At 51.8% G+C, this 142946-nt stretch overlaps 1 protein-coding gene across 7 annotated transcripts; it reads left to right on the top strand.

Moving 5' to 3' along the window:
• The first annotated feature begins 33454 nt into the window (after positions 1-33454).
• Positions 33455-88688, top strand: FGFR3 (fibroblast growth factor receptor 3). Of its 7 annotated transcripts, none has more exons than XM_029063083.1 (18): positions 33455-33589; positions 34653-34901; positions 59564-59824; positions 61159-61212; positions 66507-66676; positions 68089-68212; positions 68844-69034; positions 72096-72246; positions 76693-76886; positions 78806-78951; positions 79143-79264; positions 79825-79935; positions 80319-80509; positions 81972-82094; positions 84820-84890; positions 85544-85681; positions 87762-87867; positions 87951-88688. In XM_029063083.1, exons 2-18 carry the CDS (start codon positions 34730-34732, stop codon positions 88098-88100), a joined length of 2475 nt encoding a protein of 824 aa, XP_028918916.1. In that variant the 5' UTR covers positions 33455-33589; positions 34653-34729; the 3' UTR covers positions 88101-88688. The 7 variants fall into 7 exon arrangements, with proteins under 7 accessions (XP_028918916.1, XP_028918919.1, XP_028918921.1 ...); XM_029063086.1 differs by having other exon boundaries at positions 76693-76880; positions 78803-78951; XM_029063088.1 differs by having other exon boundaries at positions 76693-76880.
• The last annotated feature ends 54258 nt before the right edge of the window (positions 88689-142946 follow it).

The following is a 142946-nucleotide window of genomic DNA, read 5'->3' on the forward strand; positions in this document are numbered from 1 at the left end:
GTCTGATCTGATTTGCTTGTATCCAGCCCAGCGCCTAGTACAGTGCCTGGTACAGAGTAAGCACTTAACAAATACCATCATCATCATCATTTATTGGGTGCTTACTAAGTGCTTGGGAGAGAATGATACAATAGAATTGGTAGGCACGATCCCTGCCCTCCAGGAGCTGCCAGTTTAGTGCAACTGTGGTGCCCTCTGTCCCCCTAAAGAGTGATGGTCTGTGCTAGGGAGGGGGTAGCTTGGTGGATGGTCAGTGCCCAGCTGGACAGAATAGAGAGTGGGCCCATGGAGTGTGGAAGTTCAGCAGCAGCTGGGGGAGAGGAACTCATTGGGTCAATAAATCATTGCCCATCTGGGCAGTGCAGAAAGTGACCACTTTCCACCTCATTTCAGCTGGAATGATGTTCTCTGACATCAAGCACTTAATAGAATGCTCTGCACACAGTAAGCACTCGATAAATAATAATAATAATGGTATTTATTAAGTACTTACTGTGTGCCAAGCACTGTTCTAAGCACTGGGGTAGATACAAGATAATCAGGTTGCCCCGTGTGGGGCTCACAGTATTAATCCCCAGTTTACATATGGGGTAGCTGAGGCACAGAGAAGTTAAGGGGTTTGCCCAAAGTCACACAGCTGAAAAGTGGTGGAGTAAGGATTAGAACCCATGACCTCTGATTCTCAAGCCCAGGCTTTTTCCACTAAGTCACGCTGCTTCTCTAAATACCATTTACCAAATACAGATAAATACCATTGACTGATTGATTGATTGATTGCCATCCTTTTAATACCATCATTAAATAGCAATAATTGAAAATTTACTATGTGCCAAGTACTAAAATCTGCGGTAGATATAAAATAATCAGTTTGCCATGGTCCTTGCCCCACAGGGGATTCCCAGTCTAACTGGGAGAACAGGTATTTAACCCCCACTTTGCAGATGAGGGAACTGAGGGAGTGGGACATGGGCTATATATAATCCAATTAGCTTGTATCTGCCCCAGTGGTTAGTACAGCGCTTGGCATGTAGAAAGCACTCATCATGACTAGTCTGTAAACTTGTTGGGGGCAGTTGTTATTTGTACTCTCCTAAACACTTAATAAAGATGATTGACTGATTGAAACAAATACCAGTAAAAAAAAGGGAAGCTAGGTGGGCAGCAACTAGTGCCGAGAAGATTTTGTCCAAAGGCTGTTTGTATTAGTTCCTGCAGCAGCCCACCCTGCTGAGGGGTGGGATTTGGTTCTGCTCAGGAAGATGACCACTCACTCCAGGTCACCGACCACAGCAAACAAGGACAAGCTTTCACACAGTGCCTGTCACCCGAGGGTGCCCAGTAGATGCCGTTGTTTGCAAATCCGAGGCCAAAAAGATAGTGAGTATGTGGTTTGAGTTGAGAGCTCTCAGTGTCTGACAGGGCTGCCAAGGCCACCCAAGTCCAGCAGAATCTCCCCCAATCCCCAGAACAAACTGGCCAAAGCATTTCGAGGAATGGTGTGGACTGTTTGTGTTCACAGAGTGAAACCAAAATTATTTGGGAAAGGAAATAGCCTGAGGCATTCCAAGAATGTTTCTCTCCAAACCTGTCAAAAATCTGATCCTGGATAACAGAAATGTCCATCCCCCTGGGTCAGCCTTTCTTAGCACCATTGATTAAGGAGAAAGCCAGACCCTAGGAGCACTCCCTGGCAGAACTCAGTCTCTGGTAGACTCAAAAGTTGCTTATCATTCTATTGCAACACTCTCTGCCAAGCCCTCAGTAGGGTGCCCTCCTCACAATGGGCATTCAGTAAGTACTATTAACTGATGGATTGATCATTCGCTGTTTATTGAGTGCTTACTGCATGTAGAGTCCGGCACCAAACAAATGATTGATTGATTAACTGAAGATCAGCAGCTGGACAGGAAGAGCAACCCAATCTCAGCTGTCTTCTGAAACTGCCCAGAGTTCCAGTCCCCCATTTTTTTTATGGTATTTGTTAAGAGCTTAATGTTGTATCAATCACTGTTCTCAGTACTAAGCTCTAGATATAGGTTAATCAAGTTGGGCAGAGTCCCTGTTCCTCATGGGGCTCACAGTCTGAGTAGGAGGGAAAACGGGTATTCAGTCCCTATTTTGCAGTTGAGGAAACTGAAACACAGACATGTGAAGTGACCTCCTCAGGGTCACACAGCAGGCAAGTGGTGGAAGTGGGATTAAAGCCCAGGTCCTCTGGCTCCCAGGTTTGGGCTTCATCCTCTAGGAGATTGCTGCTTCCCACCCCTCTCCCACTGCCTCTCCCTCCACCGTCCCCATTGCTCACTCTTCTGCCCCCTATGACCCCCATCTCTCTCCTCCCCCGAGACATAGCAGAGATTCAGACTCTGCCACCAGCGAGCACCACCCCGTCTTGGCAGTCCACCAGTGCCCAGGGCCGCGGGCCCACCTGACAACCTGAAGTGATTTGGTCTGAGCCTTTGGCCACTGGAGGAGCTTGGAGGGCTCCCAGAAAAACACCTGCTCCGATCATGCACTGAGCACCCATTTTGTTTTGTTTTTTATGGTATTTGTTAAGCACTTACTGTCTGCTAGGATCTGTATAAATTCTGGCGTAGATAAAAGTTAGTGGTTGGATACAGTCCCTGTCCCACATAAGGCTCAGAGTCTTAATCCACATTTTGCAGATAAGGTAACCGAGGTAGAGAGAAAAAAAGTGACTCACTCAAGGTCACACAGCAGACACATAGTGGAGCTGGCTTTAGAATTCAGGTCCTTCTGACTCCTACACCCATGCTCTATCCACTATGCCCTGCTGCTTCTGTTCTGAGGGCATCGTTCTGAAGGAAGGTACAAAGGAATCAATCTTTCGGTTAATAGCATTTATTGAGTATAGAGCACTGCACTGCATGTTGTGGAGTGTGCAATAGACATGACCCCCCGCCCTCAACAGACTTACAATCTATTGGAGGAGGCAAACATTCAAATAAATTACAAGTAGGAGAAACAACTGAGTATAAGGATGGACATACAGGGAAGCAGCATGGCGTAGTGGATAGAGCATGGGCCTGGGAGTCAGAAGGTCATGGATTCTCATCCCAGTTCTGCTACTTGTCTTCTGTGTGACCTTAGTCAAGTCACTTCTTTTCTCTGGGCCTCAGTTACCTCATTTGTGAAATAGGTATTGAGATGCTGAGTCCCATGTGGGACAAGGACTGTGTCCAACCCAATTTGCTTGTATATCCACCCCAGAGCTTAGTACTGTGCCTGGTACAGCGTAAGTACTTAATAAATACCATCCTTATTATTAAGTGTAGGCTGGACCTGAAACACATCTTCATGGGGGTGGGTGTGTGTGTGGGGGTACTATTCACAATTGCTCCTCTGAGTGTAAAAAGTCCTAAACTCATCTCTGGGCACACCAGTTTGCAATCACCTTTCTGAGTGTTCCCATTCACAATCATACCTCGGAGGGTACACATTCACAACTAGGCCTCTGAGTATGTACATTCTGAGTGTGCAATCAATCAATCAATCATATTCACATTCACAATTGCTTCTCCAGGTGTGTGCATTTACAGCAATCATACCTCTTAGAACCTATTTTCAGAGTATGCAATCATTTTCAGAGTATGCAATCATTCCATCGATCAGGTTAGCATTTGCTTCTCCAGGTGTGCACCCTCAGTGACGCCTCTGAGCCAGGCATCTCTGAGTGTGCTCACACACAGTCCTACTGTGAACATACTAACTGAGCGACAGACTGTCTTCCTCAACTGAGAGGCTTCCCTGACCGATCCTCACCGTGGTCAGTACCAGTCGCAGCCTCTCTCCCCTCCAGCCTCTCATCCCCCCCGAGTCTCAACCCTCAGAGGTCCAGACATTAACTGTTAGCTAGAAGGAGGGGAAGAGCATAAATCAAGACAGTAGTGCCATTAAAGTCAAATGATTTAAGTCTCATCAAGACCCCAGCCGGGCCCCTTTAACATCCCTTCTCAAGTTGGCGCAAGTGTTCCAGTGAAAGTCGGGTTCAATTGGCAACAAATCAAGTAGACAAGGTATCAGGTTCTCCCAGCAGAACAACCTGTGACCTCCATACCTCACCCTCCTCTCTCTCTCTCTCTCTCTCCCTCCCTCTCCCTCTCCCTCTCCGTCCCTCCCTCCCTCCCTCCCTCCCTCTCTCCCTCCCTCCCTCCCTCTCTCCCTCTCTCCCTCTCTCCCTCTCTCCCTCTCCCTCTTTCTCCCTCTTTCTCCCTCCTCCCCCTCTTCTTTTCCCCATCCCTCTCCATCTCTCCCTCTCCTTCTCTCCCCCTTCTCTCTCTCAATCAATTGTATTTGTTGATTGCTTACTGTGTGCAGGGCACTGTACTATGTACTTGGGAAAGTACAACATAATATAACAGACACATTCGCTGCCCACAACGATCTTACAGTCTAGAGAACAAGCTTACAATCCATCTCTCTCTCTTTTTCTCCTCTCCTTCTCTCTCTTCCCTTCCTCTCTTAATCAAACAGTCATATTTATTGAGTGCTTACTGTGTACAGGGCATTGTATTAAGGACTTGAGAGAATACAACACAACAATATAATAAACACATTTCCTTGATTCTATTTATTGCGATTAAGTTGTCTTGTGTTTGTCCATCTGTCTCCCCCGATTAGACTGTAGACCCGTCACTGGGCAGAGATTGTCTCTCTCTGTTGCCAAATTGTACATTCCAAGCATTTAGAACAGTGCTCTGCACATAGTAAGCCCTCAATAAATAGTTGGTATTTGTTAAGCACTTACTAGGTGCCGAGCACTGTTCTAAGCGCTGGGGTAGACACAGGGGAATCAGGTTGTCCCACATGGGGCTCACAGTCTTAATCCCCATTTTACAGATGAGGTAACAAGGCACCGAGAAGTTAAGTGACTTGCCCAAAGTCACACAGCTGACAAATGGCCGAGCCGGGATTTGAACCCATGACCTCTGACTCCAAAGCCCATGCTCTTTCCACTGAGACACGCTGCTTCTCAATAAATACTATTGAATGAATTAATTTCCTGACCAAAGTAAGCTTACAGTCTAGAGGATGTTACAGTCTCAATCTCTCTCTCCATCCTCTCTCTCCCTCTCTCCCTCCCTCTTTACCTCTTTCTTTCTCTCTCTTGTTCCCTCCCTACTCCTTGCCTCCCTCTTTGTGTCTCCCTTTCTCCCTCTGTCACTCGTCTTTCCTTTCCCGTATCCATTTACAACCATTAAAGAGGGAGCTGGCTATCTGAGGGTCTTGGGCCAAGGCTCAGGGGCCGAGGGCGGGAGAAGCCTCCAAAGCCCTGATCTTGACCCTGAGATCACCAATGATCTCCATCTTGCCAAATCCAACGGACTCTACTCCATCCTAATCCTCCTTGACCTCTCAGCCACTTTTGACACTGCTGACAACAATAATAATAATGGTGGTATTTGTTAAGCTCTTACTATGTGCCAGACACCGAGGTAAGCGTTGGGATCGATACAAGTAAATTAACTTGGACACAGGCCCTATCCCACATAGACCTCACAGTCTTAATCCTCATTTGAAAGGTGAGGTCACTGAGGCATAGAGAAGTGAAATGACTTGCCCAAGGTCACAGAGGACACAAGGGGCGGAGCCAGGATTAGAAACCAGGTCCTTCTGACTCCCAGGCCTATCCACCTCATCATGCTGCTTTATTATCAACTGAACCCCTCTCCTGGAAATGTTATTCAACCCCAGCTTCACTGGTACTGTCCTCTTCAGGCTCTCCTCCTAGGTCTCCAACCTCTCATTCTCACTCTCTTTTGTGGGCTCCTCCTCTGCCTTCGACTCCCTAACTGTGGGTGTTCCTCAAGGTTCAGTTCTGGGTCGATTCTCCATCTACACCCACTCACTTGGAGAACTCAATTGCTCACATGGCTTCAACTACTACCTCTATGGGGGTGATTCCCAAATCTACATCTCCAGTTCCGACTTCTCTGCAGTCCTGCAGTCTCACATTTCCTCCTGCCTTCAAGACATCTCTACTCGGATGTCCTGCCATCACCTCAAACTAAACATGTCTAAAATAGAACTCCTTATCTTCCCACACAAACCCCATCCTTCCCCTGACTTTCCCAGCACTGTAGATGGTACCACCATCCTTCCTGTCTCAACCTTGGCATTATCTTTCACTCCTCTCTCTCATTCAACCTACATATTTAGTCCCTCACTAAATCCTGTCAGTTTGACCTTCACAACATTGGCTAAAATCCACCCTTGCTTCCCAATCCAAACTGTTTCCACAGTAATCCAAGTACTTATCCTATCCCACCTTGATTACTAATTCATTCATTCATTCAATAGTATTTATTGAGCGCTTACTATGTGCAGAGCACTGTACTAAGTGCTTGGAACGTACAATTCGGCAACAGATAGAGACAATCCCTGCCCATTGATGGGCTTACAGTCTAATCGGGGGAGACAGATAGACAAAAACAATAGCAATAAATAGAATCAAGGCGAGGTATGTCTCATTAACAAAATAAATAGGGTAATAAAAATATATACAAATGGGCAGATGAGCACAGTGCTGAGGAGAGGGGAAGGGAGAGGGGAAGGAGCAGAGGGAAAGAGGGGGAAAGGGGGCTTAGCTGAGGGGGGTGAATTGGGGGGCAGAGAGGCAGCAGAGGGAGCAGAGGGAAAAGGGGAAGCTCAGTCTGGGAAGGCCTCTTGGAGGAGGTGAGCTCTCAGCAGGGCTCAATGATTACTCATTGAGCTTTGATTGAAAGCTCACCTCCTCCAGGAGGCCTTCCCAGACTGAGCCCCCCTTTTCCTCTGCTCCCTCTTCCCTCCTCATCACCCCTACTCCCTCTGCTCTACCTTTCTCCATCCCTACCACACAGCACTTGTGTATATATGTACATATTTATTATTCTCTTTATTTTAATGATGCGTGTATATATCTATTAATCTACTTATTTATTTTGATGCTATTGATGCCTGTCTACCTGTTTTGTTTTGTTGTCTCTCTCCCCCCTTCTAGACCGTGAAACCATTGTTGGGTAGGGATTGTGTCTATCCATTCCCGAACTGTACTTTCCAAGCGCTTGGTACAGTGCTCTGCCCACAATAAGCGTTCAATAAATACAATTGAATGAATTAATTAATTACTGTATCAGCCTCCTTGCCAACCACCCTGCCTTCTATATCTCTCCACTCCAGTCCATACTTCACTCTGCTGCCTGGATCATTTTCCTACAGAAACGTCCAGGACATATTTCCCCTCTCCTAAAGAACCTCCAGTGGTTGCCCATCCACCGCTGCATCAAAGAGAAACTCCTTACCATCAGCTTTAAAGCACTTAATCATCTTGCCCCATCCTACCTCACCTCACTGCTCTCCTACAATCCAGCCTGCACACTTCGCTCCACTAATGTCAACCTTCTGACTGTGTCTCAGTCTCACTTATCTGGCCATCGACCTCTAGTGCATGTCCTGCCTCTGGCCTGAAACAAATTACTCTCCCCACCTTCAAAGCCTTACTGAAGGTACATCACCTCCAAGAGTCCTTCACTGACTAAGCTCTCCTTTCCTCTTCTCCCACTCCCTTTTGCATTGCCCTGATTTCCTTCCTGCCTTTATTCATTCCCTCTCCCACCCCCACAGCTGTACATATCTGTAATTTTATTTTTGTTAATGTTTCTCTTCCCCTCTAGACATCCTTCTGCACTGACTCTGCACTTGGGTCTGTAACCTTTAAACACCTTGATTTTCAGCCCACCTCTCCGTATGTACACTTATGTACATATCCATTCATCATTTATTTTAATGTCTGACTCCCCCTCTAGTCTGTAAACTCCTTGCAGGCAGGGAATGTGCCTAGGAACTCTGTGGTAACTAACCCAAGCATTTAATACAGTGCTCTGCACATAGTACGAACTGAGTAAATTCTGATGATTGATTGGTTGGAAGGGAACAGGCTGGGCCTCTCACAATTCATGGCAACTTTCAAAGTCAGCAATCATCTCTCCTGGTTGGCGAAGAAATGAGCACCTCCCTTCCACTGCCCCGCCCCCAACACCAGTAGAGTAAGGGGTTCCTCCTGTCCTATCTGAGCCCAGGAGGGCAGTGGGTAAGCCCTCAGAGGACTTTCAGTCTCATTTCTCTGCACCCTGGCTGAAGGGTGACCCTCACTCCACACTGCTTCCCAGAAGTCAGGGTGGTCTTGCTCTGAGCGGGGAAGGTCTTCAGACTTTCATTCATTCATTCAATTTTATTTAATGAGTGCTTATTGTGTGCAGAGCACTGTACTAAGCGCTTGGAAAGTACAATTCAGCAATAGAGACAATCCCTGCGCACAATGGGCTTACAGTCTAGAGGTGGGGAGACAGATATCCAAACAAGTAAACAGGCATTAATATAAATAAATAGAATTATAGACATATATACATCAAAACAAGTAAACAGGAATTGATATAAATAGAATTATAGATATGTACATATATACACAATATATATATATACACTAGATATATACAGCTTTACACCAGACTTGACCAGCAAACTCCCCTCCACCTCACTGCCCCAGCTCCCCCAGAGGCCAGGACCTTGGACTGTTGGAACAAAGCAAATTGCCTTGAAGGCCTGATTTGTGCATGTGAAGCTGCTGAAATGGGGACAGTGCCCACATCTATTTAAAAAGGCGGACTGACAGTTGGTAGTGGTGGGTGAGCAAGATGAATGTCTTGGCATTTATTGTTTTAGGGTTTTTTTCTGTTTTCCCTGCGAAGGTCACACATTTCCTCTCAAGGAGATATTGAATGAGGTTTTTACTCTAACGGTTGCCTGGGTCCTGGGCCCTGCAGCAAACAGAGGAGGAGGTGAATGAACTGGGTGAAGGAGCGTCTGGGTTCTGCCCAGTTGAAAGACTCTCAGAGTGACTAATTACTTTCGGGCTGTTTCCCTGAGATTCAGGGGTGGGGATGGGGAGCTGCATCTACCCACATCCACCCAGGGCCATGGCTTCCTATGGGCTCCAAGGGAGATCCCTCCCCCCCACCCTTCCCCTCTGAGGCTGAGCCATTTTCCAGGCTTGCTGCTTCCTATCACTGTGAGGTCAATATGAATCTGACTACAGAGTCCAATAATAATAATAATAATGGTGGTATTTGTTAAGTGCTTACTATGTGCCAAACAGTATTCTAAGTTCTGGGGTAGATAAAAGGTAATCAGGTTGCCCCAGATGGGCTCACGGTCTTAATCCCCATTTTACAGATGAGGGAATTGAGGGACTGAGAAGTGAAGTGACTTGCTCAAGGTCACACAGCAGACAAGTGGCGTAGCCAGAATTAGAGCCCACAACCTCTGACTCCCAAGCCCGTGCTCTTTCCACTGAGCCATGCTGTTTCTCTCCCCAGAGCTCAGCATGGGTCTGGGCTCAGAGTGGTCATGGAGTCAGTACTGGAGCTGAATGACTCCTGGAGCTCTTCAGGTCCTGAACTCGAACTGATGCTCGAACTGATGCAAATACAGTTCAGGACCCTGAGGCCAGGCTTCCATGAGAATATGGCTCTCCAACCAGTGGTAAATGCCATTACTAATCAATCAATGGTATTTCAATCATCAATTGAGAGGTGGCCCTGGAGGTGATAACCCCAGAGATGATGGCTCTGGAGGTGATGATCTTAGAGACAGTGACCTCAGAGATGGTGGCTCTGGAGACAGTGATTTCAGAGATGTTGATTTTGGAGTTGGTGACCTCGGAGACAATGACTTTGGAGGTCGTGGTCTGGAGACAGTAGCCCCTGAGATAATGTGACCTTGGAGATGTTGATCTTGGAGTTGGTGACTTCAGAGACAGTGATCCTGAAGACGGGGGCTTAGGCTGGGAAGGTCTCTTGGAGGAGATGTGCCTTCAATAAGGCTTTGAATGGCAGGGAAGTAACTGTCTGTCAAATTTGAGAAGGGAGGGCCCTCCAGGCCACAGCCAGTATGTGGGCGAGAGATCGAGGTACAGTGAGAAAGTTGACATTAGAGAAGTGAAGTGTGTGGGCTTTGTAGTAGTAGGAGAGTAGCGAGGTGAGGTAGGAGGGGGCAAGGTGATTGAGTGCTTTAAAGCCACTGAGGAATTTGTTTGATGTGGAGGTGGATGGGAAACCACTGGAGTTTCTTGAGGAGTGGGAAACCGTGGCCTGAATGTTTTCATAGGAAAATGATCCATACATCAGAGTGAAGTATGAGCTGGAGTGGGGAGAGACAGGAGGTTGATACAGCAATCAAGGCGGGATAGGATAAGTAATTGGATTAACACTGGCAACACTTTGGATGGACCTCAGAGATGGTGGCCCTGGAGGCTGTGGCTCTGGAAATGGTGACTTTGGAGACAGTGACCTCAGAGACGGTGACCTTGGAGGTGAACTAGGAGACAATGGCCCCAGATATATTGACCTTAGAGATGGTAGCCCTGAAGCCGGTAGCCCTACGGACGATGACCTCAGAAATGGTGGCCCCAGAGATGGTGACCTCAGAAACAGTAGCCCTAAAGATGGTGTCCAGAAATGGTCCAGTGTAAGTTCATTATCTGGTCCAGTGCCCAACAAGTGTCTATCCAGTGCCAGTGTCAGTCCAGGGTTGAAGCTGATGTTGGAGCCAAGTAGGGTTGGCTCAACCTTCTTGAAGCCAGACAGTATTTCTTCAAGGGCAAAAGTCCACTGTATCCCTCTAGCCTACCTATGAGAGCACTAAGGAAGTCCTTCCTCAAATCTAGCCTAACTCTCTCCTGCTGTAGGTTAAAGGCCATTTCCTCCTTCTCTTCCTGAGAAGCAGTGTTTCCTAGTGGAAAGACCCTGGGCTTGGAAATTGGAATGTCAGGGATTCTAGTCCCGGCTCTGCCACGTGTCTGCTATGTGACCTTGGGCAAGTCACTTTACTTCTCTTTGCCTCAGTGACCTCATCTGTAAAATGGTGATTGAGACTGTGAACCCTAAGTGGGATAGGGACTGTGTCCAACCTAATTTTCATGTATCTACCCCAGTGTTTAGTAGTGTCTGGCACATAGTAAGAGCTTAATAAATACCACAATTATTGTATTGTCATTATCTGAAAAATGGGAATTCAAGACCTATGTTTCCTCCTACTTAGATTGTGAACCCCATGTGGGACCTGATTAACTTGTATCTATCCCAGCACAGTGCTTGATCTATAATTAGAGCTTACTAAATACCACAATTATTATAATTTCTATTACTATTATTATTACTATTTAATTTCCCTGTCCCCCACAGTCATAGGGCCTATTGTTCTGGGAGCTGCCATATCCCTGTTTAGGTTCTCCTGCTGGATCACCAGGGCCTGTCCCTCTCCCTGCTCCAGTCCCACCCAAGGCACCTCACCCTTTGCTCCCTCTCCAGAGTCCCCTGCCCAGAGAGCCCCGGAGGTGCAGCCGGGAGCCAGCTGCCGAGGCAGCTACGTGTGCGTTGGAATGTTTCGAGAGACTTGCCCCAACTTGATTCTCGTGTCCCCGTCAGCGAGCGGGGTGGGCGCTGACGTTTCCCTGCTCCAGCCCCCGTGCCGGCTGTAGTTGAGCCCTGCCTGCCTTCCCCTCCCGCTTCTCCCCAGCTCCTGCTTTCCCTTCCCCAGGAAGAGCTCTCTGTCGATGTCACAGGAAGCGATTTAGGCCACGGGAACTTTGGGAGAAGGTTTCGCGGCCGCACCAGTTCGGAGCCGCCAGGTCTGCAGCATGCTGCTTTCAGAATATTTTTTTCTGGACTCTTCCTTCTTGTTGCCAGCCTGGGACCACACAGGAATCTTTCTTCAGTTGCACCTCTCATCTGTCTGGGACTACTAAATCAGAGACAGACCCAGAGCTCTGAGGCTGGGGGGCTGGAGGCATGAGAGAGAGCAATTATCAAGAGCATTTCAGCCCCACCCATCCAATCAATCAATCAATGACTGTCAGTAAGTCAGTCATATTTATTGAGCGTTTATTGTGTTCAGAGCACCGTACTCAGTGCTTAGGAGAGTACAATATAATAATATAGTAGACAAATTCCATGCCCACAATGAGTTCACAATCTAGAGGGGTTTTATTGTATGCTTACTCTTTGCAGAGTACTCTACTGAGCATTCGAGAACACAATAGGATTGGTTGCCCTCCAAGAGATTAATGTTGGTATTTTGTTAAGTGCTTACTATGTGCCGAGCACTGTTCTAAGCCTTGGGGTAGACACAGGGTAATCAAGTTGTCCCACGTGGGGCTCACAGTCTTAATCCCCATTTTATAGATGAGGTAACTGAGGCACCGAGAAGTCAAGTGACTTGCCCAAAGTCACACAGCCGAGATGGGATTCGAACCCATGACCTCTGACTCCCAAGCCCGTGCTCTTTCCACTGAGCCACGCTGCTTCTCTCAGTAGATTCGAGTCTACTGTGTGCAGAGCACTGTACAGATTGCTTGGGAGAACCCAATAATGTTGGTAGACGTAACCCCCATCCACAATGAGCTGGAGGTTCAGCAGGAGAAGCAGACTAGACACAAAATTGCAGATAGGGAACACAACCGAGTACAAGGATCTGTACTTGAGTGCTGTGCTGCACAACCAAGCCCTGTGTGGGCAGAGATTGTCTCTCTTTATTGCTGAATTGAATTTTCCAAGAGCTTAGTACAGGGTTCTGCACAAAGTAAGCGTTCAATAAATGTGACTGAATTAATCTGCTCACTCCCTACCCTGGACCAGCTCCACCGTGAGCAAACGCTCCTTCATTTTCCTTCTGTTCCTGACCCAGTCACTCCTCCTCCTCCTCTTCTTCCCCCAAACCTGGCTCTCCCCAGATGACTGCTGTCTCCCCCACCCTCTCTTCGGAGGAGTCTCCCTGAGGCTCACTGGGGGAGGGGGAGGAGAAGAGGGGAGGGAGGAGGGGGGAAGGAGGAGAGAGGAGAGGGGAGGAGAAAAAGAAGGATGAGGACGAGGACTAGGAGGACTGTGATAACTGCCAAATCCACTAGAGTTTGGCTAGGAGATGGGCCTGCTTGCTTGCTAAATGGGAGGAGAAAGGGTTGTCTGTCAAATCCTCCCCCGGACCCCCATCCCGGCAGCCTCCCAGGATCCCCCCCATCAACCCTGCAGACTGGAGCCAGGCTGTGGTTGGGTGGGCCTGGGAGACAGAAGTCCCGTGTCTGCGGTCCAGCTCTCTTTGCCAAGGTTGGAGGTTGCATCTTTTGGATTTTCAGCCTCCCTGGGACTCTGGAAAGGTTAAAGACCAGTGGGAGAAAGCAAGTCAGCAGTGAGAATGTCGGTGATCCCGGGTCAAGGGGATAGGGGTCCCTGAATGGAGCCTCCAGGCATTTTTTCCCTGCTGCCACCCCCCAACCCCCAACTCCCAAAGGACTCCTGCTTTCTAATTGCAGCCTTACTTGGTTTCCTCTGGGATAGTTGTCCCCGAGGACCCACTGTTCTTCAGGCAGGAGGGAGCGGGGATGGGGGTGGCAGTAGGGGTGGCCGTGGGGGAGGGGCGAGGTTCTGGGTTTCTCCAGAGGGAATGGAAGTTAGTCATGGCTATTTCTGGAGGGAAGTCAGTTATGAGCATTTCCAGAGAATAATAATAATGATAATAGCAGTACTTGTTTAGCACTATGTGCTGGAGTAGATACAAGATAATCATGTTGGACACAGTTCCTGTCCTACACAGGGCCACAGTCTAAGTAGGAGGGAGAATAGGTAATGAATCTACATTTTAAGGAGGAGGAAATTGAGGCACAGAGGAGTTAAATCACTTGCCCTAGGATATGGAGCAGAGAAGTGGAGGAGCTGGAATTAAAACCCATGTCCTCTGACTCCCAGATCTGGTCTCTTTCCACTGGCCATGTTACATGAACATTTCCAGGAGGAGGGGAAGTCAGTCATGAGCATTTCCGGAAGGAAGAGAAGGCGGTCTTGAGCTCTATGGCATCCCAGCCCTGCCCAGGCTGCAATGTCTGTGGAAAAGGGGTCAAAGAGGAGAATAACTGACTTATGCCAGCTGCAGCAGGTAGAGAAGACTCCTGTCACTGACAGGCACTTGCTAAGCTCAGGTGTGCAGGTGGCAGGGGATGGAGGGGCAGGGGAGCTTCCTGGGATCGATGTTGGGACAGGACCAGATCCCACGGGGAGATTTATTTTCAAGTTTCTCCAGAAATTGCCAGTATTCTCTTTGCACGTTCAACCAGAAGGAATTTGTGACTTGCAGCCCTGTGTTTTGTCTGGGCAAACCTGGAATTGCCCTGGAGCTGGTGGAGGGGTCCCTCCCTCCTTTCCTTTTTCCCTCCCTCCCTTCCTCCCTCTCTCCTTCTCTCCCTCTCTCCAGGAAGAGTTCCCAGGGAGAATCCAGATCCCAGCTCCCATTCTGGTAGAGACATTCTCCCCTGTAGTAATTCTTCCCTCACTGGTCACATGCAGATTTACCCTCCCCAGGCATCCCTGGGCTCCCTCCTTAGTGGTGGCATTCATTCAGTACAGTCTAGGTTCCCACACTGTATTGGACTCTTGGGAGTGGAGGAGGTGGGGAGGATATGGGAAAACCAGGTCAGATGCAGTTCCTTTGGCCCACAGGTCTCACAGTCTAAGAGGAAGGGAGAGCACTGAGGCTCTGAGTGGGTTGGTGAATTGACTAAGATCACAGAGCAGACTGAGGGCAGAAGAGGAACTAGAACCCAGGTCCCTGACTTCCAACCCCACACCCATTCCCTTAGACTGTGTTGCCTCATAACCATTAACCAATTTTATAGGGTGGGGAAGTTAAGGCAGAGAAGCGAAGAAGTGAGCAGCAGCTCCAGAGTCAACTGCCTCAGCTTCAGGTAATAGCTGAATCTACACCTGCAGCGTCCCAGCCTGAGGTCTAGCAGCTCGGGACCCAGACCCACCAGGCAAGGGCCTACTGGTCAGACAGGGACCTGATTAGACTGTGAGTCCGTCACTGGTCAGGGATTGTCTCTATCTGTTGTCGAATTGTAAATTCCAAGCGCTTAGTACAGTGCTCTGCACATAGTAAGCACTCAATAAATATTATTGAATGAATGAATGAATGCTGGCCAGAGTCCAACAGGTCAGTTGGGAGCCCACCAACCAGGCATAGACCCACTGGCCGGGAACCCACCTGTCAGTTGGGGACACAGTGGTCAGTCAGGCCTACTAGCCATGGACTAGTCAGTCAAGGTCTCACTGGCCAGAGACCAACTGGACAGACAGGGACCGGCTGTCCAGGGGCTCACTGGTCAGTCAGGGCCCACTGGCAGGAAACCCACCAGTCCTACAGGGACCTGCTCACCAGAGACCCACTGACTGGGACCCACAGGTCAGTCAGTGGACTGCCAGCCAGGGACCCAAGGTAAATCAGGGCCAGCTGGCTGGAGACCCACCAGTCAGATAGGGACCTGCTGTCCAGGAACCCACCAGTCGGTTATGGGCTGGCCGGCCGGGGACCCACCGGTCAGTTAGGGGTCTGCCAATCAGAGAGGCAGCCTGACTCCACGCCCTCAGCCCTCAAGCACAAATTGGATGCCCCCAAAGTTCATGCAGGTCAGGGGGATTTGTCATCGATGACTGGGCAAAGTCAAACAAACATTCTTCTAAACACTCCAACAGTGTCTGCTTTCCCTTGTCACTAAACCTTCACCCCACCCACCCCACACCTCAGCGGTCGAAAATATTTCAGAGGTAAATCAGAAATGGGAACAAGTCAAAAGTTGCAATCGAGCCCACAGATCCAAGTCAAAGATCTAATCTGTGAGAAAGTCCCGGAGATGAAGAAACTTGCTGGCCCAGACTCCTCAAGGAGCTGAGTGTCAAATTACTCAGAGCAAAATGCAGTAAATTCACTGGAAAAGGAAGGGAGGGTTTAGCATTGAAATCTCACCTCTTCTAGGAGGCCTTCCTGGATTAGTCTCTCATCTCCCCCTCATTCCCCCCCCCACTTCCCGCCAACTGCCACTTCAACACTTCCCGGTTTTGGTACTCCCCACCCCCACCACACCCCCACACTTGTGTACACATCTATGAACTCTATAACTTCCCTTTACCTGTCTTTTATTTTAGTGTCTGCCTGCCCTGCTTGAGCTCTTTGAGAACAGGGATCTTGTCCATTAATTCCACTGTACTCTCCAAAATGCTTAGTCCAGTGCTCTGCATGCAGTAGTTGCTCATAGAAGCAGCGTGGCTTATTGGAAAGAACATGAGCTTGGGAGTCAGAGGGTGTGGGTTCTAATCACCCACTAAACTAGCTCTCTTTCCGCTTCAAAGCCCTACTGAGAGCTCACCTCCTCCAGAAGGCCTTCCAGACAGAGCCCCCCTTTTCCTTTGCTTCTCCTCCCCTCCCCATCACCCCTACTCCGTCCCTCTGCTCTACCCCCTTCCCCGCCCCACAGCAGTTGTGTATATTTGTATATATTTATAATTCTATTTTATTAGTGATGTGTATATATCTATAATTCTATTTATCTATTTTGATGCTATTGATGCTTGTCTACTTGTTTTGTTTTGTGGTCTGCCTCCCCCCTTCTAGACTGTGAGCCCATTGTTGGGTAGGGATTGTCTCTATCTGTTGCCGATTGTATTTTCCAAGCGCTCAGTACAGTGCTCTGCAGACAGTAAGCGCTCAATATATGTGATTGAATGAATGAATGAATGAATGAATGAAAAATCCTGGCTCCACCACTTGCCTGCTATCTGATCTTGGGAAAGCCACTTAACTTCTCTGTGCCTTAGTTACCTCATTTGTAAAATGGGGAGTCATTCATTCATTCAGTCGTATATATTGAGCGCTTACAGAGCACTCTACTAAGCGCTTGGAAAGCACAATACAGCAATAGAGACAATCCCCGCCCACAGCGGGCTAACAGTGTAGCGGGGAGGCAGACATCAATACGAGTAAACAAGCATCAATATAAATACAATTTTAGATACATATGTATATACATAAGAGCTGTGGGGCAGGGAGTAGGGAAGAGCAAAGGGAGTGAGTTGTGGTGACGCATAAGTGGGGGGAGCCGAGGAAAAGTGGGGCTTAGTTTGGGAAGACCTCTTGGAGGAGGTGTGCTTTCAGTAGGGCTTTGAAGCGGGGAAGAGTGATTGTTTGACGGATTTGAGGAGGGAGAGTGTTCCAGCCCAGAGGTAGGATGTGGGTCAGGAGTCGATGGTGGGACAGGCGAGAATGAGGCACAGTGAGAAGATTAGCAGCACCAGAGGAGCAAAGTGTGCGGGTTGGGCTGTAGAAGGAGAGAAAGGAGATGAGGTAAGAAGGGGCAAGGGATGGAGAGCTTTAAAGCCAATAGTGAAGAGTTTTTGTATGATACAGAGGTGGATAAGCAACCACTCGAGATTTTTGAGGAGGTGGGTGGCATGCCCTGAACATTTCTGTAGAAAAATAATCTGGGCAAAGGAGTGAAGTATGGACTGAAGTGGGGAGAAGTAGAAGGCTGGGAGGTCAGAAATGAGGCTAAGGCAGTAATCCAGTCGGGATAGGATGAGTGATTGTACTGATGTAGTAGTGGTTTGGTTGGAGAGGAAAGGGTGGATCTTGGCGATGTTGTGCAGGTGAGACCAACATGATTTGGTGGCGAATTGGATATGTGGGTTGAATGAGAGAGCGGAATCAAGGATGACACCAAGGTTATGGGCTTGTGAGATAGGAAGGATGGTTGTGCCGTCCACAGTGATGGGAAAATTTGGGAGAGGATAGGGTTTGGGAGGGAAGGTAAGGAGCTTGTCCTTTCATATAGGGATGTGTGGTGTCTGGTGTGGGGGTGTCTGGTGTGGGTGTATGGTGGGTTCCGGTGTGGGTATTCAGGTAGGTGTCTGACGTGAGTGTCTGAGTGTCTGGTGTGGGTGTTCGGTGTGAATGTCTGGGTGGGTTCATTCATTCACTCATATTCAGTTGTATTTACTGAGCCCTTACTGTGTGCAAAGCATTGTACTAAGTGCTCGAGAGAGTACAATATAACAATAAATAGACACATTCCCAGCCCACAGGGAGCTTACAGTCTAGAGGGGGAAACAGACATTAATATAAATGAACAAATACATTACAGATAAATGACAGATATGTACATAAATGCTGTGGGGCTGGGAAGGGGGATGAATAAAGGGAGTGAGTCAGGGTGGCTAGGACGGCCTCCCGGCCAGGGATTGCCATCCCGGTGCCAGAGGGAGGGAGCTCTTGGCCAGAGGGCAGGGGACTGGCATGCAGGGGGAGGGTGGTGTGGGGAGGACAGTCGGTGTGGGGATGATTGTGAATGTGGGGAGGACGGTGGGCTGGAGGAAGTCCACAGGCGGGGGGAGGATAGTGTGGTGAGGACGGAGGGTAGGGAGATGACATTGGGTGGGAGGAGGCTGGTGGGCAATGGGCCGGGGAAAGAATGAGGTGAGGGGTCAGTGGTGACAGTGCCCAGAGGTCAGCAATTAGGGGACAGCGGTGAGAGGTCAGCACTAAGGGGGGAGCAATTAGAGGTCAATCGTTAAAGGCCAACGGTGCAGATGTAGTGAAGGGGTTGAGAGAGCACTAAATGGTAGACTGAGGCGCGAGAGTGCCGGTTCCTTCAGGTTCCTTAGAGGCTAGCTCCCCCCCCGCTCCCCTCCCTTCTCCTCTCACACTGGGATTAATGCGGTAATTAGTGCCACACTCTCCGCCCACCCCGCAAAGGCTGTTCGGGGAATTCGCTAATTAGGGTTAGTAAATCCCTCTGCAATTGGAGGTTTCACGCTGGGCTCCCTTGAGCCCTGTTGGTCTGGGCCTGCAGCTCTGCCTCAACCCTTTAAAGTCACCCCAATTCTCCCAACCTTTTCCCTCTGCTTCCCTCACCTCCTCTCCACTCCCCTTGTCTCCCCTCTGTAGTACTTGTGTCAAGCACTGTTCTAAGCACTGAGGCAGATACAAGATAATCAGGTCTCACTTGGGACTCATAGTCCAAGGAGGAGAGAGAACAGGTATTGAACCCCCATTTTGCAGATGAAGGAACGTTGCCACGTTAATACAATCGCTTATCCTATCCCGCCTAGATTACTGCATCAGCCTCGTCTCTGACCTCCCAACCTCCTGCCTCTTCCCACTACAGTCCATACTTCACTCCGCTGACTGGATTATCTTTCTACAGAAGCGTTCAGGGCATGTCACCCCCCTCCTCAAGAATCTCCAGTGGTTGCCCATCCACTTCCATATCAAACAAAAACCCCTCACCACTGTCTTTAAAGCACTCTATCATCTTGCTCCCTCTTACCTCACCTCACTTGTCTCCTTCTACAACCCAGCCCACGCACTTTTGGTGCTAACCTTCTCACTGTGCCTTGATCTCGGCTGTCTCGCCGCCGACCCCTGGCCCACGTCCTACCTCTCTGGCTGGCCAGGAATGCCATCCCTCCTCAAATCCACCAATCACTCTCCCCAGCTTCAAGCCTTACTGAGGGCACATCTCCTCCAAGAGGCCTTCCTAAACTAAGCCCCACTTTTCCTCATCTCCCACTCCTTTCTGCTTTGCTCCGACTTGCTCCCTTAACTCTTCCCCCCTCCTCGCCCCACAGTCCTTATGTAAATATCTGTAATTGTATTTATTTATATTGATGTCTGTCTCTTCCCCCTAGACAGTGAACTCCTTGTGGGCAGGGATTGTCTGTCTTTTTTGTTTTATTGTACTTTTCCAAGTGCTTAATACAGTGTTCTGCACACACTAAGTGTTCAACAAATATGATAGAATGAATGAATGAATGAACATCAGGTCCTCGACACACAGAGAAGTTACAGGACTTGTCCAAGGTCACACTGCAGGCAGGTGGTGGAGCTAGGATTAGAACCCAGGTCCTCTGACTCCCATGCCCAGGTTCTCTCCAGTAGGCCACACTGCTCCCGTCTAGCTGCGGTGGGGTTGTGGATTGGGTCTGGGAGGCAAAGTCCAGGGCCAGGACAACTAGCGCCCTGCACACAGTCAAATTAGTAGCAGAAAAGGGGGTTTGGAACAAAGCCCTTTAAACTCTAGCCAGATAAACCAGAGAGGCCCTCCTTCTGTTACCGGTCTCTCTCCCTCCCGACGGGTCCCTTAATCAAGCAATCAATCAATGGTGCATACTTACCCTTTGCAAAGCACTGGACTGAATACTTGGGAGAAGACAAAAGAGTGAGTAAACACCATTCCCTCCCCTCTTCCCCCCCGCCCGCCCCTGCAAGGAGCTGTTAGTCTACTGTGTGCAGAACACTCTATTCAGTAGTATTTATTGAGCGCTTACTATGTGCAGAGCACTATACTAAGCTCTTGGAATGTACAATTCGGCAACAATCCCTGGGGAAAGAATAGAGACAATCCCTGCCCAGTGATGGGCTCACAGTCTAAACTGGGGAGACAGACAGCAAAACAAAACAGAACAAAACAAAAACAAGACAACATCATCAAGATAAATAGAATCAAGGGGAAGTACACCTCATTAACAAAATAAATAGGGTAATTAATATATACAAATGATCACAGTGCTGAGGGGAGGGGAAGGGGGAGGAATAGAGGGTTGGGGGTAGCAGAGGGAAAGGGGGGCTCAGTCTGAGAAGGCCTCTTGGAGAAGGTGAGCTCTCAGAAGGGCTTTTAAGAAGGGAAGAGAGTTTGTTTGGCGGGCACGAGGAGGGAGGCCATTCCAGGACAGCGGTAGGACGTGGGCCAGGGATCCATGGCGGAATAGGTATGAACAGAGAACAGTGAGGAGGTGAGCGGCAGAGGAGCAGAGTAAGTGCTTTAACTTGTATTTACCCCAGTGCTTAGAACAGTGCTTAACACATAGTAAGTGTTAAAAATTTTCATAAAAAAGAGGGAGCAGAGTGAATAGACACAATCTCTGCACACAACTGACAATCTACAAGCTGATGAGATGACCTCCCGTTACTTCAAGCTTAACATGTCCAAAACAGAACTCCTTATCTTCCCACCCAAACCCTGCCCTCCCCGTGACTTTCCCATCACTGTAGATGGCATCACCACCCTTCCTGTCTCACAAGCCCGTGACCTTGGTATTATCCTTGACTCCTCTCTCTCATTCAATACACATATTCAAACCATCACTAAACCCGGTCAGTTCCACCTTCACAATATTGCTAAAACCCACCCTTTCCTCTTCTTCCAAACTGTTGCCACCTCAGTACAACCACTCATCCTATCCAGCATGGATTACCGCATCAGCCTCTTTGCTGACCTCCCAGCCTCCTGTTTCTCCCCACTCCAGTCCATACTTCACTCTACTGCCTGAATCATTTTTCTACAAAAACATTTAGGACATGTCACCCCGCTCCTCAAAAAACTCCAGTGGTGGCCCATCCACTTCCGCATCATACAAAACTCCTCACCATTGGCTTTAAAGCACTCCACCACCTTGCCCCATCCTACCTCACCTTGTTACTCACCTTCTAGCACTTAGTACACTGCTTAGCACTTAATAAGCACTTTTCAGATACTATTATCATTATTACTGTTCTACAACCCAGTCTTCACACTTGGCTTCTCTAATGCTAACCTTCTCTCTGTGCCTTGATCTAACCTATCTCGGCCACTGACCCTTCACCCATGTCCTGCTCTGGCCTGGAACACTCTCCTTTCCCCAATTCCTCTCCCCCTCTTCAAAGGCTTATTGAAGGCACGTCTGATTAAACTCTCCTTTCCTCTGCTCCCACTCCTTCTGCATCACCCTGACTTACTCCATTTATTCTTCTCCCTTCCCAGCCCCACAGCGCTTGTGTACATATCTGTAATTTACTTATTTGTATTGATGTCTGTCTCCCACTTCGAGACTGTAAGCTCATTGTGGATAGGGAATGTGTCTGCTTACTGTTGCATTATACTCTCCCTAGCACACAGTATAGTGCTCTGTATACAGTAACGGTCCCTCGTTCGCGTTTGTCCTGCCGTTGACCCCTGGCCCACATCCTACCGCTGTCCTGGAATGCCCTCCTTCCTCACATCTGCCAAACTAACTTTCTTTCCCTCTTCAAAGCCCTCCTGAGAGCTCACCTCCCCCAGGAGGGCTTCCCAGACTGAGCCCCCCCTTTCCCTCTGCTCCTCCTCCCCTCCCCATGCCCTCTTCTCCTGCCCTCTGCTCTTCCTCTTCCCCCACCCCACAGCACTGTGCATATCTGTGCATATTTGTACATATTATTTATTACTCTATTTGGTTAATGATGTGTATATATCTATGATTCTATTTATCTTGATGATATCTACGCCAGACTACTTGTTTTGTTCTGTTTTGCTCTGCTGTCTGTCTCCCCAGTTTAGACTGTGAGCCCGTTATTGGGCAGGGATTGTCTCTATCTGTTGCTGAACTGTAAATTCCAAGCTCTTAGAACAGTGCTCTGCACAAAGTAAGCGCTCAATAAATACAATTGAATGAATGAATGCTCGGGTGTTGAGCACTGTAGTAAGAGCTTGAGGTAACACAATAGATTTCATAACCGGGATCCCTGCCTTCCAGGAATTTACCTGGCCTCTCCCGCCTCTGATGCCCCTAAGCAAACCCCCTTCTTGACAAGCCAGGACTCTGGGAGAGGGAGTCCTGAGTTCCAATGCCAAATTTTTCCTCTGGCGAATTCAGACATCACCACCATTTGCAGGACCTGGGAAGAGAAAGCCAGCACGCATGGCCACTGGCAAGGGCAGAGGTCAGGGATGCAAGGGGAGGAGGGAAGAGGCCAGAGATACCATGAGTGGTGGGGGGAGGAAAATGGATGGGGGTGTGGGGCAAGGGAGATGATGATATGGGGAAGGGAAGAGAACAAGGGTGGGGGGAAGAGGAGGAAGCAGAGGAGAGGCCAGGGGTGTTGGGGAAAGGAATGGGGGGAGAGGATATGAGTGTGGAGGAGGGAGAGCAGAGAGATAATGATAATAATAATTATGGCACTTGTTAAGCACTTACTTTGTGCTAGGCACTGTACTAATCGCTGGGGTGGATACAAGCAAATGGGGTTGGACACAGTCCCTGTCCCACGTGGGCTCACAGTCTCAATCCCCATTTGACAGATGAGAGAACTGGGGCACAGAGAAGTGAAGTGACTTGACCAAGCTCACACAGCAAGCAAGTGGTAGAGCAGAGATTAGAACCCATGACCTTCTGACTCCCAGGCCTGTGCTCTATCCTCTATGTCACGTGCTGGGGAGCAGAGGAGAGAGAATGGGGGTGAGGGGAGCGGTCAGGGATGTGGGGGAGAGATGAGATCAGGGGTAAAGGGGGTCGTGGGGGATGGGGTGAAGTTGGGGTTTGCGGGGCAGGGAGTGATGTTGGGGTGGAAGGGGTAATGTCGGAGGTGGAGGGGATTGGGATGGAGGGGGTGATGTCAAAGGTGGAGGGAATTATTGGGGAGGGGATGAAGCTGGGGGTTGGGAGGCAGGGTTGAGGTTGGGGTAGGGGGGTGGAGTGTTACAGGGGAGGGTATTTATTCACCCAGCCACTGCTCTGCTTTTTCACTGGTCTTCAGAGGGGGCCACTGGCAAGGACCAGACCCCAAAACTGAGGAGTCTCCAGTGACCAAACATGACTCATGAAAACTAAAAATATTCCCGCTTTCCGTGTGGTTTAGGGAATGGCGAAAGTCAGTTTTTTTAAAAAAACCAAAAACAAGGGAGAAGCCGCACAGCTCTGCCTTTCAAAGTCCCAATCATTAATAAGCACTCCCAGCAGGTTTTGTGAAGTCCTACCCCTCTTTCCACTGGTCAACAGTGTTTCCATTTTACCAAAGAGGAAACTGAGAGAGAGATGGGGAGATGGCCTCGAGGGGCTCCCAGAAACAGAGTCCTCCCCACCCCGCAAAGCCTCAATCAATCAACCAGTGGTATTTATTGAGCGCTTTCCGCGTGCAAAGAACTGTACTAAGTGCTTGGAAGAGTACAGTACAATAGAGTAGGTAGACATTATTATTATTACTATTACTATTATGATATTAAGCATTTACTCTGTGCCAAGCACTGTTCTAAGCACTAGAGTAGATACAAAGTAATCAGGTTGGACACAGTCCCTGTCCCACATGGGGCGCACAGTCTTAATTCCCATTTTACAGATGAAGAAACTGAAGCACAGAGAAGTTAACTGACTTACCCAAGGTCACACAGCAGGCAAATGGCAGTGGGATTAGAAACCAGCTCTCCCAACTCCCAAACCTGTACTCTCTCCACTAGGCCATCCTGCTGCAATGGTGGCTGCTGCTGCTGCTGCAATAAGTCCTGGGCAGGCAAACACTGGATCTTGCACTCTGCTCAGGCTATGAGGGTTCTTCTGAAAGCTTCCCACCCTGAGCTGCTCCAGAGCTGAGTGCGGACCGGGGCTGGGAGCGGGCACTGGGTACAGAGCTCATCTCTCGGTGGAGTTGAGGCAGGCAGGTGCCAGGGGGTGGGGGCTGCCAGTCAGACGCTCCTTCTGACCAATGGTGAGGGGAGGCAGAGGGGCCTCAGGCCCCGCCCTGTCCTGAGCCACCACCTGGAAGGCCACCCCAATTACTTCTCTGGGCCTCAGTTCCCTCATTTGTAAAATGGGGATTAAGATTGTGACCCCATGTGGGACAAGGACTGTATCCAACCTGATTAGCTTGTATCTACCTCAACGCTTAGTACAGTGCCTGGCACAGAGTAAGTGCTTAAAAAATACCTTTTTTTTTAAAAAAAGCAACGTAAAAAACAATAAATACCTTTAAAAACCCCCCAAAACTCTGACAACCAGAAGAGATCTGAGTAACTACCACCCACTTGGCCAAGTGTGGGTCCTGACCATGGATGCCCAGACATCAGGATACAAGAGGACTGGACACCCAGGCCAGAGACATCGGAGGGGCACTTGAAGCCCCACATATCCCTTTGCCTGACCCTTGCTCCACCCTCACCCTATTTGGGCAGGAAAAACAAGCAACAGCAGCAGGCTCCTGGGCTCTGAAACTGCCAGACCACCCACTCCAATACCCCAACAGCCCCCAACCCCTCCGCCATTTCCCACCACCTACCACCTACCATCACCTCCCATAATGTTATCCAGAGGGGTCACCTTTCCATGCTCTGAAACCACCAGACCACCTCCATCCCCATAGTCCCCAGCCACATTATTCAGGATCCCCCTTCGCAGCTTCCGAAACCACAGGAACGCTTCCACCTCAAGGGCCCCTGCTACCCACCTTCCACCACCCTTAGCCATGTTGTCTGGTGGCCTCCTTCCCAGCCCTCTTTGCCCCATTTCCATGGGGCAACAACAGCGTTCTGTTGTTGAAAAGGCCACAACTGTCAATCGGTGGTATTTAATTAATGTTGGTATTTGTTAAGCACTTACTATGTGCCGAGCACTGTTCTAAGCGCTGGGGTAGACACAAGGGAATCAGGTTGTCCCATGTGGGGCTCACAGTCTTAATCCCCATTTTACAGATGAGGTAACTGAGGCACCGAGAAGTTAAGTGACTTGCCCAAAGTCACACAGCTGACAAATGGCCGAGCCGGGAGTTGAACCCATGACCTCTGACTCCAAAGCCCGTGCTCTTTCCACTGAGCCACGCTGCTTATTGAGACTCCCTCTGTATAGAACAAAAATAATAATACTAATTACGGTATTTGTTAAGCACTAAGTGCAAAGCACCGTTCTAAGTGCTGGGGTAGATAGAAATTAATCAGGTTAGACACAGTCCCTATCCCATATTGGGCTCAGACTCTTAATCCCCAGATGAGGTAACTCAGGCAAAAAGAAGTGAAGTTACTTGCCTAAGGTCACATAGCAGACAAGTGGTGGAGCCGTGACTAAAACCCATGACCTTCTGACTACCAGGCCCGGGCTCTAGCCACTACATTATACTAAGCTCTTGTACCGTCATGGTCCACAGAGGCTGTTGGGCTCTGAACCGTGAGAACCCTGACACTGCTTCCCACTGGCCTGTCTCTGGTTTTTGTCCTACAGCTTTTGTTTCATCTGATCATCAGCATCAGTGGTATGCATTGAGTGCTTATTGTGTGCAGAGCACTGTACTAAGTGGTTGGGAGAGTACAATATAACAGAGTTGGTAGACATGTTCCAAGTCCACAAGGAGCTTACAGTTTAGCCTGGAAGACAGATATTCAAATAAATTACAGGTTGGTGAAGTGGCAGAGTATAGCATAGACTGTGAGCCCATTGTTGGGTAGGGATTGTCTCTATTTGTTGCCAAATTGTACTTTCCTAGCACTTAGTACAGTGCTCTGCTCACAGTAAGCGCTCAATAAATATGATTGAATGAATGAATGGAGATATGGATATAAGTGCTGTGGGACTGAGAATGGAATAAGTATCCAAGTGCTTAAGGTTACAAATGCAGGCGCATAGGTGAAGCTAGAGGGGAAGGTAAATAGGATGGGGAAATAAGGAAACGTATCCAGGCCTTCATCTTTTTTGTTTATTTTGTGCTTTTATTGTTTTATTTCCTCCTCTGTGCCAGTCACCAATCCCCTTTCCCCCCTTGTTCGTAGACTGTGATTTCCTTGAGTGCCCAGGGACCTCGTCTGATTCTCCCCTGTGTATTTTTTCCCAAGCTTAGTACAGTGCTCTGCACAATCAGCACTTAATCAATACCTTAGTGAATAGAGCACAGCTCTGGGAGTCAGAAGGAGCTGGGTTCTAATCCTATCTCCACCACTTATCTGCTGTGTGACCTTAGGCAAGTCACTTAACTTCTCTGTCCCTCAGTTTCCTCATCTATAAAACGGGGATTAAGACTGTGAGCCCCATCTGGGACAGGGACTATGTCCAAAGCCGATTTGTTTCTATTCATCCCAGCCCTTAGTACAGAGCCTGGCACATAATAAGTGCTTAACAAATACTACAATTATTATTATTATTGTTATTATTATTATCCCCACCTTACCCTTGCTCTCCTCTGCCAAGGGAGAGCGGGCATCGTCCAGCCCTTTCCTCTCCTGACACCTTGTCCTGGGGTTTCTGCCATCTTTCGGTCTTATTCATTCATTCATTCATTCATTCATTCATTCACTCACTCACTCACTCACTCACTCACTCACTCACTCACTCACTCAATCGTATTTATTGAGCACCTTGTGCCGAGCACAATACTGTTTGGAAAGTACAATTCAGAAACAAATAGAGACCATCCCTGCCCACAGCGGGCTCACAGTCTAGAAGTGGAGAAAAAGGCATCAAAACAAGTAAACAAGCATCAGTTGCCCCACCTATAAAAGTAAAGAGGTCCATTACAGTGGACCTCTTCAAAGCCCTCTTCAAAGCCCTACTGAGAGCTCACCTCCTCCAAGAGGCCTTCCCAGACTGAGCTTCCCCTTTTCCCTCTGCTCCCTCTGCTGCCTCTCTGCTCCCCCTTCACCTTCCCTCAGCTAAGCCCCCTTTTCCCCCTTTCCCTCTGCTCCTCCCCCTCTCCCTTCCCCTCCCCTCAGCACTATGCTCATTTGTATATATTTTTATTACCCTATTTGTTAATGAGGTGTCCATCCCCTTGATTCTATTTATGGTGATTAAGTTGTCTTGTTTTTGTCTGTCTCCCCCGATTAGACTGTAAGCCCATCAGTGGGCAGGGATTGTCTCTATCTGTTGCCGAATTGTACATTCCAAGCGCTTAGTCCAGTGCTCTGAACATAGTAAGCGCTCATTAAATACTATGGAATGAATTACAGTGGATGGATCGCCTGCCCTTCTCCTAAATCTCCTTCCTTTTCCAGAACAAGGACGTGGACCAAAGGAGGGAGTGGAAGAGGAGACAAAAAGAGTCCGAGACTGGAGGCTTTGGGAGCCATTGGATTCTATTTCCTGCGCTAAGCGAGAAACAACCCCCGAGTGTGGGGGGCGGTGGGAGCGGAGGAGGGGGACAGGCCACCTGCTACATTGTTCACATCGTGCTGCCTTAGAGCTCCAGGACACTGCCCCCCTCCCCCCTGCCGTTACTCCCCCAAATCCTTGGAGCTTTGAGGGAGGGAGCCTCCTCCCTAAACTGTCTGCTTGCATGATCTTGCGTCTACCCCAGCATTGAGCATAGTGCTTAGTGGACCTGCGACTAAGAAGGTCATGAGTTCTAATGCGACTCCACCCCTTGTCTGCTCTGTGGCCTTCAGCAAGTTCCTTCACTTCTCTGGGCCTCAGCTTCCCCATCTGCAAAATGGGGATTAAGACTGTGAGCCTCAAGAGGGATAGGGACTGTGTCCAACCTGATTAGTTAATATCCACTCCAGCACTTAGTACAGTGCGTGGCATTCATTCATTCATTCAATCGTATTTATTGAGCACTTACTGTGTGCAAAGCACCGTACTAAGTGCTTGGAATGTACAATTCAGCAACAGATAGAGACAATCCCTGCCCAACAACAGGCTCGCAGTCTCAAAGGGGGAGACAGACAGCAAAACAAAACAAGTAGTCAGGCATCAATGCCATCAAGATAAATAGAAATATACACATCATTAATAAAATAGAATAATAAATAATACATACAAATATGCACAAGTGCTGTGGGGAGGAGAAAGGGGTAGAGCAGAGGGAGGGAGTGGAGGAATGTGGGGGGAGGGAGGGAAAGGGAGGGCTCAGTCTGGGAAGGCCTCATGGAGGAGGTGAGCTCTTAGTAGGGCTTTGAAGAGGGAAAGAGAGTTAGTTTGGCGGATGTGGCACATAGTAAGCACTTAACAAATAACACAATTATTATTACTACTATTATTATTATGAGATCGGAGTAACAGCGTAATGAACCCCACAGTTTTTTATGATTTGGAGAGGAGACGTCCCGACTTTCTTGAGTTTGCTGTCTTGTTTTTGTCTTGTTTTGTTTTGTTCTGTTTTACTTTGCTGTCCGTCTCTTCCATGGAGACTGCCAGCCCATCATTGGGCAGGGATGGTCTCTATTTGTTGCCGAATTGTCCATTCCAGGCGCTTAGTCCAGTGTTCTGCACATAATAAGTGCTCAATAAGTACGAATGAATGAATGAATGAATGACTCTCCCCTCGTCTGGTTTCGCCTGGAAAACGAGGTTCGAAGGAGTGGGCGGGGCCAGGGGTTTGGGGGCGGGGCCTGGGGTCTGGGGTCGCGGATTCACAAGACTCTCATTCATTCGTTCATTTAATCGTATTTAATAATGTTGGTATTTGTTAAGCGCTTACTATGTGCCGAGCACTGTTCTAAGCGCTGGGGTAGACATAGGGGAATCAGGTTGTCCCACATGGGGCTCACAGTCTTAATCCCCATTTTACAGATGAGGGAACTGAGGCACAGAGAAGTTAAGTGACTTGCCCACAGTCACACAGCCGACAAGTGGCAGAGCTGGGATTCGAACTCACGAGCTCTGACTCCAAAGCCCGTGCTCTTTCCACTGAGCCACGCTGCTTCATTGAGCACTTACTGTGTGCAGAGCACTGTACTAAGCACCTGGAAAGCACAATTCAGCATTAACGAGAGCCAATCCCTGCCCCCACCGGGTTTATAGTCTAGATGCGGGGAGACAAATATCAAAAGAGAAGCAACTTGGCTTAGTGGAAAAAGCCCGGGCTTGGGAGTCAGAGGATGTGGGTTCGAATCCCAGATCCACCACTGGTCTTCCGTGTGACCTTGGGGAAGCCTCTTTACTTCACTGGGCCTCAGTTACCTCATCTGTAAAATGGGGATGAACACTGTGAGCTGCACATGGGACAACCTGATTACCTTGTATCTACCCTAGTGCTTAGAACAGTGCTTCTCACATAGTAAGCGCTTAATATTAATTCCTGTTTATGTGTTTCGATGTGTATATCAGGCTGTGAACTCGTTGTTGGGTAGGGATTGTCTCTATCTGTTGCCGAATTGTACTTCCCAAGCACTTAGTACAGTGCTCTGCACACAATAAGTGCTCAATAAATACGATTGATTGAATGAATCTATAATTTTATTTATTTACATTGATGCTATTGATGCCTGTTTACTTTTTCTGATGTCTGTCTCCCCCCTTCTAGACTGTAAGCATGTTGTGGGCAGGGATTGTCTCTCTCTGTTGCTGAATTGTACTTTCCAATGATAATAATAATAATAATGATGGCATCTGTAAAGTGCTTACTATGTGCCAAGCACTGTTCTAAGCGCTGGGAGGGATACAAGGTAATCAAGTTGTCCCACGTGCGGCTCACAGTCTTCATCCCCATTTTGCAGATGAGGTCACTGAGGCACAGAGAAGTTAAGTGATGACTTGCCCAAAGACACAGCTGACAAGTGGCGGAATCTGGATTAGAACCCATGACCTTCTGACTCCCAAGCCCCTGCTCTTTCCACTGAGCCACGCTGCTTCTCAGCCATAAGCGCTCAAGGGCTTAGTACAGTGCTCTGCACACAGTAAGTACTCAATAAATACAAACCAATGAATGAACAAATACCATAATAATTATTATTATTATTATAAAAACAAGTACACAGGCATCGTGGCGCTGGGGCCAGGGTGGAAGAAGCCTGGCTTTAGTGGAAAGAGCCTGGATTTGGGAGTCAGAGGTTGTGGGTTCTAATCCCAGGTCCGCCACTTGTCAGCTGTATGACCTTGGGCAAGTCACTTCACTTCTCTGGAAGTGAAGCTGCTTCTCTGGAGAAGCAGCGTGGCTCAGTGGAAAGAGCACGGGCTTTGGAGTCAGAGCTCGTGAGTTCGAATCCCAGCTCTGCCACTTGTCGGCTGTGTGACTGTGGGCAAGTCACTTAACTTCTCTGTGCCTCAGTTCCCTCATCTGTAAAATGGGGATTAAGACTGTGAAATGGGGATTAAGACTGTGAGCCTCATGTGGAACAACCTGATTCCCCTATGTCTACCCCAGCGCTTAGAACAGTGTTGGGCACATAGTAAGCGCTTAACAAATACCAACATTATTATTATTATTCTCTGTACCTCAGTTACCTCATCTGTAAAATGGGGAAGAAGATTGTGACAACTTGATTACCTTGTATCTACCCCAGTGCTTAGAACAGGGCTTGGCACATAGTAAACACTTAACAAATACCAACATTATTATTAGAGAAGCAGTGTGGCTTAGTGGAAAGTGCCCGGACTTAGGAGTCAGAGTTCGTGGGTTCTAATCCCAGCTCCGCCACCTGTCTGCTGTGTGACCTTGGGCCAATCACTTAATTTCTCTGGGCCTCAGTTACCTCATCTGTATAAATGGGGATTAAAAAATGTGAGCCCCACGTAGGACAATCTGATCACCCTGTTTCTGCCCCAGCACTTAGAACAGTGCTCTGTACATAGTAAGTGCTTGGCAAATACTATTATTATTATTATTATTATTAAGAAAGGGGATCCAGGGGGGTGGCATGGGCTGTGGGGGCGGGGCCTGCGGGCCGGGGGCGTGTCTGAGGGCGTGGCCTACACTAATAATAATAATAATGTTGGTATTTGTTAAATGCTTACTATGTGCAGAGCACTGTTCTAAGAGGTGTGGTAGACACAGGGTAATCAGGTGTCCCACGTGAGGCTCACAGTTAATCCCCATTTTCCAGATGAGGTCACTGAGGCCCAGAGAAGTGAAGTGACTTGCCCACAGTCACACGGCTGGCAAGTGGCAGAGGCAGGATTCAAACCCATGATCTCTGACTCCCAAGCCCGGGCTCTTTCCACCGACCCATACTGCCAGTGTCTGGGTCGGGGTTCACAAAGGTCTCGTGGTGCCGGGGGCGGGGCCTGCGATCAGGGGCGTGTCTGGGGGGCGGAGCTTGAGCTCCGGGGGCGTGGCCAGGAACCTGGGGGTGGGGCCTAATAATTAATAATAATAATGATGTCGGTATTTGTTAAGTGCTTACTATGTGCAGAGCACTGTTCTAAGCCCTGGGGGAGAGACAGGGTCATCAGATTGTCCCACATGAGGCTCACAGTCTTCATCCCCATTTCGCAGATGAGGGAACTGAGGCCCAGAGAAGTGAAGAGACTTGCCCACAGTCTCACAGCTGACAAGTGGCAGATGTGGGATTCGAACCCAAGACCTCTGACTCCCAAGCCCGGGCTCTTTCCACTGAGCCACACGGGGCGGGGCCTGAGCTCTGGGGGCGGGGCCAGGAGCCTGGGGGCGGGGCCTGAGATCCGGGGGCGGGGCCTAGGGCGTGTCGGAGCCGGGGCCTGCACTAATAATAATAATAATAGTAATAATAATGTTGGTATTTGTTAAGCACTTACTATGTGCAGAGCACTGTTCTAAGCGCTGGGGTAGACACAGGGGAATCAGGTTGTCCCACGTGGGGTTCCCAGTCTTCATCCCCATTTTACGGATGAGGTAACTGAGGCACAGAGAAGTGAAGTGACTTGCCCACAGTCACCCAGCTGACAAGTGGCAGAGTGGGATTCGAACCCATGACCTCTGACTCCAAAGCCCGGGCTCTTTCCACTAGGCCTCCAGTGTCTGGGCAGCGGGTTCCCATAGCTTTCAGAGTCAGAGGTCATGGGTTCGATTCCTCGCTCTGCCACTTGTCAGCTGGGTGACTGTGGGCGAGTCACTTCACTTCTCTGTGCCTCAGTTCCCTCACCTGCAAAATGGGGATTAACTGTGAGCCTCACATGGGACCACCCCATGACCCTGTATCTCCCCCAGGGTTTAGAACAGTGCTCTACACATAGTAAGCGCTTAACAAATACCAATATTATTAATCGGAGAAGCAGCGTGGCTCAGTGGAAAGAGCACGGGCTTTGGAGTCAGGGCTCATGAGTTCGAATCCCAGCTCTGCCACTTGTCAGCTGTGTGACTGTGGGCAAGTCACTTAACTTCTCTGTGCCTCAGTTCCCTCATCCTGGAACGCCCTCCCTCCTCACCTCCGCCAAACTGATTCTCTTTCCCTCTTCAAAACCTTACTTAAAAATCACCTCCTCCAAGAGGCCTTCCCAGACTGAGCTCCTCTTCCCCCTCTACTCCCTCTGCCATCCCCCCTTTACCTCTCCGCAGCTAAAGCCTCATTTTCCCCTTTTCCCTCTGCTCCTCCACCTCTCCCTTCCCATCCCCACAGCACTGTACCCGTCCGCTCAACTGTATATATTTTCGTTACCCTATTTATTTTGTTAATGAATTGTACATCGCCTTGATTCTATTTAGTTGCCATTGTTTTTATATGTTCTTCCCCTTGACGCTGTTTAGTGCCATTGTTCTTGTCTGTCCGTCTCCCCCGATTAGACTGTAAGCCCGTCAAACGGCAGGGACTGTCTCTATCTGTTGCCGACTTGTTCATCCCAAGCGCTTAGTCCAGTGCTCTGCACATAGTAAGCGCTCAATAAATACTATTGAATGAATGAATGAATAAAATGGGGATTAAGACTGTGAGCCCCACGGGGGACAACCCGATTCCCTTATGTCTACCCCAGCGCTTAGAACAGTGCTCGGCACATAGTAAGCGCTTGACAAATACCAACATATATAATCGAGGCCCTGGGGGCGGGATCAGGAGCCTGGGGGCGTGGTCAGCGCACTGGGGGCGGGGCCTGCGGCCAGGGGGCGTGGCCTCGGGGTGCCGGGGGCGCGGTCAGGGTCCCGGGGGCGTGTCCTGGGTGGTGCCCGGGGGCGTGTCCCGCTCTGGGCGTCCAGTGTGCGGGCCGCGGGCTGAGAAGGCGCCGGCGCGGTGCAGAGCGTCCAGCGCAGCGGTGTCAGCGCGTCTGGCGCCGACCGGAGTCCGAGATCGTCCGCTTCGGGAGCGGGGACCCCCCCGGGCCGGGTAAGGCCGTTTCCCCCCCCTCCGACCTCCGTCCCGCAGCCCCGGGGGTCCGAGCCCGCCCGCCCTCCTCCGCTCTGGAGCCCGGCCCCGGCCCGCCCATCGGCAGCGGGGCCGTCTGCCCAACCCGCGCCTCACCCACCTCATCTCTAAAATGGGGATGAAGCCGGTGAGCCCCGGGGGAGACCACCTGATCACCTCGTCCCTCCCCCGGGGCTTAGCGCAGTGCTTGGGACCGAGTAAGCGCCTAACAGATACCACCATTATTGGTATTACTATTCCGCGACGGTGCCGGTCAGAGTCACTTTTTCTCTTCCACCAAAATCCCGGGATCATCATCCTAATGTCGGTATTTGTTAAGCGCTTACTACGTGCAGGGCACTGTTCTAAGCGCTGGGGTAGGGTAATGATGATGATGATGGTATTCGTTAAGCCCTTCCTATGTGCAAGACACTGTACTGAGAGCTGAGGTGGACACCAAGTCGGGGCGGACCCGGTTCCTGGCCCACGTGGGGCTCCCAGTCTCAACCCCCGTTTCCCAGATGAGGTAACTGAGGCCCAGAGAAGTGAAGTGACTTGGCCGAGGTCACACAGCAGACGAGTGGCGGAGCCGGGATTAGAACTCATGACCTCCCGGGCCCGTGTTCTATCCATTACGCCGAGCTGCTCCCTCCCCCCTGCCCCAGCCCCTACCCCGTGGGAGATTCCTGTTCCCTAAAAGACACCCCCTCCCCACCCCGTGGGAGATTCCCGTTCCCTAAAAGACACCCCCTCCCCCCCCAGCCCCCACCCCGTGGGAGATTCCCGTTCCCTAAAAGACACCCCCCCCCCGCCAGCCCCCACCCCGCGGGAGATTCCCATTCCCTAAATGACACCCCCATCCTCACCCCAGTCCCCACCCCAATCCCTAAGAGATTCCCGTTCCCTAAGAGACCCCCTCCCCACCCCCCCCATCTCCCCTTCCCAGTTCTCTCTCCCGTGAAGCGTGCGGGACAGGGTGGCGGGAGAGCGACTCGTTGCGGACACTGACAGTCTCTGGGCCCGTGCGGGGCCTTCCCTCTCCCAGCAGCGCAGCGGTCATCACAGTGGTCGGCGGAGGCGTTGGCGAGCGCCCCGGGCCGGAGGACAACATGCGGCCGGAGGATGTCTAGGACGGGCCGGACCTCGAGCTCTTCCCCGTCCCGGCCCCCGGCCGGAGGGATGGTGGCCGCCGGCTCCGTCTTCTGCATCTACCTGGCGGTGACGGTGAGCGGCGGTTGGGCGGCCCGGCTCCCGCTGTCCGGCCTGGAGGAGCGCCCCTCCCAGAGACCCCCAGGTAGGGGACCCCGGGGGGGACGGGATGGGACGGGGGACCGGCGGGGCACGGGCCTGGGCCTCGGACCACCTGGGTCCCCATCCCCGCGCCACCACCGGGTGACCCCGGCCAAGTCGCTTCGCTTCTCTGGGCCTCCGTTCCCTCATCTGGAACATGGGGATGCAGACTGTGAGCCCCTACCCCAGCACTTAGAACAGTGTTTGGCACATAGTAAGTGCTTAAAGAATACCATCGTTAGTATTTCTTCACTTCTCTGGGCCTCAGTTACTTCATTTATAAAATGGGGATGAGGACCGTGAGCCCACGTGGGACAACCTGATTACCTTATATCTAGAAAAGTGGCGTGGCTCAGTGGAAAGAGCACAGGCTGGGGAGTCAGAGGATGTGGGTTCTGATTCCGTCTCTGCCACTTGTGAGCTGTGTGACTTTGGGGAGACCCCTTAACTTCTCTGGGCCTCAGTTCCCTCATCTGGAAAATGGGGATTAAGTTGGTATTTGTTAAGCGCTTACTATGTGCAGAGCACTGTTCTAAACGCTGGGGTAGATAGAGGGTAATCAGGTTGCCCCACGTGAGGCTCACAGTTAATCCCCATTTTACAGATGAGGTAACTGAGGCCCAGAGAAGTGAAGTGACTTGTCCACAGTCACACAGCTGACAAGTGGCAGACCCGGGATTCGAATCCATGACCTCTGACTCCCAAGCCCGGGCTCTTTCCACTGAGCCACGACTGTGAGCCTTACATGGGACAACCTGACCATCTTGTATCTACCCCAGCATTTAGAAAAGTGCTTGGCACATAGTAAGTGCTTAACAAATACCGTCATTATTATTATTATTATTATTGTTATTATTACCCCAGTGCTTAGAACAGTCCTTGGCACATGGTGAGTGCTTAACAAATACCATAGTAATAATAATAATGATTGCCAGCAGTCACTGGCAACAAGCCCATCTGGCCAATCCCCCAATCTCCCAACTTGTCTCCCTGCTCCGGGGCAGGAGCGGCCCCCATACTGACCCCTCCCAGGTCAGTCGAGGCCGTCACCGGGCTGGGGTCTTTCTGGCCTTAGTCCGGAGCCCCTGGGCCGAGAAGGCATGAGACCTCTCAGTCCACTCTGCCCTCCCTGAGACCCCGCTAGGGCGGGTTAATTGATAACTGGGCCTGTCGAAGGGAAGGGAAAGGAGTGCAAACATTTACAAACCCAGGCTTGAACCCGGCTGCCCCAGGAGCCTGGAATGAATGCAGGCAGGGGCGTCCATGAAATGTGGACACGCCAAACCCTGTACTGTGCACTGTACAGTACAGTGCGCAGTACAGGGTTAGATACGAGATCCTTAGAGTTAGAAGCTTTTGGAAAATGACTATGGGGGCAGAGCAGGCTGCTGGCTGTTAAGCCTAGCAGATCCAGGGCAGAAGCCTGAACGCCAAGTCGAAGTGTATCGTAGACCCCTCCCCACCTCCCTTCTCCCCAGGGACCCCCCCTCTCCCCTGTCTCTTTCATGACTGTAGGGTTTCTCAGTGATTGTCTGAATTGACTGGGTGCTCTCAGTGGCTTTAATGTAATTGATACGTCTGGGAGAAAATGAACCCCAAAGTGATTTAGTCACTTGTCTCTGGAGGGGCCGGGGTTAGATCGGAGCCCTGCCTCCACGAAGGTGGCGTTTCCCTTCTCCCTCCCTCGCTGCGAGCCACCCTCCTTAAAAAGAATCACCCCTTCCTGGGAACGCGCTTGTAATTATTGACGCGGGCACCCCTCACCATTCGTCTTCTTGAGCTGAAATAGCAATCACTGTGGGGCCTGGGCAGAAAAATTGGATCGAAGGTATTCGTGTTTGTAATAACAACGGTATTTATTCAGCACTCGCACTGTGTCAAGCACTAGGGAGAAGCCAAGATAATCAGGTCAGGTCCAGTCCCTGTCCCTCATGGGACTCGTAGTCTGAGAGTCAGAGAGATCGAATAAGGGCCTTCTCCCTGTTTAACAGAGGAGGAAACTGAGACCCAGAGAGGGTAAGTGAGTTGTCCAAAGTCACACAGTGAGCCAGGGGCAGGTGAGCTGGTAAGGAGGGCAAGCTCGCAAGAGAAGCCTTTGACCCAGATCCAGGCCCCAGCTGCCGCGAGGGGAGAGGAGTGGCACACCCGAGCTCAAAGAGTCTGTGGTCCAGGACGGGCCAACGGGTGCTCCCTGTTCAAGGCTGGAGCCTCAGGGAGCCGCCGGCCCATTTTTGAGCCCCCTCGAAGGGAGGGATTCTGTCATTCTTCTCCCTTCACTGCGTTTCCAACACCAGTGGTGCCTCCAGGGCCTCTCACCTGCACAGAAACTGTGCCTGTCGGTGGGGACCCACTTACTTAAGAGACAGAGGAAGAAGAGTGGTAGAGCCTGTGCTCAGCACTCCGAGGCTATCTGGAGGCAAGAAATGGCCCGAGACCTTATTCGTGGGCTGGAAGAGGGTTGTCCACATCCCCCAGGGGTCTCTGTCCTCTCTGCTTCTGGCCAGCCGGTTTGTCCAGGGTCTGCCTCAGTGGTGCTCAGCTGGACGCCCCCTTCCTCCACCCTCCAGCTCCTTGTTTCCCGGGCCTCGTGGCCAGTGCGCCCTCTCCCCCACCTCGCCCCCTGGGTGGGACCGTCAGAGCCCCCTGGACTTTCTTGGTGCCCTGTCATCCCGAGGCCAGTGAGAACCTGGATGCACCCAGTCCCCCGGAGAAGCTCCTGGACTGCGAAGGCTTGGGCCCACAGGGGCCACGGGCCAGGGTTGCCTGACTCGCTGGGCCGGGGCTCGTGGCCCATACTGCCAGGGAGAAGAGTTTGAGGTACCAGAAGAAGTCCGAGCCCGGGTGGAGGCAGGCAGGGTTGCTGTGAGCTAATGAGACCTACGGCCCCCTCCCTTCCTCCTGTCCTGGCTGCCCTCCTCCCCGACTGTCCCGTCTGTCACATTTGAACCCCTTGAGCTTAGGGTTGGCTGTGGGGGCTGGATGGTCACGTCTGGGTGGGGTGGCTGTGGTTGTGGCTACCGGGGCAGAGACACTGTAGCCGCATGGGGTGAGAGTGGCTGTGACTGGTCGTGATGCTGTGTCTGGGTGGGGTGCCAGGATGGGACAGGCAGCGGGGATATAGGGATCCAGGACAGTGCGGCAGGCGCCAGGCGTAGTCCCTCACCAACCGTGGGACTCAAGGGGCCCAGAACCTGGGGGGCCCAGCTGGATCCGCAGGGGGCTCGCTCCCTCAGACGCTGTGCTCTGGAAGCTCCAGGTTGGAACGGTTTGTGCGAGATTTGTTTTCGTCTCCTTGGGCCGGGAGAGCGGTCAAGGCCGCCCCCTCCCCTGTGAAAGAGAAATGGCTCACTTGGCAAAACTCTCCTCTTGCGCACAGTGGGGGTGGGGCAGGCTGGGGCGGGGGCGTCCCGTCCCGAGTTCTGTGATGTGCAGGAGGTCACTCAGACAGCCAGAGGGGACAGGCCCGCATCTCACCTCTGCTGCTAACACGCGCAAGCGGTCAAACCGTTCACGGAGTGCTCACGAATTGGGAGCCGAGCCCCTCTGCGGAGTAGAGATGCTTTTCTGCCCAAGCGGGAACTGTGAACTGACTGGGGGCAATTCAGCTAAGACTGGGGGTCCAAAGGCATGTGACGGGCATCTGTTTGCTGGGAAAGGAAAAGGACGTTCCCGGAAAAGACTCCAACCCTACAGAATCGAAATTCTCAAAACCTGCCCTTTTCCATCTTTTAGAATCGATGTTGGGTTCTTGGGTCAGTGTCATTTATTTTTTTTTTAAAGTAAATTCTTTCTCCTAATCAAGTGGGCCTTGGGGTACTGGCTTGCCGCTGAAGGTTGTGGTGTGCGGGCTCGTGCGTTGACAGAGTCAGGCCTTATTTTCCATAAAGGGGCTTGGAAGGATTTTTCCCTAGTGATCTAATTCTCCACCAGGACTCCTGGGCTCTAACAGCTACCGCTTTGTGCCTCCGCTTGCTCTGTCAAACACACATTGAAGGGAGGCCCTTCTGAGGTATGTGTGTGTTTGCGAATGTGAATGGTCGCTATTAGTGGTGGGGGGTGGAGCAGGGGGGATGGAGGGAGGAGGGGGCGGGTCTCACTTCTCTAGACTCCACAGGGAGGGGTCCCCGCTACTACGGGCAGGGAGAAGGCTGATGGCGGGCTGAAGCTGAATGGGGTCTGAGCTGAAACCGAGTCCCTTCCTCCCACCCGTCTCCTCTTGCTGGCTGGCCCGCTGGCCATGGGAAGAATAGAATGAGAGCGGAAGGGGAGGCTGGGCTGCGGGTGGCAGCACCCCTCCCCAGAAGTGAGGGGATGAGGGGAAAGATCTTGGAGCATGCCAGGGGCCCGAGGCTGTCCCTGAACGGGCAGAGAAGCCACTGCCTTCACGCCCGTGCAGACAGAGGTGGCTCTGTGATAGATGGTGGGAGGAGAGGCAGCATGCTGGTGGTGGGGAGTGGGGTGGGAAGGGAGAGTAGAGATCAAGCACCCCATGGCCGGGGTCTGACTGAGCTGTGGCCCGTATGTGCTGACCCCCCCCCCCCCCACTCCCCGCCTCTCTATGGGCCGTGGATTGTGCCTGCTTGGGGAGGTGGGCTCCGGAGGGGATGCCGAGGAGCGGTGGCCAGTGTTGGTGCCTGAGCTCATCGAGGCCCTCGTGCCAGTATGGGGCTGCTGAACCCGGGAGAGCCCAGAATAGCTGGTGCTGGCTAGGTTTCGAGTTGCCGGTGAGTTGGACGAATCGCTGGGCTTCTGGGTGCCGTCGTGAGGTGTCCCGCTGCCAGTCCGACACTGGGACCACCCTCAGAAGTCCGAAGAGCCAACGATTCCACGGCTCCCTCTCACCTCCAGATGGGCTCTGGGGAATGGGGCTGGTGGGATCGGGGGGTATTCTGCTGAGATGAAAGAAGATCTTCCTGAACTGTTTTCCAGTTGAACGGACTCTTGTTCCCCATCCTCGTCATCACCCACGGGGTTCTGAGCCAGGGTCCGGGACCTGCGGGGTCCTCTCCTCTCTGAGCCCACTGGGTTCTAAGCCTGAGACACCGGACCGACGGGGTTCTTTGTCCTCTCCCTCCCCAGGTCCATGGGCCTCTGAGCTGGGGACACTGGACTAGTGGAGTCCTCGTCTTCTCCCTCCCCAAGCCCACAGATGAGTGGAACAACACGGTTCTCGGTGGACAGGTCGGCTTTCCGGTGGAATGAATGAATAAAATGGACACAGCAACTGTGAGGGCACTCCATCACTAGAAGGAGTCGGTGACCGCTTACTTTGTGCTGAGCACTGTACTGAGCGCTTGGGGGACTACACAGAGTTGGTAGCAGCGTGGCTCAGTGGAAAGAGCCCGGGCTTGGGAGTCTGAGGTCATGGCTCTGCCACTTGTCAGCCGTGTGACTGTGGGCAAGTCACTTCACTTCTCTCTGCCTCAGTTACCTCATCTGTAAAATGGGGATTAACTGTGAGCCTCACGTGGGACAACCTGATTACCCTGTATCTACCCCAGTGCTTAGAACAGTACTATGCACATAGTAAGCGCTTAACAAATACCAACATTATTATTATTAGAATGATGATAAATCATAATAATTGAGGTATTTTGTTAAGCACTTAGGTGCCGAGCGGTATACTAAGCCCTGGGGTAAATACGAGGTAATCAAATTGGACACGGTCCTTGTCCCTCATGGGGGTTCAGTGCCTGTTCTCCCTTCTACTTAGACTGTGAGCCCCGTGTGGGAGGCAGGGATTGTGTTCAACCTGATTAACTTGTATCTACCCCAACTTTGAAAAGAGTACTTGACATTTTGTAAGTGCTTAACAAATACAATACTATATGGGGCTCACAGTCGCAAGGCGGAGGGAGAACAGGTAATAATAATAATGATGATGGTATTTGTTAAGCGTATTTGATAAGCGCTTACTATGTGCCAAACACTGTTCTAAGCTCTGGGGTAAATACAAGGTTATCAGGTTGTCCCACGTGGGGCTTACGGTCTTAATCCCCATTTTACAAATGAGGTAACTGAGACACAGAGAAATGAAGTGACTTGCCCAAAGTCACACAGCAGGTAGGTGGCAGAACTGGGACTAGAACCCAGGTCCTCTGATTCCCAGGCATGGGGTCTTTCCGCTAGGCCATGCTGCTTCTCTCTTCCCTCAAGGAACTGATAGTCTACCCTGTGCAGAGCACTGTACCGAGCACTTGGCAAAGACCAGTAGAGGAAATAGACACGATCCCTGCCCTCAAGGTGCTTACATTGTACAGATTGAGGGCTGAGTCATCTGAAGAGAAGCAAACCAATTTTAGAATCGAGCACGGCTTAAGCTCCCACTGCCCACATTGCCCGCCGCTCACCCCGGCCCCAAGCCCAGCAGGGTAGGCAGTGTAAGCAACTTCCAGGGTCTATTCGGGGGCTACAGCCCCTCTTCCAACAGATGCCTTAGACTCCAGCACTGCAGCTGGGGGCCGGCAGGTGTGTGGGGAGGGGGTTGGCTGCTATCAGGGGGAGAGCCAGCGGGCCTGGAATAGGGAGGGACAGCTGGGGTCAGGTGGGTGTGTTTTGAGGTGGCCAGCCAGTAAGTAGACGGGAGAAGGTGCCTCCCCGGCCTCACTGAGTCATCGGCGGGCAGTCAGCGTCCTGGGCCTGGGCCTGCAGTGCTCTGAGCTCCGGGAGTAAGTGGGATCCCAGCTTCCTTGGATGGACTGAGCCATGGGCCACACGGAAGTCCTGTGGGGGTGGTTTCTCCTCCCAGATCCTGAGATGGGCTCACAGCCCAGGCTCCGGCACTCTGTGTCCCACCTCCCCCTTGGGAGAAGGTGCCGTTCGCTCGCAGCCATGCCCCCTGCTTGTCCCTGGCCACGGTTCCTTGACTGTGACCACACCCCCGCAGAGGGTGACGATCAATTAAAACGCTGCGATCCCGACGGCTACATTAAATCAACACTAAGAGCAGTTATTCATAACTGCCAAAGGCAGCCTGTAGCCTTCTGTCCCCCAGGGAGGACTCACCTCAGACCCCTTCGGAGGGCTTGTCCTGGACCCCCCTGCTCCCTACCCTGATGGCTTGCCCCAATCCCCTGGGGATAACTCTTTCTTAAGTCATAAATCGCTGGTGCGCTGGTGTGTTCTGCTCCCCCAGCCCCTCCCTTCGCCGTGGCCCTCCCCTCTAGCCCCCACAGCGCCAGGTGCTGAACCCTGAGGCTCCTGAAGGATGGGGCAGGCTTCGGGTCCTGTTGTACTTAGTCAAGCTCTCAGCATAGCGTGCAGCACAGCGCCCCACACGTGCTCTGTCAGCACCCTTTGCCGGGACCTCCTCACAACTCCAACTGTTTGCTCTTCCTGGAAATTCTTCCCTTATCGCCCAAAGGTCCTATTTGGCTTTTGTGAGGGTTGACTTTGTGGGATTTTCACAAAGAACTTCTCGCTTCTTAATAGTCAGCAAGCATCTAGAAGAATACTGACTAGGGTTTTTGACTCATGGCTGTCTGCTGGTTGCCTTGCATTTGGACCCTCCCTGCCTCCTCGCCCCCTCATCATCATCACCCCCTCGTCACCGTCGACCCCCGAGGGAGCGGTCCAGGGCGCCAGGGCCCCTCGGCCCCAGGGCTTTGGCGCTTGGTTGCGGAGGCCACGGAGCCGGGAATCCTTGTGTGGTTCCGGGCTTCGAGGGGGAGCAGAAGAGCCTCTTCCCCACCTGGAGGCAAAACTGCGTGTCTGAACTGGGGCAGGGGAGGGAACGAGCGCCCGCCCCAGAGCAGGGTGTGGGCGAAAGAGGGGGCCGGGAAGGGGCTCGAAGCCCGGGCCCCAGCCCGGCCCTTGGGGAGCTCCAGGCTCCGCTCCGGAACGGACTTGGCGTGCTCTCGCTGCCTCTGGCCGCCGTTTGGCCCCGGACTCTCCCCCTTCCATCTGGTGCCCTCGTAAACCCGCGCTTGCAGCTTTGTTTAATTGAGTTATAACTGCCTTTATGGCTCCCTTTTAAGTTGTCGTCATGCACTCTCACCTTGTTTCACTTAATTGCTGTTGGCAAGCCCGGCCACCGGCCGCCGGGCGGGAGCGTGGGCACGGGGGGGTCCCGCCGGTGCTGCCCCCACGGGATCTCGGCCCGGAAGGCCATGTCCTGCCAGAGCCCGGATGCCGAGGCGGGGCAAGAGGCCCGAGTTGCCGTCGGTCGAGGCGGGTACGGGCATAGGCGGGCAGCAATTCTCTTGATGGGGCCTCTTGCTGTTTAGCCAGTTGGGGTTTAGCAAGCACTCCATATATGTAGAGTGCTGTGCTGAGCATTTGGGGAAAGTATGATGGAATCCCTCTCCTCAAGGAACTCGCAGTCTCAGCCCAAGGGGTCACAGAGACAGCAGGCGTAAGGGAAGACAGCCCCCTGTGATGAGGAGCAGTCCGATGCCCCGGAGGACCAGTACCCCCCCCCCCCCGCCCCCCACTGAGAAGCAGCATGGCTCAATGGAAAGAGCATGGGCTTTGGAGTCAGAGGTCATGGGTTCGAATCCAGGCTCTGCCACTTGTCAGCTGTGTGACTGTGGGCAAGTCACTTCACTTCTCTCTGCCTCAGTTCCCTCATCTGTAAAATGGGGATGAAGACTGTGAGCCTCACAAGGGACAACCTGATTGCCCTGTATCTACCCCAGCACTTAGAACAGTGTACTCGCTCATAGTAAGCGCTTAACAAATACCAACATTGTTATTATTACTGCCTCCCCACCCAGGGGTGGACGAGGGCCTGGGTAGGGACAGGGAATGTGGGAATGACTGGATTCTGAGACTGAGCCACCACTGCTGCTGGGAGAAGTTAGAGAGACGGCGTGGCCTAGGGAAGCGATATGACCTAGTGGCGAGATCATGGGCTTGGTAGTCAGAGGACGTGGGTTCTAATCCCGGCCCCGCCACTTGTCTTCCATATGAAGACTGTGAGCCTCACGTGGGACAACCTGATGACCCTGTATCTACCCCAGCGCTTAGAACAGTGCTCTGCACATAGTAAGTGCCTACCAGATACCAACATTATCATTATTATATGACCTTGGGCAAGTCACTTAATGTCTTTGTGCCTCAGTTACTTCATCTATAAAATGGGGATTAAGACTGTGAGCCCCAAGTAGGCCAATCTGATTACCTTGTATCTACCCCGGGGCTTAGAACAGTGCTTGGCGCATAGTAAGCGATTAACAAATACCATAGTAATAGAAGCTGGACAGCCAGACAGCCTGGCAGCCCGGCCCTGACCACGTGCCTGGTGCACTTGGCTGCGGTACCAGCCGGGCCTCTCGTGCCCCAAGTCCAGGCAGGTGCTTCTGGTCACCAACACATTGAAGGGCTGAGGGCTCGTAGCCTGTGAAAGACGGGCCGTGGGGGAGAGTCCAGCCCTGCTGCCCCCGACCCCAGGAACGCTATGGCTGTGAATTATAGACTTCCGAATGGAAGAGGAGTCTGCCTGGCCCCAATTAGTTAACAGTCCCCACTTGGGAAAGAAAATATCATTAACCCGTAGGCAGCCACCTCCCCAGAGAGGCATTGGATGTGCCTCTCTGAGCCTGGGTCTTTTTACCATCTTCTAATGGTTTGGCTGCTGCAGTGGGAGTGGCAGCAGCTACGATTCATCAATCAATTGCGTTTACTGAGCCTTTACTGTGTGCGGAGCCATGTACTAAGATCTTGGGAGAGTACAATATAGCAGAGTTGGTAGACACATTTCCTACTCACAGTGAAATTTTTTTATTGGTATTTGTTAAGCGCTTATTATGTGCCTGGCACTGTACTAAGCACTGGGGTAGATAAAGCCAGTTAGGTTGGACAGTGTCCCTGTCTCTCATGGGGCATTCAGTCTTAATCCCCATTTTACAGATGCAGTAACTGAGCACAGAGAAGTGAAGCGACTTGCCCAGGTTCACAAAATAGACAAGTGATGAAGCTGGGATTAGAACCCAGGTCCTTCTGACTCCCAGGACTGTGCTCTATCCACTAGACCATGCTGCCTCGGGTGAAAGATGCCACCATACTGAGACGCTGGCCCCGGCTGTGTCCACCACCTGGAGAGCCCACCGAGCCATGAGCCAGGTGCCCCCTGACACACCACCGCCCGCTCTGGCTCCCCGGATCCCAGGGCATTGGCTCTTCCTGCCCTATCTGAGGCCATATCACCTCAGCCCTGAGAGCAAATACTGCTCGGCCATGGCACAGTCTGGACCTGAGGGGTTGCTGGGACCACCCGGGGAGTAGCGTGGCCAGTGGGGAGGCCCGAGTTTTAGTTCCAGCTCCACCATTGGCCCACGGTGTGTCCTTGGGTGAGTCACTGGACCTCTGTTAGCCTCAGTTGTCACCTCTGTAAAATAATGTTGGTATTTGTTAAGCGCTTACTATGTGCCAAGCACTGTTCTAAACGCTGGGGGAGATAGAAGGTCATCAGGTTGTCCCACGTAGGGCTCACAATCTTCATCCCCATTTTCCAGATGAGGTCACTGAGGCCCAGAGAAGTTAAGTGACTTGCCCAAGGTCACACAGCTGACAAGTGGCAGAGTTGGGATTAGAATCCATGACCTCTGACTCCCAAGCCCAGTCTCTTTCCACTGAGCCATGCTGCAAGATCCCTGTCCTCCTATCCAATTACACGGTGAGCCCCTTGTGGGACAGAATTTGTATCCAATCTGATGATTCTTTATCTCTTCCAGTCCTCAGCACAGGAAGGATTATTATTCCCGTTTTAGTAGCTTGATCTAAAGGCCCGGAAGTGGATATTCAGAGGGACTCAGGGCTCTGAGCCACTGGGGGCCAGTGGATTTGCGTGCAGAGGCCGTGTGGGTGTGGGTATATACAACTTGGGGAGGGCTTTCATTCCTGCCCGGTGATTACCCTCTGGGGTCCCCGTGTCCAGGGCGCCTGGGGCCCCCTTGGACTGCTCCCTGTAGCTGGACACCAGACTCCCTTGCTCTTTCCAGAATCTCTTGGGGGCCAGAAATTTATGCGTTAGAAATTCCTTCCTTTCTCTCTTCCGCTCCCCTGGAGCAGCTAAAGAAGCCTGCAGAGTTCATTGTTGCCATTGTCCCCGCACCTATAGACGCCCGCACGCACCCAAGCACCCGCAGTTATCAATGGATAGAAAACCTCCCGCGGTGATGCCCTGTACAGTCCGTTGGAGACAAGGCGGGGACAGAGGCGGCCCGAGGGTCTGGGGGCTAAAGTCCGGCCTCACCGTCCATACCACCCTCCCCCCCATCAGTGGCCTTCCATCGCTGAGGTCAACCCCACAGGATTAACGGACAGCCGCTCGGAGGACTCTGGAATACTCCCGGATCTTCGGGAGTAGAATGTTCGGGGCTGAACCTGGAGCTGAGCCCCAACGCCCTGCCCCCCACCCCAGCAGATTTACTCCCAGGGGTCTTCTCCAGAGGAAATGACCTTAATGTCCACTTGCTGAGCTCTGTATGGCTTTACATTAGGCCAGAAGCCCCCTGCCCGCACCCCATTCCTGCTCTTTTTTCTTCTCCTCTTCTTCCTTCCCTTTTGGGCACCCCTGTGAATGATCACAGTGCCCAAACTACTGAGTAGGCAGGAAAGGCTGGGGGCTTAGTACCCAGGGAGAAGGGGCCAGGGGAATTTTGAAGGTGTAATCAAGGGCTACTTCCATGGTGGCGGGGTTGGGGGCTTCAAAACCTGGGGTGCCTTCTCGGAGAGGCCACGGGTTGGCTGCTCCCACGGGGTCCAGGGAGCTCACCAAGGGGACACAGACTCCCAGGAGCCCGTGGCATCACTGGGCGGACCAGGGCTCCCTCTGTTTCTCTTTGATGTTTGACATGGTCAGCTGTGAGTGTTCTAGGCCCTGGGGCCGGGGTCCACGCAGGACCAGCCTGGCTTCCCAGCTGTGGATTGTGGCCTGACGCTGGAAACACATGAAGGGAAAGGTGGAGCCCCAGAACTAGGAGGGTCAGCCTGGGTGACCACTTTGGCCAGGCCTACTGGGCAGGACAAGTTCCACTGTCCTTGCCAGTGCCCTTGAAAGTGGCCCCCCATGGGCTGCTGTTCTTCTTCAGTGATAGATTCTCTTTAACTTCATCTTTTTGGGTAATAATAATAATAATAATAATGTTGGTATTTGTTAAGTGCTTTCTATGTGCAGAGCACTGTTCTAAGTGCTGGGGTAGATACAGGTTAATCAGATTGCCCCACGTGAGGCTCACAGTCTTCATCCCCATTTTACAGATGAGGGAACTGAGGCACAAAGAAATGAAGTGACTTGCCCACAGTCACACAGCTGACAACTGGCAGAGCCGAGATTTGAACCCATAACTTCTGACTCCCAAGCCCGGGCTCTTTCCACTGAGCCATGCTGCTTTTCGGGTGTGACGGATGGGCCGTGACTGACCCGTCCTCAGGTACCTGCTCCCTACAGTGCTTCAGTGAGCACTGTACTGACCCTGAATGGGCTCGATCTGGTGCCATTTCTGTAGTCGAGTCTGCTCTTCGAGTCCACCTGCTCATGGCAATAGTGGAGATGGCTCGCATCTCCTCCTGCCTCCGGGACGTCTCCACCTGGATGTCGGCCCGCCACCTAAAACTCAACATGAGCAAGACTGAGCTCCTCATCTTCCCTCCCAAACCCGGTCCGCTCCCAGACTTCTCTATCACCGTGGATGGCACGACCATCCTTCCCGTCCCGCAGGCCCGCAATCTCGGTGTCATCCTTGACTCGTCCCTCTCGTTCACCCCACACATCCTATCCGTTACCAAGACCTGCCGGTTTCACCTCTACAATATCGCCAAGATCCGCCCTTTCCTCTCCACCCAAACGGCTACCTTACTATTACGGGCTCTCGTTATATCCCGGCTAGACTACTGTGTCAGCCTTCTCTCTGACCTCCCTTCCTCCTCTCTCGCCCCGCTCCGGTCTATTCTTCACTCCGCTGCCCGGCTCATCTTCCTGCAGAGACGATCTGGGCATGTCACTCCCCTTCTTAAACAACTCCAGTGGTTGCCTATCGACCTCCGCTCCAAACAAAAACTCCTCACTCTAGGCTTCAAGGCTCTCCATCACCTTGCCCCTTCCTACCTCTCCTCCCTTCTCTCTTTCTACCGCCCACCCCGCACGCTCCGCTCCTCTGCCGCCCACCTCCTCACTGTCCCTCGGTCTCGCCTATCCCGCCGTCGACCCCTGGGTCACGTCCTCCCGCGGTCCTGGAACGCCCTCCCTCCTCACCTCCGCCAAACTGATTCTCTTTCCCTCTTCAAAACCTTACTTAAAAATCACCTCCTCCAAGAGGCGTTCCCAGACTGAGCTCCTCTTCCCCCTCTACTCCCTCTGCCATCCCCCCTTTACCTCTCCGCAGCTAAAGCCTCATTTTCCCCTTTTCCCTCTGCTCCTCCACCTCTCCCTTCCCATCCCCACAGCACTGTACTTGTCCGCTCAACTGTATATATTTTCGTTACCCTATTTATTTTGTTAATGAATTGTACATCGCCTTGATTCTATTTAGTTGCCATTGTTTTTACGAGATGTTCTTCCCCTTGACGCTGTTTAGTGCCATTGTTCTTGTCTGTCCGTCTCCCCCGATTAGACTGTAAGCCCGTCAAACGGCAGGGACTGTCTCTATCTGTTGCTGACTTGTTCATCCCAAGCGCTTAGTACAGTGCTCTGCACATAGTAAGCGCTCAATAAATACTATTGAATGAATGAATGAATGAATAGTGGTCAGCCCTCATTGGTGAGCCCCATGTGGTCAGCCGTAAACTGTGAGCCCCATGTGGGACAATCTGATCACCCTGTGTCCCCCCCCAGCACTTAGAACAGTGCTTTGCATATAGTAAGCGCTTAAATACTACTATTATTATTATTATTATTATTAATTCCCAACTCTGTATTCTCTCCCAGGCCTCTGCACTAAGTGCTTAATAAATTAACTAGTAATCATCCCTGCCTCTAGACTCTAAGTTTGCTGTGGGCAGGGAATGTGTCTGTTTATTGTTGTATTGTACTCTCCCAAACCCTTAGTACAGTGCTCTGCACACTAGAAGTGCTCAATAAACACAATTGAATGAATGACTGAATTAATGAAAATGCCATTTGCCAAAGAAACACCATTTGCCTAGCACTGAATTAAGTACTGGGGAAGAGCTGATGCAATCAGATCGGACACAGTCTCACAGTCTAAGGTTGGGGGTGTGAGAAGTGGTATATTATCCCCATTTTACAGATGAGAAAACCGAGCGAGGGTCAGAGAAGTTCTGTGACTCGCACAGGGTCATAGAGCAGACAGATGACAGGGCTGGAATTAAAACTCAGCTCTCTTGACTCCCAGGCCCAGACTCTTTACACAGGGCCACCAGGCTTCCCTACAGACAATCCCATCCCATCACCCACATGGTCAACTGAGAGATTTGTGTTTTAGAGGTTGGGGGCTGCACACCCTGGAACCCATCTCTAAGCCTAATGCAGATCCAGGTTTCGGTGGGTAGGAAGCTTGTCTGATGCCAAGAAACTGGTGCTGGGGTTGGCACTGGCATTGAGTTTGGCGTTGGGTTTGGCGTTGGGCTTGGGGTTGGCCAGCTGCTCTGCAGAGGCGTTTCCAGTTAGAAAGTAGGACACTCGGCATTGGAATGACAATTAATGCTTCCCTCAAAAGGCTCGGCTGGAATCCAGTCTTTGACTAGAATGAAAACTTTTTTCTCCTTTTGCTCCATTTTTTTCCTCCTGTGCCCAGACACTGGCCTCCCAGGGAGCCAGTAGTGTCCATTCTCAGTGGCCCAGGCGGAGCTGGCCGGGCGCCTGGCCTGGCCACGTGCGTCCCTATGCAAGTCCCTCGCACGTCCCCTTCCCTCCCGTCCTGTCCCTCTGGGTCCTGAGGCTGACCTTGGCCTCTCTCTTCCCTCATTTTAGGGTGAGAGCTTCCATTCTGAAGCTGAGGATAAAACTCGTGTTTGGCGGGATTTGGCACTGTAACCAGCAGTAAATGAAGATTAGGTGGGGTGGATATACACTGCTGGGAAAGTTGGATATGTGTGAGGCTGAGAAGCAGTGTGGTCTAGTGGATAGAGCATGAGCCTGGGATTCAGAAGGACCTGAGGTCTAATGCTGGTTCCACCACTTGTCTGCTGTGTGACCTTGAGCAGGTCACTTCTCTTCTCTGGGCCTCAGTTACCTCATCTGTAAAATGGGGATTAGGACTGTGAGCCTCATATGGGACATGGACTGTGTCAAACTTGTTTAGCTTTTGTCTACCCCAGTGCTTAGTGCAGTGCCTGGCACATCTTAAGCGCTTAACAAGTACCACAAAAAAACTGACAGAGAAGGACAGGGTTGGCAGATTGATTCTTCCCAGGGCCATGTGATCTTGGAGAAGGCTCGGACACCCTCCTCCTCCCTCCTCCTTCCCCCTCCCCTCAGCACACACTTTCCACTCTGATTTGTATCTCGTCTTGCTGAGGGAAGGCAGCCAGGGCCCAGGCTCCTGAAGAGACACTGGGATCTGGGTCCAGAATCTCGATGGGGCCACAAGCTGGGCCTCAATGATTCCAGCTCCCAAATTCTGGAACAGTGCAGGTTGATTTAGCGTTGAAAGTCAATCTGTCTGTGATATCTATTGAGCAACTAGTGGGTGCGGAGTATTATAGTAAGGTTTGGGTGCTTAAGCTCAGAAAGATCGTCTCCTTTCCTTCTGGCTCCCCTTCTGGCTCAGCCTCCGCCCCCATCCATTGGCAGGACGGTAACTGGTCAATCGCTGACCAGGGGTCTAAGGTTAGGTGGGGTGCCCGCTGGGCGTTTGGGGCCTGTGGAGCCCTGTGTGCCTCCGGCCCCACCCGGAGGGCTGCGGACTATACGTGGCGGGCCGCGTCCAGGCGGCTGGCCCGAGAATGGCCTTGTCCTGGAGTGGCCGTTGCCGTGGTGGGCCCATTCCCAAACGGCTCCAGTCCTGAGGAGAGGCTGACACAGCACGGGAGCAGCTGGGCAGAGTGTCCCGGGGACCCCAGGCGACCCTCCCAGGAGACTCAGGCTGTTCCCCATGGCCTCAGCCCTTGCATGGGCTCAGCTGGCGGCTGCCCACATAGACCATCTCCCCCTCCTGGCCCCACATAATAATTGTGGTATTTGTTAAGCGCGTACTGTAAATACGATCGAATGACTGACTGACTGCCAGTTCTAAGCGCTGGAGTAGATACAAGATAATCGGGTTGGACACAGTCCCTGTCCCACGTAGGACTCACAGTCTTAATCCTCATATTACAGATGAGGGAACTGAGGCACAGAGAAGTGAAGTGACTTGCTCGAGGTCACACAGCAGAAAAATGGCGGAGCAGAGATTAGAACTAGGTCCTTCTCTCAGGCCCATGCTGTTTCCACTGCACCATGCTGCTTCCTCCTCCTCCTCATCCTCTTTCCCCTGCCCCTTGCCCACCCCAGTAAACTGCTGCCCAGGGGAACTGCAGAGTTGGGTGTGGGGGCTGCGTCTCGACCTGGGGGAGCCTGGCCCTGGTCGCCTGCTGACCGCCCTTCCTCAGCTCCTCAGGACATACCTTTTCAATCAATCAGTCGATCACTGAATAGTATTTATTGAACATCTGGTGTGGGCAGAGCCCTATACTAAGCACTTGGGAGAGTACAATGCAATCGAGTTGGTAGACATGATCCCCGTCCATGAGAAGTTTACAGTTTTCATGGAGAGACAAACGTTTCAATAACTTTTGGACATGTACGTAAGTGCCGTGGGCCTGAAGATGGGATGAATGTCAAGTACTGAAAGATTTGAAATCCAAGTGCATAGGTGATGCAGAAGGGAGAGGGAGTAGGGGGAAATGAGGACTTAAAATCAGGAAAGGCCTCTTGGAGGAGATGTGCTCTTAATAAGCCTTGGAAGGTGGGGAGAGTGGTGGTGTGTCATACACGAAGGGGGAAGGAATTATTGGCCAGAGTAGCGTGTGGGCGAGGGCTTGGTAGCCAGGTAGTTGAGATGGAGGTACATTAGTGTTAGAGGAGTGAAATATGCGAGCTGGGCTGTAATAGGAAGTCAACAAGGTGAGGTAGGAGGGAGATAGCTGATCGAGTGCCTGAAAGCCATCTTCTCCTGGCATCAAAATCTGAATTCAGCAACTCCATGCCTCCTAAATGGAAATCGTCTTCCTCTCCGGTCTGATTTCTCTGGAGCTGAAGAGACCGGCCTGTGGCCAAGAGTGGGCCCAGTGAAGGCGGGGGCCCGAGGGCGGAGAGGGAGGGAGGGAGGGGGCGAGCAGAGGCTGTTTCTCAGAGAAAACCGGTTAGTCCCTGCTGCAGCCTTTGATGAGGATGTAAATTAAGGGCTGCAGAACAGCGAGGACAGTGGCTCAGTGGGTGAGGCAGATGTGCAACATCTGCTTTCCCTCCCAGAAGCCCCGGGCCAGACTCTTCCTGGCCCATAGAAGGGTCTCTTGACTTGCCGGAAAAAGGGACGATGGTGACAGTGCCTTGCCTCCCTCTCCGACGCGGGGGTTATCGCTCCCGTGGGTGCATGTGGGGGTGTGGGCGTGGTATGGGTGTATCACCACTCGGGCTCGATGGGATTCTTCCCTCTGGCCCTGGAATGGCAGGGTTCCCCCCTTTCACTTGATTAACTTGCTTTGTGAAGGGCTTTTCTGTTTTGTTTCCCTGGAATAAACTTCACAGTGGGGGAGAATCTTTTTAATCAAGTGACTTGAACGCCTCATCTCCATAACAAAAGCAGAGCTTCTCTCAGGCCCTCGGACTCTGAGCCACCGATTTTTATTGAAGGCTTTTAAAAAACAAAGATGTCTCCCAGTGTCTGTTGACATCACTTAGGGTTCCTCCTCCTTATCTTTGCAAAGGCCAAGCGGCCGCCTCCCCCCTAGATGAATTCATTCATTCTGTTTGTCAGTTTCTGGGGGAACTCCCCCTCCCACTCGACCTCCTCCCCATCTCCCCCTTGCCTCCAGCCCACCCCCACCTCGTCCTGTCAGAGGTTTCCCTCAGCCTTAGAGGCAAGCAGCCTAAAGAAGCGGGAGATTCTGTCCTCCAAGGGCGCCTGGGTCCCTGCAGAGTTTGCGCCTCCCCAGGAGGGGAGCGCCAACCCGCAGTGCTTGCAGGACTGAAGCAGGAGGCCCGATCCGGTGCCCCCTTCCTCACCCCACCCTTCGGGAAAGCTGAAAAAAATCTGCCACCCAGGGAACTTCTGTTAGAGAAATAGCGTGGTCTAGTGGATAGAGCAAGGGCATGGGGTCAGGAGGGCCTGGGTTCTAATCCTAGCTCTGCCATCTTCATTCATTCATTCAGTCGTATTTATGGAGCGCTTACTTCATTCAATAGTATTTATTGAGCGCTATGTGCAGAGCACTGTACTAAGCGCTTGGAATGTACAAATCAGTAACAGAGACAATCCCTGCCCTTTGACGGGCTTACAGTCTAATCGGGGGAGACAGACAAGAACAATGGGAATAAATAGAATCGAGGGGCAGAACATCTCATTAAAACAATAGCAAATAAATAGAATCAAGGTGATGTACAACTCATTAACAAAATAAATAGGGTAATGAAGATATATACAGTTGAGCAAACGAGTACAGTGCTGAGGGGAGGGGGATGGAGAGGGGAGGAGCAGAGGGAAAGGGGGGAGAAGAGGGTTTAGCTGCAGAGAGGTGAAGGGGGGGGGTAGAGGGAGCAGAAGGAAAAGGGGACCTCAGTCTGGGAAGGCCTTTTGGAGGAGGTGAGCTTTAAGTAGAGTTTTGAAGAGGGGAAGAGAATTAGTTTGGCAGAGGTGAGGAGGGAGGGCGTTCCAGGACCCCGGGAGGACGTGGCCCCGGGGTCGACAGCGGGATAGGCGAGAACGGGGACGGTGGGCGACAGAGGATTGGAGCGTGCGGGGTGGGCAGTGGAAAGAGAGAAGGGAGGAGAGGTAGGAAGGGACAAGGTGATGGAGAGCCTCGAAGCCTAGAGTGAGAAGTTTTTGTTTTGTGCGGAGGTTGATAGGCAACCACTGGAGGTTTTTAAGAAGGGGAGTGACATGCCCAGACCGTTTCTGCAGGAAGATGAGCCGGGCAGCGGAGTGAAGAATAGACCGGAGTGGGGGGAGAGAGGAGGAAGGGAGATCAGAGAGCAGGCTGACACAGTAATCTAGCCGGGATATTACGGGAGCCTGTAGCAGTAAAATAGCTTACCGTGTGCAAAACACTGTACTAAGCACTTGGGAAAATACAACACAACAATAAACAGTGACACTCTCTGCCCACAACAACCTTACAGTCTAGAGGTGGAGAGACAGACATGAATACAAATAAATAAAATTACAGATATATACGAAAGTACTGTGGGGCAGGGAAGGGGGAAGAACAGAGGGAGCAAGTCAGGGTGACACAGAAGGGAGTGGGAGAGGAGGAAAAGTGGGGCTTAGTCTGTCTGCTCTGTGACCTTGGGCAAGTCACTTCACTTCTCTGTGCTTCAGTTCCCTCATCTGTAAAATGAGGATTAAGACTGTAGGCCCCTCTGGGACAGGAACTGTGTCCAACTTGATTTGCTTGTGTCTACCCCAGTGCTTAGTACAATGCCTGGCAGAAATAAGCACTTAAACAACATTTGAAAAAGCAACAACAAAAAAACAAACCATTTTTCACCCCTCTGTATAGATTTACAGCCTTCTGTCCTTGGGCGCTGCTCTTCCCACTCAGTTGATCCCAAACATCACCTTGGCCTCCACCCTGAAAATCAGATTCAGTTCATCTAGAATCTAGACACATTTCTGGTTCTGCCCACGATCCCTCCTGGGCTCAGACAACTTAAAGCATCTGCTCAGTTGTTACACTATGCCAGACACTGGGGTGGGCATGGAACAGTCAGATTGGGCATGGTCCCTGTCCCATGCTGAGTTGATAGTCCGAGGGACAGAGTGGGAGGGGCGAATCTTCTTGCCATTTTACAGGTGGGAAAACAGGGGCCCAGAGAGGATAAGTAACTTGCCTGAGGCCACATAGCAGGCCCAGGGCAGAGCCGGGACTGGAGCCATGACCCGGCCCCCCACTGCTGACTCCCAGTCCCGAACTTATAATAATAATAATAATAATAATGTTGGTATTTGTTAAGTGCTTACTACGTGCAGTGCACTGTTCTAAGCACTGGGGTAGTACAGGGTAATCAGGTTGTCCCACGTGAGGCTCACAGTTAATCCCCATTTTACAGATGAGGTAACTGAGGCACAGAGAAGTGAAGTGACTTGCCTATAGTCAGCTGACAAGTGGCAGAGCTGGGATTTGAACTCATGTTATCTGACTCCCAAGCCCGGGCTCTTTCCACTGAGCCACGCTGCTTCTCTATTCCCCGAGTCCCCACTATAATAATAATAATAATAATGTTGGTATTTGTTAAGCGCTTACTATTATGCCGAGCACTGTTCTAAGCGCCGGGGTAGACACAGGGGAATCAGGTTGTCCCACGTGGGGCTCACAGTCTTAATCCCCATTTTACAGATGAGGGAATTGAGGCACCGAGAAGTTAAGTGACTTGCCCAAAGTCACACAGCTGGCAAGTGGCAGAGCCGGGGTTTGAACCCATGACCTCTGACTCCAAAGCCCGTGCTCTTTCCAGTGAGCCACGCTGCTTCTCTATTCCCTGAGTCCCCACTATCTCCAGGGTGCTATGGGAATGTGGGCCTGGGACACTCAGGCATCCATCTGGGCTGGGAAGGAACTGGTTAAAGGACCAGAGCTTGGTAAACCCGCCATTCTGAATGGCCGATTTGGAGACATGGCAGAGGGAAGGCAGCGGAGGGGAGACGGTGGCCTGGCCTGAACCCTTCCTTGCCCCCATCTCTGGAGAGGCATGGGGGCCGTGGGGAGCCTCCCCATGGTTTCCTGCTTAGTGGCCAACCTTTCTGACCCTGAGGAAAAACCAGATGGGGGGGAGGGACCCTGTGGGTGCGGTGCTGGCCAAGAACACCTTGTACCCATCTCTGGCTGCTGCTCTTCAGGGGAGGCTGCCTGGCCCTAGGGGAAACTTTCCTGGGTGTAAGTGGAAACGGAGCAGTGCCTTGTGCCTGGGAAGGGCCCGGCCTGGGTGAGGCAGCTCTTTCCTCCCTCCATAAGCATTGGTTCTTCCTCCTCTTTCCCTCCAGAGTCCCAAGGCTATATGGGCTCAGGGGGAGGGTCACCCGGACAGTCCTGGCTGGAGGGTGCAGAAGGGAGGGCTGGGGAGCCCGGCTCCTTCAGCTGAGAGCAAGAGCGTTGTGCCCTCCTAATAATAATAATGTTGGTATTTGTTAAGCGCTTACTATGTGCCAAGCACTGTTCTAAGCGCTGGGGTAGACACAGGGGAATCAGGTTGTCCCACGTGGGGCTCACAGTCTTAATCCCCATTTTACAGATGAGGGAACTGAGGCACAGAGAAGTTAAGTGACTCGCCCACAGTCACACAGCCGACAAGTGGCAGAGCTGGGATTCGAACTCATGAGCCCTGACTCCAAAGCCCGTGCTCTTTCCACTGAGCCACGCTGCTCCTGAAACCAGGCTTGTCCTTGGCCCCCTTGGACAGTTTGCCTGTGCCTGCCATGGTTGGTGAGCTGCTCTCTCAGTGACTTTCTTCCTTCAGCTTGAATGAGCAGTTGTCCCCCCAGCTCCCAGGTTGCCCAACTCCATAGCCGCTGTTGGGAGCCTTCAGAGGTGCCTTCTGGCTGGATTCCTCCAATCAACAGTCCAGCGGCTGCAACTCCAGACTGGCTGAGACCAAAGCAAATGAAGCTGAGCAGTTCAGGGGTTGTTGGGGATCAGGGCTGCTTGTGCTGGTGCTGTGTGAGGCCCTGGTGATGACCCTTTTTTTGAGCCCTGCCCATCCCGTGCCTGTCCTTGGGGCCGAGACCCTCTCTGCCCAGGCTTTTGCAGAGTGGGGGCTGAGTCCTGAAGTAGGTAACTGGTGCTCAGTGGGGAGTCTTTGCTCTGGTCCTGCCGGTGGCCCTAGGTGAGCCCCATGCCCACCCCTTGAGGAGCAAAGAAAGCCTTTCCCGAGGGAATCGGGGTTCTGGGGTTTTCTGGAGGTTTGCCCGGAGACAGGCAGACAGACAGACCCATGTGGCGGAACCGGCTGTCTCGGTCTCCCAGCCTTTGCACCAACCACCAGACCAAACCCCTTTCACTGGTGAGAGCCCATAAACCGGGGGTGGCAGGCGGGGTGGCGGGCGGGCGGGTCGGGCAGCGGCTAGCCGACACAGGTACACACCGCCTCTCTTCTTTTTTGCTGACCTTGAACTTTGCCTAAAGTTATGAGAGGTGACTTTCATCTCTGACTCAGACAAATCCTGTCTGCCAGATTGGGCCTGGGATGACCCATATGCTAGAACGAGTCTGGGCAGGACATTTGCCCTGGAAGCGCCCCCCTCCCCCGCGCCCCCAGCAGCGATTGCTATCACAACACAGAGCCCCAAGCTGATAAAATACTTTGCCCTTTGCCCAGTGAAATCCCCCTCAAGGGACTTGGAAAAAGATCTGAGCAAACAAGCTTCTATGGACACGTTTTCCTTGGCCCCAGCTTGCCACCCCTCCGCTTCTCTGCTCTCCGCCTGTCTGCCCCTTTGCTCCTCTGCCCCTCCCAGGGAACCCCAGACCCCAGTACTGGTCAGGGCAGCTCAGAGTTCCAGGATGGAGCGAGTGCTTCCCCCATCCTTCCGAGTGTCGTCACCACGTGGCCCGAGGGATGGTCCAGTCTGGTCCCGGGGGGTGACAGAGGGCAGGAGCCATCGCCTCTGCCCTGTCCGCATTTTACCGAGGTCTCAAACCAGACCCCAAAATTGTTGCATACCCGAGATTCCCGCCCTCAGAGTCCCCTCTCCCCATTCGTGCCAATGGGCAGGTGTGGGAGTCTCCAGAGCTGACCCCCTCAGCCCCCCGCCCACTGTCATGGCTTCTCTGGGGCTGCCCAGCCCCATGACAGTTGTCTGGGGCTTTTGGGTCCCAATGGGGACTGCCTTCACACTGGCTGCCTGGGTTTCAGGCCCCTTCCTAGAGTTCTGGACATCTGGGCTAAAGGGCAATGGACACCACCAGTCTCACGTTGGGGTGAATTAGGTCCTCTTCATGGATGGCAGAACTCCAGTGCCCTTGGGCCCTCACCTGGTAAGCACCTGAGTCTGTGTCTGCCCCCCAAGAGAACTTAGGTCCTCACCCCCCTACCACCCTCCCCCCCCAGCACAGCACCCTGTCTATAGCTTTAAACCGAGCTGTGTCCTCTACTTGTAGTTTCAGTGTCTTTCTCCCAGACTAGACTGTAAACTCCCTGAGAACAGGGATTATGTTGACTTACTATACTGTACTCTCCCAAATGCTCTTCACAAACCAGACAGTAAGCTCTTTAAGGTCAAGGGGCTGTGTCTAATAGTTCTATGGCATTCTCCCAGGCACTCAGATTTCAAGCTCCTTGAGGGGATTCTAATCCCAGCTCTGCCACTTACCTGCTGTGTGATCTTGGGCAAGTCACTTAAACTTCTCTGGGCTGCAGTTCCCTCCTCAGTGAAATGGGGATTGAGGTGTGAGCAGGGACAGGGACTAGTCCAATCTGATTAGCTTGTATCTACCCCCTAATAAGTGCTCAACAAATACCATTAAAAAAAAGGACTGAACTGGCCAGGCAGTCTGAATGAGAGGCAGGTATGGGGATGGTGGCGGGGGCCCACAAGCACAGCTGAGAGACTGGTGCCCAGCGGTGATCCATGGGGAAGCAGCGTGGCTCAGTGGAAAAAGCCCAGGTTTCGAAGTCAGAGGTCATGGGTTCGACTCCCGGCTCTGCCATTTTTCAGTTGTGCGACTGTGGGCAAGTCACTTAACTTCTCTGTGCCTCAGTTCCGTCATCTGTAAAATGGGGATTAACTGTGAGCCTCACGTGGGACAACCTGATTACCCTGTATCTACCCCAGCGCTTAGAACAGTGCTCTGCACATAGTAAGCGCTTAACAAATACCAACATTATTATTATTATTATTATTATTATTATTATTATTATGCCACCAGCACTTCATCCCGAAGCCTGAGCCCCGGGCACATCGCGCCCAGTGGGCGTATGCACACTCATTCTGGATGCTACCGCCCTACTGCTCCACTGCTGCCAGCAGTGCTCTAAGACAGACCAGGTGGAATGGAATCATTCATTCAATCATATTTATTGAGTGCTTAGTGTGTGCAGAGCACAGTACTAAGCAGTCGGAAAGTACAATACAGCAATAAAGAGAAACAATCCTTGCCTGCAGTGGACTTACAGCCTAGAAGGTGGGGGAGACTGACATCAAAACAAGTTAACAGGCATCAATATAAATAAGTAGAATTATCTATACATACATAACTAAGTGCTATGGGATGGGGAGAGGGGGAAGAGCAAAGGGAGCGAGTCAAGTTGACACGGAAGGGAGGGGGAGCTGAGGAAAAGGGGCCTTGGTCTGGAAAGGCCTCTTGGAGGATGTGTGCCTTCATTAGGGCTCTGAAGGGGGAAGAGTGATTGTTTGGCAAGAGGTAGGACGTGGGCCAGCAGTCAGTGGCGAGGCAGACGAGATGGAGGCACTGTGAGAAGGGTAGCACCCAAGGACTGGAGTGTATGAGCTGGGATGTAGAAGGAGAGAAGGGAGGTGAGGTAAGAAGGGGCAAAGTGATGGAGGGCTTTAAAGCCAACAGCGAGGAATCCCCCTGTCCCCTTGCCCTCTGTCTTCCCCCCATCCCCTGTAGAGCGGCTGCGGAGTGAGGCTGAGCTGCTGGAGGAGCTGGTCTTCAGCAGCGGAGACACCATCCTGCTGTCCTGTGATCCTGCGGGCTCCATGCCCATTCAGTGGCTCAAAGATGGCACCGGGGTGGAGCCCAACAACACGACACATGTCGGGCAGAGGCTGCTGACCATCACCAATGTGTCCTCGGCAGATTCGGGCTTCTACAGCTGCCGGCGCAGAGACTCCCGCGACATCCTCGGCAACTTCAGCGTCAGAGTGACTGGTGAGGGCAGCTGCGGTCCCAGCCCTGCTCTGGGCTTTTAGGGGAGCACTCCACCCCCCGCTCATTGGGCTGAGCCGCAGTCGGGTCCGTTGTCGACTAGTGGCTCTCAGACCCAAGAGGGCTGAGTGCATGGGAGAGGCTTGGATGGTGGCCATCTGTCCATGCGGTGGGCTCCCCGTCTCCCCTGTGAAGGAAACCTGGCCAGAGAGGGGAAGCAAAGTGGGAGGAGGTAGTATGGGTGAGGCAGCTGCCCCTGGAACTGAATCAGAGTATAGTCATTTGCACACAGTAAGCACTCAATAAATACGATTGATTGAATGAGTGAAAGAATAGGAGGGGCAAGACTATCCTATCAGGGTTATCTCAGACCCCCTCCCTCAGGGGGCATCGTTTTCCCCTTGACTCTCTTCCTAGGGAGCTGAGGGCTCCCCATCCCCTCAGTAGAGGTGTGCTGGGGGAAAGCGGGCCCACCAGTGAGTGAGGTAGCTGGGAGAGGGATGGATTGTCCTTGGACAGAATGTCATTGCCTCCAAGGTCAGCAAGGGGCTCCCCAGTGGTTTCCTGAGGCCCAGCTGCCTGAGGCTCTGCTCCCATTGGCCAGGAGACATTGGAGGTGCATGGAAAATGGTCACTCAAAGGTGGAGGAATATGAGCCCGAGCCATGGCAGGGCAACTGAAGGAACCGGGATGCACTAGGAACCCTCTCCAGGCTCCAGATGCCGGCCGAGGGGTCGGGGGTGGCTCCGGGTTGGGGTGAAGGGTAAGCAGAGGGCACTTGAGGCACTGTTCCCAGATTGGTCAGCTGATGACCCAGTGACCTGGGCTGCTCTGCCTCTCTGAAGCACCGTGACTACCTTGTCTGGGCTTGGGACCCCTGGACACGGGACCCCCGGATATGGGACCCCCAGGCTTGGTCAGAGTGGGGCCACATGCCCTCATCGGGCTCTGTCCGGTCCACTTTCCCCATGATGCTGGACAGTGGCTGGGCTGGGCCATCGGCACAGTCAAGGCTTACCTAGGTTCCCCATCCTCGCACTGGTGGGCAGTAGGGGGTACAGGGGGACCGGGGACCCTGGGGTGGGAGGCCAGCAGCTGGGGACAGGAGGTTTTATGCCAGCAGCGAGGGTGGATAAGGGTCTGAAAGGGGCCAGCCGGTCAGGTAGGGGGCAGGAATTTTGGAGTCTCGATGAGACCTAGTTGGAGAGAAGGGTTTGGGGAGGAAGGGTCAGCAGTCAGAGGAGATGAGAGAGGAAATGAGCACAAGTGGGGAGGGCAGGGAAAACTACTGACTGGCCCCCTCTGCCCCCTCTGCCCCCACCTCCTCCACCCTGCAGATTCTCCATCGTCAGGCGACGATGAAGATGATGATGACGAAATGGAAGACGCAGGTGAGTGACCAGTGCTCAGTGCCATCCAGATTGGTTCCGGGCAGGAGGCGGGGGGATGTTTGTGTGTTAGTGTGTGTGTTCATGCACACACTGTCCCAGCTAGTCGTGTGTGTATATGTACATGTGTGCATGTGTGCACTCTGTCCTGGCTGGCCGTCTGTGTGAATGCTCTGTCTTGGCTTACAAGCTGTGTGTGTTCCCTTTGACAAGCGCCCTGTATCCGTGTTCCAAATGGGTTGTGTGTCTTGGCTGAGGGTCAGCCTTGCTGGAAAATTTCTCCAACCTCTGTCCAGGCTACCTGGACTGAGAGACGAGTCTTTCGATAGCCAGACCAGGCACCCTGGTCACAGAGGTTGGTCTTCCAGTAGCCAAGCGAGGCACCCCGGCCTCAGATACGGGTCTTGGGGTAGCCGGGCCAGGAATTCTGGTGGGCCTGGGAGATGACTGAGGTTCTGGGGCTGCAGATCCTGACTGGCAATTTTGCCTGCCACCATCCACACGGTGGTTGGAGATAAAGTCAGATCAATCAGATTTGCTATTTGATGGCAGCATTGATTAAAGATTTGCTGTGGGAGAATGTGAAAACTACTGAGCTAAAATTAAACTTTGAGATTATTTGTGGGATTCATTTATCCAGAGTTGGTCTTCTCCTTTGTTACCAGGAGTGATTAGGAAGTGACTTTACCTTATAACTGAGCCTAAGGACCCACCAGAATGGTGGTCCACAATGAGCTTGCAGTCTAAAGGGGGAGACAGATGTTAGTATAAATAAATAAATGAATAATGTAGATATGTACTTATGTGCTGTGGGGCTGGGAGTGACCCTGATCCTTGCCTCCCTCCCTCCCTCCTTCCCTCCATCTCTCCCTCCTTCCCTCCATCCCTCCCTCCCTCCCCTATCCACCCCATCCCACGGCTGGATGCTGGACTCGTCCTGGGAGTTTTCACTGGCTCCGTGAGCTTGTAGGTCGGATTGTGTGTTCCTCTCTGCACTTGGGGTTTTTAGGGTTGTGAAGAGTCCATCAGGAAGTTTGACCCCTCTCTTAACCGGAGGTTCGAGAGGCAGGGCAGGAAGGTGGGAGAAACACTGAGCAACCCTCCACAATCCCTAGACTGGTGATGGGAGAGAGGCTTAACAGCTGCTCAATCTATAACTAGTATTGGCTGGGCATCTCCTATGTGCAGGGCTCTATGCTGGCTGTCTCCAGTGTACTGGGCTATGTGTTGGGTATATCCTGGGTGGAAAGCACTGTCTTGAATACCTGGGAGAGTGTAATGGAGTTACTAGTGAGTCTTGCCCTCTAGGAGCTGACAGGGTAGCTGGGACAGACTCTGAGCAGGTGACAGGTGGGTCGGAGGCTTTCTTCCCCAGAGGTAGAAACTTTGAGTGCTTCACTGGTGTTTCCGAGTGCTTACAGTCAATCATTGTTCCCAAGTGGTGCGTCTCAGGGTGGCTTTTTCTGGGCGAGGGTTTGGCCCAGGGAGTCCCAGGGCCCTCTGGTTCCACACTCCGTGGAGTTGGGGAAGCCGGACCTATGTCATTTTGGCCGCAATAACCTGTAAAAAAACTCATTTGAAAGGGTCCTATAGGGAGAAGTTAGAGGTGGGCGGCCCGGGGAGTGCTCAGCTGCAAATAAAGGTGTGCTGAGCTCACAAGGCATGCTGGGAACCTGGCCGGGGTCAGTGATTCCTGCTCAACCTGGCCAGGGAAGTGGGCCAGGGCCAGATCCCCAGAGGACAGGGCAGACGGGCTGCTGGCAGCTTCCTGACCCGGATGCAAGTGAATGCTACCTGTCTGAGGTCCTCAAACTCCTCCCCACCACTCCCATGAGCATTCATTCGGAGCCCTCCTTCGCAGTCAGGAATATTTACTGAGCGTCTCTTGGGGTACAGGGCCTGTTATACTAAGTGCTTAGGAGAGGACAATACAACAGAGGGAGTAAACATTATCCTCACCTTCAAGGAGCTGGCTGTCTAGTAAGAGAGATGGACCATAAACTAAATGCTAGGTAGGGGAAGCAATAGAGTTTAAAGAAATGTACTTAAATTCTACCAGGATGGGGAGGGGGACTGAGTATCTAAATGCCTACTTAGTGCAAAGGTGCTCAATTGGCATCTGGTAGGGGGAGATATAGGATGGGGAGATGAGAGTTTAATCAGGGAAGGCTTCCTGGAGATGTCTTTCCCAAGCACCTAGTACAGTCCCTGCACACAGCACTCAATGAAAATGATTGATTGGTTGACTTGGGTAGGGTTTTGAAGATGGGGCAAGCAGTGGTCTTTTAGGCAGGAACTGCAAAATCCTTGTGGGTAGGGAATGTGTCTACCAGTCTTCCTGTATTGTTCTCTCCCAAGGACTTTTTGCAGTGCTTTGCACACAGTGAGTTCTCAATAAATGCCATGGTTGGCTGATGTGAAGGGAGAGGGAATTGAGAAGCAGCGTGGCTTAGTGGAAAGAGCATGGGCCTGGGAGTCAGAGGCCTGGCTTCTAATTCGGCTTTGCCACTTGCCTGCTGAATGACCTTGGGCAGGCCACTTAGCTTCTCTGTGCCTCAGTTACCTGTAAAATGGGGATTAAGATTGTGAGCCCTCTGTGGGGCAGGGACTGTGTCTAACCTGATTATCTTGCATCTAGCCCAGTGTTTAATACAGTGTCTGGCACAGTCTGGCACACAGTAAGTGCTTAACAAATACCATTAAAAAGAAAAAATTCCAGGCAGGAGGGATGGCATGAGCAAGGAGTTGGTGGCGAGAGGGACAAGGTAGAGTGAGTAGATTGGCATTAGAGGCGTGGACTATAATAATAATGTTCGTATTTGTTAAGCGCTTACTATGTGCCAAGCACTTCTCTAAGCGCTGGGGTAGATACAAGGTAATCAAGTTGTCCTACATAGGGCTCCCCATTTTACAAATGAGGGAACTGAGGCACACAGAAGTTAAGTGACTTGCCCAAGGTCACACAGCTGACAAGTCGCGGAGTCGGGATTAGAACCCATGACCTCTGACTCCCAAGCCTGTGCTCTTTCCACTGAGCCACGCTGGACTATGTTGTAGTGGGAGAGGGGTGAAGTTAAATAGGAAGGGGAGAGCTGATTGATGCCTTAAAGCCAATGAATAGGAGTTGTCGTTAGCAGAGATGGAGGAATAATCCCTATAGATTTCTAAGGCGTGGGGAGATGTGCCCAGAGCAAATTTTTAGAAAAAATGTACAAGGCAGCAGAGTGAATCATTGACCGGAGAGGAGAGAGGCTAGAGGCAGGGAGGTAAGAGAAGAGTCTGATGTGGTAGAAGAGGCAGGATGTGACAGGTGCACACTGGATGGGACCAGTGTGGTAACAGTTCGAATGGAGAGAAAGAAGTGGAGTCTGGACCCACGGGTTGCGGTGACCGATCAAATATGTGAGATGAATGGGAAAGGTGAGTTGAGGAGAATGTTAAGGTTACTGGCTTGTGAGATGGGGGATGGTGGTGCTGTTTACAGTGATAGGAAAATCTTGGGGAGGACAGGATTTGGGTGGGAAGATGAGTTCTGTTCTGGATGTGCTCATTTTAAGGGGTCAGCTGGACATTCAAGTAGAGATGTCCTGAAGGCAGGAGGAAATGCAAGACTGCAGAAATGGAGAGGTGGATTTGGGAATCATCCTTGTAGAGATGGTAGTTGAGACTGTAGGGAACGAATGAGTTCTCTGAGGGAATGGATGTAGGTGGAGACCAGAAGGACAGCCAGAACTGAGCTTTGAGAAACCCACCGCCTTCTAAAATCTCACCACCATCCGACAAGGCTGCCCTGATTAGCTTCAACACCCCAAAGCCTACACAGGACTCACATACCCAATCCAGGCCTCTCAGCACCCTTGTATCTACATTCGTCTAATTCTAGAAAATATTTTTTTATGTCTGTCTCCGGATGAGCAGGGGATCTGTCATTTTTTTGTTGTTGTTTATTTTTAATATACTTTCCAGATGCTCACTACAGTTCATGCCCCCTGCTCCCAGGAGCACTCAGTAGATATGTTACCACTAAGTCACTGCCTCAAGTCCGTAGTTGTCCTTCATACACCAGTGAGTAAGGACATAAGTGCCTTCTAAGCTCGTCATGGGCAGGGAATGTGTCTGTTTATTGTTCTGCCGTACTCTCCCAAGTGCTTAGTACAGAGTTCTCCACACGTAAGTGGTCAGTAAATATGGTTGACTGACTGAAATGGCGGAGAGATGAGAGGTTAGTTAGGGAAGGCCACCTGGAGGAGATGGATTTCAGAAGGGTTTTGAAGCTGCGGAGAGCCGTGATCTCCTAGATGGAGACAGGAAAGGAGTTCTGGACAGGAAGCAGGGTGTGAGCATGAGGTCGATGGTGAGAGAGACTGGAGTTTCCCTCTCCCCCACAGCCAAGGAGTCTAGCTCTGCTCTCCTGCCCCTGCAGGTGAGGAGTGGGGCTGGGGCTGGAGTCAGATTTCTCTGGGCTTGACCTTGGGTAGCCCCACGGTGCCCGGGGTGTTGGCATTGGCCCTGCTGCCACTGCCTTAACCCAACATCGATCCAGGCTCTGGGTCAGAAATGCTCCCTTCCCAGTGACATGGGGGTTGAACTGGGGCCACTGGGCGCCCCTCCCCCATGCCCCTGTTGGAGGTGACAGTGAGGGTCCTTGAGGCCCAAACCCCTACACACCTAAGCAGCAGGCAGTGATGCTGCCCATCTGGTCAAGCAAGACCTTCATTCATTCAATCATATTTATTGAGCACCTACTGTGTGCAAAACACTGTATTAAGCACTTGGAAGAGTATGGCAACAAAATAGACATTCCTTGCCACAACGAGCTTACAGTCTAGAAAGTTTTCAGTCTGTGACTGACTGATCTCTGCTGGTCACTGCTCCTGGGGTTTTTCCTACGCCTCCTCCATCTCTATCCTATCGCCCATCTCTGTCTTGGCCTCATTGGCCTCATAGGATTCTCTAGATTCTCTCCCCCTGGCCCCCCGGCCCCCCTGCTCCCCCTCGCCCCCCCAATCTCTGTGTCTCTGTTTCTGCCTGCCTTTCTCTGTCCTTCTGGTCTCAGTGCCAGCCTCCAGGAGTTTGTCCCATGAAGGCGGCGGGTGAGAATGGCAGAGGAGAGGGAGCGTGTGAGGATTTAGGGGTTAAGATTGTAGCCACATTCAGCTCTCTGAAAGGTCTTGTGTGGGTGCCAGCCACCCTCTCTGCCTGCTGCCCCTCCGCCCCCCGATGCCATGCTTCTTGGCTTCGCACCCCTCCCTTCACCCTGCCCCCGACCCATCCATCCCTCCGTCCGCCACTCACAGGGGCCCCATATTGGACCCGGCCAGAGAGGATGGACAAGAAGCTTCTGGCGGTGCCGGCCGCCAACACCGTCCGCTTCCGCTGCCCTGCGGCCGGGAACCCGGCCCCGACCATCCACTGGCTGAAGAACGGCAAGGAGTTCAAGGGGGAGCACCGCATCGGGGGGATCAAGGTGAGTGAATGAGTGAGGAGGGAGGGGGCCCGTGGGGGTCAGCCAGGTGGCCCGGCAGTGACCATGGCAGGGAATTGGGGGCCACTGCTGGAAGACAGGCATCATCGCTCGGTCAGCTACCATTTGCCCAGACTCTCCTCTTCGCAGTGAGCGTTGCTGTCTGAGCTTGAGTGCCATTGCTCTCCTTGTTCCTGCTCTTGCTCTTTCCCCATGGTCCCAGTCCCAAAAGACTCCTCGACTGGAGTCTTCCCCTGCCTCAGTCTGCATCCCCCAGTCTCCGTATCGACCTCCCCAACCGATACTTCCCAACCTGCTCTGCCTCCCCTTGTCCGGGCCCTTTGGTCTCAGCTCCTCTCACTGTCACCACTGTCGAGCCCACGGTTTCTTCAGGCTTTTTCCCCTTCCTTTTCCCTGACTCCAGGAGTTCCAACCCAAACTGCCACATCTCTGTCCTGTTGATCTTATGTAGCTTTGGGAGTTTTATATTCCAACAGCCCTGCTGAACCCCTGAGGAGCATCTAGCTGCTCCCTAATGAAAATCCCAAATCCTCAACTGTCCCCCAGCCTTGGTTAATGCCATCATGTCACTCCTCCCCAGCCTTGGTTAGCACCATTGTGTCACTCTCCCCCAGCCTTGGTTAGCTCCATCTGCTGAGAAGCAGCATGGTGTAGGGGATAGAACACGGGCCTGGGAGTTGGAAGGTCATGAGTTCTAATCCTGACTCTGCCACTTGTCTGCTGTTTGACCTTGGGCAAGTCACTTCACTTCTCTGTGCCTCAGTTGCCTCATCTGTAGCATGGGGACTGAGACTGTGATCCCCATGTGGGACAGGGACTGTGACCAATCCAATTTGCTTGTATCCACCCCAGCACTTATTATAGTGCCTGGCATCTGGTAAACACTTAACAAGTGCCATTATTATCTTAGAAGGTCATGGGTTCTAATCCTAGCTCAACCATGTGTCTGCTGTGTGACCTTGGGCAAGTCACTTTACTTCCCCATGCCTCAGTTACCTCATCTGTAAAATTGGGATTGAGACTGTGAACCCCATGTAGTATAGGGACTGTGTCCAATCCAATTTGATTGTATCTACCCCAACATTTAGTACAGTTCCTGGCACATAGTGTTAACCAATACCATAATTATTATTGTTATTATTATTCACTGCCCCTCAGACTCGCTCTTACCAGTGACTTCTGAAGCCCAGAGTGAATGGCTCTTCCTCCCTGGTTCTCACCAGTCCTCCTCACCCCTGCCCATCTTCCACGCCCTCTCCCCCCGGGTGACTGTGGGTACAGCAGGAGAGAGTGATGGAGGACAGAGATGCTGGCCAAGCTCCGGCCCCCGCTCCCTCCTTGCAGCCCGTGGTGCCCCCACCACTCATGGCCGCTCGTCTGTCCCACCCACCCAGCTGCGGCACCAGCAGTGGAGCCTGGTCATGGAGAGCGTGGTGCCGTCGGACCGGGGGAACTACACGTGTGTGGTAGAGAACGAACACGGCAGCATCCGGCAGACCTACACGCTCGATGTGCTGGGTGAGTGAGCTCTGGCCCAAGCCCGGCTGCCCCTTGTGGGGTCATTGCTCCAAACCTACCCATCAGTCAGGAGTCGTCACTGAGCACTCACTGTGTGCAGGGCGTTATACTGAGCATGGGGGGAGGGGAGGACGAGAAAGTTAGTAGACCCTATCCCTGCCCTTGAGGAGCTGACAGTCAACTCTGCAGAGCACCATCCTGAGTGTTGAGGGGAAGTTGAGAGAGTTGGCGAACCCAGTTCCCGCCCTCGGAGCTGACGGACGACTGTGTGCTGAGCATCGTCCTGAACATTGAAGGGAGAATGAGAGAATTAGCGGATTCGATTCCCGCCCTCGGAGCTGACGGTCGACAGTGTGCTGAGCAATCTTGTGAGGAGAGGACTAGAGAGTTAGAGAATCTGATACCCACCCTCGGAGGTGACGGTCAACTGTGTGCAGAGCACTGTCCTGAGTAGCGAGGGAAGGACGAGAGAGTAGGTGGACCTGATTCCTGCCCTTGGAGCTGATGTCCTAGCGAGTGGGCGGGGGAGGGGAGGCACATGCTGCACTGAACTCCGGGTGGGAGGAGGGAGTCGCGTCGGGGCCTGCCGACACTGGCCCTTGACGGTCCCTGGGCTTGTTCTGTCCGGTAGAGCGATCGCCGCACCGGCCCATCCTGCAGGCTGGCTTGCCCGCCAACCAGACGGTGGTGGTGGGCAGTGACGTGGAGTTCCACTGCAAGGTGTACAGTGACGCCCAGCCCCACATCCAGTGGCTGAAGCATGTGGAGGTCAACGGCAGCAAGTATGGTGCCGACGGGACGCCATACGTCACCGTGCTCAAGGTCCGTCGACCGGGGCTGGGCAGTGCTGGGAGGTGGGCTGACCGGGGGGCGGCTGGTGCCCAGGGACAGGTGGTGGGCAGAGCTGGGGATGGGTGGTGGTGGGTGGATCTGGAGGTGCATAGTTCTGGGGGGCGGGCGGCGGTGGCGGAGGGCGGACCTGGAGGTGGGCAGTGCTGGGGGGTGGGTGTTGGTAGAGGAAGGAAGTTCTGGGGGGCAGTGGGCAGAGCTGGGGCCAGCCGATGCTGGGGGGTGGGTGGCATCGGCGGTGGGCGGAGTTGAGGGTGGGTGGTGGAGGTGGGCAGTGGTGGTGGGTGACAGTAGTGGTTGGGTGGCATCAAGGGGTGGGAGTGTCAGGTGGCATTGGGAGATGGGTGGCACAGTGGGTGGGCATTGGCATTGATCAGTGCAAGGGGGTGGGTTACGTGTGTGCTGCAGTGGTGGGCTGGTGACAGGTGGGTGTTGTGCAGGTGGGTGGCTGTGGCAGGCAGCACCAGGGGCCAGGGATCGGTGCAGGGCTGCCACGTGGTGGGGGTGGTTGTCTCACTGGGTCCGCATGGGGGCCTTGGAAGAGTTTTAATAAGGGCCCTGAGGGCTCCTCCAGTGTTGGCTGGGTGATGGTTTGGGAGAAGTCAGTCGTGTGCCGCTGCCTCTCCAAGGGATGGGATTGAAATGGTGCCGCCTCATCGTGCCCCGTTTTAGGACTGCATCTGCGCTCCAAGTCTGCATCGATCAGATGGTGATGGACCTTCAAAGCATTAGACACAGGGCAGAGCAGGGCAAAGGCTCAGGGCAGTGTCACAGGAAGGCAGCCCAGGGCAGAGGCTCAGGGGAGCAGCTTAGGGCAGGGGCACAGGAGGGCAGCACAGGGCAGAGGCTCAGGGCGGCGGCACAAGAGGGCAGCCCGGGGCGGCGGGGTGGGGTTGCTACACAGGACCCAGCCCACCCACCCCAGGCCCATCAGCTCCTGGTGGCAGAGAGCTTGCTGTGCTGGCTGGACCTGAAAGTGGACATTCGCAGGCCTGTGACCAGGGCAATGCATACCTTGCTGGGTAGATGGCAGCCCAACCCCACTTTAGCTGGATCCTCTGCCTGCGGGGAGAATGGCAGAGCAAAACACACCTTTGTTCTCAATCTGCTCGCCCCCGAGGCCGCACCCCCTGCTGGTTTGGGCCAGTGTCCTCCCCCGAGGTAACTTCCTGCCCCACTGCAAACAGCGCCCCCTGCTGGTGTGTACCAAATGTTCAAACGCAGGCCCTGCCTTCTGGCCCTGCCCCCTGGCCCAGCAGTCCACAGGGGACCTGCCCTCTGCCTGTCTGGAGTGTAGGTCAGGAGCTGAGCCTCAGTCTTGTTCCACCCCACCTAAAGGACCACCCCCACCTGCCCCTGTCCACCCCACTGACAGGGGCCTCTCTCCCCGCTCCACTGTGGTCTCGGCTGCTGGTGCCCTTCTGATGATAATGATAATAATAATAATAATGATATTGGCTAAGCGCTTACGATGCGCTAAGTACTATACTAAGCACTGGGGCAAATACAAGATAATCAGGTCCCACAGTTTAAGTAGAAGGGAGAACAGGTATGGATCCCCATTTTGCAGCTGAGGGAACTGAGGCACAGAGTGAAGTGACTTATGCCACTTGTCTGCTGTGTGACTTTGGGTAAGTCACTTCACTTCTCTGTGCCTCAGTTACCTCATCTGTAAAATGGGGTTGAGATTGTGAGCCCCATGTGGGGCAGGGACTGTGTCCAACCTGATTTCCTTGTATCCACTCCAGCACTTAGCACAGTGCCTGGCACATAGTAAGTGCTTAACAAATATCATTATGATTATTGTTATAAGCGTTGGATCCAGGATTAGAATCCAGGTCCTCTGATTTTCAGGGCCCCACGTTGCTTCTCCACGATGAAGGGTGGTGCCCTTCAGCCGATGGGGCTTTGATCAGGCAATCAATCGTTGGTGTATTTGGAGCCCTTACGGTGTGCAGAGCACTGTACTAGGTGTTTGGGAGAATGCAGTACAACAGAATTGGTAGACATAATGAACTTCCACTCTAGATGGGGAGACAGACCTTAAACTAGATAAGAGATAACATCCGTAAATACTATGGGGCTGAGGGGGGTGGACTGAATATTGCCAATCCAGCAGCCCTTCCTTCTTGGATTAATACTATGGGACTGAGGGGGTGGGCTGAATATTGCTAATCCAGCAGGCCTTGCCTTCTTAGATGTGCCCATGGACGTGGGTCTGCCCCAGCCTCCCCCACCCCCCGCCTAACCCCCCTGCCTGAAAAATAAGGGAGATAGGGGAGGGAAGGGGAGGAGGCAGTGGCAGGAGGAGCAGGCCCCAGCTTCCCAGTTATGGCAATGGAGCACACATGCCGCAGACTTCTCTGGCAAGGAACAGAGTTTAGCCCAAGATAAACCACTGCGAATTAACGTTCAGGGGCTTAATCTCAAAGGCCTTCCCAGGTCTGGTTTAGAGTGGCGGCAGGCGGGCCTGAGAGCCGGGTGAGTGCGGGGTCAGGAGTAAACAGAGCCGTCAGCAGCGGGCTCCTCTCGCTCCTATTTCGGTAGCGGTGGAGAAGAGGGGGGCGGTTATGCCCGAGTCGGGCCCTGCCGCCGGGACTCCCCCAGGACGTAGGGGCCCTCGGGTCTGATCTTGGCAGCCCGACCCTCTCCAACACTGTAACCCCGGCCAGGTGCCCCCACGTGACCCCAAAGGAGGACAAGGCCAGCCCACGGCTTGGAAGACCGGGAGGGGAGAGAGGACTCTGTGCTCCCTGGGGCTCCAGGATCCCGGGGCTCCCCTGGCTCCCGTGCTCCGTGGCCTCCAACCTCTCCTCGCCTCCAGGCTCCCACCTGGGGACCTGGGATTGTTGGGAGTCTTTGCTTCCGGAGGCTCCGAGGGGCTTCACCGAGTAGAGGAGCGTGAACGTCGGGGCGGGACCGAGGGTCTGGGTGCGGGGCAGGGGGCCCGGAGCAGGGCCGGTGGCCCTCCCTGCCCCTCCGGCGGCCGGGGTGGCCGGGTCACTGAAGCGGAGGTTTCTGTCTGTCCCTGCAGTCTTGGATCAGTAAGCACGCGGAGGCAGACGCTAGCCTCAGCCTGTTCAATGTGACAGAGCAGGACGAAGGGGAGTATCTGTGTAGAGCCAACAATTTCGTAGGCATAGCCGAGAAACCATTTTGGCTCCACACTCGCAAATTCAAACCAGGTAAAGCAGAGACTCTGTCCCAAGGCCCTAGCGATGGCCAAATTGAGCTTTAAATGCTTTTTTTAATCCAATTTATTCAAATTCATTTTTCATTTGGTTCCTGACGCTGAATGGCTTTATCTTATTTCTTTGCTTTATTTTTTTTTCAAATTAAAATGTCAACTGCCGTAGAAAAATTCCCCCAATAAAATGACTGTATCTGTAAAAAACATATCCACAACCAAAAAACTCCTTTTCTTTCAACCATATCTCTGTGGCTGTGACTGGTGGTGACTGCATGAGACTGTGGCTGTAGCTCAGACGGGCTGTGGTCGTGGCTGTGGTTGTGGCTGAGGCTGTGGTTGTGGCTGTGGGCTGTAGCCAAGGCTGAGGTCGTAGCTGTGGCTGTGATTGTGGTTGCGGCTGTGGTTGTGACTGAGAGGCTGCGGTCGCGGCCTTGGTTGTGATTGAGGCTGCGGTCGTAGCTGTGGTTGTGACTGAAGCTGTGGTCGCGGCTGTGGCTGTGACAGGCTGCGGACATGGCTGTGGTCGTGATTGAGGCTGTGGTCACGGCTGTGGTTGTGACTGAAGCTGTGGTAGTGGCTGTGGTTTGTAACAGACTGTGGTCACAGCCGTGGTTGTGATTGAGGCTGTGGTTGTGACCGAGGCTGTGGTCGTGCCTGAAGCTGGGGTTGCAGCTATGGTTGTGCCTGAGGCTGTGATCACGGCTGTGGCTGTGACAGGCTGCAGTCATGGCTGTGGTTGTGATTGAGGCTGTGCTTCGCAGCTGTGGTTGTAACTGAGAGGCTGTGGTCATAGCTGTGGTTGTGACTGAGGCTGTGGTCGTAGCTGCCGTTGTGACTGAAGCTGTGGTCACGGCCGTGGTTGCGACTGAGGCTGTGGTCACGGCTGTGGCTGTGACCGGCTGTGGTCATGGCTGCGGTTGTGACTGAGGCTGTGGTCGTAACTGTGATTGTGATTGAGGCTGCGGTCACGGCTGTGGTTGTGACTGAAGCTGTGGTCTCAGCTGCGGTTGTGTCCGAGGCAGTGGTCATGGCTATGGTAGTGACTGATGCTGTGTGAAAATCTCCCCACCCTTCACCCATTCCTCCCTCTGCTGAGGTCTCGGGAATGCCTGCTCATGACTCCTCCTGATTGCCGCTTCCAAAATTCAGCTAATTTCAAGTGACATGGGAGTGTTGGCCACCATCTTGACCATGGCCCCTAAACCAAACTTTTCTTTCCAGATAACTCCCTAAGTGCCAAAGCATCAGGCCACCCATGGCCCGGGACCAAGCTATGACCTCTTCCACCTTGCGTGGCCCTGGCAGGAGTCTCTAGCGGCATTGTCGACAAGCCAGCCTCCCTTCCTCACTCCCTCACCCCCACTGCCCGATTGACCGACATCCATTTTCCCACCCATCCTGCCTCTCCCTCAAGCTCTTACCTCGTACTCATGCTAATGTGAGATCCCACAGTACCTCGTCATCACGATAACACCGGTGTCGGGCCGGAGTCCTTCACCTTTTATGTCGCTGGCACCCAGCCCTCCCCCTCTGTCCCTCTTCTGTCTCACCGTACTAATACGACAGTCAGTCATATTGTGGGGTCAATTTTTCATTCTGATGCTTGCATGCTTTGTTAGTGGGACAGAGTTAATGCCTGGTGAAGGGAACTTTGGCTTCTTACTACAGGTCGCAATGGGGAATGAGATAAAATCAAGGTGGAAGATGGGCCGTTGGAAAGCAAGAACCTTTATTTAATCTGCTTTTGAAAACTTGCCTGAAAGTCTGTGGTGTCCTTGCGTCTGCTGGGATCCTGGCTTAACCTCCTGGTTTTTCCCCCCTTTCTATCTACGCGTGTGTGTTTCTCTTTTCTAGACGGCAGGCGTTAATACCACGGATAAGGAGCTAGAAATTCTGTCCTTGCGCAATGTTACTTTGGAGGACGCGGGGGAGTATACTTGTCTTGCTGGGAACTCTATTGGGTTTTCCCATCATTCTGCATGGCTGGCGGTGTTACCAGGTACTGTCCTGTCCTGTCCTGTCCTGACTCACTGTCCTGTCCTTCGCTCTCCCTGCGGTGCAGCTGCATCGGGCCAGGGTGCAGAAATGCCACGGTGGCAGGTGGGCGGTGACCCTGACCCTCCAGAGCCTCCGGCACCCGGGCACCGCCCCTTCCCCAGAGCAGGCCTCAGTGGGCAGGAGTCTGAGGCCTGGACGGGACTCGATCTATGGCTCCTTGTCTGAAGGTCAGGCTCCCGGCCGGTCTCCCAACTCCTTACAGTCACACTCGTTCTCCTTTGGGAAAGACAGCTATCAATCAATCAGTAGTATTTATTGAGCACTTAGTGTGTGCAGAGCACTGTACTAAGCGCTTGGGAGAGTGCAGCATAACAGAGTTTGGAGACACAATTCCTGCCCACAACAAGCTGGCAGTTTAGAGGAGGGGACAGATGTTAATATCAATAAATTATGGACATGGAAAGAAGTGCCGTGATATATACATAACTTATTGTGTCCGTGCCATGCTTCTTGTGTGCTAAGCACTGTGCTGAGCACTGGGGTAGGTGCAGGTGGTCAGACACGGGGCCACCGTCTGGCTTCAAGCCTGTTGGCAATCGAGCAAGTTGGAGGAAGACCAAGACCCAGACCCCACCCCACCTCCAAGCTCACAGTATATTAATGATTATAATCATCATCATCATCATCATAATAGCTGTGGCAGTGCTATGTTCCAAACCCTGTGCTAAGCATTGAGATGGGCATCAGATAGGTTGGACATAGTCCGTGCCCCATACAGGGCTCTCAGTCTAAGGGAGATAGAGAACAGGTGTTGAATCCCCATTTTACAGATGAGGAAACGTAGGCTCAAAGAAGTGAAGTGAGTTGTCCAAGGTTACACAGCAGGCAGATGGCGGAACTGGGGTTAGAACTCAAGTCTAGTTCTGACTGCCATACGTATGCCCTTTCCCTGCTTCCTCAATTGGCAGTCAGTCCACTCTCCGAGTCAGACAGGGAGAGGAGCCCTGGGCGCCCTCTGAGACTGACCTTACCCCTTCCGCCTGTGTCCAGCCCAGGTGAGGAAGTCCGGTCAGGCGAGTTCTGCCCAGTGCCTGGCCAAAATGGATCTGTCGGCCCAGAGTCACGTGTGGAGTTTGGATCCAATCTATGGCCCTTGGCCGCTCCTCTGGGAGACTTGGAGAGCTCTGCCACCCCACTTCCACCTCTCCCTTGCTCCCTGCCTTTCTTGTCCTCCGCTCTCTTTGCTGAATCCCTCCCCCTTGCCCACCCCCCTCCCGGTCCCTTCTCCCCACCTCCAGAGTCCCTTCTTCACTGGCAACTGTGGCATTTCTGTGCCTTCTGTGGCAGGAGCTAGGAGAGACTCCCAGAAAGGGGAGCATGGCTGGGGGAGCTTCCCGTTCCTTTTCTCTGTCAATCAGTCTATCAATCATTGGTATTTACTGAGCGCTCACTCCGTGCGCAGTGCTGTACAAAGCGCTCTAAAGATTCGATCGCCTGGGTGCAGGGGCTGGGGTTCTGTGTTTTTCCGACTGCCTCTCTTCTGCCTTCTTGTCTGCGTTGAAGAGCTAACTGGCGCCTGCCTATTTCTGAGTGTGTACCCCCCACAGTCCCTCAAGGTGGCCTGGTGGGCCCTCCCTTACCCTGCTCCATAGGTGCCCTCTCACCCTCATCCGGTGCCTCACCACAAGGGTGCTGGAAATGTCGCTGGATTGTTGAGGAGCTGGAAGGGAATGGACAGAGCCTTCTCTGCCCCCTCTCTGCCCTCTTTCTGCCCCCTTTCTCAGCTTCCCAGAGCTCTCTGGCGGTAGTTCCAGACTGAGGAGAAATGAGACAGGGTCTGGGCCCCATCCTGCTCCTCCCAAGATGGCCTCCATCACCCCACTGGCCTGGGGCAGGAGGTGGATCCAGCTGGCCCCATCTGACCACCGCCACCCTCTTGAGGCCGACCTCCTTCAACCAACATCCCCACCCCCTTGAGGCCAGCCCCATCTGACCTAACGTCCCTTCAAGGCTGGCCCTGCCCGACCCCTCTACCCCCTCGAGGCTGGCCTCCTCCGACCCCCCACCCCCTCGAGGCCAGCCTCATCTGCCCCAACACCTCCTTGAGGCTGGCCCTTTCTGGTCCCCTGCCTCCTTTAACCCCTTAACCCCTGGAGCCAGGCCTCCTCCAACCATTCCCACCCCCTTGAGCTCGGCCCTCTCCAACTCTCCTCCCCATGCTGGGAAACTGAACCGTCTTCCCTAGGCCCCAGCTTTTCCAGCCAGACCACAGGCAGTATGGGGAGCCAGAACCAGTCAATTCTTTGCACTCACGGGCTGCCAACCCTGCCCCCGGGAGCCCTCCAAACCCTGGCCCTGGTGGGAGCGTGGCCCAGACTTGCCTCTGCCCCCGGCACGCCCCCTGCCGCCACCACCCAACCACCCCTCTGTGGTCACTTCGCAGCGGAAGAGCTGGTGGAAGTGGAGGAGTCAGGCAGTGTGTACGCCGGCGTCCTCAGCTACGGAGTGGGGTTCTTCCTGCTCATCCTGGTGGTGGTTGCGGTGACAGTCTGCAGGGTGAAGATGCCCTCCAAGAAGGCCATGAGCGCCCCCTCTGTGCAGAAGGTCTCCAAATTCCCACTCAAGCGACAGGTAACAGAAAGTAGATACAAGGTTCCTTTTCCCTCTGCTTGGCCAACTGTCCGCGTCTACCCCCCTGCCCTGGGCCTGTCGTACAGGGAGAGGGGGCAAGGGCTGCCTTTGGGTGGGATCGAGGGTCCTGGATTGGGGCTGGAGGCAGAGGGCCGGGGATGCTGGAGCCTAGGGCTGGCAAGGGTGAGGGCTGCCTTTGAGTGGGATTGAGGGTCCTGGATAGGGGCTGGAGGCAGAGGGCCTGGGGAGCTGGAGCCTAGGGCTGGCAGTTCCAAATGGAGTTGAGCAGACCAGTCCGTCCAAGCGAGGGAGGAGTGGTGTTGGAGCCCACGGGCTTGCTCCTGGCTCCTACTCCTGGGCGCTGTCTGAGGCCCTAGTTGTGCAGGTGAGCAGCCTCACTGGTGGGTCTCCCCGGCCTTGTGGTGTCCCTAGGTCATCCGTGGCTTTTTCTATGAGCAATGGTGACCTCCTTTTTTTAAACTTGTTAAGCATTTACTATGGAATTACCTGGAATTAGAACCCAGGTCCCCTGACTCCCAGGCCCAGCCTGAGCCTCACTGCTTCCCATATATCTTACCAATTAGAGGTAAGATGTATCTGAATCACGATGACCCACAGAGCACAGTCTTGTGGTCCAGGGGCTTTGGGAAGAGGCGACATCCATATCAGCCAATTGTGAGGAAGCCAGTGGGACGCACGGTGCATCGCTGGGCAGCAAAGGGGCATCGAGGAGCTTCCCGATGGCAGGGAGTCCCCAGGAGCATCCTGGAGAGGAGCCCTCTTGGATCAGTTTTTATCACGGCCATTTCCCCTGAGGGCTCTGAGGTTGCAGTCTCCCTCTCTGCTCCTGTTGCACTTGGATTCGCTCCCTTTATTCACCGCCCCCTCAGTCCCACAGCACTTATGTCCCTATGCGTAATTTACTAACTCATATTAATGTCTGTCTCCCCCTCTAGATTGTAAGCTTATGCAGGCAGGAAACGTGTCTATTCTGCTATACTGTAATCTCCCAAATGCTTAGTACAGGGTCTGCACACAGTAAGCTCCCAATAAATATGATGGATTGATTGATTGGGTGGGTGATGGGCCAGGTTGTGAGCCTTTTGGGTCAGTTAGGCAAGAGAAAGCAGGGTTGCCTAGTGGACATATCATGGGCCAGGGAGTCAGAAGAACATGGGTTCTAATTTCAGTTCCACCACTTGCCTACTGGGTGACCCGAGGCAAGTCACTTCACTTCTCTGCCTCAGTCCCCTCATCTGTAAAATGAGGATGAAGACTGTAAGCCCCATAGGGGACATGAACTGTGTCCCACATGATTACTTTGTATCTATGCCAGTGCTTAGAACAATGTCTGACACATAGTAAGTGCTTAACAAATACCATATAAATATATATAAAAAAAGGAATGACTGAGCAGCCCCTCAGAGCATGGTCCTGAGCATTGGGAGGGTGCACTGACATCAGCAGCTGTGATTCTGCCCTGGTTTGGTCCCAGGGCCCAGCAGGCAAAGCCGGACTGAGCTGCCCACGGCCCTCAGATGCGGCCCTTTCCCTCCTCTGAGGACCTGGGTCCAGTAGTCGGCCAAGGTCCAAGCTGCGAGTTTTGGGAGCGTTGCCATGGAAAGCCCCCAAAGTCCCCAGAATCCCACCCTGCACCCTCTCCCACTCCCCCAACCCCCTCGCAGGCCAATCCCAGCATCTCCCTTCTGCTAGCCCAGGCAGGAGCCCTGCCGCGGAGCCCCAGGCCTCTCTCCATCCACTGACTGGGGATCTGTGGGAGCTGGGCTCCCCACTCCCACACCAGCTGGGACGATGGCGGCACCAGCCTCGGGCCAACAGTCAGCAGCCAGGAGGCTCAGCGCGGGCGGCGGGCTAACCGGGGTGAGGCGTGTGGCGATACCGTCCCGTTTGCTCCATTCAAGCAGGTGTCCTTGGAATCCACCTCGTCCATGAACTCCAACACGCCCCTGGTCCGCATCGCCCACCTGTCGGCCAGTGACAGCCCGATGCTGGCCAACGTGTCCGAGCTGGAGCTTCCGGCGGACCCCAAGTGGGAGCTCTCACGATCTCGGTCAGTGGCTCCCGGCGCCCCCGCGGCTCCCATCCCACCACCGCCCTCGGGCTGGCTGCTGCCCTGGGCTGGGTCCTCACGCCACCCCTGCCACTGCCCCCACCCTTTCCCTGTCACCCTCTCTCCCTCCCTTCCCCCTCTGCCCTCCACTGCCCCACCTCACTGCTGCCACATTCCCCATCCCTTTCCAGCCTCACTCTAGGGAAGCCCCTGGGAGAAGGCTGTTTCGGCCAGGTTGTCATGGCAGAAGCCATCGGCATCGACAAAGACAAGCCCAACAAGGCCGTCACGGTGGCCGTGAAGATGCTCAAAGGTACTGGGACACCACTGCACTCAGGGAACCGACGGAGGAACCGACACCTGTCCAGGGGGATGGGGCTGGGAGACCCAGGGTGGCCGGGTGGAAGGGGCAAAGGGGTGCACCCCAGGACTGGCAGAAGAGCGAATGAGAATGGGGCACACACTGGAGCCCTGTGTCAGGAGACCCCGGTCAGTCAGTTTGACCACCTCCGTGCACACATTGGGAGCTTTGGGGTGAAGGTGGGCAGGGCAGTGTGAAGGGGAAGTTGAAGGAATCCTGGGGGAACTGGAACACTGGCCAAGGCCAGGCATGATGACCATACACAGTGGACAGCCCCTGAAACCAGTGGGAGGGAGCAGGGGTGAGTGGGCCGGGGGAGGAGGAGGAGTCAGCTGCCTCCAACCACCTCCATCCTGCTGCTCATAAGCTGGAAGCGGGATCGAGACCAGCCCTTGGGAGCCCTCCGACCTTAGCTCCCCTCCCTGCCCCTTCCTGTGACACTAGCCCTCTCCCCACCACTTCCCGTGACCACAACTCTCTCCCCCCGCCTCTTCCTGTGACCCCCCCGGCAGATGATGCCACAGATAAGGACCTCTCGGACCTGGTCTCTGAAATGGAGATGATGAAAATGATCGGGAAACACAAAAACATTATCAACTTGCTGGGAGCCTGCACCCAGGATGGTGGGTTTCTGACAGATCTCCGTGCGTTCCCACCCTCCCTCCCTCCGTCTGTCCCTCTCCCCTCCCCAGCTTGGTCCACTGGTCTCGGGTTGGCGGGCAGGCAGGACCATATCCACTGTGGACTGTTGGCAAGGCCCCTGTACATCCCGGTGGGGTAGACATCCAAGGATGACCTGCAGGAATTCCTGCGTGCCTCCCTCCCTCCTTCCATCCCGTCCTGTTCCATCCCATCCCGTTCCATCCCATCCCATTCCATCCCATCCCGTCCCGTCCCGTCCCGTCCCATCCCATTCCATCCCAACCCACCCCACCCCATCCTACCCCCTACACTTGATCCATCTCCCTGGGTCGGTGGAGCCACATTGACTGTGTGCCTCGGGCAGGACCCCTGTATGTCCTGGTGGAATATGCATCCAAGGGCAACCTGCGGGAATTCCTGCGAGCCCGCCGGCCCCCTGGCTTGGGCTACTCATTCGACACCTGCAAGCTAGCCGAGGAGCAGCTCACCTGCAAGGACTTGGTGTCGGGCGCCTACCAGGTAGCTCGGGGCATGGAGTACCTGGCGTCCCAAAAGGTGAGCCCCGAGACCCGAGCGTCTCTGTGGGGGGCGCTCCACCCCATTGTCCTTCCGTCCCCTCCTCCCAGCCCCTCCCACACCCCACCTCCCCGCCTGCCCCACACAATCAGACACAGCCCCTGTACAACCTAAGTTGGGAGGGGGAGCAGGAATATTCCCTTCATTGTACATGTGAAGATGCTGAGGCCCAGAGAGGTTGAGTGGCTTGTCCAAAGTCACATAGCAGACTGGGCCAGGGCTGAAGTTAGTGCCCAGGTCTCCTCACTCTCAGTTCTCGAGTTCTATCCACTAAAACATAGTCACCCGCTGCCTCCACGTCCTCTCTTCCATCACTCTCTCCTCGACCCCACTCCACTCTGGCTTCCGTCCCCTTCACCACCAAAACTGCCCTCTCTAACGTCACTGGTGACCTTCTTCTTGCCAAATCCAATGGTCTCTACTCCATCCTAGTCCTCCTCTATCTCTCAGCTGCCTATGACATTGTGGACAACCCCCTTCTGGAAACATTATCCAACCCTCACTTCACTGACACTGTCCTCTCCTGGTTCTCCTCCTATCTGTTTGGCCACCCCCTGGTGTCTTTTGCCGGTTCCTCATCTGCCTCCCACCCCCTAACTGTTGCCCCTCCATCTCTGCACCAAACAGAAAGTTCTCTCCATCGGTTTCCAGGCCCCCAATCAGCTTTCCCTCTTGCCTAACCTCACTCCTCTCCCACTGCTACCTTTCCACATACTCGGCTCCTCTGACACCCAACCTGCTCACTGTTCCTCCATCTCGTCTGTATCGCCTTCAACCTCCTGCCTGGGACTCCCTCCACATTCACTTCCGACGAATCACCGCTTTCCCACATTCACAGCCCTACTAAAATCACATCTTCTCCAAGAAACCTTCCCTGACTATCTTTCATTTCCCAACTCTATTCACCCTCCCTGCAGTGTCACCTATGCCCTTGTGCCTGCACCTAAACGCTCTTTAATACTTACTCCACCCCAACCCCACAGGATTTACGTGCACTCCCTTATATTCTGCTGCTTCTCCAACCTGTCATTTATTTTAATGTTTTTCCCCCTCCAGTCTGTAAGCTCCCTGTGTGCAGGAAATCACATCTATCAACTTCATCGTACTGTCTCTTTCAGATCACTTAATCACATAGTAGCCACTCAGTAAGTCCTACTGATCGGTTCAACAGTCCAACTGTTTCACCCTGACCCTACCCGATGACTCCCTGTGGCATCTGCCTTGAAACTGTTGTCCCCTCGATCAGTCAAGCATTTGGCTCTGACTGGCTGAACTCCCAAAGGGCCGGGGTCAGGTATCTTTCTTCTGCAGCACTGTCCCCAGTGCTTGGCGCTCAGTGCGTAGGCCAGGTGGGTTGACTTGCCCCAGACCCTCTCCCACCTCATGTCCCTTGGGTCCCGACGGTCGAGCTCCGGCCTTTCTCTCTCTCTTTGCCTCACAGTGCATACACCGGGACTTGGCCGCCCGGAACGTGCTGGTCACCGAGGACAGCGTCATGAAAATCGCCGACTTTGGCCTTGCCAGAGATGTTCATAACATTGACTACTACAAGAAGACCACCAATGTGAGGGCGGGGTGGGGAGGTGACCCCGGGGGAGTGGAAGGGACAATGGGGGGGTTGTGGGGGTGAGCAGGGGGTCGGGCTGTGGAGGGACAGGATAGGACGTGGCACGACCCTAGGGGCAAGAGGTGCAGGCAGGTTTCCTCCCCAGCCCCGCTTCAGCCTCTTGGGGGCTGTGCTCAGGCTTGTGAAAAGACATGTTTGTTCCTTCATCCCCAGAAGGCATCACCAGAAAGACACTGCCGTGGCTACTGTCAATCCATTGATCAGTTATGTTTACTGAGCACCCGTTGCGATACTGAGCACTTGGGAAACTATAATTGAGTTAGTAGATGTGATCCCTGTTCTCAAGGGGTTCACCATTAGGCAGGGGAGATAAAAATCTAGAGTAAAGTTTAGGCTTGGGGAAGCAACCGTTGATACAGATCGATGTGTAAGTGCTGGGAGCCAGGAGTTGGGGTGGAGGCATGATAACCCAAGTGCCTGCATAGGTGATGCAGAATCAACCAATCAGTGGTATTTACTGAGTGCTGACTGTGTGCAGAGTACTGTACTAAGTTCATTCATTCAGTCATATTTATTGAGTGCTTACTGTGTCCAGAGCAATGCACTAAGTGAAATTAGTAATGAAGTGAAATTCAGCAACAAATGGAGACGATCCCTGCCCACAACGGGCTCACGCTCTAGAAGTGGGGAGACAGACATCAAAACAAGTAAACAGGCATCAGTAGCACCATTATAAATAAAAAGAATTATAGATATATACACCATTAATAGAAATAAATGGAATTATAATTATAAATATGTACATATATGCACAAGTGCTGTGGGATGGGGGGGGGGGGTAGAGCAAAGGGAGTGAGTCAGGGCAATGGGGAGGGGAGGAGAGGAAAAGGGAGGCTCAGTCTGGGAAGGCCTCCTGGAGGAGGTGAGCTTTCAGTAGAGCTTTAAAGGGGGGAAGTGTGCTAGTTTGGCGGATTTGAGGAGGGAGGGCATTCCAGGCCAGAGGTAGGACGTGGCTCAGTGGAAAGAGCACGGGCTTTGGAGTCAGGGCTCATGAGTTCGAATCCCAGCTCTGCCACTTGTCGGCTGTGTGACTGTGGGCAAGTCACTTAACTTCTCTGTGCCTCAGTTCCCTCATCTGTAAAATGGGGATTAAGACTGTGAGCCCCATGTGGGACAACCTGATTCCCCTATGTCTACCCCAGCGCTTAGAACAGTGCTCGGCACATAGTAAGCGCCTAACAAATACCAACATTATTATTATTATTACGTGAGCCAGGGGTTGACGGTGGGACAAGTGAGAACCAGGCACAATGAAGTTAGTGCCAGAGGAGCGAGCGGAGTGTGCGGGCTGGGCTGTAGAAGGAGAGAAGGGAGGTGAGGTTGGAGGGGGCCAGGTGATGGAGAGCTTTGAAGCCAATAGTGAGGAGTTTTTGCTTGATACGAAGGTTGATAGGCAACCACTGGAGATTTTTGGGGAGGCGGGTGACATGCCCAGAACGTATCTGTAGAAAGATAATCCGGGCAGCAGAGTAAAGTATAGACTGAAGCGGGGAGAGACAGGCGGTTGGGAGATCAGAAAGGATGCTGATGCAGTAATACAGTTCGGATGTGATGAGTGATTGTACTAATCTGGTAGCGGTTTGGATGGAGAGGAAAGGGCAGATTTTGGTGATGTTGCGAAAGTGAGACCGGCTAAATGCTTGGAGAAGCAGCGTGGCTCAGTGGAAAGAGCAAGGGCTTGGGAGTCGGAGGACCTGGGTTCGAATCCCGGCTCTGCCACTTGTCAGCTGTGTGACTATGGGCAAGTCACTTCTGGGTGCCTCAGTGACCTCATCTGGAAAATGGGGATGAAGACAGAGCTTCATTTGGGACAACCTGATTACCCTGTATCTACCCCAGCGCTTAGAACAGTGCTCTGCACATAGTAAGTGCTTAACAAATACCAACATTATTCTTATTATTATTATTAAGAGTACTAAATACCAGAGTTGGTAGACATGTTCCCTGTCCACAAGGAGCTTACAGTCTAGATGGGGAGAGCTTCAACACATATTGCCTTCCTGACTGCAATTTCCACACTTACTCCTCCCCATGTCCTTGCCACGCTCTCCTCCAGCCCCTCTGACAGGTATTCTGGGTCTGGCTCCTCGGCTAGACTTTAAAGTCCCAACGGGCAGGGGGAGTCAGCCCCATGGCACTTAGGTACATATCTATAAATGGTATCTTATACATTATTTATATTCATGTCTATCTCCCCTGCTAGACTGTAAGCTCCTTGTGGGCAGGGAATGTGATTAGCAACTCTGCTGTATAGTACTCTCCCAAGCGCTTATTACAGTGCTCTGTCCACAGTAAGCACTCAGTAAATACCATTAATTGATTTTCCTTGTGCTGCCCTCTCCCAAGTGTAGTGCAGGACAGTGCTCAGCCCGCAGGAGGGACTCAGTAGACACCAACGATGGAGGGCTCTGCAGCTAGCAGGGGTCAGGAAGGACTGATCGATGATCACTGTTGATCTGGATCTCGGTCTGGTAGTGGCACCTGCTGTGTAGAGAACCCGTTATGCCAGAGTCACCCGCTGCCTCGGGGACGGCTCCATTCTCGGAAGCCACGGGCCACACCGCTGGGTTTTCTGGATCCTCGAAGCATCAAAGGGTGGTGGTGGGGCCAGGGGGACTCTCGGAGTCTGTTGACTGGATCTTTCCTTCGTCTCTGATCACAGGGCCGGCTGCCCGTCAAGTGGATGGCCCCCGAGGCATTGTTCGACCGAGTCTACACCCACCAGAGCGACGTGTAAGCCCCGCCCCCTCCAGGCCCCAGCAGTCCCACCCATCGCTACTGCCGCTGCACCCTAAGTTGCCCAGTTTGACCGGGCCACCCTGCCTCCCCAGCTGAGTCCAGGGAGGGCCACATTCACGCTGGGGAGAGGAGGAGAGGAGAGGCAAAGGGGATGCCTCACGGAGGTGGGGATGGGGGCCGGTGCAGGGTCCACACCAGTGAGGGGGATGGGGGTAGGTCCCACTAGGGCACCCGTCCTCCCTAGGTTTTGACTAGCCTTGAAGCTTAGTGCCCAAGCCTGCCCCGCCCTGCCTCCTTTCCACTACTCTCAGTTCACCTCACCTCCCACTTCCCTTCTCACATCAGAAACTGCCAATTTGGGCTTCTCTGGCAAGGCTCACCCCTTGGGGCTGCTAATCCATGGTGGTTAGATGCGCTCCCTGTTCCGGGGTCCCATTGGCCTTGTTGATCACCTCTCATAATGCTCCCGGCAGCTCCAGGCCACCCTGCCCCTTAGCTGGGCTGCAGCGGCCCCTCCGTGATCGGTCTGGTGAGCAGAGGGACTCGGGTGCCCTCAGTGTCTTGGTCAGCGATGTCTCACTCATCTGAGAGAAAGCTGGGGGGGAGGCGGGCGGGGCCGTTGAAAGGTCCATGTCTCTGATTTCCAGCTGGTCTTTTGGGGTGCTCCTCTGGGAGATCTTCACTCTGGGAGGCTCCCCCTACCCTGGGATTCCAGTCGAGGAACTCTTCAAACTCCTGAAAGAAGGTCATCGCATGGACAAGCCAGGGAACTGCACACATGACTTGTGAGTACCTGGCCGGGCGGCAGGCCGGGTGGTCTCTGATGTCCGGGAGGGCAGCCGTGGGGTCCTTGGAGGGCTGGGCTGAGCAGATTACTGTAGGGTCTCTGGGATCCAGATGGCTAGCCACGGGGTGAGGGCTGGCTGAGCAGCTGACCATAGGGTCTCTGGGAGATGGACTTCCACCTGGTTATGGGGTCACTGGAGGGCTCCCAAGTGCTTAGTACATTGCTCTGCACACAGTAAGTACTCAATAAATACAATTGAATGAATGAATGAAAGGGCCAGGCAGAGCGGCTGACTACAGGGTCTCTGGGGAAGCGGGCGGCTGGTCGTGGGGCCTCTGGGAAAGCCGGACAGTACGACTGGCTGTAGGGGCTCTAGGCCCTAGCTACTAAGTATACAAAAACAGTCTAGCATGAGAAGCAATGTGGCCTAGTGGAAAGAGCACAGGTATGGGAGTCAAAAGGACCTGGGTTCTAATCCTTGCTCTACCATTCATCTGCTGTGTGACCTTGGGCAAATCACTTCACTTCTCTGTGCCTCAGTTACCCCATCTGTAAAATGGGGATTGAGACTTTGAGCCCCACGTGGGACAGGGACTGTGTTCAACCTACATGGGACAGGGACTGTGTCCAACCTGATTTGCTTATATCTTCCCCAGTGCTTAGTACAGTGTCTAGCACATAGTAAGCGCTTGACAAATACCATAAAAAAAAGAATGAGGTTTATATCAATCTGTTAATCCACGGTATTTATTCAACACTTACTTTGTGCAGATTTCTAAAGCTCTTAGTAGACTGCAGCTTAACTGGTAGATGTGGTTCTTGCCTGTGAGGAGAGGAAGCAAGGTGTAGTGGATAGAGCATGGGCTTGGGAGCCAGAAGGCCATGAGTTCTAATCCAGGCTCTGCCACTTGTCTGCTGTGTGACCTTGAGCAAGTCACTTCACTTCTCTGGGTATCAGTTACCTCATCAGTAAAATGGGGATTGAGACCATGAGCCCCAGGTGGAACAAAGGACTGGATCCAACCCTGATTTGCTTGTATTCACCCCAGTGCTTAAGTACATTGTCTGGCACATAGTAAGTGCTCAACAAATACCATAATGACAATAATAATAATAATAAGGGGATTATAGTCTAAATGGGGGAGGTGGATAAAATAAATTATGGGTAATGGGAGCAGCAACATATGGACCTAAGTGCTGTGGGGCTGAGGCTGGGAGGTGACATTAAGTGTTTTGGGGGGTGGGATTGAGTGCAGGGAAGAGGTTCAGGTCAGAGGGTGGGTTTTCAGATTCCAGACCCAGGAAGATGCCCCAGTCATCTGCCAGCTGGCCCATGAGGCCCCTCCTAGCTATCACAGGGCCATGGGTTGCAAGATCCCACCCAGCCTGGTCAGCGCCGACCCTTTGCTAGAGAGATCCGATGATCCTTCTGATAAGTCTGCCCCTGGACTCCAGTTTCTCTGGCATCGTGGTCCACTGGTCCCCTGGTCTGACGAGCCCGGGTTCTTGGAAGGAAGGAAACAGAACAGGGGCTGGGCCACCGTGGAGAATCAAGGGTCTGCGGCTCCATAGGCTCAGCTGTTTGGGCTTGTGTGTTGAGTAGAGCCGGGGAAAATGTGTCAGTCACAAGCCGTGCACGGACCCGGGCTCCAGGAGCAGGCTATGCCCAGGCCCTGGGCTGGGGAGGCAGGCCGTGCCCGGGCCCTAGCCTGGTCCAGGGAGGCAGGCCCCAAAGTGTTCGAACTTGTGTTTCCAGGCTTGTGGAGAGTGAGGGCAGGGTGAACGCAGAAGGTGTTGTTCATCCATTCTGACCATGATAGGCAGCCATCACGTGGGTCCTCCCAGCTCCTTTGCTCCATGGTCAGGTGGACAGTGGGCTAGACAGACTGCTGGTCTGAGCCAGGAATGGGGTTTTGTATGTCCTTAGGGGCTATGTATAAGTCTGTAGTGGTGCAGGGCTTGGGTCAGAGCTTGGAGGTGTGTGTGTGTGTGTGTGTGTGTGAGAGAGAGAGAGAGAGACCCCATCCACAGCTGCCTCTTGACTCAATGACTTGCATGACCCCACCCTGTGTCCCCAGGTACATGATTATGCGTGAGTGCTGGCATGCAGTACCATCACAGAGACCGACCTTCAAGCAGCTGGTGGAAGATCTGGACCGGATTCTCACTGTAACATCTACCGACGTGAGTCATGGAACCGTGGGGTGGGAGGGGGTGCCGGGTGGTCCCCGGGCACTCCCTGATGCCAGGTGCCTGTGCCCCCACAGGAGTACCTGGACCTTTCAGCACCGCTGGAGCAGTATTCCCCGGCCTGCCAGGACACACACAGCACCTGCTCCTCTGGGGACGATTCCGTGTTTGCCCACGAGCCTTGCCTCCCCCAGCCCCAGTGCGGGCCCAGCCCCATCCGGACGTGAGGGTGGGGGCCGTGGGCAGAGACCCCCGGCGAGAGGGGTGGGCAGTGGCCTGCTGGCGGGACGGACGGACCCGAGAAACTTCGAAACGTTTTGAACAACGGAAACGTTGTGTCCTCCACGTTTTTTGCTGTAAAACCAGTCAGGGGGCACTGCTGTTGGCCTGTGGGACCCTGCCCTCCCGCCAACACACAGGTAGAGGGGCAGGAGGACAGAGACCAAGAGACAGAGATGAGGGCATAACATCTCTCTCTCTTTCTCTTTCTCTCTCTCTCTAGTTCTCTGTTTTTAGAGCAGGTGTTGGCCTCGTAGTGCACCTTTACACTTACCGATTGGTGCCGGTAGTGTTGCAGGGAGACTCTTCAGCTTGGGATTTTGGGGAAAGAATGTTGGAAATTTTCCTTTGTGCCATCTCGGGACCAAATTTCTGGGGTGGCGGGGTGTGTATGGGTGTGTGTGTGTGTGTGTGTGTATGTGTGCGTGCAGACCTCCATCTGGTGTTTAGTAACTCTGATGATGGCTTGGCCAGAGGGGTGGGGTTTTGGGGCGCTTCCCAGCCTGGTCTCCCAACGAGACCCTGCTCCTGGGTAGTGGGTGGGCGGGCGGTGGGCCAGGGGGTGGGTTGGGCTGTGGGCTGGACGGTCTGGGACCAGTGACTGATGCTGGAGAAGTTTCCCAGGGGCTGCAAGTCGGTCCCCCTTCCTCGGCCAGAGGGAGGGTTTGCCGGGCTGATGCCTGGTGGCCCACCCAGTCCATCCCAGTGTTGCCCATGAGGCAGCTCCAGACCACTGGGGCATCTTCGATTTGAGCTCCCGAGTAGAGGTCGAAGGCTGTCCCATCTCTCCACTGGCCACCTCGCCTCTTGCTGGCCCTAGGAGATGGACAGTATGGGCACCTGTAGGGAAGAAGCCTTCTTGTAATTGCACCAGAAATGGTGTTGCAGAAAATTGGGTGTGTGCATGAGTGTGTTTGCATGTGTGTACAGGTGCATATGTGTGTGTGTGACCTAGAAATACAACCTGAGATCGTTTGTGCCTCTGTGTGTGTGTGCATACATGTGCCCATGTGTATATCATAACTATCCCTGAAGAGGGTGTTTATACCAGTGCAACCTTAAAGCAGTATATACCAAGAGATAAGTCTTTTGAAATAGAAGCGTTGCAATCTGGGATATACTGATCTGGGGGAAAAAAAAGATTCTTTTTTATATATATCTTGGCAGTTTTGTTTTAAAAATTGTACGTTAACCTGTATATTTGTAAAGTTATTTATAGACTTTTAACATGATCTGTTTCATCCATTGGAATAGGATAGCATTACTGTAAACCTAATTTCACAGATTTTTAAATTTTAACTTATTAACAACTGAGGAAAACGAATATTCAGCTTTTCTTTGTTTACAGGAAATACTGAGAGAATGTATATGTGTACAGTCTTTAACAAATGATACTATATATATATATGACCTATATTTCATTTTAAATATTAGTTTATCCTGGGTTGCAGTGAGAAATTTGAAGTCAACGTTCCTCAGGCCTCCAGGATGAAGTTAAAAGCCGATCCCAAGCCCTTTGTAGGGTGACATTGGCTGGGGGCCGGGGCCGTGGCAGGGGGAGTTGGCTTGGTGTCCGGTCTGACCACTGTGCAGCAGGGCTTTTGGTTAGTGGTGGGGCTTTTGGTGTCCGGCTTGGCCACCCCCGAGGGGAGGGAGTCGCAGGCTGACGGACTTCCCTTCAGTGGGCGCTGGTGCCAGGAACCCTGCGGCCTGGGAGAAGGGGTCCGGGGCAGTCCTCGTCAGGGGACCAGTTCCTCGAGCCTCCCATCATGCCAATGCCAAAGGCACCAGTGGTGACACATTCATTCCCCTTGGACTCGCGGGTCCGCTGACGCCCCTGCCCACCTCCTCTGCCAAGGGCCGGGGCTCTGAGCAGGAGACCAAGCCGCTTATAGCCTTTTGCTGTCTCCCCTTGAGCTTTCCAGCCAATACGGGAGGTGCTGTCAGCCGTTTCTGTCCCCCAGCAGCAGCAGCAGCATCATCTGTGACCTCTGCTTGGGGAATGAGGGGGATTTGCATCCTGGATGTCACCTCACTCCTCTCCGAGTTCTCCCGCTCTCCCTATGCACCATGAGGGAGGCGCAGGCTTGGAAGGGAATCCTTGTTGGCTGGTGTGCCCCTTCTCCCCAACATCCCTGGTGCAGGTTCGGTATAAATCACTCACCATCTGGGGAGGGGGAATTTGATTTCTGCAGGTCATTCTGTTTTTGGATTTGAGAGGAATGTTAGTATTTTCTTACAGATATCTTCTAATGTGCCTGGGCCCGTATCGAAGGGAAAGGCACAAAATATGTGCGCGTGGGTGCAAATGGTATTAGATATTATAAATATATATATATATATATAATTTATTGAGTTTTTATGAGATGTATTTGTTGTAGACCTAACAATTCTTATGCAATGCTTATATAGTTTTATAGCCTGAACTGTGATCTTTAATGCTTGAGAGAGAAATTTCCATTTTGTTGCCTTTTATACTGTTGCCATTAGAGTACAGAGGGTCTGGGCCAGGTCGTCCCCGAGGGCGGGTACTTTCAGTTGATTTTAACCTGTCTCTGCCGTCGCCGCTGCTGGGAAGTTGGAAGCGAACACTAATAGTCTGATTCTGCTTTTGTTCATCGGGCAAACTTACTCTGACCAAACAATAAAGAGAGACACGAATCGATTGGACTCCTTCCTCTGTGTCTTTCTTCCCCTGGTTTCAAGACTTCTGGGACCTTGCTGACTAGCTTTTTACACTTCCCGATCAGGAGTCAGAGCAAAGATGTCCGGCAGAAACAACCCAGAATTTGGTGGGTGGGAGAAGGAAGTGCCTTGGTGGGGTAGAGAAGCACGGCAGTACCTAGGGGAAAGTTCATGGACCTGGGAGTCAGGACAGCTGAGTCTGATTCCTGGCTCAGCCTCTACCCTGCTGTTTGTCTCTGGGCAAAGGACTTAACTTTTTTGTGCCTCGGTTTTCTCATTTGTAAAATGGGCATTCAACACCCGTTTCCCCCTCCTACTTTGAGCCCCATTTGGTCAGGGCCCTGACTCTTGGGCTGGAGACTGGCTGGGCTCAGCCTGGTCCCAGGCTTACTGGCGGTAGTGACCTGCCAGGCCACAGAGCTGGTATTCCCAACAGGCTCCAGAGCAGAAAGCGGAGCACATGGGGTCAGGGCTGCTCTCGGAAGCGAGTCCTTGCCCTGGTGGAGGCTGGTAGACCAGCCACCATGATGCCCACCCTTCAGCTGTGATGCAGCACTTCCCATAGCCTTGAGATGCTTCCTCTGCTGCCCGCCCCCCCATCCTCCCATCTCCCCATCTCAGCTTTCTATCTGTCAGCTGCCTGGGTTTCCCGCTGTCATCCTTTCTCCTCACCTGGCCCACCCGGCAAAGCTGAGTAGAGGAGAGCATGACCTCGATGCTGGGAGACTGACAACGTTCCAGAACTTCATTGACTGCGATCTTGTCTCGACATTTGCCATCGTGCCTGGCCCCTTGGTGAACCTGGTGGGGCGGCTCGAGGAGCCGGATGTGGCAACTGTATGGAATCCAGGTTTCATGGCTGGGGGGATGGGTAGATGACACCTCAGCTCTGCAGACCTCTAGTCTGGTCTATACCCTGAAAACACACTGCTGTCAAGCTCCCTCCAACAGCCTCCCGGACCGGGTGCTGGCTTAGCTTCTTGATGCCATTTTCTACTGGAATCAAACGATCAATCAATGGTATTTATTAAGCACTTACTGTGTGTAAAGTGCTGTACTAAGCCTTTTGGAAAGTACAATGCAATAGAGTTGGTAGACTCTACCCACAAGGAGCTTACAGTCTAGAGAGGGAGACGGACTTTAAAAGAAATGACAGGTAGAGGGAATGGCCGAGAGTGAGGATGTGAACATAAATGCTGTGGGTCTGAGAGTGGGATGAGTATCAAGTGCTCAAGGGGCACAGATCCAAGTGCATAGGCAACGCAGAGGAGAGGACGAGAAGGGTGGGGAGATGAGAGGCTGTTCAGGGAAGGTCTCTTGGAGGAAAGTTGTTCAGGGAAGGCTTTTGGTGGAAATGGGATTTCACGAGTGCTTTGAAGGTGAGGAGAGTGGGGGACTGTCAGCTATGAAGGGGAATGACTGTAAGATCATCTCTAGACTGCCAGATCATTATGGCTAAGGAATGTTTCTGCTAATTCTGTTGTATTATACTCTCCCAAGCACTTAGAACAGTGCTCTGCACATAGTACGTGCTCAATAAATACCATTGATTGATTGATTGATTGATGAAGGGGGAGGGAGGTCCAGGTCAGTGGGAGGAGATGGGCAAGGGGCTGGCAGTTGCAAAGACAAGATTGAGGTACAGAGAGTAGGTTGGCATTGATAATGGTAATAATAATACTATTGTTACTATGGTATTTGTTGAGCATTTACTATGTGCCAGCACCATGCTAAGTGCTTGTACTAAGTACTAAGCAATTCGGGTTGGACACAGTTCCTGACCCACCTGGGTCTCACAGTCTCAACCTCCATTTTACAGATGAAGTAACTGAGACACAGAGAAATTAAGTGACTTCCCCAAGATCACACAGCAGACAAGTGGTGGAGGTGGGATTAGAACGCATGACCTCCTGACTCCCAGGCCCAAGTTCTAGCGACTACGCCATCCTGCTTCATTAGAGGAGCCAAATGTGTGGGTAGGAGATAAGTTGGGTAAGGTGTGGGTGGGATCTGATTGAGTGCCTTAAAGCCAGTGGTAAGGATTGTCTCAGGTCCATGGGCAACCAGTGGAGGTTTGGGAGTAATAATAATAATAATAATGTTGGTATTTGTTAAGTGCTTATTATGTGCAGAGCACTGTTCTAAGCGCTGGGGTAGACACAGGGGAATCAGGTTGTCCCATGTGGGGCTCACAGTCTTAATCCCCATTTTACAGATGAGGTAACTGAGGCACAGAGAAGTGAAGTGACTTGCCCACAGTCACACAGCTGACAAGTGGCAGAGCTGGGATTTGAACTCATGACCTCTGACTCCAAAGCCCATGCTCTTTCCACTGAGCCACGCTGCTTCTCTAAGTAGTGATGATAGGTGGACCAAACAGTTTTTTAGAAAAATAAGAGATATGTGGACTCGAGGAGGGAGATAGGAGGCAGGGAGGTTAGTGAGGAGGCCGATGCAGTAGTCATGGCGGGATATTATAAGTGCTTCGATCAATGTTGTAGCAGTTTGGATCGAGAGGAAAGGGGGATTCTAGAGGAGATAGCAGGTTGTGATAGTTGAACCAATAGGATTTGGTGATAGACTGAAGATATGGGTTGAATGAGAGAGATGAATGGAGGAGAATACCAAGGGCCTGTGAGAAAGGGAAGATGGTGGCATCTACGTGATGGAGAAATCAGGAGGACAGGGTTTGGGTGGGAAGATGAGTGCAAATGAAATCTTTTTCATAATAATAATAATTGTAGTATTTGTTAAATGCTTACAATGTTCCAGGTACTGTTATAAGTGCCGAGGTGGATACAAGCATATCGGGTGGTACACAGTCCCTGTCCCATGTGGGGCTCCCAGTCTCAGACCCCGTTTTACAGAGAGGTAACTGAGACCTAGAGAAGTGAAGTGACTTTCAACCAAGTGATTCCTCTCACCTTCTCCAAACCTTTCATCAGGACTCTAAACTCCTTGAGTGCAGGGATCCTGCCTATTTACTGTATTCTCCCAGGGGCTTATAGTACAGTGCTTTGCACCCAGTAGACTGTAAACTCCCTGAGGGCGGGGATCGTGCCTACTTTACTCTGCTCTTCCAAGCATTTAATACAGTATTCTGCACACGACAAGCCCTCAATATATACCCTTGTTGGACTGATTGATCAAAGTGGCTAACAGGAAGCAAAATGGACCAATTTCAGTCCCTATTTCTCCTCTCCTGTCCCACCTCAGGTGGAGAGGCCAACAACAGGGGTGGTGCCTGAAAGAGCAGTGGAAGGAAGAGGCAGAATCATAACTAATTTTCAGCGTGAGACACAATCCTGCCACCGTGACACCCATCTCCAGAAATAATAACCATAACCTTGATTCTTGCAGAATGCTTTCATTTCTCTAAATTACTTTCCCCTTAGTGATGACATTTTTACCCTGGCGACATACCTGGGAGTGAAATTCCTTTACTTTTTCTCCCCCTCTGAACAAGAGGTTCGCATCCCACCAGGAGGGATCACCCCAACCCCAGAACCCTCCTTCTTCTTATGGATATTAGATAGGGGATTTTTCAGACACTTAAAACATTTTGTATCCTACACACAAACACTCACACACTCTCACACACTTTTTCAGACATTTTAAAAGATTTTGAATTCTCTACACACACACACACACAAACACACACACACACACCCCTCCCCCCCACCCCCAACCAAAATGTCCTACCTTACCTTGGCCGCTTCTTCCTTCCCACAGTTCTCTTTAATGAACCCCTTTTGCAATTCTGGGCTTACACCTTCTTTGCAGCCAACATCTGCCCCATGGTTGGTTTCAGCACAAAGAGATATGACAGTGGCACAGGGACCAATCTGGATCCAGCAGCCTATGAGAGGAGAGGAATTAATCTCAAACCACTTGCAGGAAAGGCGAAGAGCTAAGAACCCCCAAAAAGGTTTTTGGTGGGGAAGGGGTTTATAATATTTAAGGGTTTACGATGTACCAGGAACTGTATTAAGCGCTGGAGGAGATGCAAGCTAATCAGGTTGGACCCGATCCATGTTCCTCAGGGGCTCACAATCTTAATCTCCCTTTTACATTCATTCATTCATTCATTCATTCATTCATTCATTCATTCATTCAATCAGTAGTCAGAAGAGCAGAGTTCCCAGCCCAGCTCTGCCCCTGGCTTGCTGGCTGACTTCATCCAAGTTTCAACCTCTCTGGGCCCCCAAATGAGCCCTCTTAGATTGTGGGCCCCAAGAGGGATAAGGCATGGGTACAATTTGATTGTCCTGTAGGTAGCCCAATGCTCTGCACAGTACTTGGCAATGAGGAAGGGCCTAATCAATTCCATTAAGAACAGCAGCAATTATACCATCAGTCCCTATCCAGTCATTTCGACATCTAAGAGCGGATCATGGGCGGCGAGGGTCCCGCTTCCCCAACTCCCACCCCTGAGGCCCAGCCCCTCCTGGCTCCCCTGGGTGGAACATGATCCAAGAACTTGTCCCAGGCAATCAATCCTGTCCCAGCATGCATAGAGAACTGGGTGATTGCCTTGGGCCCAGAAGAGTTTGGGGAGGGGCCCAGGTGTCCTGGCTCCTGCCCTGGGCCACCCCTCACCCTGATATTTCCTCTGGAGTGAGGTTCAGTGGGCTGGCGCTCAGGCCGAAGAGACCAGAGCCCCTCCAGAGGCATCCGGGAGCTGGCAGGGCCATCTGCCCAAGGAAGGACCCAAGGAGGTCGGCCAGGAAGCAGGGGGATTGTTGAGATGGCTCCGCAGGAGCTTTGAAGCCTAAGGACTCCCCAGAGCTCTTCTGTCTGAAGAATTGGCTCCCCAAATTCCCCAAGCTGCTCTGTTCCCTTATCTTGCTCCGCTGATGGGGTTCTGCATTGTGGGCCAGGTGGGGGTCTGGAGGCGGGAAGCCGGTTTGGGGATTTTTCCCCTCTGCAGAGACGCCTCCTTCCCCCAACCCTTCCAAGGGTGGAAACCCCCAGCGCTCACTTTCCTTATCCCAGAGGACTGCTCAGAGTCAGAACGACTGACTGGACCAGGGAGAAGCAGCAGCATCCTAGTGGCTAGAGCATGGGCCTGGTAGTCAGATGGATGTGGGTTCTAATCCCAGGTCTGCCACTTGTCTGTTGTGTGACCTTGGGGAAGTCACTTCACCTCTCTCTGCCTCAGTTACCTCATCTGTAAAATAGGAATGAAGACTGTGAGTCCCATGAGGGACAAGGGACGGTGTCCAACCTGTTTACCTTGTATCAACCCCGGCGCTTAGAACAGTGCTTGACATATAGTAAGTGCTTAACAAATACCATCAAGGTTGTTATTATTATGTGGTCTGCCTGTGGGGCTGGGAGAGGCCACCCCACACCAGGGGAGATGCCCCAGGCTGGCTGCTGGACTGTTCTAAGCCCAGCTGTAAAGATCAAAGTTCCCTATTATTGCCTGTCCCCGCTTCACTGCTGGTCCATTGCCACCTGGTCCCCTGCCACTCAGTCGACTGACCCCCATCTCCTGCCGCCCGTCTACCAGCTGACTCCTGCCAATTCTACTGCCTGCCCACAGCCACCGGGGCCTCTACTGCCCAGCCAACTGCCTGCAATCCCATCCCCCACCCACCACTACCTGGTCCTCTGCTGCCCAGCCAACTATCCCTATTCCTGCTGTCTTTCCACTGTGGCTTGGCCCACACCTACCCAAACGCACATCCACACACCCACAGTTACACATGTACAAAGCTGCATAGTTACAAACCCACTCTTATCCACACACACATTGTCATACACCCACACCCCACAGTTACACACCTGCATCCCCACTGTTACATCCCCACACACCTGCAGTTACACATCCACTGTTACACCCCCTCAGCCCCACTATTATACATCCACACATTTACATGGTTACAAACCCACACACCCGCCTGGTTACAGTGGCCCACACTCCCTACTCACTGCCCACTAACCCGAAAGGCTCCCGAGTCCAGCGCCACCTCCCACCTCCCTATGGTAGTAACAAGAGGTGGACACGGTCCACTGCGGTCCCCATCCCTCACCGGCCCAGAAGGGGAGCAACCGCAGGGGAATGGCTGTGCTGTTCTCGGCCTCCAAACGGTTGTCTTGCAGTGTAGGGACACGCCTGATTCGGAGAGAGCGGAACCCGATCCCAGGCCCGAGGGGACCCACGGCCCCTCTCGGTCTGCAGTCTCTGCCGGATCCGTTTCCTGGTTTGGCATGGTCTCTTCCCCAGGCGGGGGACCGGATGGGGCTGTGGGGTGGGGGCCATCACAGAGACCCCGCTTTTCAATTTCACGGACGTATATTTTTCTTTCAATAATAATGTTTGCAGAAGGCCTTTTTTCTCTCAAAAAATGGACCCTTTATAAAGTTCTTTTCCACTTTCGGTGGCCTGGACAGAGTCTGCTGCTCTCATTTGGTGGGGAGCCTTGGCTCCAAGCTGTGTCATTGCTGAAATTACTACTTGCAGTGAAATAGTTCTGGGTAATCCGCAAATGCCTGCAAGGAGTGACTCATGGGCCGCTGAACTGTGAAAAAGTAACACAGAGCACACTGGAGGTAAGTGGAAGAAGGACATGAGGAGGAGGAGAAAGAGGAGTAGAAGGAGGAGGGAGGGGAGGGACAGGAGAAGGAGGAGAAGGAGGGAGGAGAGGGCCTGGAAGAAGAAGGAGGAAGGGAGGAGGAGAAGGAGGAGACGAAGGGGAAGAGGAGGAGGAAGAGGTCTTCGGTATCCTATGGTTGCTCGATCTAAAGCGGGTACTTGGTCCCCACAGGCCATCCAATCTCCAGAGGGCACCCAGTTTCCAATGAGTGCTAGGTCCTAGGGGGTATTCGGTCTCCACCAGGCACCTAGTTTTCAGTGGGTGCTCGATCCCCAGAGGGCACCCAGTCTCCAGTGGGCACTCAGTCTCAGTGGGTGTTCAGTCCCAGGAGGCACTCAGTCCCTGGGGACCCTTGGTCTCCACCAGGCGCTCAGTACAGTACCGCTCACTGACTGATCGGCTCACCTGACTTTGGCAGAGAATTGTCTGTGCTGCGAGGATGACCATTAGCATGTTCTACTTTGTAATTCCAGACCTAGGTAACCCAGAGCTTACATTCAAACTATGGGTTCCTGTGCATCTAGAAACCAGGGAGTGGATCCCCAACTCTAGTGAGTGGCTCTCTGACTCCAAGGAATGGATCTCTGACCCCAGTGAGTGGATCTCAGGCCCACCAAGTGGCTTTCTGGCTTCAAGGAATTGGTCATTCAATCGTATTTATTGTGTGCTTACTGTTTGCAGAGCACTATACTAAATGCTTGGGAGAGTAAAATACAATAATAAACAGACATATTCCCTACCCACAACGAGCTTACAGTCTAGAGGGGGAGACAGACATTAATATAAGTAAATCAATTACAGATACCTACATAAGTGCTGTGGAGCTGGGAGGGGGGAACGAATAAAGGGAGCAAGTCAGGTCAATGCAGAAAGGAGTGGGAGAAAAAAAAAAGGAGGGCTTAGGGAAGGCCTCTTGGAGGAGATGTGCCTTCAATAAGGCCCTGAACCTGGAGGAGAGCAATTGTCGGTTGGATATGAGTAGAGAGGGCTTTCCAGGCCAGAGGCAGGGCATAGACAAGAGGTTGACGGAGAGATAGAGGAGATCGAGACACAGTGAGAAAGTTAGTATTAGAAGAGTGAAGTCTGTGGGCTGGGTTGTAGTGGGAGAACAGCAAGGTGAGGTTAGAGGGGCCAAGGTGATTGAGCGCTTTAAAGCTGATGGTGAGGAGTTTCTGTTTGACAGACCTCTGGCCCCAGTGAGTGGATCTTAAACCTAGTGAGTGGCTCTCAGGTCTAACGAGTGGCTCTCAGACCTATTGAGTGGCTCTCTGGCCCCAGGGGGTGGATCTCTGAGCCAGTGAGTGGGTCTCTGACCTCTTCTCTCTTGGGTCGGAAGGTCATGTCTGTTTGCCCGGCCGCTCCCTGCCACCGCTGGAGGGAAGCCCATTCATTCCCTCAGAGAGAGGACAAAGACCCCCCCGGGTGTTTTTTCTGGAAATTATGGAAGGTCTTGCCAAGCTCAAAAGTGCCCTTGCTTAAAACCTCTCCCCAACAGAAGGGGAAGTGGGGGCTTGGGCTCAGGCTCAGGAATCACCAGTCTACCAATCATATTTACTGAGTGTCTACAGGGTGCAGACTCCGTACTAGGTGCCTACTGGGTGTAGAGCACCATGCTGGGCAGCTACGGTGTGCAGAGCTCTGTGCTCAGTGCTTGAGAGCGTTCAGTAGAAGACCTATTCTCGACAGGCAAGGAGCTTCCAGTCTTGAGGAGAAATGGTTGAGAGTGTTTGTGGAATTAAGGTCAAATACAAATCCTGGAACACAAAATCCTTTTCAGACCAGAATGAAGACAGACTATCCAAGCATTATCTCTGGAGAAAATTGTCAATCAGTCAATCAGTGCAGTGTACTGGACTGAGCTCTTGGGACAATACAATACAGTTGGTTGACATGATCCCTGCCCTCAAGGGGATTATAATGCAGCAGGGGAGACAGACGTAAAAATCATTTTCACATCAGCGGACTTTAAAGAGATTAAAGAGATTGATTGGTTGACCTGGACATGAGTGCTGCAGGGTGGGAGAGGAGCTGGGGGGAAGAGTGGGATGGCAGGGGGTACCTGAATGGTGGGAGTGGGAAGAAGCAGGAGGGAGGAGGAAGAGGAGGGAGATAGGAAATGAGGGAGGGGAGGGGGTGAAGTGGTAGTGGGGTGGTAGGTGGAAGAGAATTAGGAAGGGAAGTGTGGGAGGGGAAAAAATAGGAGGGGTGGGGTAGGAGAGGAGAGGAGGGGGCAGGGGAAGAGAGGGAGGAGAGACGGAAGGGCCGGGGGAGGTGGGAGAGGAGTAGGAATGTGATGGGGAGAGTCTTGGAGTGGCAGGAAGCAGGGGAGGGTGAGGAGAGGTGGGGGTGGGTGGGCAGCCCCTGCCCCTGTCAGAGCAAGCATTCCTTGGCAACCCATGTCTCCCTGCCGGATGATGGGGGTGGTGCAGGGGGAGGAAAGATTCGCTGTCACCAAACAGAAGCCACGGTTGTTTCAGTTTAAGGAAGGTTTTGTTTGTTTTCTTGAACACGTAAGGCCATTCTACCTCCCTCCCAGAGGAGAGGTCCCCATCTCGGTGACGGCCTCGCCTGGGTCGGCCCAGGTTCCAGGCGGTACAAGGAATCCACTCCCGCCCTCCGGCTGGTGCCGGATGGGAGGGTTTCTGGCGGGGGGCTCCCACTGCATCCATGGCATCACCCTGGCAATGGGCCCTTGGCACCCTTTTCCTCACCCTTGGGCCCATGGAGAGCGGGTGGGGAATGGGCGGGGAGCAGGATGTGGCAGGCGGAGAACAGGTAGGATGCAAGTGGGCAATGGGCAGGGAGCGGGTGGGAACCGGGCAGGGAGGTGGCAGGACGTATTCATTCATTCATTCAATAGTATTTATTGAGCGCTTACTATGTGCAGAGCACTGTACTAAGCGCTTGGAATGAACAAGTCGGCAACAGATAGAGACAGTCCCTGCCGTTTGATGGACTTACAGTCTAATCGGGGGAGACGGACAGACAAGAACAATGGCAATAAATAGAGTCAAGGACATACCCTCTGGGACCGGCTGTGGCACCGGCCTGACCTCCTGGTTCTGGCTGAATTTCCAGCCTGGTCTCCTGGGACCAGCTGCGGCTCCAGCCTGGCCCCTGGGACCCACTGAGTTTTTGGCCTGGCCTCCTCATATTATCAAGTGCTTACTATGAGCCAAGTACTGTACTAAGCACTGGGGTAGATACAAGATAATCAGGTCGGTTGTACTATCCACTCCACATGGGACTCACAGTTTAAGGAGGAGGGAGAGCAGGTATTTAATCCCCATTTTCATATGAGGAAACAGAGAAATGAAGAGACTTACCCAGGGTCATGCAGCAAAGTATGTGAGGGCTGTTTTTTTAATGGCATTTGTTATTAATAATAATCATCGTGGTATTTGTTAAGTGCTTACGAAAATGAGGAAGAGGCAGACCAGCAGCTAGATGGATAGAGACCATAACAAGGATAACAGAAGAACCGTTAGAAAGTTTGCGGATTATGGCAGAGGACTGGACGTTCTGGAGAAAGTATAACCATGGAGTCGCTAAGAATCGGAAACAACTCGACGGCACTTAATAATAATAACTGAGGCACAGAGATGTGAAGTGATTTACCCAATGTTCTGTAGCAGGCAAGTTGCGGGGTCAGGATTAGAACCCAGGTCCTCTGACTCCTAGGCCTGTGCTCTTTCCTCTGACTCCGAGGCTCGTGCTCTTTCTGGTAGACCATGCTGACCGTCTGACCTACCCTAGCCCATTCTCCACCCCTGAGAGCCCACAGCAGGAACTCACAGCCAGGACCCAAAGCTGGAGAAGCAGTGTGGGTTAGTGGATAGAGCAGGGGTCTAGGAGTCAGAAGTCTACTGTGTGACCTCGTGCAAGTCACTTCACTGTGCCTCAGTTAACCTAATCTGGAAAATGAGGATTAAGAGTGTGAGCACCACGTGGGACAGGGATTGCATCCAACCTGATTAACTTGTGTCTACCCCAGTGCTTAGAACAATGTTTGGCACATAATAAACGCTTAACAAGTACTATTATTATTATTATTATTATTAGGACTGACAGCCAGTACCTTAGTACAGTGCATACCTATAATTCATTTTTATTTTTTATTTATTTTTATCAATTTCTGTCTCTTTCCCTCTAGACTGTAAGTTATTGTGGGCAGGGACTATGTCTGTCTATTGTTGTCTTGTACTCTCCCAAACAGTACAGTGCTCTGCACACAGTAAGTGCTCAATAAATACAATTGAATGAATGAATGAATGAATGAATGAATGAATGAATGACCCACAGCTGGAACTCACAGTTGGGTCTGACACCACCCAGCTCCTTGAGCCTCCATCTGGGCAGATCTGCAGGAAGGAAATGCATTGCATTAATAACAATGCCGGTATTTGTTAAGCACTTGCCATGTGCCAAGTACTGTTCTAAGCGCTAGGATAGATACAAGATGATTAGGTTGTCCCACGTAGGGCTCACAGTCTTAATCCCCATTTTACAAATGAGGTAACTGAGGCACAGACAAGTTATGTGGTTTGCCCAAGATCACACAGCAGACAGAAAGACGCTGGTGTGGTTGTCCCCAAGGCCACCCAGCGGTGGATATGATGTTTCCTGAGGCCAGCACCGGGAGAAGGAGGGACCAGTCCATTTCTCCAAAACATCTCCTCAGTGGACCTTTCCTGTCCTACAGTCCAGAAACTGAGCCCATCCTCCAGAAGGAGGCGACACTGGGAGGATGGGTCCCTGGAAGAGGCAAAGTCCGGGGAAACCAAGGCCAACCTGCGAGGACGAGCACCATATGGGGGCTTGGGTCTGTGGAGTGGCACAGTCCAGGGCAAAACAGTTATCGCCCTATCTCCCTACTACCCTTCTTTTCCAAAATCCTAGAACGAGTCGTCTACAATCGATGCTTAGAATTCCTTAACTCCCGTTCTCTCCTAGACCCCCTCCAATCTGGCTTCCATCCTCTCCACTCTACCGAGACTGCTCTCTCTAAGGTCACCCATGACCTCCTTCTTGCCAAGTCCAATGGCTCCTAATCCATTCTAAACCTCCTTGACCTCTCTGCTGCCTTGGACACTGTTGACCATCCCCTCCTCCTCCATACCTTATCTCACCTTGGCTTCACGGACTCCGTCCTCTCCTGGTTCTCCTCATACCTCTCTGGCCGGTCATTCTCGGTCTCCTTCGCTAGTGCCTCCTCCCCCTCCCATCCTTTAACTGTTGGAGTTCCTCAAGGGTCAGTTCTTGGCCCTCGTCTGTTCTCCATTTACAGTCACTCCCTCGGTGAACTCATTCGCTCTCACGGCTTTGACTACCATCTCTACGCAGATGACACGCAGATCTACATCTCCGCCCCTGCCCTCTCCCCCTCCCTTCAGGCTCGCATCTCCTCCCGCCTCCGGCATTTCTCCACCTGGATGTCGGCCCGCCACCTAAAACTCAACATGAGCGAGACTGAGCTCCTCATCTTCCCTCCCAAACCCGGTCCTCTCCCAGACTTCCCTATCACCGTGGATGGCACAACCATCCTTCCCGTCTCTCGGGCCCGCGATCTCGGTGTCATCCTTGACTCGTCTCTCTCGTTCACTTCACACGTCCTATCCGTTACCAAGACCTGCCGGTTTCACCTTTACAATATCGCCAAGATCCGCCCTTTCCTCTCCACCAAACGGCTACCTTACTGCTACGGGCTCTCGTTATATCCCGGCTAGACTACTGTGTCAGCCTTCTCTCTGACCTCCCTTCCTCCTCTCTCGCCCTGTTCCAGTCTATTCTTCACTCCGCTGCCCGGCTCATCTTCCCGCAGAAGCGATCTGGGCATGTCACTCCCCTTCTTAAACAACTCCAGTGGTTGCCTATCAACCTCTGCTCCAAACAAAAACTCCTCACTCTAGGCTTCAAGGCTCTACATCACCTTGCCCCTTCCTACCTCTCCTCCCTTCTCTCTTTCTACTGCCCACCCCGCATGCTCCGCTCCTCTGCCGCCCACCTCCTCACCGTCCCTCGGTCTTGCCTATCCCGCCGTCGACCCCTGGGCCACGTCCTCCCGCGGTCCTGGAACGCCCTCCCTCCTCACCTCCGCCAAACTGATTCTCTTCCCCTCTTCAAAGCCCTACTTAAAACTCACCTCCTCCAAGAGGCCTTCCCAGACTGAGCTCCTCTTCTCCCTCTACTCCCTCTGCCACCCCCCCCTTTACCTCTCCGCAGCTTTAACCCTCTTTTCCCACCATTTCCCTCTGCTCCTCCCCCTCCCCCTTCCCATCTCCTCAGCACTGTACTCGTCCGCTCAACTGTATATATTTTCATCACCCTATTTATTTTGTTAATGAAATGTACATCGCCTTGATTCTGTTTAGTTGCCATTGTTTTTATGAGATGTTCTTCCCCTTGACTCTATTTATTGCCATTGTTCTCGTCTGTCCGTCTCCCCCGATTAGACCGTAAGCCGGTCAAACGGCAGGGACTGTCTCTATCTGTTGCCGACTTGTTCATTCCAAGCGCTTAGTACAGTGCTCTGCACATAGTAAGCGCTCAATAAATACTATTGAATGAATGAATGAAAACAAGGCCAGCTTGCGGGGGAGGGCGCCACTAATCAGCTCAGATCCAAGGAAAGGCACAGAGCCTTGAGGCAATCTGTCAAGTCAATACACCCTCAATAACCAAACCAGCCATTTCCCAGCCCAGCAGGGAGGGCTCAGGCTAGACTGACTCCAGGCTCCAGGACAGGGTCACTGGGGGCAGGGTCCAGCCGATAGAAAGCAGTCAGAGTCGCCTAACTAGGCCGGGCCTTTCCAAGTGGCCACTCGCATCTGCCCTGCCCCCAGCCCAGTACTCAGGGCTCCAGAGGCATTTAGGGTTGGGGAAAAGGGATCGCCTTCAGCTCTGGGATGTGGGCAGACGTATGTGCGTGCGTGCACGTACACACACACACACACACACACACACATGCACACGCATACACACAATGCATAAGCACATTCATTCATCCAGTACTATTTATTTAGCATTTACTCTGTGAAAAGCACTGTACTAAGCATTTGGGAGAGTACAATGTAACAATAAACAGATACATTCCTTGCCCACAATGGGCTTACAATCTACATACGTGGGCTACAGACACAGACATACATATGTTGAATACACTGCGTGCGCACGCACACACACACATACACACATGGACTACACACACATGGGCTGCACGCACATGTGGGCTGCATTTACATACAGGTGTGTGTCTGTCTCCCCTCCCCATGTGCTGCATACAGACACATGCTACCGCCCCACCCCACCCCCCACGCACACATACATACACCCATGGGCTACATTTACACACAACTGGCCCCCCACACACATGGGCCACATACAGACACGTGCCACATCCACCCACGTGGGCCTCATCTATCTATGTGACATGCATACACTCAGACACACAGACACAACACACAGACACACACACACACACACACACAGAGGCAATACGTGCAGATGGGTTGCAGCCTCACCAGAGGAGGTGACCCCGCGTTTCTCAGGCGCGGCAGCACCCGGGCCGGCCCAGCCTCCTGCGCCCGCCCTGCACCCTCACCCTCCGTCAGTTCCTGTTCCGTTGGCTCTGACGCCGCTTGCCCGGGAGCTGGCACGTCTCTTCAGTGCCTTGGCACCAGAACTAGGTCAAACCCACACCCACACGCAGGTGTCGTGCTGCTGTCTCAACAGGCCCGATTCTCCTTAGCAGGCTGAGGGGTGGCCTGGTTCTCCACTCCGGCTCCCTCCCCTGCTCCCGCCTTTGCCCCTGGCCCCTGCTGTGGCCCCCCAACCGTCCCCCACCGCCCGGTCCTGCCCTGGCCACCACCTGGGCCCCTGCCCCAGCTCCCCACTCTGGTTATTTTCTGGTTCCCGCTGTCTGGCCAGTGGCAGGCTAAAGGGGAACAGGAACAAACCAAAACAGAGGCCATGGCAGGCACTGGGGGCATACAGGCTGGCAGATGTCATCTCCCTGACCGAACTGGGGCCGAGCCTGGCTTTCATAGCAAATGAAGGACACGGGGATGAAATCTTCGACCCGACTGAGAATCAGTTCTTTCCCGACCCAGGTAGCTGCTTCAAGATCCTCTGGCTGGGGTGATGTCTGGCATGTTGGCAGACGTGATGTCTGGCGAGTCAGCTGTCATGTCAGCCATTATGTAGGCCGGTGTGATGTCTGGCATGTTGGCCGGGGTGATATCTGGTGTATCGGCCAATGTATCAGCCAATGTGTAGGCCAGTGTGATGTCCGACATGTCAGCCGGAGTGATGTCTAGCTTTTTGGTTATGGTGGTGTCCGGCATATTGGCCAATGTGTCAACCAGTGTGTAGGCCAGTGTGATGTCTGGTGGGTCAGCCAAAGTGATGTCTGACATGTTGGCCAGGGTGATGTCCAGCAAATCAGTCAACTTGTTAACCAATGTGTAGACCACTATGATTTTCGGCGTGTCAGCAATGTTGATGTCTGTCTCTTCGGCCTGGGTAATAATAATGATGATGATAATAATTATGGTTTTTGTTGAGCATTCATTCATTCAATAGTATTTATTGAGCGCTTACTATGTGCAGAGCACTGTACTAAGCGCTTGGAATGAACAAGTCGGCAACAGATAGAGACAGTCCCTGCCGTTTGACGGGCTTACAGTCTAATCGGGGGAGACGGACAGATAAGAACAGTGGCAATAAATAGAGTCGAGGGGAAGAACATCTCGTAAAAACAATGGCAACTAAATAGAATCGAGGCGATGTACATTTCATTAACAAAATAAATGGGGTAATGAAAATATATACAGTTGAGCGGATGAGTACAGTGCTGAGGGGATGGGAAGGGAGAGGGGGAGGAGCAGAGGGAAAGGGAGAAAAGAGGGTTTAGCTGCGGAGAGGTGAAGGGGGGGTGGTAGAGGGAGTTGAGGGAGAAGGGGAGCTCAGTCTGGGAAGGCCTCTTGGAGGAGGTGAGTTTTAAGTAGGGTTTTGAAGAGGGGAAGAGAATCAGTTTGGCGGAGGTGAGGAGGGAGGGCGTTCCAGGACCGCGGGAGGACGTGGCCCAGGGGTCGACGGCGGGACAGGCGAGACCGAGGGACAGTGAGGAGGTGGGCGGCGGAGGAGCGGAGCGTGCGGGGTGGGCGGTAGAAAGAGAGAAGGGAGGAGAGGTAGGAAGGGAGAAGGTGATGTAGAGCCTTGAAGCCTAGAGTGAGGAGTTTTTGTTTGGAGCGGAGGTTGAGCACTTATTACGTGCCCAGCACTGTACTAAGAGCTGGATGGATATGAATAAATCAGGTTGGACACAGTCCCTGTCCCACGTGGGGCTCACAATCTCAAACCCCATTTGACAGATGATGTAAGTGAGGCACAGAGAAGTGAAGTGACTTGCCCTAGGTCACACCGAAGTTAAGTGGCAGAGCCAGGATTAGAATCCATGACCTTCTGACTCCCAGGCCCGTGCTCAATCCACTATGCCAGGCTGCTTCTTTCCAGCATATAGGCTAACGTGTCGACCAATGTATAGGCCAGTGTGATGTCCAGCATGTTGGCCAGAGTCTCCATCTGGCACGTCAGCTAGTGTGATGTCTGGTGTGTCAGCTGATATGTCACCAAAAGTGTAGATAGATGGGTTGTCTGGTGTGGTGGCCCTGCTTGTCAGCCAAGGTGATGTCTGAAATGTTGTCCAGGGTGATGTCCAGTGTATCAGCCAACATGTCGACCAATGTGTAGGCCAGTGCAATGGATGTCTGGCATGTCGACTGGGGTGATGTCTGGCATATAGGCCAACATGTAGACCAATGTGTAGACCAGTGTAATGTCTGACGTGTCGGCCAACCTAATGTCCACTTTGTCAACTAGCATGATGTCCGGCATGTCAGCCAGCATTGACTCATACTTCAGGAAGTTCGATGAAAGCCTCCACACTCCTGGTACAGTGGTAGGTGGTCCCCGGCCAGCCCATTTTCTGTCCCATGGGTGCCAGCTTCCCCCAGCTCTGTGGCACCAGCCTGGGGCCCCCAGGACTGCTGAAAGTGTATTCTGTTCCACCGGACTGGGGTCTGACGGGCAAAGCCCCTCAGCCTCCCTCCCATTGCGGCCCAACCCACCCCGGGCCCTCCAAGAGCCCACACTGGGGCCTGTAGTCGAGTCCATCCGTGCCAGGGATGTGGGCCGGCCAGGATCTCTGTCCCCTCGTAGCCGGAGCAGGGCTGGGTCGGGGCATCACCATCCAGTGGAAAGTGGACCCAACCCTGGTCACCCTCCTGAGCTCTCCCTCCTTGCCCACCCAGGCCCCCTCCCCCATACTTTTTATTGCTATTGTTTTTGTCTGTCTGTCTCCCCCGATTAGACTGTAAGCCCGTCAATGGGCAGGGACTGTCTCTATCTATTGCCGATTTGTTCATTCCAAGTGTTTAGTACAGTGCTCTGCACGTAGTAAGCGCTCAATAAATACTATTGAATGAATGAATGAATGAATTAATCCCTGACAGGGACATGTCTTGGGCCGACTGGGTAGGACCTGGGCAGCTGAGCACTTTCTCCCACCCCTTTGCTCGTGCCCTAGGGTTATGTTTCCTGCTCGAAGTCCTGGCAGGGATCTTGCCAGTGGGCACAGGTTGGAGACTCTGGACCACAGCTCCCCAGGGACTTTCCTCCCCTCAGCGTGGGGGACCCTGGGAGGTCAGGCAGGTCGGGGAGTGACTGGTGTGACAGTGGACTCAGCCAGCATGTGGCTGTTTCTTCCACCTGCCGGGAGCTGCTCTGAGACTGTTTGGATTCTGACTCCCAAGAGGCCAGCCCTGGTTGAAGCCGAGGGTCTTGGGTCTCCAGAGGGCTGGCTCTCCCCTACCCCCTGCCCTGACCCTTGGGTCCAGCACCTATCCTGACCTCCAGGCCCAGCCCCTGGGCAATCTCCAACTAGACTGAAATGGAATGCAGCATGGTGTAGTGGATAGAGCACGGGTCTGGGAGAGAAGCTCAGGGGTTCTATTCATGGCTCTGCCACTTGTCTGTTGAGTGGCCTTGGGAAAGTCACCTCACTACTCTGTGCCTCAGTTACCTCATCTGTAAAATTCATTCATTTATTCAATCATATTTATTTAGTGCTTACTGTGTGCAGAGCACTGTACTAAGCACTTGGAAAGTACAATTTGGCAGATAGAGAAAATCCCAGCCTACAACAGGCTCACAGTCTAGAAGGGGGGAGACAAGCAACAAAACAAAATAAGTAGACAAACATCAATAGCATCAAAATAGATAAATAGAATTACAGATATATCTCCATCATTAATATAATAAATATGTACATATATACACAAGTGCTGTGGAGAGGGGAAGGGGGTAGAGCAGAGGGAGGGAGTAGGGGCAATGGGGAGGGGAGGAAGAGCAGAGGAAAAGGAGGGCTCAGTCTGGGAAGGCCTCCTGGAGGAGGTGAGCTTTCAGTAGGGCTTTGAAGGGGGAAGGTGAGCTAGTTTGGTGGATATGAGGAGGGAGGGCATTCCAGGCCAGAGGTAGGATGTGGGCCAGGGATCGACAGCGGGACAGGCAGGACCGAGGCCCAGTGAGGAGGTGAGTGGCGGCAGAGGAGCGGACTGTGCCACCTGGGCTGTAGAAGGAGAGAAGGGAAGTGAGGGAGGAGGGGGCAAGGTGATGGACAGCTTTGAAGCCAACAGAGAGGAATTTTTGCTTCATGCAAAGGTTAATAGGCAACCACTGGAGATTGAGGAGGAGGAAGTGACATGCCCAGAGTGTTTCTGTAGAAAAATGGGGATTGAGATTGTGATCCCCACTTGGGATAGGGACTGTATGCAACCCAATTTGCTCATATCCACCCCAGCTCTTAGTAGAGTGCCTGGCATATAGTAATTGCTTAACAAATACCACAATTATTATTACTATTAGATTGATCAGTGTTTGTCCAACCTCTGCCAGATCCAGAGCCAGGGTTCAGGTGCCCTGCTTTCACAGTCCAATTCTCCTCTTGACTATTTTGGTATATTTCATCCTGACCCTGGCGCTGATCCTTCTCAGGCACTGAAAGACCCCCTCCACATCAGATGTGATTATGGCTGGGATCAGCAGGATCAGCTCCCTCCTGCCCACCTGCCCATGCTCTGCTCAGATGCAGGCAAGAGACACATGGGCCTGCTCCTGGTGAATGATAGTGCAGCTCTCCATCCTCCCTCCTCTCTTCTCCTTTCTCCATCCTTCCCTCCTCCCTCCTTCCTTCTTTCCCCTGTCCTTTCTACCTCCTCCTTTCTCCCTTCCCTACTCCTCCGTCTCTCCTCTCTCCTCTTCCTTCTTCCTTCCCTCTTTCTTCCCTCTTCCTCCCTCCATCCTCCCCAGGCTAGTAAACATCTTTGTGTTGAGCTGGGCAGCAGCAGCAGCCATGAGACTTTCAGCTTGTTGGTGCCCGGCCTGGCAGTGCTCGGATCGAGGAAATAATAACTTTTTGGCATTGAACTGAAGCGGCCTAATGTTGTTCACTTTTATGCTCCTCATGAAGAATGGAGCCCATACATATCTGGGAGGTCACTTATGGGGAGGGTGGAGGACAGGGGGACATGGGAGAAGAGCAGCAGCCAGTGGAATGGGCGGGGTGAGGGAGAAGCGGCAAGGAATGGGGGGAAGAGGTGCCAGAGGGGCAGGAAGAATAGCGGGGAAGGGGAGGCAGTGGGGCAGGAGGAATGAAGGATGGCTGTACTGATGTCATTCAGTTGTTCAATTGTACTTATTGAGCTCTTATTGTGTGCAAAGCTCATCAGTACCGAGGAACCCTGGGAGAGATCCCCTCAGACACAGGGTCTCAGGGCATCTCTACTCAGGGGGGGACCCCAGACATGGGGGCAGGACAGCTCTACTCGGGGCCTGCAGGAGTGAGCGAGACCAAGAGGTTGGGCAGCTGTTCTAGCTGACCTGAGCAGGCTTGTCCAAGCCGCCTTGGGGGAGTGAAAAGCAGAGGGCTCAGAAGGCATAGCTGAAAGTGGGAGGCCACAGAATGTTTTGTGATTTGGGGGTTTCCATGTGAGGGCAGGGTGGCAGGAGACCACATGTCAACTCCCAGGAGACAGTGAGGCTGGGTCAGGGTGGTTTGATAGTTCAAGGGAGATTGAATTGCTGATCCTGGGTGGTGAGGAAAATGGGGAACCAGCTACAGGGCAGGACAGGGCTCAGGACTGCAGGGCAGAGCTGAGGGCAGACCAGACAGGACACAGTACAGGGCAGAGCTCAGGAAGACAGGTAAGGCAGAGCTCAGGACAGGGCAGAGGATGGGAGGATAGGGCAGAGCTCAGGGTGGCAGGACAGGACAGACAGGGCTGAAGACAGGAGGATAAGGCAAGGCTATGGCCTGCCCTGCAATAGCATGGTCTACTGGAAAGAGTACGGGCCTGGGAAGCAGAGAACCGGGGCTCTAATCCTGTTTCTGCCACTTGTTCGAATCCTGGCTCCACCACTTGTCAGCTGTGTGACTGTGGGAAAGTCACTTAACTTCTCTGTGCCTCATTTACCTCATCTGTATAATGGGGATTAAGACTGTGAGCCCCACAAGGGACAACCTGATTACACTGTATCTACCCCAGCGCTTAGATCAGTGCTCTGCACATAGTAAGTGCTTAACAAATACCAACATTTATTTTTATTTATGTCTGCTTTGTGACCTCAGACAAGTCATTTCACTTCTCCTGTTCTCCCTTCTACTTGTGATCCCCAATCAAATTGACTTATCTACCCTAGCCCTTAGAACAGTTTTTGATGTGTAGTAAGCACTTAACAAATACCATAAAACAAACAATTAAGCAAATCTCAGGACGACAGAGCAGGACAGGATATGGCTGAGGAAGGCAGGATAAGGCAGAGCTCAGAGCAGGGCAGAGCTCAGTATAGGGCAGAGCCCAGGATAGCAGCTCAGAGCAGAGCTCAGGATGGCAGGACAAGGCAGAGCTTTGGACAGCAGGGCAGAGCAGAGCATAAGACAGGACGTAGAGCAGAGCATAAGACAGATCACGCCAGGGCTCAGCTCAGGGCAGCAGGACAGGGCCCAGAGCAGGATTCAGAGCTCTCCCTTCTGGTCTCCCCCAGGGCCCCATGTACCTGAGCCCTGGTCAATATATCCGCACTTTCCCCTGTGCCCAGTGTCCTAGACCACCTTCCCAGCCACTGCGGATCCCAGGGGCTGGACCGGCCCCAGGTGGGAGCTGCCCCAGGGGAACGAGGTTGGAAAAAAATCCAGCGGGGGCGGTGGAGCCGAGAGCAGCCACTTCACTCCACTCTGAGCCAGCAGCTGAACCAGATGAACACAGGGAAAGGAGGCAGGGGCAGAGGGCAGGGGGCTGGTGGTAGGGGATCTTATTTCCCCTTACTTCCCCTACTCCCACTCCCTTATGTGTCACCTTTGCATTTGGATTTGCATTCTTTATTCACCCCTCCCTCATGCCCATGGCACTTATGTCCTTTCCTTAATTGATTTATTTATATTAATGTCTGTCTCCTCCTCTAGACTGTAAGCTTGTTGTCGACGAGGAATGTTTCTACTGACTCTCATATTGTACTCTCCCAAGTCCGCAATACTGTGCTCTGCAATCAATCGGTAGTATTTATCCAGTACATACTGTATGCAGACCACTGTATTAAACACTTGAATAATAATGTTGGTATTTTTTAAGCGCTTACTATGTGCAGAGCACTGTTTTAAGCGATGGGGTAGATACAGGGTAATCAGGTTGTCCATGTGAGGCTCACAGTTAATCCCCATTTTACAGATGAGGTAACGGAGGCACAGAGAAGTGAAGTGACTTGCCCACAGTCACACAGCTGACAAGTGGCAGAGCTGGTATTAGAACTCATGACTTCTGACTCCCAGGCCTGTGCTCTTTCCACTGAGCCATGCTGCTTCTCTGGAAGGGTACGATATAACAATCAAATAGACACATTCCCTGCCCACAATGAGTGTACAGTCTAGAGGACAAGCTTAAAGACTACAGACTGTAAGCACTCAAGAAAGATGATTATTTAATTGATTATGAATACATTTTTCATTTTTCTTGATGTCTGCTCTTCCTCTAGACTGTGAGCTCACTCTCCTGTCCCCGACTTTCTCATCACTGAGGAGAGCACTACCATCCTTCCCGTCACACAAGCCCGCAACCTTGGTGTCATCCTTGACTCCGCTCTGTCATTCACCCCACACATCCAATCCGTCACCAAAACCTGCTGGTCTCACCTTCACAACATTGCCAAGGTCCACCCTTTCCTCTCCATCCAAACCTCTACCTTGTTGGTACAATCTCTCATCATATCCCTACTGGTTACTGCAACAGCCTCCTTTCTGATCTCCCATCCTCCTGTCTCTCCCCGGTTTGTTCTATACTTCACGCTGCTGCCCAGATTATCTTTCTACAAAAACATTCTGGGCATGTCATCCCTCTCCTCAAAAATCTCCGGTTGCCTATCAACCTTTGCATGAAGCAAAAACTCCTCACTACTGTCTTCAAAGTTCTCCATCACCTTGACCCCTCCTCCCTCACCTCCCTTCTCTCCTTCTACAGCCCAGCCCATATATTCTGCTCCTCTGCCGCTCACCTCCTCACAGTGCCTCGCTCTCACCTGTCCCGCTATCGACCCCTGGCCCATGTCCTACCACTGAGCTGGAATGCCCTCCCTCCTCACATCTGCCATACTGGCTCGCTTTCCCTCCATGCCTTACTGAGAGCTCACCTCCTCTAAGAGGCCTTCCCAGACTGAGCCCCCTTTTCCTCTGCTCCTCCTCCCCTCTCCATTGCCCCTACTCCCTCCCTCTGCTCTACCCCCTTCCCTTCCCTGCAACACTTGTGTATATTTGTACATACTACTCTATTAATGATGTATATATATCTATAATTCTATTTATCTCTTTTGTTGGTATTGATGCCTGTCTACTTGTTTTGTTTTATTGTCTATCTCCCCCTTCTAGACTGTGAGCCCGTTCTAGGGTAGGGATTGTCTCTATCAGTTGCACAATTGTACTTCCCATGTGCTTAGAACAGTGCTCTGCACACAGTAAGCGCTCAATAAATGCAATTGAATGAATGAATGAATGAATGGGCAGGGAACATGTATACCAACTCTGTCAATAATAATTATGTCATTTGTTAAGCACTTACTATATGCCAGGCACTGTACTAAGCGCTGGGGTGGATACAAGCAAATCGGGTTGGTCACAGTTCCTTTCCCACGTAGGGCTCACAGTCTCAATCCCCATTTTACAGATGAAAGAACTGAGGCCCAGAGAAGTGAAGTAACTTGCTCAAGGTCACACAGCAGACAAGTGGCAGAGGAGGAATTAGAACTCAAGACCTAATAATAATAATATTAATTATTATGGTATTTATTAAGCTCTTACTATGTGCCAAGCACTTTTCTAAGTGCTGAGGTAGATACAAGGTAATTGGGTTGTCCCATGTGGGGCTTACAGTCTTTATCCCCATTTTACAGATAAGATAACTGAGGCATGGAGAAGTCAATTGGCTTGCCCAAGGTCACACAGCAGACTCGTGGCAGAGCAGGGGTTCGAACCCATGCCTTCCGACTCCCAGGTCCGTTCTCTATCCACTACACCATGCTGATTCCCATTTTAGATTGTGAGCCCGATGTTGGGTAGGAATTGTCCCTGTTGCCAAATTGTACATTATAATGATGGCATTTGTTAAGCACTTACTAGGTGCAAAGCACTGTTCTAAGCCCTGGGGAGGGATACAAGGTGATCAGGTGTCCCACATGGGGCTCATAGTTTTAATCCCCATTTTACAGATGAGGTAACTGAGGCCCAGAGAAGTGAAGTAACTTGCCCAAAGTCACACAGCTGACAAGTGGTGGAGGCGGGATTAGGACCCACGACCTCTGACTCCCAAGCCCGTGCTCTTTCCACTAAGCCACGCTGCTTCTCATTCCAATAATAATAATAACAATAATAATGTTGGTATTTGTTAAGCGCTTACTATGTGCCAAGCATTGTTCTAAGCGCTGGGATAGATATAAGGTTACCAGGTTGTCCCACATGGGGCTCACAGTCTTCATCCCCATTTTACAGATGAGGTAACTGAGGCCCAGAGAAGTGAAGTGACTTGCCCAAGGTCACACAACTGACAAGCGGCGGGGCCAGGATTAGAACCCACGACCTCTGACTCCAAAGCGCTACGTGCTCTTTACACCGTATGCGCTCAATAAATACGATTGAATGAATGAATGAATGAATATAGTTACATTGTACTCTCCTAAGCGCTAAGTACAGCTTCCTGCATGCAGCAAGCCCTCCACCCATAAATACCACTGCTGATGATTAAGAAGGGTGATGGGAGGGGATTCTGAAGCATCCATTCTACGGAGGGAGAAGCCGAAGCCAGAGCAGCCAGTGTCAGTGGGCAACCAGCAGGCCCCCCAGGGCAGCGCCCATCAGGCGGGCCTGGTGGTGCCGGTGCCCCCTGCCCCCAGGGCACCTCCTGCCGGCACCACCGGGACTGCACGGGCAAGCGGGCTCCCTGCTGGGGCCCTAGCCCGCCAGCTGGGAATAAATAAATAATAATAATGATGGCATGTGTTAAGCACTTACTGTGCAAAGCAATGTTCTAGGTGCTGGGGGCAATACAAGGTGATCAAGTTGTCCCACTTGGGGCTCACAGTCTTAATCTGTGGATTAAAACTGGGGATCTGGGGATTAAGACTGTGAGCCTCACTTGGGATAGCCTGATTACCCTGTATCTACCCCAGGGCTCAGAACATTGCTCTGCACATAGTTAGCACTTAACAAATACCAACAGTATTATTAATCCCCATTTTACAAATGAGGTAACTGAGGCACAGAGAAGTGAAGCGATTTGCCCAAAGTCACACAGCTGACAAACGGCGGGGCCGAGATTAGAACCCATGACCTCTGACTCCCAAGCCCGGGCTCTTTCCACTGAGCAATGCTGTTTCTCTAACAGTTTCTCTAATAACAATAACGATAACAATAGGATACTTGTTAAGCACCTAATGTGAGCCAAGCCCCGGGCTGAGAGCTGGGGAAGATACAAGATAATCCGCACCCACATGCAGCTCACCGTCCAAGTGAGAAGCAGCAGAGCCTAGTGGTTAGAGCACGGGCTTGGGATCAGGGAATGTGGGTTCTAATCCCGCCTCTGCCAAGTGTCTGCTGTGTGACCTTGGGCAAGTCATTTCACTTCTCTGGGCCTCAGTTACCTCATCTGCACAGTGGGGATTAAGACTGTAAGCCTCACATGGGACAAGCTGATCACTTTGTCTCTACCCCAGTGCTACGAACAGTGCTTGGCACATAATAAGCGCTTAACAATTCTAATTATAGAAATCATTATTAAGTTGGAGGAAATACAGGTATTGAATCTCCCCCTCTAGACTGTAAGCTTGCTGTGGGTAGGGAATGTGCCCACTTATTGTTGTATTGTAATAATGTTGGTATTTGTTAAGTGCTTACTATGTGCAGAGCACTGTTCTAAGTGCTGGGGTAGATACAGGGTCATCAGGTTGTCCCACACGAGGCTCACAGTCTTCATCCCCCTTTTACAGATGAGGGAACTGAGGCACAGAGAAGTGAAGTGACTTGCCCACAGTCACACAGCTGCCAAGTGGCAGAGCTGGGATTCGAACCCATGATCTCTGACTCCCCAGCCCGGGCTCTTTCCACTGAGCTACGCTGTACTCTCCCAGTGCTTAGTGTAGCACTCTGCACATAGTAAGTGCTCGATAACTATGATTGACTGACTGACTGAATCCACATTTTTTCTCATCTGTAAAATGGGCATTAAGACGGTGAGCCCAGTGTGGAATGGGGACTGTGTGCAACCTGATTACCTGTACGTACTCCAACACTTAGTAGAGTGCCTGGCACATAGTAAGCACTTAACAAGTACCAGTAAAAAATGAGAAAGATGAGGGAATTGAGGCCCAGAGAAATTAAGAGACTTGCCCAAGGTCACACTTTAGACAAGTGGCAGAAACAGAATTAGGACCCAGATCCTCTTACTCCTTACCATTGACTTTAAGGCACTTAATCAGTTCTCCCCCTCCTACCTTATTTCACTGATCATCTACTATGGCCCTACATGCGTTGCTCCTCTGACACCAACCTACTTACTGTGTCTCAACCTCAATACTGATTCTCATCGTTGACCCTTTGCTTGCACCTTTCCTCCTGTCCTGCTCCCCATCCCTCTTCACATCCGACAGACCACCACTCTTCCCATCTTCAAAGCCCTACTAAAAGCCACAGATTGGCTCAGTGGAAAGAGCACATGCTTGGGAGTCAGAGGTCATGGGTTCGAATCCCGGCTCTGCCACTGGGCAGCTGTGTGACTGTGGACAAGTTACTTCACTTCTCTGTGCCTCAGTTACCTCATCTGTAAAATGGGCATTTAGATTGTGAGCCTCTCGTGGGACAATCTGATGACCCTGTATCTACCCCAGCGATTAGAACAGTGCTCTGCACATAGTAAGCGCTTAACAAATACCAACATTGTTAATCCCAGTTCCTCCATTTACCTGCTGTGTGACCTTGGGCAAGTCACTTCACTTCTCTGTCCCTCAGTTCCCTCATCTACAAAATGGGGATTCAGTACCTGTTCTCCGGCCTTCTTAGACTGTAATCCCCGGGTCTTCTGACTCCCAGACTCATCTCCTTTTCCCTAGGCCATGCTGCATCTCAGCAGCCAGGGCACCTTGGGTCCCTGGGTTCTGGTGGAGGGCGGTGCCTCCTACTGCTGTCTGACCACAACAAGTCCCTTCATGCCCCAAGTACCAACTACCTAAGTACCAGCTCAGTGCTTTAGCAAAAGCAAGACCAGCACTGTGCTAACTGCTGGTACCAGAGGCATGTTTGGAAAATCGGCCCCGATTCCTAGTTCCCTGGGATGGAGCTAGTCTGGGAACCTGGGTTCAGTCTGCATGGAATAAATACATAATGATGGTATGTGTTAAGTGCTTGCTATGTGCCAAGCGCTGGGGTAGATACAAGGTAATCCAGGTTGTCCCATATGGGGCTCACAGTTCTAATCTCCATTTTACAGATGAGGAAACTGAGGCCCAGAGAAGTTAAGTGACTTGCCCAAAGTCACACAGCTGATAAGTGACAGAGCCAAGTTTAGAACCTATGACCACTGACTCCCAAGCCCGGGCTCTTTCCACTAAGCCATGCTGCTTCTTACTGAGTGCCTGCTATATGCCAGCACTATGCTAAGCCCTGGGACCAGAGATGCAGGTGGGAATTAGAACCAGCCCTTGCCCTTCAGGGTCTGGCAAGGAGACAAGAGGACCAGTACAGAGACAATAGGGACTGGCAAAGAGACTGCAGAGAACAGCATGGAGACAGCAGAGATCAACATGGAGACAGCAGGACAGGCAAGGAGACAGCAAGGACCGACACGGGGATGGCAGGACCAATATAGTGATGGCAATATTGGCACTGAGGCAGCAGGACCAACATGGAGACGGCGGGGACCGGCATAAAAGCAGCAGGTCTGGCATGGGGACAGCACCAGTATAGAGCCAGTGGAGACCTGCCAGGAGACGGAACAGCAGGACCTGAATCTAGCTGCCATGCTGGTACCACATTGCCAATCTCATTCTTTCATTCATTCAGTCTTATTTACTGAGTGCTTACTATGTGCAGAGCACTCTTCTAAGTGCTTGCAAAGTACAATTTAGCAATAGAGACAATCCCCACCCATACCGGACTTACAGTCTAGAAGGGGGAGACAGACCTCAAAACAAGTAAATGGGCATTAGTATAAATAAATGGAATCAAAGATATATACACATCAAAACAAGTAAACAGGAATCAATATAAATAGAATTATAGATATACACATGTATCTATATGTATATAAGTACTGTGGAGTGAGGGGGGGGAGAGCAAAGGGAATGAGTCAAGGTGACACAGAAGGAAAGGAAAGCTGAGGAAAAACGGGCTTAGTGTGAGAAGGCCTTGTGAAGGAGGTGAGTCTTCAGTAGGACTTTGAAGGGGAGGAGACTGCTTGTTTGGTGGATTTGAGGAAGGAGGGCATTGCAGGTCAGAGGTAGGGGTTGGTGGTGAGACAGTTGAGATGGAGGCCCAGTGAGAAGGTTTAGCGGCAGAGGAGCGGATTGTACGGGCTGGGATGTAGAAGGAGAGAAGGGAGGTGAGGTAAGAAGGAGCAAGGTGATGGAGAGCTTTGAAGTCAATCATGAGAAGATTTTGTCTGATTCAGAGGTTGACAGGCAACCACTAGAGAGTTTTGAGGGGTGGGGGTGGGGGGGTGACATGTCCTGAATGTTTCTGTAGAAAGATAATCAGGGCAGCAGAGTAAAGTATGGAATGAAGTGGGGAGAGGCAGGAGGTTGGGAGATCAGAAAGGCTGATACAGTAATCTAGTGGGGACAGGATGAATGATTGTACTAATTCGGGGGTGGTTTGGATGGACAGGAAAGCGCGGATCTTGGTGATGTTGTGAAGGTGAGACTGGCAAGATTTGGTGATGGATTGGATATGTGGGGTGAATGAGAGAGCCTTGGCCTAGTTTGTTCAGTCTCCTTCCCCATTGTCTGACCCTGTCTCACTGGGCAGCAGGCTGCCAGGGTAGCAGAATTCAATGACTCCCTTCAGCTCCGCTTTGCCAATACAGATGCCTCTGTGGCTTTCTGGGTCTGGTTTCCCAAGTTTTCTGCTAGTTCTGAGCCACGGTCAGGCCAGCCTGATGGAGACTCGCACACGCACCCACCCGTGCATGGGCGTGAATGTGTATGTGTAAGAGGCTGAAAAGACTAACTTGTGAACAATTGACCCCTCCTGGTTCGCAGGCTACTGTGGGAAACTTCCGATAAGAAGCTGGAAGCCCAACATTTGCATTCACACTGGCCAAAAAGAAAGCGCGGCGGAAACACTATCAGCCGTGAGAAAGCTTGGGGAATCAGGCTGGAGCTGGTGTTTTTGACAGCTCGCTGAGCTCCATTTGGCTTCCTGGCCAGCGGGTCTGGCTCTGCTAGACAAGCGGGACCGGAGTCTGCGGGAAAGTTCAGTGGAGATAACCGGAGGTCCCCGGAGGACGCCTGCTGTTCTGCCTGAGAGTAAGCTGAGCTGACAGAAGCTTTATAATGAAGCTAATCTTGCTGATGGAGACTGTCCTGTTTTGCTGTCACTTTTGTAGCCGCGCCCGTCTGATAAGGCATCACGATCCTGGCCTTGAACCAGGGAAAAGGTCCACGACAAACAGGATTTCATGATACCGTACAGACAACCAAACCCCAACCAGTCAAGGCCAGCCATGTTCCCAAGTACAACCATGTTCCTAAGTCCGACCAGGTCCCCAAGCTAGCCCAGGTCCAGAAAACCACAGGATGGAGAAATAATGGATTTTCAAGTTCTTCAGAGAACCCTGGGAATCGCTAATAAACACTCCTGATGATAATTATTATTATTATGAGGGTGTTTGTTCAATACTTACAATGTGCCAAGCACTGTACTAAGCACTGGGGTAGACAGAAGATCATCAGATCAGAAAGAGACCCTGGACTTGCAGGACTGCAGGACTTACAGTCTAAGGAGAAAGGAGAGGGGACATCTCATTCCCATTTTACAGATGAGGAAACTGAGACCCAAGGAGGTGAAGTGACTTGGGCAGGAGGCCAGTGGCTGCAGGCTTTCGGTGTCAGAGGGGTGGGGAAGGAGGGATGGTGGCTAAGGGACCTGTAAATATCAAGTGCTTAAAGGGTACAGGTCCAAGTACACAGGTGATGCGGAAGGGAGAGGGAGTAGAGGAAATGAGGGCTTAGTTGGTGAAGGACTCTTGGAGGAGATGGGATTTCAATAAGACCTTGAAGAGGGGGTCAAATGGCAATTGTTGGATGTGAAGGGGGAGGGAGTTCCAGGACAGAGAAAGGATGTAAGCAAGGGGTTGGTGGTGAGATAAATGAGACTGAGGGACAGTGAGTAGGTTGGCACTGGAGGAGCGAAGTATGTGGCCGGGTTGAGATAGCAAGGTAAGGTTGGAGGGAGTGAGCCGATGGAGTGCTTTAAAGCCGATGGCAGGGAGTTTCTCCTTGGAATAGAGGGGGTTGGGCAATCACTGGAGGTTCTTGAGGAGTGGGAAAATCTGGACTGAATAATTTTTGAAAAAAATAATCCAGGCAGCTAAGTGAAGTGTGGACTGGAGTGGATAGAGACAGGAGGCAGGGAGGTCAGTGAGGAGGCTGACAGAGTAATTAAGGTGGAATAAACTAAGTGCTTTTATCAGCGTGGTAGAAGTTTGGATGGAGAAGAAAGGGAGAAGTTTAGCGATGTGACAGTAGAACCAACTGAAACGGGTGACAGATTGCATGAGGGAATGAATGAGAGAGATAAGTCAAGAATAACTCTCAGGTTATGGGCTTGTAAGACAGGGAGGATAGTGGTATTGTCCACAGTGATGTGGGGCAAGAGTGGCTCGGGTCAACCCCGGGAGCTTAGCAAGTGCTCAGTACATCATAGGTAGTTGATTTCTACCCTCATCAACTATGAAGGAGCCTTCAGGACACTTTGCATTTCCCACGGGGACCCTGGGAGTGGTCCAGATGGTTTTCAATTCCCTTCTTGTTTCAGTTTCCCTAGGTCAATCCAATCCATTCCAGAGCCTGACTCGGCCTCTGGGGAAGAGATCCACTTTCCTCTCTTCTACCTGTGCAGTGTGGCCGGGCCCGCCAGCGGACCAGAGGGTGGGATGGCGGGAGAAGGTCCGTTGTCCCCAGAATTTCCTGGGATCTCACTTTCCCCATTGGACTGGAAGCTTCTCAGAGGCAGGGAAGAGCCCCAGCTCTTCCTTTTCCACTCCCTGAAGAGCCAGGCCTGGTGCTTGGCACCCAGACATGCCCTGAGAGACTCTGGTCACTCACAGCCTGTTTCATTGCCGTCCCATTCTCCTCAGTGAAGCTATGGTTAGGGTCACCACCCTAAACTCAGACCAGTGTTCAGATTCAAATTTACGTACATTGCCTCATCTCTTCACTCAGCATTCTTATTGGTAAGTTGAGGCAGAACTGAATGGGCCCATTTCACAGGTGGCGAAACTGAGCTCCCGAGGAGACTTTGCACAGACATTAGCAGGCCAGGTGCAGCTAGGGCAGAGGGGAGGGGAGATTTGGCAGCTGTGGATGGCTTGGGCTGATCTAGGACCCCACATTCCTGGCCTATGTGGTCAGGAAGGGCCATCGGGGCCCTGGCCAACACCAGAGAGTGAGGGCCAGCTCTCCCCATTGCAACTGTGGAGTGGGGAGGGCTGAGGTAGAGCGGCCTGAAGGAGCTAGGCCAGCCAACTTCCAGATCAGTGGGTCTTCCTGCCATCCCTACCACCTACGATCCAACCACTCTCTGCCCCATCATCCTCCTGTCCCATCGTCTCACCCATCCCTCTATCCTGCCTTCCAGACAACCTGACACTGTCCCACTTCTTCCATGTTGTCCTATCATTCTCCTGTCCAAGAGTCTCATTGCTTGTTTGTTTGTAAAGGTATTTATAATAATAATAGTTATGGAATTTGTGAAGCGCTTACTATGTGCCAGGCACTGTAGTAAGTGCTGGGGTGAATACAAGCAAATAGGTTTGGACACAATTCCTGTCCCAGGCGGGGTTCACAATCTCAAACCCCATTTTGCAGATGAGGTAACTGAGGAATAGAGAAGTGAAATGACTTGCCCAAAGACAGACAGCAGCAGCATGGCTCAGTGGAAAGAGCACGGGCTTTGGAGTCAGAGGTCATGGGTTCGAATCCCGGCTCGGCCACTTGTCAGCTGTGTGACTTTGGGCAAGTCACTTAACTTCTCGGTGCCTCAATTACCTCATCTGTAAAATGGGGATTAAGACTGTGAGCCCCACGTGGGACAACCTGATTCCCCTGTGTCTACCCCAGCGCTTAGAACAGTGCTTGGCACATAGTAAGCGCTTAACAAATACCAACATTATTATTATTATTATTATTAAAAGTGGCAGAGCCAGGATTAGAACCCATGACCTTCTGACTCCCAGACCCGTGCACTTACTATGTGCCAGACACTGAGGTAGATACAAGGTAATAAGGTTAGACGCAGTCCATGTCCCACATGGGCTCACAGTCTTAACCCTCATTTTACAGGTGAGGTAACTGAGGCCCAGAGAAGTGAAACAATTTGCCTAAAGTCACACAGCAGACAAGTGGCAGAGCAGGATTAAAACCCAAGTTCTTCTTACTCCCAGGCCTGTGTTCTATTCACTGGACCATGCTGCTTCTCAACCCCCCCACTGTACTGTTGTCCCTCTATCCTGCTGTCCCGCTGTCCTGTTTTCCCTCTATCCTGGCACTCCCACGTTTGTGAGAAGGGGGTAGTTTTCTCCAGTTTAACAGGTTTGGGTTTAAAAGCCTCGGCATGCAGAGCGGATGGAAAGTTTTCCGGGAGGCCATTCCGCCTGGCCCGAGGGTGTTCAGCGGGCCAGAGCCCAGAGAGGCGGCAGTGGACAAGGCTTCCTATGCTTTCTTTGGCGGCGACTCCTGCAACTGCCCAAGGCCACAGTGGACACTGGAATGTGTCTGCAGCAGCGGAGACGTGCGTCCAGCCAGCCGGCCGGCCGCCTGCCGCCCTCCCCCTAAACTTCTCGGTGATCCTCGGCCCTGCCTTGTCTTGCTTCGCCTCACCTCACCTTTCGCCTCGCTGGGGGTGGCCTTACCTCAGGGGCGGGAGGCTGAAGAGGCTCCCGGAAAAGCTCCTGGCTCCAGTGCCCAGTCTAACACCAGGGATGACTGAGCCCCTTCTGCCGGTGGAGTGCTGTGCTGAGCATCTGGGATCAGTCCAACTATAGTGAGCGCTTAGTCTGGGTAGAGCCCTGCACTGAGCCTTTGGGAGAGTTCAGTGGAGTTGGAAGGCATGATCTTTGGCCTCGAGGAGCTTCCACTCAAGCAAGAGAGAAAGACACAAAATAAATGACAAGAGGGGTGGAAGGAGAGAATGGGGAGATGGATAATAGAATGGGTAAATGCTACCATGGAAAAATCAGGAAAGTGAGACCAATAATCCATCAGTGGTATTCACTGAGTGTCTATTGTGTGCACTAAGCACTTGGAATATACATTACAATACAGTTTGTAGGCACATTCCCTGCCCACAAGGAACTCACAATCCAGATGGTGAGACAAACTTTGCTTAAAGGGTACAGATCCAAGTGCATAGACAGTGCAGAAGGGAGAGGGAGTAGGGGAAAAGAGGGTTTAATCAGGGAAAGCCTCTTGGAGGGAATATGTTTTTAATAAGGCTTTGAAGGTGGGGAGATTGATTGTCTGTTGTATACAGAGGGGAAAGAAGTTCCAGGCCAGAGGCAGAACCAGGGGAAGGGGTCAGTGTTGAGTGAGGCAAGATGGAGGAACGGAGAGTAGGTTGGCATTAGGAGAGTAGGTTGGCATTAGTGGAGCTGGGCTGGACTGGAGGCTGAGCTGAACTAGGCTGGGTGCTGGATTGGGCTGGGCTGATTCTGGGATAGATTGGGTCGGAGGCTGTGCTGGGCTGGGGCTGGGCCAAGTGGGACTGGGGTTGTGCAGGGCTGGTCTGGGGCTGGTTTGGGGCTGGGCAGGGGTTGGGGCTGGACTTCCCAAGGTCCTCTCGATGCCCCTGAACCTGCCAACAGCACCAAAAGGCCCAAAGCCTGGTCTGGCACAAAGCTCTGTCCGCCAAAGCAGAGGGCAGGATTCAGTTCTGATCTCTCTGTTGGAGACACACTGCCAGCAGGGGATTCAGACAGGCCCAGGCCCAGTCCCCGGAGAATGAGGGCTTGGGTGATGAGAGGGAAAGATCAGAGGAGAGATGTTTCTAAAGCCCTTTTATCACTGAGTCCAGGAGGACTGCCCTCCCGCAACACTGAGTCCCCAGGTCTCTTTCTGAGCCAATGATTTTGAGGCAGAGGCAAAATAATAATATTAATAATTGTTAAGCGCTTACTCTGTGCCAGGCTCTGTACTAAATGCTGGGTGGATAAAGGGAAATCATCTTGGACATAATCCCTGTTCCACAACATGAGACTCACAGTTTTAATCCACAATTTACAGATGAGGGAAGTGAGACCTAGAGAAGTGAAGTGACTTGCCCAAGGTCACACAGCAGACAAGTGGTAGAGTTGGGATTAGAACCAGGTCTTTCTGACTCCCAAGCCCGTGCTCTATCCACTAGGTCATAATGCTTCTCTAAAGTACCTCTAAGGGAAGTGAGATGATTTTCAGAATTTCATTTTGAGAAATAGCCGGGCCCAGACTGAACTCCTGAAAGGGAGCTGGCTGCTTTAAGACCAAGAGTGAGGGAGTGAGGGAGCAAGAAAGCAAGTGTGTGAGTGAGTGTGTGAGGGAGTGAGGGAATGAAGGAGCAAGCAAGAGAGCGAGAGAGTGAGGGAGGGAGGGTGTGAGTGAGTGAGGTGGTGGCTTGTCCTGTGCATCCCCACTTCAAGTTCAGGGTCCAGTGGTCAGCCAGGTGTCTTGCCTCCAGGTGTGACTGCAGCAGAATGGCTGAAGAATGATTGAGGTCCATCCTGTCTACATCCTGAAAGATCTCACCAAGCGGTGGCTGGAGAAGAGGTGAAGACACAGTCTAGATCGGCCACTCAGTTGCCTGGCTCCATAGTCGCTTGCCACCTGCATGGGTTCTGCTCCACCTGGCATCTCCAGGACTCCACCCATTGGGAACGTGGCCCCAGGGCCCCAAAGCTAGCTGACCCTCCATTCAGGGCAGACCAGCCCTCTGCCTGCCACACCCCAGACCCCTGTCCAGTGCCCGGGCCCACAGGTGGACTGCAGGGTTTATTCAAAGTAAACTTTCTCCAGCCTCAGAAAAGTTTTTCACTTTTCTATGGCTCTAGCCTGGCTGCATCACATGGAAAATGCAGCCAGAAAGGAAAAAGGCCCAAGAGTAGTCTAAGTCTTTATGGGGGAACGATGGCTCCCCTGCCTGGTCTTCTCCAGGCCACCTAAGAGTCAACAAGTGGCAACTGCTCCTCACCGCTCCCCGTCAGCCTGTCAGTCGGGCCCGTAGTCCCCTTGAGCCTTCGGGGGCTGTCTCCATGCAGTGACTCCTGGGATGTGGGATGGCGCAATATCAGAGCGGTGACTACTGGGACGCAGGATAGGGCGATGTCAGAGTAGCGACAGCAGGGATGTGGGATGAAGCGTTATCTGGGTAGTGATTACTGGATTTGGGATGGAGCATGGCTGACCTGACTTGGGATTCTATGGACATGGTCTAAGGTCTATGATTCCATGTTCCACTGCCCAATTTCCCATTTCCTCTCCATTCCTGTCCCAACATCCTAGTTCCCTTTACTATTAATATCAAAAAATAATTCCAATATTGATATTTCTTAGGTGCTAACTATGTCATAAGGGCTAGGGTAGATACAAAGTTATCAGAGTGGACACAGTCCCTGTCCCACCTAGGTCTTTAAGTTTATCTTAATCCCATTCTATTAAAGAGGAAACCAAAAGCCAGAGAGTTTCAGGGAACTGCCGGAGGTCCCCCTGCCCAGCTCAGGCCCCCAGTCTCCCAGCCCTGCTGGGCTCTTGCCACTAGGCTACACTACATTCCTTCCTGGGCCCAGTCAGTCCACCCCCACCCTCTGACCCCACATCACTGTCGTCGTACGTCGTCTTTGTCATAGTCGTGGTGACTGGAGGGTGGCTCCCAGGCCTGAGCTGCTCCGGGTGAGTTTTTGGATCGGAGGGAGACTCCCAGCCAGGCAGTTGAGCGGGAAATGCGATATGGACAGGAACGATCTCCACCCCCGACAACAGCACATCTCCTGTGAGCATGGGGCCTGGGAGCCGTTCTCAGTTTACCTTCCAAGACAGGGAGGAGAGGCCCCAGTGTTCTCCAGGTCCCATTAAGTTGCTTCTGCTGCTGCTGGTGCATAAATTAACAATGTCCCATGTGTGTATGTGAGAATGTGTGTGTGTGTGTGTGTGCGCGCGAGCTTGTGTCCAGTCCAGCCAGGATGGCAGGCCCTAAAGGAGCCTTCTTCCCTTTAGCAGCAGCACCCCCTGTAGCCTAGTATTCCACTGGCCACAGCGCTCCCCAGGAAGACCACAGCCTCACAGCAGGCTCCGATAAGGGGGCCTCCTTCCTCAGTGGAGTCTGACATGCTTGGAGCGGCTTCAGACATCTGGTCACAGGAGGTAGGGAAATGTCTGCCATGATAAATAAGTAAATAAATAATCGTGTTATTTGTTAAGCTCTTATTATGTGCCAAGCACTATTCTAAAGGCTGGGATAGATGAGACAGATTGGACACAGTCCCTGTCCCACATGGAGGTCACAGTCTCACTTGGAGGAGAACAGGTATCGAATGACCACTTTACAGATGAGGAAACTGAGGCACAGAGAAGTGAAGTGATTTGCCCGAAGTCACATAGCAGACAAGTGGTGGAGCCAGGATTAGAACCTAGGACCTCTGACCCCCAGGCCCTTGATTTATCCACTAGGGCATGCTGCTTCGCCTGAAAGTGGGGCTGTGCTCTCTTGGGGGCAGAACTGAATTCTCTCTCCTTAGGGTAAAACTGAGTTCTCTCCCCCTAGGTTGGTACTGAGTTTTCTCTCTGGGGAACTGAGCTCAGCTCTCTGGGAGCTGAGCTGGGGAAGTTTTTCAGTCTTGCATTGCTAGAAGACCATGTGGCAGACCTATTCCCTGTCTATGGGGTCCAATCAATTAAACGATGATATCTATTGAGTGCTTACTGTACATGCTGTACTAAGTGCTTGGAAAAGTATAATATAGTACAGTTGGTTGACTGGATCCTTGCCCCCAAGGAGCTTACAGGCTAGTAGGGGAGATGGACATGAACTTAAATTACAGATCAGGGAACTGGCCAAGTATAATCAATCAATCAATCAATCAATCAATCAACTGTATTTAATAAGTATGGTATTTGTTAAGTGCTTACTATGTGAGAGGCATTGTATTAAGCGCTGGAGTGGATACAACCAAATCGGGTTGGACACAGTCCCTGTCCTACTTGGAGCTAATACTTTCAATCCCCATTTTACAGATGAGGTAACTGAGGCATAGAGAAGTAAAGTGACTTGCCCAAGGTCACACAGCAGATAGGTGGCAGAGTGGGGATTAGAATTTATGACCACCTGACTCCTAGGGTCTATCCACTAAGTCATGCTGCTTCTATATTTATTGTGTTAATTGTGTGCTTCGTTTGTGCAGAGCACTGTACTAAGCACTTGGGAGAGTCAAATACAACAGAGATGGTAGATGCGTTCCCTACCCAAAAAGTCCTAATCTTGGCTCTGCCATCTGTCCGCTATGTGACTCCGGGCATGCCACCTCACCTCTCTGTGCCCCAGTTCCCCCATCTGTGGAAGGGCTGGGGTGGAGTGAATATTAAAGTGCAAAGCAGCAAAGCCTACGGGAAAGAGCATGGGCCTGGCAATCAGAGGCCTGGGTTCTAATCCCAGCTCTATCACTTGTCTGCTGTATGGTCTTGGGCAAGTCACTTCACTTCTCTCTGCCTCAGTTCCCTCATCTGTAAAATGGGAATTAAGACTGAATCCCCTGTGAGATACGGACTGTGTCCAACCTGATTAGCTTGTATCTACCCCAGTGCTTAGAACAGTGCCTGGCACATTTGTAAGAGCTTAGCAAATACCAAAAAAAAAAGTGCTTAAGATTTGATGTAGGGCTGAGGTGGGAAAAAATCAAAGTGCTTAAAGGGTACAGACCCAAGATCATAGATAATGTAGAAGGGAGGGTGAATAGGGAAAATGGAGTTTATTGAGCACTTACTGTGTTGCAGAGCACTGTAATAATAATAATAATGTTGGTATTTGTTAAGTGCTTACTATGTGCAGAGCACTGCTCTAAGTTCTGGGGTAGATACAGGGTAATCAGGTTATCCCATGTGAGGCTCACTGTACTAAGTGCTTGAGAGAGTACAACAGACTTGATAGACATGCCCCATGCCCACAAAGAGTTTACAGCCTAGAGGGGGAACAGACATTAATATAATATTAATATTAACTAAAAAATTAGGATTATGTACATAATAATAATGTTGGTATTTAAGTGCTTACTATATGCAAAGCACTGTTCTAAGCTCTGGGGGAGATACAAAGTAATCAGGTTGTCCCACATGGGGCTCACAGTCTTCATCCCCATTTGACAGATGAGGTAACTGAGGCACAGAGAAGTGAAGTGACTTGTCCAAGGTCACACAGCAGACAAGTGGCGGAGCTGGGATTAGAATCCAGGATCTCTGGCCCCCCAGCCCGGGCTCTTTCCACTAAGCCACGCTGCTTCTCAATAATAATAATTATGATATTTGTTAAGTGCTTACTATGTATCGGGCACTATACTAAGTGCTGGGGTGGATAGAATCAAATCGGGTAGGACACAGTCCCTGTCCCGCGTGGGGCTCACAGTCCTAATTCCCATTTTACAGATGAGGTAACTGAGGCACAGAGAAATAAAATTACTTGTCCAAGGCCACACAGCAGACAAGTGGCAGATCTGGGATTAGAACTCATGACTTTCTGACTCTCAGCCCCGTGCCCTATCCACTACTCCATGCTGCTCTGTGGGGCTGAGGTCGGGGTGAATAAAGGTTGCAGATCCAAATGCAAGGGTGATGCAGAAGGGACTGGGAGAAGAAGAAATGATGGTTTAGTCAAGGATGTGCTTTTAGGAGCGTTTTGAAAGTGAGGAGAATAGTGGACTGTTGGATATGAAGGAGGAGGGAGTTCCAGGCCAGAGTGAGGATATGGGCAAGGTGCAGGTTATCCTCGATTCCTCTCTCTCATTCAACCCAAATATTCAGTCCATCTCCCATACCTGTCAGTCCCACCTTCACAACATCGGTAAAATCCACTCTTTCCTCTCCATCCAGACTTCTACCATTTTAATACAATCACTCATCCTATACCACCTGGGTTACTGTATCAGCCTCCTTGCTGACCTCCCCACCTCCTGTCTCTCTGTCTACTCCAGTTCATACTTCACTCTGCTGCCCAGATCATTTTTTTTTTTATAAAAATGTTCAGAACACATTTCCCCACTCCTCAAAAAACTCTAGTGTTTGCCCATCCACCTCCGCTTCAAACAAAAATTCCTCAACATTGGCTTTAAAGCATTCAATCCCCTTGCCTCCTCCTACTCACTACTCTACTACTACTACTACTACTTTACTACTACAACCAAGTCTGCACACTTCACTCCTCTAACACTAATCTTCTCATTGTCCCTCAGTCTTGTCTATCTTGCCACTGACCCCTCAACTACATCCTGCCTCTGGCCTGGAATGCCCTCCCTTCTCATATTTGACAGAGATTTACTCTTCCCCCACTTCAAAGTTTTATTGAAGCCCCATCTCCTCCAAGAGGCCATCTCTAAGCCCCGCTTTCCTCTTCTCCCACTCCCTTCTGTGTTGCCCTGACTTGCTCCCATTGTTCATCCCCCCCTCACAGTCCCACAGTACTTATGTATATATCAGTAATTATTTATTTATATTAATGTCTGACTCCTCCCTTCTAGAATGTAAGCTTGTTGCAGAGAGGGAATGTGAACATGTCTGTTTACTGCTGTACTGTACTTTCCCAAGTGCTAAGTACAGTGCGCTGCACAGAGTAAGTGTTCAATAAATAAAAGTGAATGAATGAATAGGTGGCAAGAAAGATGAGCTTGAGGTAAAGTGAGTAGACTGGTGATAGAGGAGTGAAGTGTGAAAACTGGATTATAGCTGTAGTTATCGGAGGAGTTAAGTGCCTTAAAGCTGATGGCAAGGAGTTTTTGTTTGATACGGAGGTGGGTGGACCCAGAACCTGGAGGTTCTTGAGGAGTAGGAAGAGGCTAGCTGAACAGTTTTGTAGAAAAATGATCCAGGCATCAGACTGAAGTATAGACTGGAGTGAAAAGAGACAGGAGTCAGGGGAGTCGGGCCGGGGGGGAGCTGATGCAGTAATCAAGGTGGGATAGGATATGAATGCTCTGATCAGTATCGTGGCAGTTTGGATGGAGATGAAGGGGAAGATTCTAGAGATGTTGTGAAGGTCACAGGATGTGGAGACAGACTGAAGAGTCTAGAATTGGATCCAGCAAGAATGATCTCACAAGGTGAAGTATTTCTCTTCATCCAAAATATATCTGAGGAAAAGAGGACATTAGTTAATTTGGTCATGAGCTTCATCTGGAGAGGTTTTTATTCCCATTACAGGTTCTTATGTTTTCCCAAGCAGTACATGGCATAACGGCCCAGCGTGGGCATCTGACCTCCAGCTGCGTCGTCAGACTTGAACCCTCAGGTTCTGGAATGATCTCTCTGTTAGTATTCTCTGTGTTATTAATTAAACCCGATCTTGACCTTTCCCGACTTGGGAGTTTTCACTGGATCCATGACAGAGTTCCCAATTCCAGAAATGCTTTTGGTGGATGTAAATTCAAGGTGGCCATTATCGGTTCTGGGTCCCAGCAACATGACCTCAGAACCGATCGATGGGGGAGAATCCTTCTTGGATCCTAATAGCAACCATTCTCTCCAGGTCAATCAATCAATCATTTGATTGATCAATCATATTTTCTGAATACTTATTGTGTGCAGAGCACTGTACAAGGTGCATGGGAGAGTACAATATAATACAGTTATTAGACACGTTACCTGTGCACAGTCGCTCCTCTAGTGCTCACCTTCTTGCTACGCCCCCATCTCTCCTGTCTCACTGCCGACCCCGGCACGTCCTGCCTCTGACTTGGCATACCCTCCTTCCTCAAATCCGACAATTACTCTCCCTGCCTTCAAAGCCTTATTGAAGGCACTTCCCTTCCAAGAGGGCTTCCCAGGTTAAGCCCTACTTTTCTTCATCTCCCCCTCCCTTCTGTCACCCTGACTTGTTCCCTTTGCTCTTCCCCCACCCCCACCAGCCCCACAGCACTTATGTATATATCTGTAATTTTATTTATTTGTGTTGATGTCTGTCTCCCCCAACCTAGACTGTGATCTCACTGTGGGCAGGGAATGTCACTGTTGATTGCTGTATTATACTTTCCCAAGTGCTTAGTACAGTGCTCTATACACAGGAAGCACTTAATAAATATGATCAAATGAACGAGTGAATGAATAAATGAATGACTTTGCAGTCTAGAGAGGAGACTAACATATAATATTAATATATATATATATAAATAAGTTAGGGTTGTGGATATAGAGAAGCAGTATGGCCTAATGGACAGAGCACAGGCCTGGGAGTCAGAAGGACCTGGGTTCTAATTCCGACTCCATCACTTGTCTGATGTGATCTCAACCAAGTCACTTAGCTTCTCTGTGCCTCAGTTACCTCATCTATAAAATGAGGATTAAGACTGTAAGCCCCTTGTGGGACAGGGACTATGTCCAAATTGATTATCTTGTATCTACCCCAGCACTTAGTACAGTGTGTGGCACATAGTAAGCATTTAACAAATATTATTATTATTAGTATAATTGCTACATAAGTGCTGTGGGGCTGAGGAAGGGATGAATAAAGGGTTCAGGTCCCCTGAAGCCTGAGTCAGGCAGACGAGTGATGCTTGCTGCGTTAAGATGATGGCGAGGGTGGAGTTAGTGTAATGGCAGCCACTAGAAATATGTCCACCCAGTCCCTCCTCCCTTCCCATGGGACAACATGGACTTTGCCTCCCCTTAAATAGGGAACCATGTGTGATGGGAACCCTATCTGATCTAGTTGTGCCATATCTACCTCAGCACCTAGTGCAGTGTTGGGCATAGAGTAAACATTTAACGAATACCACTCTTCTTCTCATTACTATTATTACGGTTGAGGCCCGGCGACAGAGCCCTAAAAGTCTCTTCTGGCTGGAATCCCAGCAGAATCAGTTTCAACGTCTAAGGCTCAGAGCTGTGACAGAGCTTCTCCTAGCTTCTGCTGCAGAGATAACCAGGCTCTCATGGAGTGTGAGGGAGATCATCCACACCCATCTCCCGGCTGTGCTCCCCCTGGAACCCTGCCCTCAGGGAAGCCAGCCCTGTGGACTTGCCCCACGTAATAATAATTATGATATTTGTTAAGCGTTTACTATTTGCCAAGCACTGTTCTAAGCACTGGGGTAGTTACAAGGTACCCAGGTTGTCCCATAAGGGGCTCACAGTCTTAATCTCCATTTTACAGATAAGGGAATTGAGGCCTAGAGAAGTTAAGTGGCTTCCCCAAGGTCACATTCATTCATTCAATCATATTTATTGAGCGCTTACTGTGTGCCGAGCGCTGTACTAAGCACTTGAAAAGTACAATTCAGCAATAGAGACAATCCCTGCCCATAACAGGCTTACAGTCTAGAAGGGGAGAGACAGACATCAAAACAAGTAAACAGGCATCAATAGCATCGATATGAACAAATAGAACTATAGCTATATGCACATCAAAATAAGTAAACAGTAGAGAAGCTGCGTGGCTTAGTGGAAAGAGCACGGGCTTGGGAGTCAGAGGATGTGGGTTCTAATCCTCTGTGTGTGACTTTGGGCAAGTTACTTAACTTCTCTGTGTCTCAGTTACTTCATCTGTAAAATGGGGATTAAGGCTGTGAGCCCCACCTGGGACAACCTGATTACCTTGTATCTACCCCAGCGCTTAGAACAGTGCTTGGCACGTAGTAAGCACTTATCAAATATCATAATTATTATTAAGCAGGCATTAATATAAATAAATAGAATTAAAGATATATACATATATACACAAGTGCTGTGGGGCCGGGGGGTGGGGGTGATTAGAGCAAAAGGGCCAAATTGGGGCTATGGGAGGGAGCTTACACGCTAGACACCTGGCAGAGCCGGGATTAGAACCCACGTCCTCTGACTCCCAAGCCCATGCTCGTTCCACTAAACCATGCTGCTTCTCTAATATAATTTACAGTGTAGGAATAGTATTAACTAAGTGTTTGCTGCCTGCAGAGCACCATATTAAGCTCTGGGCAAGAGTACACGGGTGGGAATTAGACCTGCACACCACTCCTTCCTTTTCTGAGTTCTGCAGAGCGCTCTACCCAGAACAACCCACCGTATTAGGAGAACACCACCTAATTCTGCGGCCTTGGAACGAAAATGGGTGGTGAACCTTGCTTTGTGGAAGAACTGACAGTGCATGTTATTAATAGTCAGTAATGGCATCATGAACTATGTGCATGTCAGAGACAGCCGACTTTAGTCTGCATGTTATCAACTGCCAGTAACGGCGTCATAAACTATGTGCATGTTAAGGATTGCTGACTCTTGTCTGTGCGTGTTATCAATTGCCTGTAGCGGCGTCATGAACTATGTGCAAGTCAGTGACAGCCGTCTCTTGTCTGCGCATGTTGTCAACTGTCAGTAATGGCACTGCCTTCTTCCCTGGGGACAGGCAGGGAACATATCTACCAACTCTGTTTTATTCTACTCTCCCAAGTACTTAGCACAGAGCATGGGCCTGGGAGTCAGAAGGTCATGGGTTCTACTCCTAGCTCCACTACTTGTCTGCAGTGAGGTTAGGCCAGTCTCTTCACTTTTCTGTACCTGCTACTTCATCTGTAAAAGGGGGATTGAGACTGTGAACCCCATGTGGGACAGGGACTGTGTCCAACCAAATAAGTTCTATCTACCCGAGCACTTAGAACAGTGCTTGGCACATAGTAAGTGCTTAAAAAGTACCATAATTATTAATATTATTACCGTTATTACCAAGTGCTATGTTACAAGATAATCCAGTTGGATTCAGTGCCTGTCCTACATGGGCTCAGAGTCTAAAGTATTTATTTTGTTAATGAATTGTACATTGCCTTGATTCTATTTAGTTGCCATTGTTTTTACGAGATGTTCTTCCCCTTGACTCTATTTATTGCCATTGTTCTTGTCTGTCCGTCTCCCCTGATTAGACTGTAAGCCCGTCAAACGGCAGGGACTGTCTCTATCTGTTGCCGACTTGTTCATTCCAAGCGCTTAGTACAGTGCTCTGCACATAGTAAGAGCTCAATGAATACTATTGATTGAATGAATGAATAAAGTAGGAGGGTATACAGGTATTAAATCCCCATTTTAGAGTTGAAGAGATTGAGACTCAGAAAAATTAAGTGACTTGCCAAAGGTCACGCAATAGACAAGTGAACTATCAATTCTTCCTCCTTTCCCTAGAAAAATCGTTCTCAGATGGTTCATTTCTGTGGTCTGGTAAGAAAAATTAGAGAGAGAAAGACATGAAATTAAGTTAAGAAAAGAATCTACCAACTCCACCCTAATCAATTATCTGCACATATATTGGTTTCACTTATTTGCTTTCATCTATGCTTGTACCCATGAGACCACCCAGACAGACACAGAGTGATAAACCTCTCCTGTGTTATAATTACAGCCTTTTACTGGCTTCTCACATTCATAATTCAGTCAGCAGAGACTAGCAGCCTAATAAAACTATCAAAATCTTCTCTCGAGGAGACATCAAAGGAAAAGGGGGACCACCGGCCAGGGGCAACCTGGTGATTTTCAGAATAGGGTACTAACATGCCTTTATATAGGTCTCTATCAAGTAGAGACCTAGGACTCTCTCCCATATGGAGGCGCAGACCCCCATCCCTCCACTCTCCTCCGGTACTGTGGACAACAGGCTGATAGATGGGGCCTTGGGGAGAATAGGCAGAAAGAAGAAGCCTCCAGGAGGTAGACTGAGGCCCTGGACTCTGACTCCATGGGATTCCTGGCCCACCCAACCCTAAACCTGCCCTCTCATCTGGAGCACTTGAGGCACCGGAATGGACTGGATGGCTGCTGGAGTTCCTTCTCGCCCTTTGTTCCTACAGAATGAGAAGAAAGGCTTGGCCTTGCCTAGAGGGGAGCGGAAGGAGAGAAGCAACTGGGTCAAAGTCTCTGCAGGATTTCCGGAGTGCTTGCAAAGGGGCAGGGAGGCAGTTCGCCAGCAGAAGGGACAAGCCAAAGCTCAGACTGTCTGGAGAGATAAGCAAAGCATCCAGGGATGACAGGCCTGCCATATGAACTCCTCCCCAGGGAGAGGAAGAGAAAGCAATGTGGCCTAGTAGAAAGAGCACGGGCCTGGGAGTCAGAGGACTTGGGTAGAATAATAATGTTGGTATTTGTTAAGCGCTTACTATGTGCAGAGCACTGTTCTAAGCGCTGGGGTAGACACAAGGGAATCAGGTTGTCCCACGTGGGGCTCACAGTCTTAATCCCCATTTTACAGATGAGGTAACTGAGGCACAGAGAAGTTAAGTGACTTGCCCACAGTCACACAGCTGACAAGTGGCAGAGCTGGGATTCGAACCCAGGACCTCTGACTCCAAAGCCCGTGCTCTTTCCACTGAGCCATGCTGCTTCTCTAAAGCAGCATGGCGTAATGGATAGAGAACAAGTGGCTCTGCTACTTGTCTGTTGTGTGACCTTGGGCAAATTACTTCATTTCTCTGTACCTCAGTTACCTCATCTGTAAAATGGGGATTGAGACTTTAGCCCCACGTGGCTCAGGGACTGTGTCCAATCCGATTTGCTTCTATCCACCCCAGTGCTTATTACAGTGCATGGCACTTAAACAATAATAATTTTATTATTATTACGTGCCATTGAGTCCTTTCCGATTCATAGCAACTCCATGGATATACTTTCTCCAGAATGTCCCGCCCTCCACCATAATCCGCAAGCTTTCTAAAGGTTCTTCCGCTATCGTCATTATGGTCTCTATCCATCTAGTTGCTGCTCTGCTTCTTCCTTGTTTTCCCTGGACTTGTCCTAGCATTAGTACTTAACAAATACCACAGAGATTATTATTATTACCTAATTATTACCTAATACTAAGTAGGAGGGAGAACAGGTATTGAATCCTCATTTTGCAGTAGAGGAAACTGAGGCACAGAGGAGTTAGGTGACACAACAGACAAGCTTACACAACAGACAAGTGGCAGAGCCAAACAGAATTAGAACCCAGGTTTATTGTCCTCTCCCAAGCGCTCAATACACTACTCTGTACACAGTAGCCTATAGACTCTTTGAGGGCAGAGATTGTGTCTACTAACTCTATTGTCCTTTCCCAAGTTCTCTGTATGGTAGTCTGCCCACAGTAAACTGTAAACTCCTTGAGAGCAGGTATCAATACTCAATTCCTCTATCTCGCCTATCTCGCTGCGGACTCCTTGCCCACATCCTCCCTCTGTCCTGGAACTCCCTCCACATCTCCTCCAAGAGGCAGTCCCTGACTAAACCCTCCTTTCCTCTTCTCTCTCTCCCTCTGCATTCCCCTAACTTGCTCCCTTTATTCATCTCCCCCCCAGCCTCACAGCACTCAAGTAAATATTTGTAATTAATATATTTATATTGGTGTCTGTCTCCTCTGGACTGTGAGTTCACTGTGGACAGGGAATGTGTCTATTGATAGTTATATTGTACTCTTCCAAGTGTACTCTTCCAAGTACAGTGCTCTACATACAGTAAGCACTCAATAAATACAGTTGAAAGACTGTCTACTAACTCTATTCTCCACTCCACAGCACTCTGACTACAGGAGGCCCCCAACAAATACTATTGATTGATGCAGGGGAAGGAGAAGAAAGAAAAGGAGAAGAAGGGGGAGGCACGGAGCTGTGGAGTGGGGAAGAGGAAGGTAAGAGATGAGGGGAAAGGAAAATTCATTCATTCATTCAATAGTATTTATTGAGCGCTTACTATGTGCAGAGCACTGTACTAAGTGCTTGGAATGTACAAATCGGCAACAGATAGCGACTGTCCCTGCCCTTTGACGAGCTTATAGTCTAATCGGGGGAGACAGACAGACGAGAACAGTGGCAATAAATAGAGTCAAGGGGAAGAACATCTCATTAAAACAATAGCAAATAAATAGAATCAGGGTAATGTACATCTCATTAAAAAAAATAAATAGGGTGATGAAGAGATATATAGTTGAGCGGACGAGTACAGTGCTGAGGGGAGGGGATGGGAGAGGGGGAGGAGGAGAGGGAAAGGGAGGAGAAGAGGGTTTAGCTCGGAGAGATGAAGGGGGGGGTAGAGGGAGCAGAGGGAAAAGGGGGGAGTTCAGTCTGGGAAGGCCTCTTGGAGGAGGTGAGCTTTAAGTAGTAATAATAATAATGCTGGTATTTGTTAAGCGCTTACTATGTGCAGAGCACTGTTCTAAGCGCTGGGGTAGACACACGGGGAATCAGGTTGTCCCACGTGGGGCTCACAGTCTTAATCCCCATTTTACAGATGAGGGAACTGAGGCCCAGAGAAGTGAAGTGACTTGCCCACAGTCACACAGCTGACAAGTGGCAAAGCCGGGATTTGAACTCATGACCTCTGACTCCAAAGCCCGGGCTCTTTCCACTGAGCCACGCTACTTCTCTTAAGTAGGGATTTGAAGAGGGGAAGAGAATTAGTTTGGCGGAGGTAAGGAGGGAGGGTGTTCCAGGACCGCAGGAGGACATGGCCCGGAGGTCGACGGCGGGATAGGCGAGACCAAAAGATGGTGAGGAGGTGGGCGGCAGAAGAGCAGAGCGTGCGGGGTGGGCAGTAGAAGGAGAGAAGGGAGGAGAGGTAGGAAGGGGCAAGGTGATGGAGAGCCTTGAAGCCTAGAGTGAGAAGCTTTTGTTTTGTGTGGAGGTTGATAGGCAACCACTGGAGGTTTTTAAGAAGGGGAGTGACATGCTCAGACCGTTTCTGCAGGAAGATGAGCCGGGCAGCAGAGTGAAGAATAGACTGGAGTGGGGAGAGAGAGGAAGAAGGGAGATCAGAGAGAAGGCTGACACCGTAGTTTAGCCGGGATATTACGAGAGCCTGTAGCAGTAAGGTAGCCATTTGGGTGGAGAGGAAAGGGCGGATCTTGGAGATATTATAAAGGTGAGACCGGCAGGTCTTGGTAACGGATCGGATGTGTGGGGTGAACGAGAGAGACTAGTCAAAGATGACACCGAGGTTGTGGGCCCGAGAGACGGGAAGGATGGTCGTACCATCCATGGTGATAAGGAAGTCTGGGAGAGGACCGGGCTTGGGAGGGAAGATGAGGAGCTCAGTTTTGGTCATGTTGAGTTTTAGGTGGCGGGCAGACATCCAGGTGGAGATGTCCCAGAGGCAGGAGGAGATATAAGCCTGAAGGGAGGGGGAGAGGACAGGGGCAGAGATGTAGATCTGTGTGTCATCTGCATAGAGATGGTAGTTCAAGCCGTGAGAACGGATGAGTTCACCAAGGGAGTGAGTGTAAATGGAGAACAGAAGAGGGCCGAGTACTGACCCTTGAGGAACTCCAACAGTTAGAGGATGGGTGGGAGAGGAGGAGCCCGCAAAGGAGACCGAGAATGACCGACCAGAGAGATAAGAGGAGATCCAGGAGAGGACAGAGTCTGTGAAGCCAAGGTGAGATAAGGTGTGGAGGAGAAGGGGATGGTCGACAGTGTCATAGGCAGCTGAGAGATCAAGGAGGATTAGAATGGAGTAGGAGCTATTGGATTTGGCAAGAAGGAGGTCATGGGTGACCTTAAAGAGAGGAGTCTCGGTAGAGTGGAGGGGACGGAAGCCAGATTGGAGGGGGTCCAGGAGAGAATGGGAGTTAAGGAATTCTAAGCAGCGAGTGTAGACGACTCGTTCTAGGATCTTGGAGAGGAAGGGTAGTAGGGAGATACTGCGATAACTCTCCCCTCTCCTCAAGAACCTCCAGTGGTTGCCATCCACCTCCGCATCAAACAGAAATTCCCTACTATTGGCTGTAAAGCACTTAATTAATGAAATCATTCATTCAATCATATTTATTGAGAGCTTATTGTGTGCAGAGCACTGTATTCATTCAATCATATTTATTGGACGCTTACTGGGTGCAGACATGTACTATACTGTACTAAGCACTTGGGAGAGTACTACAGTGAACATTTCCTGCCCATAATGAGCTTAGGGTCTGGGGGAGACAAACATTAATATAAAGAAATAAATCAACTTGCCCCCTCTTACCTCTCCTTGCTCTTCTGCTACTACAACCCAACCCACATACTTCTCTCCTCTAACACCAACCTACTCACTGTACCTGGATCTTTTCTATCTCTCTGCCTATCTCTCACTCAACTCCTGCTTCTGGCCTGGAATGTCCTCCCTCTTCACATCCAACAGATAATTACTTGCCCCACCTTCAAAGCCTTATCAAAGGCCCATCTCCTCCAAGAGGCCTTCCCTGACTAAGCCCTCATTTCCTCTTCTGCCATTCCCTGTTGCGGCACCCTTGCACTTGGATTTGCTCCCTTTATTCGCCCCTCCCTCAGGCCCACAACACTTAAGTCCATATCCACAATTGGTTTATTCATTTCATTCATTCAATAGTATTTATTGAGCGCTTACTATGTGCAGAGCACTGTACTAAGCGCTTGGGATGAACAAGTCGGCAACAGATAGAGACAGTCCCTGCCGTTTGACGGGCTTACAGTCTAATCGGGGGAGACGGACAGACAAGAACAATGGCACTAAACAGCGTCAAGGGGAAGAACATCTCGTAAAAACAATGGCAACTAAATAGAATCAAGGCGATGTACAATTCATTAACAAAATAAATAGGGTAACGAAAATATATACAGTTGAGCGGACGGGTACAGTGCTGTGGGGATGGGAAGGGAGAGGTGGAGGAGCAGAGGGAAAAGGGGAAAATGAGGCTTTAGCTGCGGAGAGGTAAAGGGGGGATGGCAGAGGGAGTAGAGGGGGAAGAGGAGCTCAGTCTGGGAAGGCCTCTTGGAGGAGGTGATTTTTAAGTAAGGTTTTGAAGAGGGAAAGAGAATCAGTTTGGCGGAGGTGAGGAGGGAGGGCGTTCCAGGACCGCGGGAGGACGTGACCCAGGGGTCGACGGCGGGATAGGCGAGACCGAGGGATGGCGAGGAGGTGGGCGGCAGAGGAGCGGAGCGTGCGGGGTGGGCGGTAGAAAGAGAGAAGGGAGGAGAGGTAGGAAGGGGCAAGGTGATGGAGAGCCTTGAAGCCTAGAGTGAGGAGTTTTTGTTTGGAGCGGAGGTCGATAGGCAACCACTGGAGTTGTTTAAGAAGGGGAGTGACATGCCCAGATCGTTTCTGCAGGAAGATGAGCCGGGCAGCGGAGTGAAGAATAGACCGGAGCGGGGCGAGAGAGGAGGAAGGGAGGTCAGAGAGAAGGCTGACACAGTAGTCTAGCCGGGATATAACGAGAGCCCGTAATAGTAAGGTAGCCGTTTGGGTGGAGAGGAAAGGGCGGATCTTGGCGATATTGTAGAGGTGAAACCGGCAGGTCTTGGTAACGGATAGGATGTGTGGGGTGAACGAGAGGGACGAGTCAAGGATGACACCGAGATTGCGGGCCTGCGGGACGGGAAGGATGGTCGTGCCATCCACGGTGATGGAGAAGTCTGGGAGCGGACCGGGCTTGGGAGGGAAGATGAGGAGCTCAGTCTTGCTCATGTTGAGTTTTAGGTGGCGGGCCGACATCCAGGTGGAGACGTCCCAGAGGCAGGAGGAGATGCGAGCCTGAAGGGAGGGGGAGAGGACAGGGGCGCAGATGTAGATCTGCGTGTCATCTGCGTAGAGATGGTAGTCAAAGCCGTGAGAGCGGATGAGTTCACCGAGGGAGTGAGTGTAAATGGAGAACAGAAGAGGGCCAAGAACTGACCCTTGAGGAACTCCAACAGTTAAAGGATGGGAGGGGGAGGAGGCTCCAGCGTAGGAGACCGAGAATGATCGGCCAGAGAGGTAAGAGGAGAACCGGGAGAGGACAGAGTCCGTGAAGCCAAGGTGAGATAAGGTATGGAGGAGGAGGGGATGGTCGACAGTGTCAAAGGCAGCAGAGAGGTCAAGGAGGATCAGAATGGAGTAGGAGCCATTGGATTTGGCAAGAAGGAGGTCATGGGTGACCTTAGAGAGAGCAGTCTCGGTAGAGTGGAGGGGACGGAAGCCAGATTGGAGGGGGTCTAGGAGAGAATGGGAGTTAAGGAATTCTAGGCATCGATTGTAGACGACTCGTTCTAAGATTTTGGAAAGGAAGGGTAGTAGGGAGATAGGACGATAACTGGAGGGGGAAGTGGGGTCAAGAGCGGGTTTTTTTAGGATGGGGGAGACGTGGGCGTGTTTGAAGGCAGAGGGGAAGGAGCCCTTGGAGATTGAGTGGTTAAAAATAGAAGTTAAGGAAGGGAGGAGGGCAGGGGCGATGGTTTTAAGAAGGTGAGAGGGAATGGGGTCCGAGGCGCAGGTGGAGGGGGTGGCACTTGCGAGGAGGGAGGAGATCTCCTCTGAGGATACTGCAGGGAAGGATGGGAAAGTAGGGGAGGGGGTTGTTGGGGGGGAGGGGTTTATATTATTGTGTGTCTCCCCCTTTGGACTGTAAGTTTGTTGAGAGCAGGGAACATGTCTACCAACTTTGTTATATTGTTGTATTGTACTGGCCCACGTCCCACCTCTGGCCTGGAATGCCCTCCCTCCTCAAATCCGCCAAACTAGCACACTTCCCCCCTTCGAAGCCCTACTGAAAGCTCACCTCCTCCAGGAGGCTTTCCCAGACTAAGCCCCTCTATTCCTCTGCTTTCCCTCCACTTCCTTTCCCCCCAACTTGGTCCCTTTACTCTACCTCCCTCCCCATCCCACAGTACTTGTGTATATATATGTACATATATAATTCTAATTTTATTTATATTAATAATGTGTGTATATCTGTAATTCTATTTATTTACAATGATGCTACTGATGCCTGTTTAGTTGTTTTGATATCTGTCGCCCCTGTTCTAGACTGTGAGCCCATTGTGGGCAGGGATTGTCTCTGTTGCTGAATTGCGCTCCCCAAGCACTTAGTACAGTGCTCTGCACACAGTAAGCGCTCAATAAATACAATTGAATGAATGAATGAATGAATACTCTCCCAAATGCTTAGTGCAGTGTTCTGCACACAGTTGATGCTCAGTAAATAAGACTGACTAAGATGTGACTTCCTGCCTGCTTTCAAAATCTACCCCCCTCCCCTGCACCTCTGACCTCATCCCTTCACATGTTATGGAAACATTGGCACCCACTTCTTCATCCCCCTCCCCCATATTCTGACCATTATCTTCAGCCTCTAAGTCTCCTTCTCCTCTTCCTTCAAATTCGCTCATGTGGCCCCTACCACTGCCCCATCCTCCTCCTACCAATCCTGCCCAAATTCCTCCAATAGGTCATACACACCCACAGCTTCTACTTCTTCTGCTCTATCTCTGTGTACATCCCCTTTTCAATCTGATTTCCATATTCACCCCCTACTCCCCTGAAACTGACCTGTGTAAGGCCATTAATGACCTCTTCCTCTCCAGGTCCAGTGGGTCTGCACTCCATCCTAATCCTTCTCAACCTCTTGGCTGTCTTCAACACTGTAGACCACCCCCTTCTCCCGGAAATATTATTCAATTTTGGCTTCACCTACACTGTCCTCTCCTGGTTCTCCTCCTATCTCTCTGGTCACTCCTCAGTCTCTTTTGTGGGTTCAATCAATCATTTGAATTGATTGAGCACTCACTA

The sequence above is a fragment of the Ornithorhynchus anatinus genome, chromosome 4 (assembly GCF_004115215.2).
Source record: "Ornithorhynchus anatinus isolate Pmale09 chromosome 4, mOrnAna1.pri.v4, whole genome shotgun sequence".
NCBI classification, from domain to species: Eukaryota; Metazoa; Chordata; class Mammalia; order Monotremata; family Ornithorhynchidae; genus Ornithorhynchus; species Ornithorhynchus anatinus.

Excerpts from the sequence above, each read along its gene's own strand:
- FGFR3 (XM_029063083.1), top strand. The coding sequence starts at position 34,730 with ATGTCTAGGACGGGCCGGACCTCGAGCTCTTCCCCGTCCCGGCCCCCG. Across the intron at positions 34,902-59,563 it reads CCCCTCCCAGAGACCCCCAG|AGCGGCTGCGGAGTGAGGCT; the intron begins GTAGGGGACCCC and ends CATCCCCTGTAG. Across the intron at positions 68,213-68,843 it reads CTACACGCTCGATGTGCTGG|AGCGATCGCCGCACCGGCCC; the intron begins GTGAGTGAGCTC and ends TCTGTCCGGTAG.